This window comes from Homo sapiens, chromosome 13 (assembly GCF_000001405.40).
Source record: "Homo sapiens chromosome 13, GRCh38.p14 Primary Assembly".
Classification (NCBI taxonomy): Eukaryota; Metazoa; Chordata; class Mammalia; order Primates; family Hominidae; genus Homo; species Homo sapiens.
In genome coordinates this window covers 102573449-102680582 of record NC_000013.11, presented here as the reverse complement: position 1 = coordinate 102680582, position 107134 = coordinate 102573449, and the positions used below count along the sequence as shown (strand labels likewise).

General features: G+C 38.5%; 1 protein-coding gene and 1 long non-coding RNA gene across 9 annotated transcripts, besides 11 other annotated features; one reads left to right on the top strand and one right to left on the bottom strand.

Moving 5' to 3' along the window:
- TPP2 (tripeptidyl peptidase 2) lies at window positions 625-83597 on the bottom strand. 8 transcript variants are annotated; one of them, XM_005254070.3, is made up of 31 exons: window positions 83380-83597; window positions 75662-75790; window positions 66387-66482; window positions 64083-64187; window positions 61737-61861; window positions 57543-57706; window positions 53417-53571; window positions 52659-52735; window positions 50974-51101; window positions 50388-50487; window positions 46485-46633; window positions 44881-44996; window positions 44191-44359; window positions 43344-43501; window positions 42268-42344; window positions 40207-40313; window positions 37207-37361; window positions 35910-36026; window positions 35574-35674; window positions 34193-34289; window positions 33239-33376; window positions 31432-31676; window positions 31097-31175; window positions 29186-29224; window positions 23376-23527; window positions 16839-16935; window positions 15658-15788; window positions 12700-12825; window positions 6093-6300; window positions 4168-4287; window positions 625-2356 (listed from the first exon to the last, which is right to left on the bottom strand). In XM_005254070.3, the coding sequence occupies exons 1-31, from the start codon at window positions 83542-83544 to the stop codon at window positions 2267-2269; spliced, it is 3915 nt and encodes a 1304-aa protein (XP_005254127.1). In that variant the 5' UTR covers window positions 83545-83597; the 3' UTR covers window positions 625-2266. The 8 variants fall into 8 exon arrangements, 7 of the variants coding, with proteins under 7 accessions (XP_005254127.1, NP_001317517.1, NP_001354876.1 ...); NM_001330588.2 differs by lacking the exon at window positions 12700-12825; NM_001367947.1 differs by lacking the exon at window positions 29186-29224.
- Window positions 83084-83373: a silencer, noted in NCBI's record as "silent region_5482". NCBI's record gives its function as "represses an Ori minimal core promoter by ATAC-STARR-seq in GM12878 lymphoblastoid cells {active_cell/tissue: GM12878}" and the evidence as "EXISTENCE:reporter gene assay evidence [ECO:0000049][PMID:35858748]".
- Window positions 83534-83823: a silencer, noted in NCBI's record as "silent region_5481". NCBI's record gives its function as "represses an Ori minimal core promoter by ATAC-STARR-seq in GM12878 lymphoblastoid cells {active_cell/tissue: GM12878}" and the evidence as "EXISTENCE:reporter gene assay evidence [ECO:0000049][PMID:35858748]".
- LOC107984588 (uncharacterized) lies at window positions 83641-87246 on the top strand. Its single transcript, XR_001749984.3, has 2 exons — window positions 83641-84135; window positions 86182-87246. It is a non-coding gene; the product is annotated as an uncharacterized LOC107984588 (long non-coding RNA).
- Window positions 83894-83953: an enhancer, noted in NCBI's record as "active region_7969". NCBI's record gives its function as "activates an Ori minimal core promoter by ATAC-STARR-seq in GM12878 lymphoblastoid cells {active_cell/tissue: GM12878}" and the evidence as "EXISTENCE:reporter gene assay evidence [ECO:0000049][PMID:35858748]".
- Window positions 84004-84163: an enhancer, noted in NCBI's record as "active region_7968". NCBI's record gives its function as "activates an Ori minimal core promoter by ATAC-STARR-seq in GM12878 lymphoblastoid cells {active_cell/tissue: GM12878}" and the evidence as "EXISTENCE:reporter gene assay evidence [ECO:0000049][PMID:35858748]".
- Window positions 87587-88134: an enhancer, noted in NCBI's record as "H3K27ac-H3K4me1 hESC enhancer chr13:103244799-103245346 (GRCh37/hg19 assembly coordinates)". NCBI's record gives its function as "activates a minimal SCP1, AML or CMV promoter by ChIP-STARR-seq in primed H9 embryonic stem cells {active_cell/tissue: H9 hESC(primed)}" and the evidence as "EXISTENCE:reporter gene assay evidence [ECO:0000049][PMID:30033119]".
- Window positions 87587-88684: a biological region, named in NCBI's record as "H3K27ac-H3K4me1 hESC enhancers GRCh37_chr13:103244249-103244798 and GRCh37_chr13:103244799-103245346".
- Window positions 88015-88344: an enhancer, noted in NCBI's record as "active region_7967". NCBI's record gives its function as "activates an Ori minimal core promoter by ATAC-STARR-seq in GM12878 lymphoblastoid cells {active_cell/tissue: GM12878}" and the evidence as "EXISTENCE:reporter gene assay evidence [ECO:0000049][PMID:35858748]".
- Window positions 88135-88684: an enhancer, noted in NCBI's record as "H3K27ac-H3K4me1 hESC enhancer chr13:103244249-103244798 (GRCh37/hg19 assembly coordinates)". NCBI's record gives its function as "activates a minimal SCP1, AML or CMV promoter by ChIP-STARR-seq in primed H9 embryonic stem cells {active_cell/tissue: H9 hESC(primed)}" and the evidence as "EXISTENCE:reporter gene assay evidence [ECO:0000049][PMID:30033119]".
- Window positions 88370-88545: a silencer, noted in NCBI's record as "fragment chr13:103244388-103244563 (GRCh37/hg19 assembly coordinates)". NCBI's record gives its function as "represses an EF-1alpha promoter that drives an FKBP-Casp9 reporter gene in an ReSE screen in K562 erythroleukemia cells {active_cell/tissue: K562}" and the evidence as "EXISTENCE:reporter gene assay evidence [ECO:0000049][PMID:32094911]".
- Window positions 88375-88594: an enhancer, noted in NCBI's record as "active region_7966". NCBI's record gives its function as "activates an Ori minimal core promoter by ATAC-STARR-seq in GM12878 lymphoblastoid cells {active_cell/tissue: GM12878}" and the evidence as "EXISTENCE:reporter gene assay evidence [ECO:0000049][PMID:35858748]".
- Window positions 96014-96113: an enhancer, noted in NCBI's record as "active region_7965". NCBI's record gives its function as "activates an Ori minimal core promoter by ATAC-STARR-seq in GM12878 lymphoblastoid cells {active_cell/tissue: GM12878}" and the evidence as "EXISTENCE:reporter gene assay evidence [ECO:0000049][PMID:35858748]".

Genomic DNA, 107134 nt, shown 5'->3' with positions numbered 1-107134 from the left:
TTTGACTTGTCAGTACTTGAGCCAGGATTAGACAGCAGAGACCCAGGCTGGGGCTTCCAGTCATCCAGTCCCTGCACATTTCATTAGAGCTGGGGGTGGAGGGAGAAAGGGTTTGAGATTTGTGGTGCCTAAGAAGAGAAGCAGGTGGGGCTCTTCTGCGGTAAAGAGAAGTTCTCCCAGAAAGCATGCTAACATGAGGAAGGAAAGAAATCCCATGAGATGGCAAAACTCCTCCCAGTAACAATTGAGAACTGCCTCTTATTATTGGAAAGGGGCCACAGAACCAGTATTGAGCACATACCCTGTACTGTCTCTAATGGTTCTTTAAAAAGTTATTTTTACCTAGTTTTTTCAATTGTTTTCAGTGGGTGTGCAAACATTGGCTACTGTGACCAGAAACAGGAAAACTGCTTGACTTTTTGAAGTACCATCCTACTGTTTGTATTATTTTTAATGTAATCACATAGAAACAGTAATGATTTTACTGAGAACATCTTCTAGAGCTTACTTGGGTCCACTTGTCACCACAGAAATGCAGAATGAACCAGACAGGAAACAGGAGCTAACATGGCAGCTTTGTATAACTGCCTCCAGTTACAGGAGTCACAAATGAATAGGCATGGCTCTGTTCCAATAAAACTTTATTTACAAAAACAGGCAGCAGTCCAGTTTGGGTTAAAGGGCCAAACGTTACTGATTCCTGCTGTAGGTAGTACTTACCTGAAATAGCAAAACCTGGGTTGTAAAGCAAGGTCTGTAATTAATTTCCAACAGTTGATCAGCCGTATAACCTTGGGAAGTCATCCTACCTTTACTGAGCTTCTCCATTCTCTTACTGGACTAAACCTATACAAATGGGGACCTGTATGTGTGTGCAGGTGAAAGTCCATGAGTGTGTGAGAGAGAACATGCATGTAGCTTTCATGGATAGACTTTGGACCCTAGCTAGCCCAGAAGGTGTGACCAATATGCTTATACATGTATTTATGTTTCTCATAAACGCTCTAACACTTCATGAGATACAGCAGAAACAGTTGGGAGTGACTAAGGATTACTGGTAGTAATTTTAAGCAGCAGTAAATCTTAAGAGAACAAGATAAAAAAATCATACATACACACAATTTGCCATTAGATAAGGGACTGTAAACTTTTCAATACTACTTTTGTCTGTTTATTTGGTGGAGGAATGACGAGAGATGCACGTGCAGTAGCCAAAGATAAAAATAATAAAAAGTTAGATATGCACAAAAGTTAATCATACAAGAACTGGAAATACATTCAAATAATTGTAAGCCTATAAGAAACACTGTAAAATAGATTATCTTATGTTTAACTTTTTTTGTCTATGTATTTAATGTATTATTTCTGTTATAACCCCAAATTTTATTTATGAAAAATTAAGACCAACTTTAAGAAGCTTCAATATTCACTTTTATTATTTATAAAAAAAAATTAAGGTACCAGAGTGCATATGGTGTACTGTGATCTTGGTTTTGCAAATTTATTCATGTGTTTTACATTATTTCAATTTTAATAAACATATCATATGTGTATCTTTACAATACCTGATAAAGATTCAGCTGTCTGGCACTTACACATGTATTCATAGAGTTCATTCTGATGCTCTGAACCTCAAGAGGATGTGAAAATGACTTGCCTGTAATTACCCCAAGATGAAGATTTATTGAAGCAGTTATGCTCCAGCAACTGCCACTCATTTGTGCTGGTTCTACTTTTTCCCCTTAATTGAATGTAAACATTTGCCAAAAAAAAAAAAAAAAAAAAAAAATTCTGGAAATGAAGTTCTGTTAGTTTTTAGTCCAATAAATAATTTTAGCTACGCTTAATGTAGCTTTTTTAAGGCCTTCATACAATTGAAAAAAATTAAAGTTGAGCACGTTAAAACCCTGTTCATTTATAAAATAAAAAATAGTACTTTATAGGTTTGCAGTTAAAAGTTACCTTCCAAAACCTATCATGCATGTCATAAGCTGCAACCCAACTCGAAGTCCTAGGTGCTGGCAGGCAGGGCACATCCCCGTGCCAGCAATGTGAGGCATTAAGAAAACACCATGATGTCAGAGGTCTAGATTTACATGTATTAAGCCACACGTCAGTGAATTCTCTGATAAATACATGTCATTTTAATAATCAGTACTGGATAGTGGATGAAAACATGCATTAGACTAAAAATGCCACAAATTTGTTTTTATACCCATTCACTATAAAACTTCCTTTTTTAAAATTTAAAGTCTTGTTTCCTATTTTAGAATACGCAATAATCGGGAGGATACATGATGGGGAGCCAGTTTTCAGTAAAAGATGCACAATGGGTCCATCCAAGTAACTTCATCAGCTACAACAAAATACAATAATATATTATTATAAAGGAAGTGACAGATTTTTAAGCTCAGTATTTAGAATAAATTCTGTATTAAATAGTAACAGTAAGGTAGTAGCATATAGAACCTTCCTTCCACCAACCGTCACCCACCCATTGATCCTCCTTCCCACCAACCAACTTTTCTTACTATCAACCAACTTTCCTACCAACCAACCTATTGTTCTCATCATTATCCCTACCAACTGTCCTTTTCCCTCTTTCCTATTAACCTGTGTTCCTCCCTTCTTCCTTCCAACTTACTTGTTCCTTTCCTTCCTACCAACCTAAGTTCCTTTCATTCATTTTTTCTGAGTAACTATCATGTCAAACACTGGGAAAACAGCACTGAACAAATTCACCTCCCACTTTCAGGAAAAGCAAATAATAAGCAAATTAATAAATGAATAAACAAGTAATAAGATATTTATCAGGTGTACAGTAGAAATAATATTTGACACAATATAAACTAACTGGGGAGTTAGATGGTTAAGAAAGGATCTCTATGGAGGTGATACTCCAGTTGAGTTTGAATGACAAGAAATCTGTGCGAAAATCTGGGAAAGACATTCCATCCAGCCAGAGTAGTTAGTGCTAAGGTCCTTTGGTAGGAAAAGGTGTGGCTGTTTGTGCTAAGCAGAGATGCTGGTGTGGCAGAAGCAGAGTTTGTATGGGCAAGTGTGATATGAAATAAGTCTGGAGAGGTAGGCAGGGGCCTTATGGACCACTGGGGAGAGTTTGGATTTTATTCCAAATGTGATGGAGATTCAACAGCAGGTGTCAAAAGGCATCTTTTCCAGCTGCTGTGTGGAGAACAGGCAGCGGGGGGGGCAGAGTGGAGGGCAGACAAGTTAAGAAACACTCCCTGATGTGAACGTCGGCAGGGATCACTGGCTTTACAAACCTAAGTGCTCACGGATCAGATTCCACATGATGAGAACCACATTAGACATATCAACACCTGGCTCCAGAAAGAGTTCTCTTAATCTAGTCAAAGATCTGGAGGAGCTAATTTAAAATGTCTTACAATTTGGACTGACTGGTGAAGGTAAACAAAAAGCTCTAAGAGTAAATATGAATATAGCTTACTCTAATTATCAAACATTTTCAGAGGAACCTACTGATCAGTTTTACATCCAAAGGGTACCTTACATATAAAGTATAATTAACCTGGACTTGCCCTTTAGCTGAATCTGGCACCACCAAACTCCCCTGCCTTCACGTATCCTTTAGGCATAAACCAATTAAGCATGTTCAAAGACGAGGTCAGACTAAAGTAACTTCTGTAGAAATCAGCTAAATTTTTTTACTTGACAACTAACTTGTGCAGAAACCTCAACTATAAAATTTCTCTGCACATAATATTGTATATGGTAAGATAATTTTAAAAATGCCTACCATCTCAAATGAAGAATAAAATCAAATATAAACTCCAGAAGTTGAACCATTTTAGAGTTGAGGCAACATGCCTTTAAAAGGATTTGTTTCCTTCATAAAGAAAAACTGGCTTCTACGGTTACAAAATTCAAAATGCATTTGCCCTTGTTGAAAACATTTGAGGCTAGTATCAGTTTTTTGGATAGCAGTGAAAAGTGTTTTTAAAATTTAAATAGCTTATTGACTGTCTCTCATATATTTATTCTATAGTTCATATTACGCTAATTACTGTAATAACTGGTCACAATAAAACCAGTATTGCTATATCACAGTCCTAATCCTTTCTAGTTATCTTGTCACTATGCAATATCAAAGTGATGCTTAACAGTGACATTTTAAATATCACTTACTTGAATACAATTTTTCCAGTTTTCTTTTGTTGGTTTTTCTTCCACAAGTTTAGTTGCAAATTTAAGGCCTCTCCCATACATTTTATTTACTAATGCATGTTTATATGCAAATGTCAAAACCTACAATGTAAAACATGATAAAGCTTGTTTATAAAATAATTTACATTTTAAGGCATTAGCTTTAACCATAAAATTAAGGCTTTAACAGAAGTGTAGCTTTTGAAATGAATATGGTACATAGAGTACATTTTTAAAAACTTTGAAAAAGAAAATTGGTGTCTTCAAAAGAGCTGAGTATTCCACAGAATGAACCATCTGTTTTTTGGGAAGAAAACTAATATGAGAAATTATTAGCCGTGGAAATCCACTTAAAAATACCTCTTCATGCACAAGAAACCAGAGCTAACATAAATAATTACAAAGATGCAAATCAGGATAGAAATAAAAAATGCCAAAATTGCAAATGAGGATAGAAGTAAAAAAACAAGTATTAGATTATATAAACATGGTTTCTTTGGTACAAGTTTTTACCTGTAATTACTGCATCTGTCAAATATACTTATAATCATTTATATATATTTTTGGTCTCTACTTTGGAATGTGGAGAATGTACTCAAAGAAAATCCTGACACTGATTTGTATTGTAAAGGCAACTAAAGTATTTAACAATTGTTGCCATAGACACAGTAAACACAGTAAACAGGTAATAGAATGCATAGCCCCTAATATAGTAGTAGTATTGCAAAAATAGAATGATCTATAACAATTTTATTATATGTTCATCAAGTGTTTGTCAATCTCTGTTACATTCCTCAAAGACAGAAAGCAGGTTCTTATTCATCTTTATGTTTCCAGTAGTAAGTAGTGTTTGGCACATAGGCCTTCAATAATTGTTTGCAATAACAGCAAATATTGTTGGGGACTTTGCATGTACTTAATACTCATTCATCACAGCCTAAGGCAGGTCGTGTAGATAAGAAACTAAGGTATCAAAATTTTGTAAGTTGCCTAAGGTCATACATAAAAGTGGTAGAGGCAGGAGCCAAACTCAAGGGCTCTAATTTCAGATTCAAATTCCTGACCTCTGCTGCAATACTGGCTCCTTCAGTTTCCCAAATATAACTGAGTAACTGAGTACCTTCTTTAAATGCACCACTGTACTGTGTTGGAAAAATCTGAACCATATAAGAATTTTCTTCCCACTTCCAGGGTTCTTTACTGCAAATTACCAGTTAATTCTGAGAACAAGCACCTGTCTACTAAAACAAAATGATGGTCTGTGATACGCGAGGGGAATCCTACTGACTCCATTTACTTTATTTTATTTCCACAGGAAAAGAAGATTAATAACTTGTATAAACGCTATTGCAAGAATTATAGTAGAGAGCTAAAAGAGATTTAAAATGTTTTTGTAACCAAAATCCAAAAAAGTTCATCAACGATGCTTTTATGAATTGGGTTTTAAAACTGATTAGCTACAAATCAAGATGATAATTACTGAGAAATTCAAGAGTTTTGAGGAAAATAAGTAACAACTAACCAGTATGTCTCCTCAACCTGCCCCCAATCTCCTACCACCAACAAATTAGCATATAACTAGAGAAGGGTGGGCCTGAAGGCATTTTCTAGAAGACTTTCTTAATTTAGCTACATACATAACTGGTTTAACTAAAAGCCTACTACACATATTCTCAAACTGTTTTTAAAATTATTGTGGTTTAACAGCCAGTTTGCAGTACCATAAAATAATGTTTTTTAAAAAAAGGTGAGACAAACATGAAGTACTAGGCTAAACATGTCATATTCAGAGCCCAGCGTAGATTCTTTCCATTTATCTTCTTCCTCTTTTAACCAGCAATGGGGCACAAGAGAGGTCTGTGAGGTAACCCCAAGAACTTTGCTGAAACAAGAAGCAGAAACGTTACCTTATTGTCAAAGAGATCAGTCCATTTAGTAGTTTCCCAAAATGTTTCTGCCAGAGAATCCAAAGGACTTTCTCCTTCCTCCTCCTTTCCTTCTGCATCAGTGGAAATGGCTCCGTCTTGAGCCTGGGTGTGAAGAAGATGGTCTGCCAGGGCACAACCTTTCCTACAAAGGGCATCTACGAGGGTGGATTTTTGTTTGTCCATGTCACTGTACAGCAAATTAAAAAATATTTCAGATATCAGTAAAATGTCTTTAAAAGTAAATTCTTATCTGAATTTAAATTCATGTATTCTTTTGCCTAAGATTTATAATGCAGAAATACTGTATATCCAGGTACGTACAATTGTATTGTACATCAAATATGATGCCTTATTAATAAACATCAAATGAGCTACTATATTACACATATAGATTAAATGAGTTAGGGTAGCTGCACCTGGTTGAAACGGAATGCCAGAAGCAACAGAGTTGAAAGGTTAATCACTATTCTAAATTTTTTTAGCTATATAACTCTTAATCAGGTAAACGACTTTTGAGTTTTCAGTTTTCTTATAAATAGTAATCATTACACATTTGTCTATGTGTATACCCAGAGGTTATGTCTTAAAACTTTCAGTTCATGACTAGGACAAATAAATGTAATGCTTTACTCTGAATGTGCCAGCAACTGTCTCAGCATTTTAACATGTTAATTCATTCACATTCAAAACAATTCTGAGTAAGAGACTATTAATTACTGCCATGTTGCAAAGGAAGAAACTGTGGCCCAAAGAGACTATGCAATTTGTTCAAGGTCCTCCAGTTAGGAAGTGGCAGATCCAGGATTCTAAGCTTAGCAGTAGAAATCTGTAATCTGTGCTCTTAATCACTACGGCACATTGCCTTGATCCAGGGCAGACATCTTTGTTTTCTTCAATGCATTCCACGTGCCTAGGACAATGCCCGGCACAGAATGGAAACTCAATAAATCATTGCTGAATGAAATACAACCACCACCTACACTCCAGGGAAAAGTGTTAGTCTCTAGAATGTGTGCTTATTTGAGGCATTCTGTCCAACTTATGTCAGATACACGTGAAAACAATGAGGACTAAAAGTACTGAGAAAATGATGATGATTGAGGCACTTAGCTGTGGAACAAACTAACAGCTAAGAGTGACTCTGAAAGACTCAGAGTGAAATGTGTAGCATGTGAAAACTGCCGGGACTGTACCATCAACAAGGATCCGCAGTAGGAAAGACAGCCATCAACCCAACAACTTGAAGGCTCAAGGGCTCACCCACATTAATCCTGCGCACCAAGGAGTCCTGTTAATCTAAGAGGCCGCATGGCAGGGAACATGAACGCTAAGTACCATAGAAAATGCCGCTGCTGAAACATTGCCCAAGACCGGGGTATTCTCAGAGGTTCAAAGCCCATTTGATCCTGTACCTTGAAAGTGGGCAGGGAGGCAATGTGGGTAGTAGAGAAATTCCTTCACACTGGCAGAGTTCATCAAAGAGGGCAATTACCAACCCCAATACATTTGCAATGTAAATGAAACTATGCCTAAAAGATCCCTCAGTGCTTCTCAGCACAGTGCCTCAAAGCTTGAAGAACCAACTTTCACTGCCTTTTTGTAGAGATGTTTCTGGGTACTGCTTGTTTACACTGGAATTAAGAAGAAAAGGATTTACAAGTAGACTTTTGGGACTTCCAAGCTGTGGGGCATCTGCATGGCTTGCCATTGCCTGATCCACCCTCCTTCCCCCTCCTCTTAGATGCCAGGTGCCATCCTTAAATGTCTTCTCAGCAGTCCTTTGCTTATGCCTTCCAACAATCCAAGGTGTCGGGCACAACTACTATCCTGATTTTGTGAAGGAGAAAGGGGCTTGGAACAGCAATGGGTTGACAAGGCAGGTTTCCACACCCAGGCTGATACTTGTAGATTGGTCAGGGTGGTGGGTAAAAGTTAGAGGGAAAGATGCAAACCTTCTTGGAAGGCCGCGAGGTTTTGCAAAAGCTTCGAAAGAGGATTTGGCTGAAGGCAGTCAAATTCTCTTATCCGGAGCCTGAGAGCAAACGGCAGATAACAATGGAATGTAAAGAAACTTATCTAGATAAATTGGTTTCCTCCTGTCCCCAAAACCCAACCTCTGATCATTCACAAGCAGGACTGCTTTCTACTTGGGGGGTCGACAATGTTTGTTACCCACAAATTGTGTTTGCTCCAAGCTTTTGTCATTAATTCTGTACTAAATAAATGCGAGCATCACTGGCTTAGGGGGACTGCTAACTCTCTTCGGCCCCTAGTGCCGGCAGTCCCTAGCCTGCTGTTTCACTGGATACCTGTGTCTGAGTACTCCTTTCCTTTCATCTGTCACTCGGCCATAGTCTGAGGGACAGACTTGGCAGGTGGTGCCCCATGAGAGGAACGCTGCAATGGATCACAATGGAACCCTCGAAAATGAAGGTGAAGAGACTGCGCAGTCAGTAAGTCACTGGTGCCCGCTTGGGATTTCCAAGTTCGAGGGAATTGTTCAGGCTAGGGTTTCATCATGGGACAACAGTTATCAGCTCAACAGCAACAGTATATAAAAGTAATGAAACAGCTGCTTAAAGCTAGTGGAGGCTCGGTTTCGCAGGCTCAATTAAGGGACCTAATGCAAACTGTTGTTTCCCATAACCCATGGTTCCTCCCCCTTCTCCCTCAGCCCCGCTGTTACCGGGCAAAGATAACAAAGAGGAAACGGAGGTTTTGCCTGAGCCCCGTCCTCCAATAAATTGGAGAAAAGACAAGGAATATGCTACAGCTATGGGACCCTGTCTTAGGCAAGCGGCATTAGAAGGGGAGCTCTTGGCCTGCCTGGTAACGCAAAATTGACAACACAATCAGGTGTATGAACCCGTTACTTTTAACGCTTATAAAGAGATAAGGAAAAGCATTAAAGAAAACGGAGCCGCTAGCCCATTTACAAGAGGGTTGAGGTCACTCTGCAGATCTCTTTCTAATAATGGCCACTGTTGTTTCTCCCCTACCCCTGATGAGGCTCTCTCAAAATCTTATTTAGGTAGAACAGTGACCTTTAAAGGGAGAGAAATTACAAAGAGCCCATGAATTAGCTGAGGAACAATTAAAAGCCAGCCATATACAACTGTCAAACAGCCCTTGGAATTTGCCCATTTTCCTCATTCCCAAAAAGTCTGGCAAATGGAGACTTTTGCATGACTTACGGGCTATCAATGCTAATTTGCAACCTATGAGGCCCCTACAACAGGGCCTCCCTTCCCCAGCGGCAATTCCTGTAGTTTGACCTATAGTCTTATTGACTTAAACGACTGCTTTTATACTATTCCCCTTGCAGAACAGGACAGAGAAAAATTTGTGTTTAAAATACCAGTTATCAATAAAGGCCAGCTCGCCAATTTCATTGGAAAGTACTTCCTCAAGGAATACTGTGTCAGTATCATGTAAATCAGGCTTTGCTCCCCATTAGAAAAGACTTTCCTAATTGCAAGATTATTCATTTTATGGATGATATTTTACTAGCAGCTCCAACGGAGCCAGGACTTGTAAGTCTATATGCCTCTGTCGTAAAGAATACACAGTTAAGAGGTTTAATCATAGCACCTGAAAAAGTACAATTGTCTTCTCCTTAGAAATATCGTGGATACATTCTAACTTACCGGTCAGTAAGACCTTAAAAAGTTAAATACTAGCAACTTACACACATTAAATGATTATCAGAAATTACTAGGAGATATTAACTGGCTTCACCCCACCTTGGGCATAACTGATACATTACAAAACCTGTTTCTATCCTAAAGGGCAATACAGCCCTAGACTCTCCCAGGTATTTAACTCCTGCAGCAAAAAGGGAAATTGAGGAAATAGAGCATGCTATTTTTCAGAGGCAACAGGATTGCACAGACCCACGATATTCAATATTCAGTTCAATTGTTTGTTTTTCCTACTAAGCATTCCCCAACAGGATTAATAGGACAGATGTCCCCAGGGCTATGCTTCCTAAAATGAGTTTTTTGCTCACATACCAGAACTAAAACTCTATCTCCCTGTACCCAGCTAGTTAGTAAAACCATCTATTTAGGCCGCAGATGATGCAATCAGTTGCTAGGTTATGACCGTGATGTCATCGGAAGTCCTTTAAGTAAAAAGCAATTCAAAGCAGTCTTGCCCTTATCTCTAGACCTGCAAATAGCACTCTCTGATTACAAAGGCCATATAGAACATGCCCTTCCTGCCAATAAACTACTTCAGTTATTATCTAGTACTCCTGTAGTTATGCCTACAAAAGTGGTTCACCGCCACACCCCCCCACCCACAATACCTAATTCTTTAATGCTTTTTATTGACGGCTCTGGTAAAAATGGAAAAGTGGTTATTTGGTGGAGACTGCACAATTCCCTCACTTGTTCTGGATTTACTAACACTCAAGAAAGCTGAGGTTGGAGCCTTAATACTGGCCCTAGAGACCTTTCCTGCTCAGCCAATCAATATGGTTAGTGACTCTGCTTACTCTGTTTATTTATTGCAGAACCTTGAAACAGCCCTTATTAAGTCCACTCTCAAGCCCACCCTGTGTGCAGTTTTTCTTTGATTTCAGCAATCGGTGGATCAATGTACACATCCTATTTTTATTACATACATTTGGGCCCACAGCTCACTGCCTGGCCCCCTAGCTTATGGCAATGATCAAGCAGACCTGCAGGTTATGACATCACTGCTTGACCAAGCCACCCATTCGCATCAATGTTTCCACCAAAATTGGACAAATTTATCTAAACGATTTCAACTTACCCAAAGACTAAACAAATTATCCTGCAATGCCCAAATTGCCAGCTCACACGCATGTCCCCTCCTTCAACAGGTGTTAACCCTAGAGAACTAGAACCTAATCAGTTATGGCAAACAGATGTTACACACATCCCTAAATTTGGAAAACTAGGATATGTACATGCATCCGTTGATACCAATTCTCACCTAATTAGCATACATGCTCTTCCTGGAAAGTCTGCTCAATATGTTATTAAACATCTTCTTTTAACTTTTGCATTTATGGAGCGGCCCACAAAAATTAAAACTGATATTGGTCCAGCTTATGCCAGCTCAAAATTTCAGCAATTTTGTCATATGTGGAACATCCAACAATCCACAGGCATCCCTCACAACCCCCAAGGACAGGCCACAGTAGAACGTGTCCAATCCACCCTTAAAAATATGCTCAGAAAACAACAAAAAAGTGAATATGAGTAAGGACCCTGCAACACTACTGGCAGAAGCCTTATTTACCCTTACTTTTTAAAATCTAAACGATAAATTTCAATCAGCTATAGAAGAGCATTTTGCTAAAACCTCTCAAGACATAAACCTGCAGTTTTATGGAAAGATATAAACAGTAATGTATGGTGCGGTTCAACTGAATTGTTAACACTGGGAAGAAGACATGCTTGTGTTCACACCCCCTCAGGTCCTCTTTGGATTCCAGCACGAGGCATCAAACCATACCATAGCGTGGCTAGGACCCAACCCGGTACCAGAAATGAAGAAAATGACCCTGTGGGACCCATAGCCCTGGATGATGCAGCTTCTTCAGACGACACAAACCCCAGACATTACCTGGGAGATGTTGAAGAAAACTCAGAAGGCTGAATGAATCCTGCTCTGGACATAGACACCATTCACTCCAGATAATTTGTTCCTTGCTATGCTTTCCGTTGTACACTGCAACTCTTTTGGGTATTAACCCTTCTTATTCTCTCACTCTGCCTGCAACCCATACCTGCTACACGCTATTGGGATCATCATTTAGATTTGCCTTTCTTCTGCCCTGTTACCTGGGCAGACACCACCTTCCCAGCCTCCAATAAAGTAACTGCTTGGCTGGAAGGGGGTAACATACCCTCAGTGGGGTTCCTTAGTAACAGCACACATTGGACTGAGGTGCCAAGAAACACTACATGTCACTCCTTGATTGGAAAAGAATGTTACTGATTATACTCATTTTGTCTTATGTTATTTACTAATTCTAGGATGCAAAGCTGGAATACAAGCAGTAACCACTACGCCAGACAAACCAGTTGCTGCACACATCTGTACTCTTCAATCAACAAAACCTGATGCAAAAAAACAGAAAATGGGGAGATGTAGGAAATTGGTCAGAGTGGTAGGTAAAAGTTAGAGGGAAAGATGCAAACCTTCTTGGAAGGCTGGGAGGTTTTGCAAAAGCTTTGAAAGAGGATCTGGCTGAAGGCAGCCAAATTCTCTTATCTGGAGCCAGGGAGCAAAAGGCAGATAACAAGGGAATGTAAAGGAACTTATCTAGATAAATTTGTTTACTCCTGTCTCCAAAAACCAACCTTTGATCATTTGCGCTAGACAAATTTGACTACTCCTGTCTCCAAAAACCAACCTTTGATCATTCATGTGCAGGACTGCTCTCTACTTGGGGGTCGACAATGTTTATTACCCACAAATTGTGTTTGCTCCAAGCCTTTGTCATTAAATCTCTACTAAATAAATGTGAGCGTCGCTGGCTCAGGGGGACTGCTAACTCTCTTTGGCCCTTAGTGCTGGCAGTCCCCTAGCCCACTCTTTCACTGGATACCTGTGTCTGAGCACTCCTTTCATCCGTCGCTCGGCCAGAGTCTGCAGGGCAGACTCGGCAAATGCTGCCTGATGGATCCTGGCTGCCCAGAGAAGGGCTGGAATGATGCAGAAATCAGAAGGCAACCTGGGGGTGACACAGGTAATCTGCATTTGTCAGACCTGGGTTAAATTAGCTGTAAGATCCCTTTCTATTTTAGCATCCTCTTATCACGTAATCTAAATTCTACATATCTGGAGTATTCCTTTCCTCTCCTTAGGTTTTGTACTGACTGGCTGAGATTGAATACCTTTATAGTACATGAGGCTTTTTCCACTCAGGTGAAAGTCAGCTTTTCTTTCTACAGGCTTTTACAATTTGAAATATTTATTTAAAAATACTTGTATTTCATTATCTCTTAATAATTTCCTATCTGGCAATTTCATCTTCTATATTAGATGATAAGTTTCATAAGAGTAGAGACTATCTTGCTCATGTTTTAAGTCCTTGTCAGTGATGCCTTACATGAAGTATTTGCTCAATAAGGACCTTGAAATCAAATCTAGTTAGGTATCCATCAAGATAATAGCTACATTTTAGGAAGCAACTTAATTGGAATCAGTATTTTAATGCCTAAATAAGTGCAGTTTAAATTTAACTAAAACATGATATTAACTAAAAGTTAATATTTTTTAAGATTAGAAAATGGCATTTTACAATTTTTGATGTTACTGATTTAAGAGAAAGCAATTTTGCATGGAAATGAGAAATTAATGCTTAAGTTGGCTGCTACTTGCCCATAGATGACATCTGTAAGAAATGCTAAGTATTTCCTGATAGCATCTTGTATAATATTTCAACTCTGAATACTGTCTTCTGTCCAAACACAACCTGGTCAGAGTCTATTTCAGTCAGGCCAAAGCAAAGGCCTGGAGAGAAATAGAAATTCTTTAATTACAAGGATAAACAAGTTGACCCAGTGTCGCTAAAAACTTAAAGCAGCTCCACTCTTAGCGTTTTTACAAAGTTTTATGGCTTCTTTTCTAGTTTTATCCCAGCTTATTTCAATAGCCATGATAGTCAATGTCTAGTAATCTCCAAAGAGTAGAAACTAAAAAAAAAAAAAAAAAAAAAAAAAGAGATTAAAAACAGTGATAAAGACCAATAAGAAAACAAAACTAATATCGTATTAGTTTATGGCTCACTGTAAGCTGAGATTGAGTTTCCTCTGTGGATGGTAAAACTGAGAAAACCATATGTGTTATTTCATGTAACACCCGAGTTTGAGAAAATCATATTATTTTCACAAAATGTAAAAAATAACAAAAGCTAGAAAGTATATGGGATAGTTAATGTCGGGGGCTGCAGAGAGCTCAAAGAAGACTCAAAATGGGCCATTCTTTTTAGCAACTGGTTATCACTGGTGATCTGTGGAAGACAGTTTTAAAGTGACCAAGGCCAGCCTCCTCTTGCAATAAGATTAACAATGATCACCCTGAGACAGAAAGGAACACAATGAGGATGGGTGGGAGGCAGACGATGCTCCTTTTTCTGTGAGATAATACTGAGTTATGTTAACCTTCTCAAGAAGGGAGAAGAATATACAGAGAAAAGAAAGGGCATTGGCTGTGGAGGCAGATCCTGATTTGACTATGTGCTTTCCAACTTCCTAGCAGTGGCACCTGGGCCAAGTCATCTAAACTCTCTGAACTTCAGTTTTCTCTTCCTTAAAAGGGGGATACAAAGGCCCCTGCCTTCCATGTTGTTTGGAAGACTAAATTTAAATAAAACAATGTATTTAAAATGCCCTCAATAGTCCCTTATACATAATCGGCACTTAATAAATGGTGGCTGTATTTTCTGTTATTATTAACAACAACAACAAAATGGCAATGTTTTGAGACTATTCTTTTGAAAAATATGAAAAGGTAATAATAGTGGCCAAAGAAGCAATTTTAAATATATTCTATCCCACTTGAAAATTATTGCTTGTAAGATTCATAAGATCCTATAGTATCAATATAAATGATATAATGGAAAGAATTCTAGCAGTTTGGAATCCAAGTATTTTATGTAGAAAAAAATACTGACTGAAACTGAGAAAATTTTTAAGGAAAATTTAGTATTTTCAGGTAGCCTGAATAGTTTTGGTTTATTAGTTATAATAACCACAAAAGAATCAGGATATTTCTACCTAGTTAATGATCCTGTAAGTCAAAAATAAACAAAAGTGATAAACAAGTAACTGACACTGGGAGAGCTACCATGAGGTGATGGTTTAAGAGTTCATGGAAGGGTGAAAGTGACCAAATGGCAGCTTGGTTCAGAGTCACTGGACCATTAATTACACCAACATACGGAAATCACACTTGCATGGAAGGAACCATACCAACCACTCATAAACCCAGGGAAGCTTCTCTATTTACACACAGCATTAGGTTTTATAAAGGCAAAACTATAAATTCTCTCCTCCTATTCTCCCTAATACTATAAAACCAGTTTCATAAAAGTTGCCAGATAGTTTTAACCTAATTTTATTATCATTTATTTCACTACAAACCACGTATTAGGTTTGTCATGTAATTATTACAAACCAAATATTAGGTTTTTCATGTTACTGGACAATAAACATTTTAAAAATTATTTTATAGATTGTTAATTTTTGTCTTCCTGATATGGTCCAATTCACATAAACCCTCAAGTGGTTGGACTGCTTGATCACAGATATTCAAATCCCTCTACCTTGACAGCACTTAACAGTAGAGAAGGCAAACTACTTTTCTTGGGCTTACTCTTAAAAAGATTGGACAAAATTATTTTAAAATTTCTAAGGAGGGGAGTATCCAAATAGTGATAATTCCCATTATAAGGATATAACAAACATCAGAAAAGCAATATCCTCTATAATATTAGTCCCTACTTTTTAAACAAGTTAACTAGGAAATGAGATGCAAGAAAGATTATTTACTGGTTAGGTACTTTTTTATAGTAGCTGCATCAGGCCTGGGATCAGTCTTCATTGCAATATAAACTGCTAGGGCTGTTTGATCTATATGAGAAATAACAGCATTTGCCGCATCAACAATTTCATTAAGTCTTTTCATTCGTTCCTGGAGAGGAAAAAAGAAATAATAAAAAATAGGTATATCAATCAGTATACGAAAGCAATTTCACTTCTGCTGTCTCAACCATGAGACCTACAACTGCAGTGTGAGTAAACTATGTAATTGACTTGTAGCCCAGGGGCTCCCTGCTATCTCCTACTGTGATTTTTCTAATTGCTGGTATCTCTATAAAACTTGAGCTCAGATGCATAATAAAAATACCTTATTTACATTCCCTGCTGGAGTACAATGGTGAGAGTAAGCAAAATATAAACTTCATAAAAATGTAAAGTTTTTTTTTTAACAAAGGTAACTCCTTTTCTGTATTTCTTAAGATTCTAGAAATGTGATTGGCTATTGTCATTACTCTAGTTGCACACTACCTGAACACAGGAAAAAAAAAGAAAGCCCTAGCTGATGAAACCATTTCTTTCTGATCCATCATGAAAAACACAAAGATGAGAGTAAACATTATAATCAACAGTCTAACTGTGATTACCATGATGTTCCCAACAATTTGCTTCTCTCTTGTTAAAGTCTTTTAAGAAATCTCCTTTAAATACCCTCTGGTTCACTCTAAACCCTTGATGATTTTCAACTGATTAGGACAGCACTTTCCCACTGCTTTGATGAATAATGAGAACTGGTCCATGTCATGACAGACTAGAACTATGGCCAACTCTCACAAATGAGAATCATTAACAAAGTTAATGCAAAGTAGGAATTCTTTCAGTGAAGGCGTTCAGATTTCCATCTGGCCAGGATTACTACGTTCTGCCCCTTGCCCTTTAGGTTAAGGTCATGAAAACAATCGTTAAGGTATCTTCTCTATTACTAATCTCATTGACCAAGCATGAGCAAGAATCCTAAACTAAACTCACAGTAGTGGCTAGGTCTTATAATAACCTTCATGAAAACAGCTTAACACAACATTCAATTTGAGAAAACATGTTTTAGTTAGCAAGAACAGAAGAGAAAGATAATGCACTTTTCCTCAAAACACAAACTTATATAATTACAAACAAAATAAGATATATCAGAATGAACATGTCTAACCTTTTCAGCATCCAATTGATGAAGTCGTGCAACGTACAGAGGAAGATAATTAGGATATGTTTCTTTCAATTCGTTATAAATGTCACTAGAATCCAGCCTATGTATGTAAGAAGGAGAGAAATATTTACTTTTTTCTTTTAAAAAGACTATTTGTCTTCTCTATTATTTAACATTGTTTGGAAGTTTAAGCCAATAAAATAAGACATTAATTTGAAATACAAGTATAGTCATTGACAAGGATTATCATTATTGGCAAGTAGTATAAATGGTTAACTAGAAAACAAAAATAAATCAAACTGGGCTGGGCATGGTGGCTCACCCCTGTAATCCCAGCACTTTGGGAGGCCAAGGCAGGCGGATCACAAGGGCAAGAGATCAAGACCATCCTGGCCAACATGGTGAAACCCCGTCTCTACTAAAACTACAAAAATTAGCTGGGGGTGGTGGCACATGCCTGTAGTCCCAGATACTCGGGAGGCTGAGGCAGGAGAATCACTTGAACCTGGGAGGCAGAGGTTGCAGTGAGCCGAGATCAAACCACTGCACTCCAGCCGGGTGACAGAGTGAGACTCCATCTCAAAAAATAAATAAATTAATTAATTAATTAAAAAAAATAAATAAATAAATCAAACTGAAAATTATTCCAATTAAGAGTTCAATAAGATATCCAAATAAAAATATGCATCAATAGCTTTCTTACATACCAGCTATTATATTTATTTAAAAGGAAGAAAAGCATATTCACAAATAGCTAGAAAGATTAAAAGATTTAAAAATGTCTCAGATCTATTAAACTTTTCTGAAAATTCTAGAAAAAATAAAAATTTAAACTTTTCTGAAAATTCCAGTCTTGAGTCAATAAAGAGTTATTCTATGTTCCCCGACGCGGAGGCTGAATAAAATTCCCAATTCTACCTGATTATATGTATCAGGATAAAAACAAATTAACATACAAACTAGCACCAGAAGTGGGTAACTTACATTAAAGTCACTTAATATATTAACAAAACTGCACAGTAGTATAAAAATAAGGTTGACCGGGATTTTGATACTATAACTAACTTTCTATGAAAATAAATTTAACTTGTAGACAACAAAATTTACACTAATTCTTAGTACAAAAAAAATTAAGTCCTGTTTTTCTCTTTTCGCTAACAATTATCCAAGGGCAAAATCAACACTTTCGTTTTACATTTTAAAACTACTGCACCTTAATTATAAATTTTTTTTTCCAAAAAATGTTCTAAGGTTTTTAAAGTTTTGCTAGGGAATGCTAATAATTTTTTGCTGTTTTCTTCTAAAACACCTATTAGGTAAACAACCTTTTCAATTTTTTCTCCATACAATTTTCCCATTTTAAGTGTGAATTTCAATGCTTTCTAGCATAGTAACAGATATATGTAACTATCACAACAGTCAACTTTAAAACATTTTTCATCAATACAAAAAGAAACCGCCATACCCTTTTGCTATCAGATCTCCCCAGCCTCCCCAGCACTAAGCAACCACTAATCTACTTTCTATCTCTATAGATTTCCTCATTCTGGACATTTAATATGAATAGAATCATATAATACATGGTCTTTTTGTGACTGGCTACTACCACTTAACATACTATTTTCAAGGTGCATTCATGTTGGAGCATGTATTAATCCCATTCATGGCTGAAAAGGAATCCCCTGTATGGATACACCACATTTTGTTTGTCCATTCATCAGCTGATGGACATTCCACCTTTTGGCCATTATGAATAATGCTGCTATAAACTGTCATCAACATGTTTTTGTGTGAATATAGGTTTTTATTTTTCTTGGGTATATACCTGGGAGTGGAACTGCTGGGCCATATGGAAACTAAGTTTAATCATTTGAAGAGCAGTCAAGATTGTTTTCCAAAAAGTCTGCATCATTTTTGTATTCTTACCATCAGTGTCTGAGGATTCTGCTTTGTCCACATACTTGCCAAAACTCATCATCTGACTTTATGATTCCAGTCATCCTAGTAAGTGTGAAGTTGTATTTCATTGTGATTTTGATGTGCATTTCCCTGAAGACTAACGATTTTGAGCATTTTTTCATGCACTTACTGGTCATTTGTACATCTTTATAGAAATATCTATTCAGATTACTCACCCATTTAAAAAATTGAGCCATTTGCCTTTGTATTATGAAATTGTAGGAATTATTTATATATTCTGGGGGCTGGGTGTGGAGGTGGCTCATGCCTGTAATCCCAACACTATGGGAAGCTGAAGCAGGAGGATTAATTGAGGCCGGGGGTTCCAGACTAGCCTGGGCAACATAGTGAGATCCCATCCCTTAAAAAAATAAGCTGGGGGTGGTGGCGTGCACTTGTAGTCCTAGCTACTTGGGAGGCTGAAGTGGGAAGATCCCTTGAGCCCAGGGGTTCAAGGCTGCAGTGAGCTATGATCGTGCCACTGCAGTCCAGCCTGGGTGACAGAGAGAGACCCTGTCTCAAAAAAAAAAAAAAAAAAGGTTAGCGTTCTTTATATATTTTGCATACAAGCTCCTTACAAATATGTAACTTGCAAATAGGCCGTTCTTTTCACTTTCTTGATGCTATGCTAAAAGCACAAAAGCTTTTAATCTTGATTAAGTCCAAATTATCTATTTTTTTTTCTTATGTTACTTATGCTTTTGGTATCTTTAAAAATCTTTTGCCAAATATAAGGTCATGAAAGTTTACCACTACGTCTCATTGAGTTTTGTAGTTTCAGCTCTTTGATACATTTTGAGTTAACTTGTATATATGATGTGAGGCAAGGGTCCAACTTCATTCTTTTTCTATATGGCTATCCAGTCCCAGCACCCTTTGCTGCAAATACTATCCTTTCCTCATTAAATGGTCTTTGCATCAGCACCCTTGCCAAAACTAAAAATTAGCTGACCATAGTCACATGGTTTTATTTCTGGACTCTTAATTCTATTCCACTGATCTATATATGTCTTACCCTTGTGCCAGTATAACACTGTCTTGTTTACTGTTGCTTTCTATTTAAGTTTTGGAATCAGGAAGTGTGAGCCCTACTTTGCTCTTCATTTTCAAGACTGTCTGGCTATTCTGAGTCTCAGGGAATCACATATGACTTTTAGAATCAGCTTGTTAATTTCTATAAAAGGATCCTGATGGGGATTCAACTGAATCATTCGATCAATATGAAGAATAGTGTAATGATATTAAGTCTTCTGGTCCACAGACAAAGAATACCTTTTCCATTTACTCAGGTCTTTTAAATTTCTTTCAACAATTGTTTTGTAGTTTTGACGTATAATTCTTACATCTCTTGTTAAACATGTTCCTACACATTTTATTTTTTTCAATGTTACTGTAAATGGGATTCTCTTAATTTCCTGTAAACTTTAAATTATTGATATATTTGGACTTAGGTCTTCGATTTTATTTTTTGTTTTTGATGTATCCTGTTTTTTTGTTCCACTGTTCCTCCTATACAGCTTTCTTTTGTATTAAGTGAATATTTTTAAATGAACATTTAAATTTATTTAATGATTTTTTTCAAGTTCATTTTTATTTTTTTTTTAGTGGTTGCTCTAAGGCTTACCATATACATCTTAACTTATAAGAATCAGCTTCAGATTTTTCCTAGCTTAATTTCAGTGAGATACAGAAATGTTATCCCTTTATAGCTCTATTCCCCTCTCCTTCCTTCTGTAGTAGTATTCTATCTGTTGTATCTATTACTGTAATACACCAATTAATTAACTGTTATAATAATTACTTTACTATCTGCAGTCATTTTTTTAGCCCAATACAGTTTTGCTCCTTTGTGCTATAAGCAAATACATATTACAGAATATTACATTTAAATATTACATAGGCCTAATATATACACAATATTTACAGAACTGCTTTTTAAATTAGTTAACAGGAAAAAAATGAGAACTTTATGCTGTCTTTTATAATTCCATAATAATTAACTTTACCAGTGTTTCTTTCCCCACTCTCACCAATGTGGATTCAAATTACTGCCAGAGATCACCTGCTTTCAGGCTGAATAACTTCTTTTAGTACTTCTTATAAGGTGGGTTTGCTAGCAACAAATTCTCTGTTTTTGTTTACCTGGGAATTATTTCATTTTCATTTTTAAAGGACAGTTTTGCTGGATATAGGATTATTGGTTGAGATTTTTGAGCACTCTGAATATATTATCCCACTGCTTTCTGACCTCTACTGTTTCTGCTCAGAAGTCAGTTGTTAACCTTACTAGCATTTCCTTGTAAGTGATGAGGAGTTTTTGTCTTGCTCCTCTCAAGATCTTCTCCTTATCTTTGACTTTCAGTATTTTTAACATGCTATGTCTATTTGTGGATTTCTTTGCATTTACTTTGAGTTCATTGAGTTCCCTGGATATGTAGGTTAATGTCTTTCAATAAATATGGGGTGTTTCCAGCCATTATTTCACTGAATATATTTTTGCTTTCTCTCTGTTCTCCTGGTACTCCTGTTCCATGGACTTTGGTGCACTAATGGTGTCCCACATTTCTCTGAGGCTCTGCTCTGTTCATTTTTTTCATTCCTTTTTTCTCCACTGTTTTTGAGAGAGCCCTTAAGGCACACGGACTTCTCCATCTTCTGTTGCAAATGAAGTCAATTCCTTCAGCAAGAAATTAGGAGCTATCAGTTTTATGAACTCCTTAGGCCACACTGGCAAAATCACTAAGCCCAAGCTCTGGAACAGGGAGTGGAAGAATGGCATGTTTTTCTTTGAGTGACACCCCCACTTAAGGAGCTTAGCACTCTCCTGTGGTCTTCTCAGCTTGCCTCGTGTGGTATGGAACCACAGCCTCCTGGGCATTGGGGCCCCAGTGTTCCCAACAGTACTTTACAAGAGAGCCCCTACCTCTTGAGAGCACTCAGCTGGAACTGAGCCGCTGCAACTGGCAGTAGGTCAGGATGAGAAATGATGACGTCCTCCTCCTCCAAGGAGGAAAGCCTTCCCTCCCCCAGGAGCTGGAGCTCTTGAAGGCAAGATCTGAAGTAAAATTTCTGGCTCATTAACTGGGAGAGGAAAGGGAGGCAGTGGTCTTGGTTCAAATATCACAGACTCTTGCTTTTCTTATCCAATTCTTGTAGGTATTTTTGAATAGATGCTTCTTCATTTGCTCAATGTCCTTTGGACCATTTCCAGAGGCTTTAAAAAGTTGTTTTGTTTTGTTTTTAAATAATTTTCACTAGTTTTACTGGGGACCAGCATCATGGGTCTCCTCAGGCTGTCATGCCAGAAGACAATCTCTGCAATTTTACTTTTGAAGAATTTATATTATATTGTCAACTGTTTATGACATCCTAAAATCAGGCAGAGACAGACCTGAAGACTTTGACTTCCAGTGGAGATACAATTTAGTTTTAAGTGGGAAAGGTATATTTGCAAGTGAACTGACATTACAATGGTTCAATCTCTGGGAAATATTTTCACATCATGATGACTTCTATTCCCTCTAAAACCATATAACTGCAAGGATGCATACATAATCAGCTGAAGAGGATTCCCATAGAATATCAGCAGTAAAAGAAATATTGCATAACAGATGGAAAAAGCAACTGACTTGACTACATAGAATAAATTTCAAGTAAAAAGCAAGCCCAAAGTCAAAGAGTACACTAGAGTAAAATCTGTGGCAAGTACAGAAAAGCATTAATATCTTTTATGTAAAAAGTTTTAATCGACCAGAAACACCTAATGTCTGAATAGAAAAAAAGGTGAAGAATATGCTCAACTGTCAGAAGCTATACTAATAACGAATGATAACATCTAAAAAGCTCTCCTTTAATAATAACTAGAGACGTAATTTAAGACAGCAGTAATGGCTGGTTTTTGCATTGTGTAGTAGCACACATACACAGCTAGATGGAGTGTAAATTATTATACTCATCTCAGAAAGCAATTTGGCAAAACACAGCGAGACGATTTTTACTTTTAAGATGCAATATGATGGAAATTTTAAAAAATCACCTTTATGTATAAAAATGTTTATCGCAGCATCATGAAGAAAAGCTATAAACATATATATGCAAAATAAAACGTTTAAATAGATTATGTTGCATCCATAGAACCATATACAACACAGACATTAAAAATAGTATTTTATACGGCTGTTAAATCATAATAAAAAAGTAACTGAAAAATGGAAACTAATTTTATTCACACTGCTACATGTACAAACACAGAGGAAAAAAATAATAATAAGAGGACAATGACTATTTATGAATTGTGGGCAAAAGTGATTTTTCTTTTTTATACTTTCCAATAAAATTATCTTCCAAGAACAAATTAGAGTGATTAAAATAAAAATTAAAACATTTAATCACAAAATTATATATTTATAATTTAAATAAATTACACATTTATATAAAAAGAGGAAAATTTAAAAGCACCTATAATCCTACCAACTGCTGTTAATAATTTTAAATACGGTCTATGTATATATACACAATATTGTTATAGTTGGGAAAATAGAACTAAACATTTAAAGAATTAAAATACATTTAAAAACCTACTTTGTCATCCACTGAATTTTAAGATCTCGTAATGCTTCAGTAAACTCTTCTTTTAAATCTTTCTCTTTTTCTGAATCTTTTTCCTTATCTTTGCTGCCATTCTTAGTCTTTGTTGGTGGAGGTATTAAGTAGTAATGAACAGGGATTACATCCTACGAATGTGGAGAGAGATTCTTAGATTAATATGCTTAATTTTACATACATCAAAATCATCTTCAACAGCTACATGTCATGTAACATGGGCTGCACCTAAGTTGTACTACACTGTATTCTAGATTCTAAGGGTCACAATACACCAAAAATTCCAATCTCTGGTCACAGTAATTTTCTCACAAACTGATGCTGAGTACTGATACTTCAAATATCTCCTTTAAAATAAAAGAGATAAGAACATACTTTTCTCCATTTGAGTATATTTGGTATTCTTGGCTTTACTTGGCAGACAGATGACAAAAGTACACTGACCTTTCACATTTTAAATCTGAGAAGGGGATGAAATAAGTTCAAACTAAGAAAAGATTCTCTAAGTAAATTTAAGGGGACGCTTATGCCTTCATTCAACCAACAGGACTTACTGAGTCCAACCAACAGGACTTACTGAGTCCCCGCGATGTGCCAGGTAATGCTAGAATAGGTAAAGAACAGACCAGATGCTGACATCTGATAGGAAGAAAACAAAACAGAAAAGGATAGAATGACTGTCAGGTAACGAGGGGGAGCCGATGGACACAAAGTGGTTATAGAAAGCCACTCTGAAGAGGTAATATCTTACGCAAACGACCCTCAATGAACAAGGAGCAGATGAGCAAGTGTAAAGACCTGAGCTGGGTATAAAGCAAGCACAGCTGTATCTTCTGAGAAAGCAGGCAGCAGCCAACTTAAGTAGGGCTTGACAGAATATGGTTTAAAAAAGAAAAGAAAAAATACTATATATTGTATTCCAAGTGCACTAAGAAGCATACCAGAAGAGTTTTACAAAAGACAGTGACATGATTAAAGATTTCTGCTTTTTGTTTAATGACTCTGGTTCCTGTATGGATTAAAATTTTGGTTTGTATTCTATTTGGAAAATAGATTATAGAGGGTAAAGGTGGAGGCAAGAAGACAACAAGTTAGGAAACAAACCTAGGAAACCCTACACTGCCTTAGACTAAAAATGGGTCGCAGAAATGGGAGAAAATGAATAGATTTGAGATCTTCTTTAAAGGTAGAACCAATGTGTTGCTGACAATGTTGAAAAATATGTGGATGAATAAGGTCAGTTAGGGATAGTGAATGGAAAAAGCAGCTCTGTGAGTGAGAAAAGGAAAGCAAAAAGCACCTGGGATCACGGAAGCCTTGAGGAAAAACCACCAAGAAGAAAGAGAAAATGATCAACTGCCCATTTAGCTGAGAGGCAGTGTACGACGAAGAAGGAAGGAACTGAAAACCCGGCAGCACAGAGCCTACTGACCCCCCCGGACAAGAACAGTGTCAGGGGACAGTGGAGCAGTCCAGGCTGGAGGAGACAGAGATGAAAAGAGAATGGAAGTCAACATGTCTGTGATTCTTTTGAGAAGTTTTGCTTTGAAGACAGCAGCAGAGAAATGGAGAGTAACTGTATTTATTTTATTCACAGATAAGTCTTGACTTGTGAAAGGTAAAGCATTATTTGGGAAATGAAATCACATGCTATACCTGCTAGATTTGTTTTTGGCACAGTAACTGGGTGTCCTTAATTAAGTCGTTATTTATTAAGTCAGTTCCTCAAATTCTATCTTCAGGTTTGCATTTAAAATGGTGCTAAATTAAAATACTATATTCATTTTAATTAACAAAGTTTGTAAAACTGAAACAAATGTTCCCAAAAAGACATTCACTGAAAAAGCTTTACTCTGGTTGAGTAAAAAAATAATACTGCAAGTCCTCACCTCCCGCAAATAGGATTTTTAGGAGCATATACGACACAAATATTCCCATTTTAAATATTTTCACCAACACAATTTCGGGGTATAAAATGATGTAACAGTAAACAACAGGAACTATGGTTGTAGTTCTAATAGTATTCCAACACAAAATAATAATCCTATCTCCACACTGACTCATTTAAAGCACAGAAAACCACTTTGATGTCAGATAACCATATAAATCCATTTGTAGCCACTGGCTGTCATTCTCCCTCTGAGGTCAGGGGGCCAGAACCTGTAAACAAAGGCCTCACGTGAAACATGAGACTGGGAAAAGGAAACAGGTCTATTGCTTGGGCTAGCTCTTTCAGGACCCAGCTGCCTGTCCTGCTCCTCTCCTTCTTGAGGTTCACTCTCTGGGTAGGCACTGCCCTGAGCAAAGCCAAGGTAAGCGCAAAATCTGAGCTGATCTTCTACCACCAAGTTCTTATGGAAACAGACTGCATCAGTGTCATCTGTACAGCAAAGACAACACATCTAGGAATTAAAGGGGCTAAGTGGCCTCCAATATTTACTTTCTGTTAATATAGCTCCATTCTCCATGGAATTGAGCTTCTCTGCCACCCAGTGTGCTAGAAGAGTGGTCTCCAGTCTTTCTCCCTGAGCTTCCCACACCTCCTCACCGTATCAGGGAGAGAGGTATGCTGCTCTTAGGCAGGCAGCCTATGTGTTGTGAGGCACTTCCTCCTCAGACTCAGAGGTATTTGCTATTGTTTTAGTACAGAAGAGAAAAGAGAATTGAATTTAAAATGAACAATCTATTAAAATTAATTTAGGATTTACAATTAATTCTAACAAAGACCTATCAAAAGTGGGAAAAAAGATATCCTAGTAACCTTAGACTATCATTAAAAGCAAAAAAAGAGACAAAGAAAGTTTATGATGAATTATCTTAGTGAAACAAAAATCAAGGTTTTGTAATCAGCATTTTACATGTTAAATATATCAAATTAACAATTATAAATGTTAGTGTAATCCTACAAGATGTTTCAGGACAGGGAATTTTTTATTAGTAAAAATTATAAACCTGGTAGTTTTAATTTCTAATCAAAAGAAAAATGGCGCTATTTTCACTTGCTGTATCACAATAATTTCTTCTTTGTGCCAATAAATATTAATATTTTTATGACAATTCTCAAGGGGTTAACATAGTACCAATTTAATAGAAATAATTTTGTACCTTTATTCTTGAGAAATCTTGATTATGGTTTAAAAAGACAGTCAAGAAGAATCTTCAGAGCAGAAATGCTATGAAGATTTCTCTACAGTATATATTTAATGTTAAGTTTAGAAAAAAGGCATTCCAGCTATTCATGAAGTATTTCAACAGTGTTCAAACTGAACAGTGTTATTCAGAAAGTCAAACTCACCTGCCAAACCAATAACTACTCTTTGGGCAACACAACGCACTATAAGTTAAATTGTGGTTCAAAATGGCAATTTCTTTAGTTCTTAAAATTGTTAGTAACTGAATACTCAAAAATTTAAAAGCTTCACATAAACTATTTTTAAAATTTATATCATATTTGAATGCTATTTATGATCTGTTAAAAGTGACAATATTCAGGCTGGGTGCAGTGGCTCATGTCTGTAATTTCAGCATTTTGGGAGGCTGAGCCAGGAGGATCGTCCGAGGCCGGGAGTTTTAGACCACCTTGGGCAACATACGTAGTAAGACCTCTCTCTATAAAAAGTAAAAATTAGCCAGGCATAGTGGCACACGCCTGTAGTCCCAGCCACTCTAGGGAGGCTGAGGTGGGAGGATCACTTGAGCCCAGGAGCTGGAGGCAACAGTGAGCTACGATCATGCCACTGTACTCTAGCCTGGAGTGTAGAGTGAGACTGTCTCTTAAAAAAACATACAAACAAACAGAAAATATATTATTGCATTTTACAAGGAATTTTAAAAAGGGTGACATACCGTTTCAAATCAAGTCACTGAAACCCAGAGGAAAAAATCTATTAAGAATTATATACAAAATGCTATTTATCTTAATCAACCGGAAATTATACATGTATTTTTTTCTTTGTAATGTGACTATAAAACTGTAATACTAATTATTTCTAAAATAAGAGCTTTATTGTGTACTTGCATTGAAGACAGAAAGGAACGAGCAGAGATAACTCTAGCTGCCAAGTTCTTCAAATGAAGCTTTACTAATCACCAAGTAAATGCCTTCCTATTCATTCAGTGTTTTCCTAACTATACAACCTAATTCAAACAAAATCTACCCAAACTTGCAAAAGGTCAACAAAAATAAGAAGAAAAATAATTGGCTATGGCCTTCGTGATAAGTGCCTTCTATTTTTAATAGATTCCTAGAATACCTATTCCTTGTTCTCTAAAGCAGTAACTTGCAAACTATTTTTACAATGTCCCAAAGATATACACATTAATACATAAAATGAAATTACAATTTTATGAGTCTGATGAACTGACATTTCCTATTTTAAAAAAATGCTGTTTTTATCCCATTACGTGGCCCCCAAACGGTCAAGACACCCAGTTGAGAAATACTGATCTTTAGATCTTTCTCCAGAAAGATGATTCCTAGTATCTGTATTTTGTTTGGACAAATTATTTACTATTATGTAATAATATGGACATTTCAGAAGACATTTTAATAAAGGATAAGCTGTTATAGAATGGTGATTCCCCAGTTCCATATCACTACTAATTAACAAGTATACATTAGGACATTACTGATTTTCCCACTGTAATTCTTTCTGTTTAAAAAGAAATCATGAAAATGTTGAATGACGTAGCACGTCTTCACCAGAAAGCTTATTAAATATGTGGTCCCTTTTATATATATATATATATATATATATATATATATATATATATATATATATATATATATGTATGTATGTTTTGTTTTGAGACAGGGTCTCACTCTGTCACCCAGACTGGAGTGCAGTGGTGTGATCTCAGCTTACTGCAGCCTCCACCTCCCAGGCTCAAGCGATCTTTCCACCTCAGCCTCCAATAGAGTAGCTGGGACTATAAGTGTGTGCTACCACGCCTGGCTAATTTTTGCATTTTTTTGTAGAGACAGGGTTTCACCATGCTGCCCAGGCTGGTTTCAAACCGCTGAGCTCAAGGGATCTGCCCAACTTGCCCTCCCAAAGTGCCGGGATTACAGGCATGAGTCACTGCGCCTGGCCCTAAAATATATTTATAGCAGACATTTTCTTTTCTGAGTTAAATCTGGCCCCAGCAGTAAATCAAAGATTGCTTAATATGCTGCAGAGAGGCTGATCAGACCACTTAGTAGCGATGGGCTTAAAATCTGTGTTCTTAGCATAAGCTTTAATTGTCAGTGAACAGTCCTTATTTCTGTTCCTGCTACATCCATTGATCTTTATTGTTTCTCTTCTTTCAGAACCAGAATGGATACAAGAGCAGGGAATAAAGTTCGCTTTAAAAAGCTGCAACATTTTATTAATCAAATCACCCAATTTAAAAGTGCTTTTAGACTTTAAAAATAAGTGCTTTAGCTTATATGGCTAAAAAAAAAAAATTATCACATCCATCTCTCTATAAAATTGTAAATATGAAAAATTTCAAATATTGCTACTTGTTATCATATCTGTAGCAAGAAATGAATAGCATTAAAATTTTTGTATACACAGAGAAAATGAGTCATCCAGGAATTTATGGTGGGGAAAAAAAAAAAAACCTTTAGAAAAGCAGTATGTCAACAATGCTTCTAAGTACAGCTAAGAGCACTATACTTTAGAATGCAAAGAAAGGAAACTAAGGGAGACTTATTAAAAAAAAGGTTTATAATAGTGACAGAAAAAAGTTTAATATGCAAATAAGGCTTTAAGACATCTTTTTTAAGAACTGACAATCAGTACCTTTTTAAATTTTCCTTGTCGTTTTGCTGCAGACTGCCCCTGGGAGTTAGAACGACATTCTGTAAGAAAACATGCATAATCTACACAGGATGGAGACAGAACCTCTGTCTAATTGTCTTTCAGTTTATGTTCCACCTGTGTTACACCACTTAGAAGGCTCAGGTCTGTGATTAAGATGGCATGCTTTTAAAGAAAGCAACATTGCCACTTTCATTCCTTACATAAGAAAAAGTACTCAAATATGTTATTACTAAGAGTACATGTCAACTTCTTATTGAAAAATTTAGTAGATCAAAATCTATTGCTTATAAAAGCATTTCTTAAAATAGTAAATTTAGTTGATGGTCTAGTCTGATTAAAGGGTACCACAACAACCCCATTGCCTATGCATTCTTATAAAAAGCAACAAAGTTACTGTGAAAGTCAAAGTGAAGTGAAAGTTACCTTCCCAACTACCAAAAAACAAGAAAACGCTAAACCACTGAGAAAAGATTACATAAACAATGTGATGGAAGTTATAATGAACTCAACAGCTTTAAGTTACTGCTTTCTCCCAGGAAGGTCTCCCTTGATAAATAGCTACCATAGTTAACACCACATATTTATAATTTAATTTCACAATTGTCTCCTAAAACAATGTAACTGGGAAGTAGTAACTATTTCTGAATTGCTAAAAGCCCACTTTTACTAATAATGCTTTTCTGTTATACTCTTCACAAGTAAGCAGACTCTTCAAAGTGTCATCTGTCATCTGAACGAAAATTCACAGCTGACGCCCAATAGCTGGAGCAGCTATGCTTCCTGTGAAATGAAATCTACAAAAAAAACTACCAGGGTTTCTTAAATCAGTGCATGTATTAATTACAAACCATTAACTATTGATTTACTTCAAATTATACTAAAGTACGTATGTATAAACAGTATAAACTGAAATGAGACCCAAGAAATGTCAGGGTAGGCAACTTTCTAAGCACAAGTTTCCCCAATTATGCTTCAATGACAGTAAATAAATGGCTTTTGGTTCAATAGTGGCAAAAAATAAATATAATTCTTAAGATGTATGAGAACTACTCATTTTGATAACAGCATTTATGTAGCAGGCTTACTTAGCTCTGTAAGAAGTAATAGTACAGAGAAATGCAAAACTGTTAAGAATGACAACTTTTACTGGCATTGAGCTAAAATGATTATTATGACAAAAGGTGATAGATCTATATAAACATCATTCTCATAATAAATTTGTAATGAAAACATAGAAGGAAAAAACAAAAACAGGTAGGTACTTATAAAACTGTAACATATATGTCTAAAGTACAACAACCAGAAACATATTTCTAAAAAAAGCATCATTTTGAAATTAAAAGGCAATACCAAAAGAAACATCTCATATTTTCCTACTTAACCATGTGAAATTCCAATGAGATAGGTCTGTAGAAGTGTGAAGAAACATGTTTTAGGGTAATTGTTCTGACTACTTTTTAAAAGCACCCCAAGATAATCTGATTTATTCCTATGTCCATAATCTTATATGGACAACCAATCTTATTGGTTAAATTTCTATAACATGTTCTAATCTTAAATATCACATGTATTTAAGCCAAGTTTGATTTGTATTTACATGTTTCACAGGAAGTTCAAGTGTATTAGCCGTAGGAGGTAAGACAGGTTCAGGGCCTGAGTACTGTAGGCTTGTGAAAAAGAAGCCTAAATATTTCAAAAGTAGCATACATTTTAAAAGACAACTAAATATTAACTGACTTTCACTAGTAACCTGGGAAAAAAGGATTAAATTTTTTTCCCCAAGAGTATATCTTCTCTTTTATCCATTCTGAAATGTGGAATTAATTCTTATCTTTAAAGAAATGAAATTTTTTAATAGGTAATTTCAGTGTTTAAAAAACTAATACTTACAGCTTTCTTTCCTAGTTCAGTCTTTGACAATGTTAAGGATCCTGCAAGATAGCATCCAGGTCCTGCCCCTTTAGGTATTCTAAACAAGAGAATTCAAAGAGAAAAAAAGCAACAAAAGAGAAAGTTTCACAAAGACAAGTAAGGGGAAAAACATGAAAACAATTCCACACTGAATTCATTCCCATAGCTAAGACTTCAAAAATCAAAGGAAGAAATACTTCAGCCAAAAAAAAAATGACTACATCCTCTAAATTTAGCCTAGATGTCATAAACTGACATTAAAAGGACTACAGTGTATACGATGGGCAGTAAGTATAAGCAATGTTATCACTTACTTATCATCAGGTAAGGAAGTAACAAAGAATGGCTGGTTATATTTGGGTGGTAATGTCAAATTGCTTGATTTCTTCTTCCCTAGAAGTGCAAAACTATGATTTTCATGAATATCTAAGCTCAAGGTATTAGACAATCTATGAGAAACAATAAATGGAAGGTCTTTAAGGCGTTCCAAATCACTGATTTGCTCATGGCGAATCTGTAGTCGAATTGTATAATCTCCTTTCTCCAGTTTCAAAGAATACTGAAAAAGAAAAACAACATTTGGGAAAAGTTAAGTTTAACCAAGTCAACGGAAATCACTGAAAGAGGATAAAGTGAAAGTTACCATTCACAGACTTGTTCATAATATGTGAGGTACAGTGCAAGGAACTAACTATCCAGACGTTCATATAACACATAAAGTCCCTAGTACGCTGGTGAGCAGACAGGATCAGGGACATCAAGTGACTTGCCTAACATCACACAGAGTAAAGTATAAGAGAGCTGAAGTCAGGTCTGACTTCAAAGCCCTCATTCTTTCCAGAACGACAGAATACTCCCACACTTTTAGCAAAACTCAGTGTCTGCTTGAGAATGACAAAAGCAGTGATTTTCTAGTTCATGGGTCCCTCAGAGACATATAAGAAACACTACCAAAAAAATGAGCAAAATTGAGGCACCATAGAATATCTAGGACAAATACACACACACACACACACACACACACACACACACACACGTGTAACTTATGACTACTGGTAATCCTTATTTCCTTTTAGAGAGGGGGACTCACTATGTTGCCCAGGCTGAAGTGCAGTGGCTGTTAACTGGTGCAATCATAGTGCACCATAGCCTAGAGCTCCAGGGCTCAAGCGATCCTCCCACCTCAGCTTCCTGAGTAGACGGGATCACAGGCATGTGCCACCATGCCCAGCTGATCTTCAAATTACAACCAAAATGTCACTCCTTTATTACAGACAGGAAAAAAACAGGAAACCAATAGAGATCAAGGGATACAAATCTATTATCCACTTAACAGGTTCAAGAGGAAGAGATGCTGTATCCTGTGTCAGCCACTTTTTCTGAGATTTAAAAAGTAACCAAAATAATAGCACTGCAGTAGGCCAGTCTGTAATGAGATGTGACTGCTACTTGCTTTGAGGAAAATCGATACCATTCCTTTAACAACTAATTGAAAAAAATCTCCATAAATTATTTTCATTTGTCAACATAAAATTATACATATTACAGGAAATATCTCATTTCTTTGCAGTAATATCTAAGGGATAAAATGTCTATAAATTATGTGATTTTTCCCTTCAATAAAACAGCACAAAGCATAGTGCCTGGTATGTAGTAAGTGCTCATTACAGAGTTGTCCAACGAGGTAGTAAATTTAAAAGTACAAATGAACTGAAGACATGCGGCCACTGCTGCAGTGCTCTCTTTAGCCCCCTCAGACTTAGGATCATTTCAAGAGGCTCGCATCTCTTTGATGCATGCTTTGATGATTCTACCTTCAGATAGGTAGAATCAGTGTATAGGAAGGAGAAACACCACACACCAAAAGTTATGCTGGCCAGTGTGGGCAAGGTTCACCCTTGTCCTCCTCTAATTCAGCACAACTACATGGTGAAATAGTTGACACCATCTGTTCTTCACCGACTACAACAAACAGGCTCTCACAGTTTGCAAAAGTACTAAACACAAAGCTATAATTTTTGTTTTTTTTAAAGTATGAACATTACCATAACAAGAAACCAGGATTTTGTTAGTTCAGGAAACAGCTTCCGTTAATTCTAAAAATCACCATCAATTTTATACCTGATGTGGATAGGCATCGCCTGAACCCATCTGTCTTTTGTTCTGGTCAAAAATAATCCACAGTTGGCTGTCAAATTCAGATTCATATAATAGTTCACAAAGTAGTGGGCAGCTTGGAGTTACTTCCCCACTCTTGGGCTATTAAAAAACAAAAAAGATTACTTGGCATGATTTGCATATAATTTCTGATACAAATTTTTAATATTGTTATTGACATGAGACTTTTTCATTTAAAAAACATTAAAAATACTTGTGGTAAAAAATTTTGAAAATATAGAACACACAGTATTTTAGCACTTATAAAAGTCACTGCTCTCTTACAAACTTTTAAAAATACACACCTGGCTATGTGTATTCATTAATAAAGCAACATATACATACTTCAGGACCTCTAATTACTTTATAAAACTGAAATGTGAAAATTCACTGAAACCAATCCATTTCCCTAACATTATAACCAAACTGATGTGTGTTTCAGTAACAGTTTTATTGAAATCTCATTGATCTTACAACAATTCTTTGGTCCAGCATTTACACTGGCCTCCATTACTTTTGCCACCCATCCCACCTGGGAGCTACTCTGACCTTTCCCTGTTCCAGTGCCTTCTTCGCAGAAAGCAATCAGGCCCAGCACCATCACCAGAAGGCAGATGGTATTTCTGAGCCATCTAATCACCCCTGGGTCAGATGGCACCAATGGACAGTGATCAGTGATTTTATAAACTAAGGCTTAAGGCTAGGTCACCACTCAATTACATTTTGTGACTTTACAACTGAATGGTATTTAATTACAAATTATAATTTCCTAAAGAGTAATTCCAAATTAACTGTTAATCACTTGATTCTGTTTTTTATATATACCATATACACTGTCCTTCCATTTTTGATTCTATGAATCATAAATAAAACACAAAAGTTCATCCTAAGGGTACACTTTACTAGGCAAACACTTACTTGATGAAAGTTATATGTCAGGACCATCTCATAAAGTTGACGGTTATTTGGCAAAACATCTCTTGATCCTAAAGGTTTTGTTTTTGCACTCACTGGGCTGTAATGAGGAAACTACATAACTGGTTTGATTCAAGAGTTCATTGAATGAGACAAATAAAACCATATGCAACAAAATCTGTAACATATTGCAAAAAGTGCAGATGAACCTTCCTGAGAGCTATCCTTTTCAGTATACTCTACAATATTTTAATCACTAACTTACATAATTATTTGATTGAATCATATCAATACATACAGTTTAGATTTTGCAATAAATATGACAAAGGCAATCTTTTCATGGCAAAAACATTTTCAAATGTGAACAAACAGCTCTCAATACAACCAAATCCTAACACTAGGGTGACAACTAAAAGTGTTGCAAGACAGGTTCTGATTTGTACCCCTTGTGCAAACTGTTGACAGTACTGTGTTGTGTGCAGCACAGACCTCCCCAGACCCCTGCTGCTCACCAGATGGCAGGGGCCACACTCAGCCCTCCTCCTGGCCGAGGGAATGTTATTTCATATTTTTAGTAGTCCTCTGAAGGAAGTTGCTAATGTACAGATTTTATAAAGGAGAAAACTGACACTGAAGAGTAAGTTTTAAATATAGTTTAAAATGTCAGTGAAACATAATCTACTCTAAATTTAGCTCCAATTTTTTAGATTTAGGAAGAAAACATCAGGATGATATAAGTTGGATATATCTTCAAAAGCTGGATGTTTTAATTTTTATTGATAATTCTAGGAAGCAGTATATCTTTAGACATCACCGTGTCACTGACTATTGTCCCTAATTGGTTATTTTAATACACTTAAGACTAGGCTTCATGCCGATGAGTTAAGGTCAGATTAAACAAAAGAAACCAGGTATCTTTATAACACAGTGAGTATGTGAACACAGGTCAAGGTGCCCTGCTTTTGTAAGGGGAGCTGCTGAGGCACAAACAGCAGGCTACAGTACTTAAGTTTCTACCATTTAATAAACAGTTTCTAATGGTATTGCAGTTTCTAAAAATGACTGCATTAGGATTCACAAAATAATATCAGAGAGAATGTTAACTTGCTATTTTACAGCAAGAAATAAAAAGGTTAATGTCCACTGATCCTAACTAGTCATGACTGGGATCGGCTATCCACCATCCTTGACTTTGCTGGTCAGGTGGGACAGTGAAGCTAGAAGCTGATACTGGGGCTGCCTTGCAGAGATCTGCTGGCAAGGATAAAATTCTCACCTCTAGCATGCAGGTGGATTAAAAAAAAAAAAGGCCCTTTTTTAAGAGTGTAAGAGATCCCCCCAATCTATATTCAATATCTGTAGTTCCTAAAACATTGAATGATACCGCAGTGTTTGGACCCAGTTCTTCAAAGTTATGCAGGGAGCCAGATCTTCGTATTTCAAGGAGGACTGAACATCAAAGCGGTTGATTCCTTCCGATGCATGCTACAAAGGATTTCTCAAATTACTTTCTCAAACTTTACTAAAAATAAGCAATATTTTGTACCTAAAATAAATGTGTCCAATATAAAGTTTATAAGTACCCACACACAAAGCCTACTGCTATCTTCAGAACCACAGGTAATTTCCCCTCATTAAAGTTTAAATCTAACCAATGAAGTTACTCTCCAGTAACACAAGTAACTGACATTAAAAATCATGAAAATGTTGTGGAACTTACAATGTTTAACTGAGGAGCAGTACACACTATCCCATGGAAAGAAATGGTATAATCAATGTTGACATCACTGAGACTTGCCCACCAACGAGCAATGCAAAATTCAATTGCTTTTCCACCCTGCAAATAAAAGTAAATAAAATATATCTCTTTTCTTATTTTTCTCAAATTACAGAATATAAATACTAGCTGTTTCAGAGCAATTCTGTTTTCAAACTTTTCCTGTTTGTAGCAAGAAAACTCAAAAATTTTAACAGCTATGCTAAGTAAGAGTTAGACAAATCATTTGCAGAGATATGGTGTATTTAAATATACATAGTTATTTACTCATAACCCTATGCTTCTTGTCATAAAAGATCCTAGGCAGCTTCTGAAAGCACATATAATAAAGCAAATGTGATTTTATTATTTCGAAGTGAAATAAAAAATTAGGACCAAAAGAAAAATAATCAAGTATAACGACACAATAAAGATACTTCAACTTTGTAAGGCATACTCAATAGGCACAATTGAGTTTGGGCTCACAGCTACCTGGCAACCAAAACAAAATGACATTATGGTCATTTACATCTTTCTCCCTATTAAAAAATAAAGATAAGGAAAAGGAAAAAAAAACACCTGCTCTTAGCACTGAGTTTTAAAGTAAGTTTTCTAGTAATCAGTGATTTAAAAGTTTAAAAAGATGAAGCAACACTGATCCATGGAAGAACACAAATGAAAGTAACCAGAAACCAAGAGATACTGGGAAAATCCCAGAACCAACTGAAAACACAAAGGAGCGCATTGAAGGAAGAACATCAGTACTTTCACCTTCTATGGAAGAAAGACTAGTCATCATTTCCAACACCACAGATAAGAATGCAGTCTGCCATCATCTGAGATAACTTAGACATGAAGCAGTAGCAGTTTTCCTATAATGCAAATTAGCCTCATAGCTTAACAACACAGCATTAGTAAAATAAGTTAAGTGACAAGCAAACAGGTCTTAAAGAAATTAATCTATAGTACAACAAAGAATAATCTAAATCAGGGTCCTAACTACAAGGCACGAGAATCTACCAGACTAGTATGTTTCTTTGACTATGCTATTCAAGAATTACAGCCATAATTACCTCCAACTTGATTTCAAGTACCCTGATTAGATTTTCTATTTTTCTACTTCATTTTTTTGGCATTAAAAAAATATATAATCCCAACATGCTAAATACAAACTATAAAATCAAATGCAAATACTTAGTCTTAGCCCATACCAAAAAGGCAAATAAATTGTGTTAGGATTATAAACTATAATTAAACTTACTAGGACAGGAAAAGCTTCAGTCAGTGTTCCTTTCTCTGGAAGAGAACAAAACTTATAGAATTCATGGCTTCGATATGCTCTTTGCTTCACAAGCTGGACTGCATGTAGAACAAACTTTGCTGACACCTCAGAAGAACACGAACACACTGTCACTTCTAAAATAAGAAAGAAAGAAGCAAAGCTTTAAACTTATAAGACCTAAAATTGACATAAAGTGGCTTTAATAATGCCCACTTAGGGATAATTCCCATGTAGGGACATAATAGGGATCAAAAATAAAATGTACACTCAAATCTGCATATTTCCATAAAAACAAAGAATCAACAAAATATTAATAAAGGTAGAAGACTAGAAGATTTTCTATGGGAACGAAAGAAACTGGTATTAAAATGAACCACCACCATGAGGCTGCAAACACCTGGAAACAGCAAGCTGTCCATAGATGCATACACAATTACATTAATCGGGTACCTTTTAAAATCCCTCCTTGTTTTAGCTGAAAACCAGTCAATTCCAGATAAAGTAAGGAAGGTTATATTTTTGGAAACCTCTATTTGTTATCATGCCTCAATTCCTCATTGATAACTTTTCCTAATCTCTCTTCTTGGTCTACTTGTGTACTGTGTGCGTCTACAAAGCCTGGCACGACTACTTATGCTTAACTTTACTCTGAGCCAGCGCTGGAGGTAAGCCAAGATCACCGCAATGCCAGATTGGCAGCTTTTCTAAAGAACACCCAAGCTAATTCAAGGGAACTGAAGCAAGGCGCAATGCCGTGGCTCATAAAACCAGGTGTGCAGAGAGCTCTCAGAACCTAGTCAGTTGCTAAGAATACAAAATCTAGTGTTATGACAATATTTCTAATTATTTGAAATAAAACTAAGACTGTTAAATTCTCTTAACTACTTGCATTCTAGATCATTTGATAATTTTTATTTAAAAAAACAAATTATTTTCAATACCAACCTAAACCAATCATAAATCAGTGCCATTTATCACTAAACAAGTACCCAATTCAGTATTAATTAACCATAGATTTGTATTCTTTAATTTACCAGTGCACATTTTACCAGAGCCTGGAGCTCTACAAGTCCCAGGGGCCCTATGAGAATGGGACCCCAGGAATGCTGAACACAGCAACTCTGACTCCACCCTCTAGAAGTACTGTCAAGTGTGAGCGTAATCCCAACGAAGACAAGCTATGTACCAAGTACTATAAAATCCCTAATCCTTACAACAGACTAACGACTATATTTACAGTTGAAACAGAAGTCCAGAAAATTTAGAAACCTGCCCCCAGGTAACCATTAGCGTATGGCAGAGTGTGGATCCAAACCCAGACTTCTCAATTTCCAAAGCCCGTGGCCTTGCCGCTACTCTGTGCTGCCTCCCTCTAATCCAGTTCTCTTAACTGCAATATCTTGGACTAGATGCTCTCAAGGCCTCTGGAAGCAGGGTCCTTGTCTAAGTAGCTCACCACCTTAGCCCACTGAAAAGGGCCTGGCACAGATGGTACAGAAAAATATGCTTAATGAATGAGTGTAGTACAACCCGATTATCCTCAGAAGCCTCTCACTGCTGCAATAGCTCCATTATAAACCAGTGTGCAAATTAACAGGCTATATTGGGTGCTGTTCAATTCACTGCTTTAGCTCTCAGCTTTTGCTATTATTTTGCCTTTACCTAATTACAAAAAACAAGAAAAGTCTGGTATTTCCTGTGATACCAGGTGACAAACAGATGGACAGCATACAGATAGATGACCAGAAAATGGTATGGGGAACCAAATACAACCAGTTATTCCCAAACCAAGTCATACATGTGTGATTTCAATATTTCATTTTCAATAAAGTCTCAGATGTAAATATATCTGTACTTTCATACAAGTACAAAAAACACACTCCTAAGTAAAATACAAGCCATTTTTACTAATGACACCTATCTACCTTATAGGGTTCTGACGGGACTAGACAAGATAATCTCTGTAAAGTGCTTAGCAGAGGGGCCAAATCCAAGAAGTATCAACAATGCTGGCTACTAATTTAAATTGGGTGACACTTTCTTGACTGCCCGTATTTGCTTCCTTCTATCAATGGGAGTGAGCTCTGACAACTGACATACCCTTCTATACTGACTGCTAAATTGTAAATTTAGGACACACAACTTGTGAAGGAAAATATGGTACACCCACAGCTCTTGTAAAAAAGAATGACATGAGCACTCTCACAGGACTATAACATGTTAATTCAAGAGCTTTGTGTTAGGCAATCATTTACTCTCAAAATTTCAGAGACACTGAAGTGAAAATCTTCTATAAACAGAGCTTCAAAGATTAAAGCTCTATTTCTAAAATTCTGAGAGTTTAACAGTTTGAGGTTTAAGCAACAGCTGCATTGTTTAAACTGATTTGTAGTATTTTAAAAATTAGGCCGGGCACAGTTGCTCATGCCTGTAATCCCAGCACTTTGGGAGGACGAGGCGAGTGTATCACGAGGTCAAGAGATCGAGACCATCCTAGCCAACATGGTGAAACCTCGTGTCTACTAAAAATACAAAAAATAGCCTGGCGTGGTAGCACACGCCTGCTAGTCCAAGCTACTCGGGAGGCTGAGGAAGGAGAATCGTTTGAACTGGGGAGGTGGAGGTTGCAGTGAGCCGAGATCATGCCACTGCACTCCAGCCTGGCGACAGAGTGAGACTCTGTCTCAAAAAAAAAAAAAAAAAAAAAAAAAAAATTATTACCAGGTAAGGCATTATTCTAAACTAAGCTCAAACCTTAAATATTAAAAACATCTTAAGATGGCTTAATTTCCTGTATGGGCCAATGCAAAATTGTACTAGATCTTAAAAACGTTTTGAACTTTACAGAAAGTCTAAGGTACCCAAATACATATATTAGTACCAGGGAAATACATGCTACAGATAAACGAACCTCATACAGCTATAGTCATTAGAACGTAAACAGAGATAAGCGGTCACACAGATTTTAATTTTACCTACCAGCCCATGTTGCACCCTCAGGAACCTCAATAAAATGCCTTCGAATTTGACCAGGTTTAAAGTGTACATCTGTAAAGGCTAGATCATAATGTGATGATTCATTTACTCTGAAAATTAATAAAAGTAATTAAATGTATATATTTATTATAAGACCACAGATACTCTAGATTTCATTGGATAAACGCAAAATAACAATTCATTGGAAATAAACACAGGGACTTAGAAGCTGGTTACAAAACAGTAGGTACGATATTGTTCAATTTTTGCAGTAGGTTAGCAGAGATAACCTCTGAATAGCAGAGTATAGATGATTCTACTTTTTGCCTATTTTATGATTTGTAAGATACATTCACACACACTATTAAAAAAGCATTCTCTTTTTTGTTAAAGGCATTCTACAACATTCACAGAATTTTCCAATTACCAGATTCCAAACTACAGTGAGTCCTAGATATTAAAATCAATGATAAAGTTTTATGTCACTGGTATTATAGCTATGAGACTTGTGTTAAATTAAGCTCCTCCTGTAGCTTCAAAACACTCCCATGATGTAAAACAGTAAAGAAAGGCAAACTACTTTCAAAGCACTTTTGTAAGAAATCAATGAAATAAAGTTCAAATGCATAACTACCCACCACGGAAACAAATTTTATGCTAGAGACAAATTCTTGTCAGTAGGACAAACGGTTAAATGAGTGCCTACTACATGAGGCCCTGTTATTAGGAGCTAGAAACGTAACAAAGAAGAAAATATGATTCTTTAACCTAGACAATCTAGCATGGAGAGAATCATCATCAGAGACATTTAACATAAGATGCTCCAGATAGACAAGAAGAGTTACGGAGCCTGGGAAGCTTCCTGAAGGAGATGGCGTGGCAGCTGACTCCTGAAGGTCTTACACATTACCTGGTCTAAATTACTACTGGACTTCGAGGGAATATACGGCTGAGAATTTAACTGTTGCACAATTTTTCCACATGTATACCACTTTTTAAATTTATTCTCCTCAATTTCATCCTGTGTTTCTCATGGGCTGAGATCTATTGCATACTTAATATTTACCAGAGTAACAGAACTGTTAGTTTAGAATTTCCACTTGGTTTCCAGTACTCTCACAATCCCAATCTCACCTTCATCCACTAGATAATTTATTTTATACATCCTGTATAACAGTAGTCTCTGTGCCTTCGGTGGGCTCACAGTGAAAGAGTGTAAGTTAAATAAAAAATTACAATATATTGGCTAAAGTCTGTCCAGGGGCACGTAAAATGTGCCACGAAGCAGAAAGAAGGGACTCCCTTCACCCAGGGATGACCAGGAATGCACCTGGTCATTAACTGAAGAGACAGGAAATTGAAACCAAGTTATCAGCTGTGCACATGCACAAATCCTGAGAATCCTCAAGTGCCAAAATCAGTGAGTTGGCCAAAATGTGTAATTTGGTGTACGGAATGACAGGAAACACTGGCTAGGGCTATAATTGTGAGGGAGCATTGTTTGCTATTTTAAGGAGCTTGAACTTGACCTTTGGAGGTGCCACTGATATACTTTAAGCAGGAAGTAATATAATCTGCTGATTTTTCCTTGGTTCCAGAGGAATAAGATGGGAAGTTAAGAGTTTCTTAACTTCTGCTTCTACAGTAGATAACTAGAAAAGTGGAAGCATTAAGAGAAGAGAGTAAATCCCAAAAACGACAGAGACAAAAAGGGCAGGAATGGAGGGGAGTGAAGTAATATTGTCAAATACTACAGTGGGATCGGGTCAGACGAAGCCTGAGTTATCCTCTGAACTGGGCAATGCAGAGCTCAGAGTGACTGTGGTGGAAATAGTTTTGATGCAGAGGTAGGGCAGATGCCAGGTGCCATCAGTTACTCTCAGAGCACACAAGAGTCAGTATGGCTGACTACATGACACCTAAAAATGCTAGCTGGGAGCAGAACTAAGACAAAATCCCCATTACCTGGTTCTGTATTAGTGATCATTAAAAGTCCACAAGACTCCATGAATAGTCATTAAAATCTTAGATGTACCAGTAAGCTGTGAGTAACCTGTTACTTACTTTGCTGCTATAACTGCAGTGATCGGAACTCTGAAGAGCGGACCTGCGTTAGGGGATGCTATATCATAGCCACATACCTTGAAAAAAGAATCGGTAAGTGTCAATATCCATAAACAAATGTTTAAAAGAGCGGGGGAAGGTCTAAACTACTGACAGAATAAATCAATCTACTTTTAATCAAGGTCTTAACCAGAGGTTGACACCAATTTCCTGACACTAGGTCACATAATTAATAGCAAACAGCCCAAACAAATGTATAGCAACATTTGACCAGTTGAAATGGGAAAATGAGACGTCAGGTACAAAATAAGTGCATTTTAATTACTCCCAACTGAAAAATTAGCTCAAACTAGTACTACAGACAACTTTAGATGTGGAGATACTGTTGTGATACTATTCTATGCCTGGTTTACAACTATTTGTTTAACAGATGCTTTCTTCATCTGAGTACTAAAAGGTATAACTGGCTGGGTGTGGTGGTTCACACCTGTAATCCCAAAGCCCTGGGAGGCCAAGGCAGGAGGATCACTTGAGGCCAAGAGTTCAAGACAAGACTGGGCAACATAGAGAGATCCTGTCTCTACAAAAATAAAAAAATTTAGCCAGGCTTGGTGGTGCACGCCACTAGTCCTAGCTACTCAGGAGGCTAAGGTGTGAATATCACTTGAGCCCAAGAGTTCAAGGCTGCAGCGAACCACGATCACACCACTGTACTCCAGCCTGGGCAACAGAGCAAGACTCTGTCTCTTAAAACAACAACAACAACAACAACAAGCAACTGCAGCTTTGTTTAGCTGACAAAAGAAAACACCAGTTAGAGGGAGATCTAATTGAAAGGTTCTGCTGTACCTCTTCTTTCCTTTTACTTATTCATACAAGGACAAAATATGATTCTTTAGAAACTCACTGCTTAAATGAATATAGACACACCAGAAGAACTGAATAACCTGGCAGATGGATAGGTCTAGTTATTTCTTAGCAAGAAAGCAATATATTGCAAATATACTTTGGATTTTTTTTTAACCTTTTAAACATTTTAAAGAGTGAAGAAAGTAAAAATGAAGATACATCAATACCTCTGTATAATGCAATCCTTCTCTTAAGCCCCTGGGATCCACACGTATGTTTATGTGTCTACATTGATTCATGAGTTCCAAATGGCTGGGACACTGAACCCAAGATGAATTTGAAGTCAGAGCTAAATGAAGCTGAAGGGATATTTTTTCAGAGTTTTCTGGCACGAAAAAGACCAAAAATTAAAGATGAGTATTTTTTTCCTTTTTTCCATTTAAAAATGTTACATCTTTCCAAAAAAATTTAGCGACTTGGTTTGGTTGGCTGTAAAATGCATCCAAAACACAGCTTAAATAAAACAGTCAAATAATCTTCCTTACAATTTAGATTACTCATGATTCATTTATACTTTCACCAAGCACTGGTATGACCTTAAAATAAAGAGTTTAAGTGAATGTTTTCATTACTGCACACAGGTCATAGTATTCAACTGAAATGAAGACAGCCAGATAATAGCGATGATTATTTTTGTTCACACCTAATCGAGCTGCAGTTCTCCTAGACTGCTTCTACTTTTCATTCTTCAACAGAAAGCTCTGTCTTATACCTAAGTAGGTAAAGTGGAAAAGAAATTTGATATTTTATTATCCACAATTTAATAAAGCTGTGGGTCACTGAGGCTCATTCTACTGTTTTCCCTGGTAGTTTAAGATGCTAACTAAATTGCCATTGTACAAGGACCCCAAATTGCTCTAATATTTTCTCTTATGACTAAGATTTAAAATAATCATACTGTCAATTCATGTATTCTCTTCACAACACTGGCCCAAACAGCAATTCTTTATTATGATACCACTCATTCAAACAGCAAATGTGAATACGTCAGCTTACTGCCAGCCTATTACTGACCTGTGTTCTCCGGAAATACAGGTTCAATGCCAACGCCATGATCTGAAGGTGCAGCCACCTGAACAGGATCTCGGAGGTAGATGCCACGGTTATTTCCAACAGTAACAGTAAAACCTAATTTATTAGCAAATGATGTATTCTGAACGAGGTAGTCATAGGCTTTATCAACCTAGTGAAAATAATATACATGGTAAGATATAAATGGTTGGGTCAAAAAATATTTTGTTGCAAATTACCAATCAATTTGATTTCAGTTGTAAAACAAAAAGTTAGTGTCTATATTCACCTCTCAAAACTACCTAGTACCCCAACTAAGAGGACAATTCTACATTTTTAGAAACAACACCAGTCACATCTTCCACTCCACTCTATTCACACTGTTATTCTCAAGTGACCAAATTTAGGAACTAATCCCTATGCCGTTATGATTGGCCAGTTTTTGACCTCGATTTCTTTGAATTTCTAACCTCTACATGGCCTCCATCTATTACATTTCTTGATCTTAGTGCAACAGATTTGTCTTAACTACAAAATTTGTTTGTGTATCCTTTTTGCTTGTAGTTCTATGGCCATATAATCCATAATTCAGATATACTGAATCACTGTTATAAAACAAAATATTACCCAATAATATCTAAGATATTATCTCAATGATGCTTTACAACCCATTTTTCATATAGGCAACAATACCTGAATAATACCATGTCCTTGAGCAAATACTTCTATATTGTCAGCCTTCACTGCAGTGTTTTCTAGAGCTCTTCTGACTGAATGAACTGTGTAGTCAATGTTATTAGCTTTCAGACCTAAAATTAAGAAACAAAAACAAGTAGTGTAGCACTCACTATCTGAAACCTTAGCCGCCCACCAGTATGATCGATCACCTGTAGACCCTCTGGTGTTAATGTCTTGTGTTCTAACACTCATTTTAAAATCTTTTTTGAAGACCTGAACTAAACAGTCTGACTCAAACTGCTTGCATTACATGAAGGCTTCATTCCACAAAAATCACTGTGTTCTCATTATGTGGTGGGCAGAGAGACTGGTGTGGGCTTTGTGGCGTAATATAAACGTACAAAGCAGATATCTAAAAGCATGTGAATGACATTTTCTTTCAAACACTGCTGGGTTAAACAAGATGGCTGTTGGCTGTGGTGTTCAACCCAACTGTATGTTATAAACCCCAGGGGAACTCAAGCAAAAAAGATGCTGAGGTCTCATGACAGACCAATTAAATCAGAATCTCTGAGGACTGTCCCAGAGATTGTTATTTATTAAACAACTCTCAGATGATTCTAGGGTACAGCCAGGTTGGGAATTACTGTTTTATGGGAAGAATATGGAGGCCACCAATTCATAAGATGAGTGCTGTATCATTCTTGTCCTCTCCAGAGCTCATTAAACACATAAACATTGATGATATTGTCAGACATCAGAGGAACTGACAGATAAGCCGCCTCTTAGAGAATGTACAGGAGTCTGCAAGGCCACAACATGGCAGACAGGACTTCGAGGCAGAGTGCAGTACACCCAAAGATGGAGGCCAAGAGGCCTTGAAATACCTGGTGAGGCTGAAGAGAACTAGAAAGAGGGTCATGTTAGGATCCATCCTAAGAGTGTGGGCTCAACCTAGAGAAGGATGTAGCACTTGAAGTGGTACATCATCACAGGCTTATGCTGATAGCACCAGTGTGGACAGGCCATGCTGAGGAGATGTGGTGAGCAGAAGAAACTGTGGTGTGGGTGAGAAAAGCGGGGAAGAAAGGAGGCAGAGGAGAGACAACTTAAAGAGGGACGTTTCTGAGGAGGGAGCTTCACAGCAGCCTGGCTACCCTAAATCTGAGTCCTGGCTAAGCCCAGTGCCACTCTATTTAATCCTGTGCACCACTCTAGAAATCCCTCCTTCTCTTTCTACCTCATTTTGCTCACGGCATCCATTAACCTCTAACATGCAACATCTACAGTTTTTTATTTTGTTCAGAGTCTGTTTATCCCAACTATAATATATATAATGATGTAACCTCCACATAGGCAGCTATTTTTGATGCTTTGTTCACTAATTTAGCCCCAGAGCTAAAATACTGCTTGACAGTCGTTAACAGCGGACAGCCAACAAATATACTGCTGAATAAACACACATTCAAATTATCATTATCACATAAGTTATTCGTTACCTTAAACTCTACTTTGTGCCCAGGGAATTATCAATTCTACCACATGTTCTTACCATGAGAGCTTCAGAAAACAAAAATATTGGTCTGCAATAATGTAAGGACAATAAAGAACACGCTTACCTGAAAGGATCAGGGCAATGCCTCCACATGCATTGGGGGAAGACATAGATGTTCCATTCATCAGCTGCGTCCCTCTCAGTGTCCAGTTAGGAACAGAAGCAATGGCTCCTCCTGGCGCACTGATACTCACACCAAGGGCCCCGTCAGCACTAAATGGAAAGCCATTGAAGTTTGCTTAGGATGGTGAAAGCTAAACATACATGGGCATTTTTAAGACGACCACTGGTTAAATCCAATAGTATAACACTATGTACTAACTGCACTCATTACAAATAGTGACACAGATACTACTATGAAGAATCAATGGGGGAAAACACCCAGCAGAGCCATTTTCCCATAGGCAGCATTTATTTTTTCCTTGTAAGTGTACAGAAATGTCTGTGTGTATATACATATCTGGGCATGTGTGACAGGCCACAGTGTCAGGTATATTTAGAGAGAGAAAATAAATGTCACTGTTCTGACTCTTTGATGAGTGTACATCTCTCTTATCTGTAATAAGAAACTTTCCTTCTGTTTAAGGTCTAATATAGCACTGTACAATAGAAATATAATGTGGGCCATATAAATTAACATTTTCTATAAGCCACACTTAAAAAAAGCTAACAAGACATTAATGCAATTAATTTTAGTATGTTTAACTAGACATAGCAAAAATATTAGCATTTCAACATGTAATTAATAGATACAAAGAAAAATGAATTAGTTTACATTGTTTTTTTTGTACCAAGTCTTTGAAATTTGGTGTACATTCTATACTTACAGCACATCTTAACGCAGACTAACCTCACGTCCCTGACTGCTGCCATACTGGACAGCTGAAGTCTAACAGGACTGTCCAGCTGAGGGCTTCAAACAAGCAAAGTCTGATGAATTAAAACCCTCAGAATTCATAACCACATTATCATCCAACAAAGCTCTGTCCTCTGCCCCAAGTAAAGAAGGAATGGCACAGAATAGCACACTTCCGCCTCCCTGGCTAAGTGGCCATACATTCCCCACAGAGGCTGCCAGACTCTCCTTATACCATCTCCCAACTGAGTGAACTATTTTTACTCTTGGGTAGAAACACTAGAGCAATTTGGCTTTACATTTTTTATAGAGAACTGAAAGCAATACATATATATTCCTCTTGAAATGGGCTGACAGCACCTCTTTTAGGAACCATCTTAGAACAATTACTACTAGGTAAATATCTGTTGACCTGTAAAGATGCTCACAATGTAATACTGAATAACAAGTAGGCTACAAAAGTGCCTGAACAGTGTCATCTCCCACTAATTCATGGAAGAATGACTAAAAGGATGTTCATCAATATGTCACCTGCACATATCACAGATAACAAGGTTTAGGGTGATTTTCTACCTTCTTGTTTGCACTGTATTGCCTAATGGTGTTCAGAATGAGCATTGGTATTTGATAGCATTGGAAAAAATAACTGGAAAGAGTCATGAATTCTGACTACTTATTGCTCTTTATTAATTTTCCACTAGCTTGTTAAAGTGGTAAATGATAAAGCATTTCTAGATGTTTAAATCAGTATTCTAAAAATGAGTCTCAGCTGGGCTCAGTGGCTCACACCTGTAATTCCAGCACTTTCGGAGGCCGAGGCGGGCAGATCACGAGGTCAGGAGTTCAAGACCAGCCTGGCCAACATGGTGAAACCCCATCTCTACTAAAAATACAAAAATTAACCCGGTGTGGTGGTGAGCGCCTGTAATTCCAGCTACTTGGGAGGCTGAGGCAGAATTGGTTGAACCTGAGAGGTGGAGGTTGTAGTGAGCCGAGATCATGCCACTGCACTCCAGCCTGGGTGACAGAGCAAGACTCTGTTTCAGGAAAGAAAAAAAAAAAAGTCTCATGAAACAGAAATGTTTCCTTAAAATTCAAAAAAAGCCAGTTAATATTTTTCTTCTCAATTACAATATATAATAAAATTTCACGACCTGTTTATGTAGCTGTGATTACATGCACCCACCACCATGCCCAGCTAAATTTTATATTTTTAGTAGAGATGGGATTTCACCACGTTGGCCAGGCTGGTCTTGAACTCCTGACCTCAAGTGATTCACCTACCTTGGCCTCCAAAAGTGGTGTGGTGGGATTACAGGCGTGAGCCACTGCACCCGGCCCAGACATTTGGTAATACGTCTTTAAGAAATATGCCACACGTGCAAATGCCTGGAAGTCAGTAGTTGCTGTGTGTCTCAGTCAATGCTGATGCAGAGGCAGCGTTTTTCAAAGATTACAGAACATGCTCTGTTCAGTGACCATTAATCAATGTTTCATATTTTATACCATCTAATGTAATAATTAAAGCAAATTATTTCTAATATTATTTCATGTTTATGAAAAATGAAACAAATTCAATTCTTAGAACATCTGCTTTGTGAATCAGTATCTACTTTAATCCAAGCTTCCCCCATAATTCATGAACTCCTTGGTGTTTTCTTAAAATAATTCTTTAAATGCTCTATGGCGAGTATCGGCAAAGGCTGGTTTAAACATTCTCTAATACTTTGTTTTTACATTGACAATAAGATAAAACTTAAAATTCCAAACTCAGTTTTAGAAGAGAATAAGTTTAATAATTTTACACTTTTATTAACTGAACAAAAACACATCAAGCTTTGCTGACTTTTGGCTCTTCTCCTAAGCCACTCTTATTGAGTGTCTTTAGCTGGGCTGGCAGGGGCAGTCTACAATGACAGCGCAAAGCAAAGCTTTCTGATCCATGTGGATATCCACGGCCTGGTTGTTTTCAATGACACTTTATAATAAGCTACTAAGATAAGTTTATTTTTTAAAGAGGAAACCACCTAGAGAAAATGAGGAAGATATCTGTAACTCAAAGAATATAACATTATTGCATCTCACCTGAGCACAATCAATTTTTCTAATCTTATCTTCCAATATTCCCCACTAATCTTATACTTCAAACATACTCAGTTACTAGTTATGTCCTCAAAAAACTTTACACTGAAACCTGCTCATCTTTGGGTTCATGTTATTCTTGGCATATAGAACTCCTTTCTTCTGTCTCTCAACATCCTATCCATCCTTTAAGGTCAACTTCAATACCGTCTTCTCCATGAAGGGCTCAAGTGATTGCTCCCACCTCTGGAGTCCCATCATACTAAAATGGCATTTGAAACTCAGATCACAAACTGTTCGTTTATGCCTTGCCCACTGTAGGCACTAAGGTATTTGCTGAACTAAATTCAAAGTCTATTCTTTTTATAAATTAACTCCAAACAGATGAATTAAAATAGGCTTTATTTTTCAGAAGGTGCATGTACCCGCTGATGATATAACGAAGAATTACATAAATTAGGACTTAATATACCTCTTCAGAAAATCAGTTCACAGAATCAGATAAATGTAGTTCAGAGGGCTTCAGGGAACCAAAAGAGATAGACTTCATTTCTCAGTCAGAACTTGTTTACTTTTGGATCTCACCCAAAATTGCTCAAAGTAAGTTATAACTTCAAAGACATGAGCCACAGGTACGTGGGCCCTATGACTGTGATGCTTTATAAAAGCTTAGGGCTTTCATTTCACCAAAGTTCAAATATCAAAAACTATTTAAAACAAGGCCATCACTACTATATAAAGATATCCAAGTCCCTACTTTTTCTTTAGATTCTTATAAATGAAGAATTATGGATATAGGAATAAGAATTTATACTCAGAATAGTGATGTTCTCCATGTAACAATGAAACTATTTCATTTATTTTATTTATCTGTCCCTGAGATGAGACTGTTAATCAAAATGAAAATACTGAAAAAAAAGTAAAAACCAACAGAAAAAAACTAGCAAACTTATCTAAAACTCTGCCCTTCTCAACAGTGTAAAGTTTAACCGAATATACGTAATGGTTCCGCGTTCTACCTGCACCTACCTAGGTCCTCTAGAAGACCAAGTATATTGATTTGCAGGTAATTTCTCTCTCAGTGAATACTCAGCAACCATCATATCAGGAGAAACATAAGCACCAACACCTGTGGGATGGATTTAATCATTAAGAAAAGAAAACAAACGGGGATCCTGATTCCAAATCCACTGTTCACTTGAGTAAACTGCCTAATCTCTCAACACCAGTCCTCTCTCTAATACGATGGAAGAATAAAATTTAATAAGGAAACAAGGAAAGTCTACTATGTACCATACATTTTACTAAGAACTTTGCTTTTGGATACAAAATACCTATCTCCCAGGATTATTTATCCCAGGATATTTTAGACTAAATATGCTAATGCACCTAAAAGCATGCATGTGTATTTCTATGAAACCACTTATTTCAGTCCACTTTAAATTACGGTCAGTTCTAGATGTGCTGGTTCCCCTACCAGACTATAAGTTTCCTGAGGACACACTTAAGGTGTACAGTGTCTTACGTGTAGCAGAGATACAGGTAACATTTCATTAACTATTGTTTTTTGTTTGCTTGTTTCTAAACAAATCTATTTCTAAAACAGGAAACTAACCTATCACACTTGATGTAGTTCCACCTGGACAACCAACTGTAGACAGGCATGGACCATTATTTCCAGCACTTGAAACATAAATTATATTATGCTTCCATACTGCTTCATTAATTACTTCACAAATTCTCCTGAAAAAGAGAGAATTCCTTTGAACATATAATCAGCCTCTATTCCCAAAGTGTATATAGTACCAAAACCTTGTTTAAATATATGGCTACATAAATTTTGGTACATCCACCCTTGGTGGAACATGATACAGCCATTCTAAGTGATATACCCTACTTGGGCTTTAGGGTAGGGAAGCAGTTATAAGGCCAAATTAAACGTGGGGAAAGTGCTAGGTGCAAAACAATATATATGGGAAAATATACTACAAGGTAGTAAAATATTAGTAGTGACTCGGGCAATAGGTGGTTCTATTTCCATCCCCCAGTTAACATAGTCCTGAAGACACACCTCAGAAGATTCGTACATACAATTATGAGTAGAAATTGACCAAAAGAACCAGTAACTTTTGTGGAAAAGGTAACTAAGGCACTAGGAAGAACTTAAGAGCAAGATTTTAAAGTGTAAGAAACCTGCTTAGAGCTTGACAGCAAACAAGAAAAATATACTGACATTAAGTAGAGGAGATGAGGTTATACCATGAAGAAGAAAATGAAGTTAACATTAAAAAGGTACAGAGCCATGCACAGGACCCTTCAAAGTTGTAAGTGTGAGTATCTGAGAAAGGGAAGAATATTAGCAAAAGAGGGCTTCAAGAGGATGAAAGTTAAAGTAGAGAAAGAAATACAGTTAAGTAAAATAAAGAAGTGAGAGAAGAGGGAAGAATGAAATGACTCATGATAACAGGGTGCATGTTACGAGGACCGTAAAGTGATGTCTCAAAAACCAGATGATAGCTTGGTGATGGGAATGGGGGAGAGATGATCAACAAGTAAATACTCGAGGTAATTTCAAATAGCTACTACTATGAAGAAAAAAAGGAAGGTAACATTAGGTCAAGGCCATGACACTGGATTTGGCAGCAGAAAGACAATGAAGCCAACGAGGAAGGAGGGGAGTGGGGGTGCATCCTAGACACACTAGAATGGATTGAGGAGATGTGAAAACTGACCGAGTTAGTGAACATACGCAACCAACAGTAAGTTTTGCAGATGAGATGCAAGTCACTAAAGAGAATAGCAAAATTTCAGCAAGTCTGGGCGTCTGTCGGGTATGTATATACAACTGAGGATGGCTTCAGAGTGCTTGTGGAACTAGTAATTATAATGATAGACAGATTGTCAGATCTAAATTGCCTGGGAAGAGAAGTGAGGATGCAGTGCATCTGACAGTGAAAAAACACCAGAGTCTGTGGGTTGCATATCTCAGAAGAACTGTGAGGGAGACCTAACCAAGGAAGAGCCACAAAGGACAGCACAGGCATGCTCAGAGTTGAGACTTCAGGCATGGTGCAGTGAACAGCATTAACATCGTCACAGATGTGAACACAGGAACGGGGGTGTGCGGCCTACGAGCCAAACAGGACTTCAAGAGGATGAAAGTCCTCTTGAACACAGTTATCATCTAACCACTGCAACTGTTCTTTCTTCCACCGTGACACTCAATCCACTTATGAAAAACATCTCATACTCTTCACTGGCTAAGGTTCTATGGCTAAACAACTGTCAAGGAACACTCACCCAGAATTTGGCCAGTGAGTTGCTTCTCCGTAACTGTAGTTGACAAGATCACACTTATGATTTATAACTTCTATCATCTATTAAAGAGATTAAGACTCTAGTTTAGGCAGCAATTTACAGAAACAGATTAGCCAGTAAAATAAGGGCATATATATAATCCTATAGTTTCTTAGCCAATCATATTCTAATTTATAAGTTACCTCCAGGCATATCACCATATACCTGGACATATAAGCACATAAACACAAAAAGGTAGGAGGAGACACATAAAAAAGTAGTCATTAAAAAAAAAAACAAAAAACTAGCATTTCTAGAAAAGAGTGGGGTTAGAGGGGGACAGAGGTAGAGGGAATGGAATGGTCCTTCCTAGGTTAAAAAATCACTAAAATTAAATATACTTTCCTACGTTAAAATGACGTACAGAATGTTAGCTGAGGTTTTAAATTCCTCTTAGGCTGATGGAGAAAGCTGGCTAAGAGGTCTTTCTTTTTAAGTATCTCAAAATTGCTTGTTAGGAGATTTGCTAGAAATGACGAGTATGAAGTAAGTAATTTTTTCACAAAGGTTAGGCCAAATCCTAATAATATTTAATAAAAATAATTTAAAAATAAATTAGTAAATATTTTTGCTTTGTTAAAAGTCCTGTACACTATATATAGTTCAATGTATTCTTGGTAAACTAGGAGCACTTATAAACCTAAAAATATCCAAGATCATTAATCATTAATCTTCTGAATCAACAACTCACAAACACTCACAGCTCTTATGAGGCCTGTGCCTGTTTCCATTGTGCTTAGTCTTGTATCACCAATCTTGATGGAAAGAATTTGAGCACCAGGAGCTACCCCATTCCGTTCAGGTTCTTCTGGAAAGTGTCCAGCAGCTATACTAGCTACATGTGTCCCATGAGCTCCTAGAGACACAAAGGTGGGGAAATGACAAAACATTCTCATGGACTGAAAGTTTATTCAATTCAATTTGCATATTATTAATCATGATAAAAAGAATACACATTACTCTGCTACCCTGTTCATGGAGAGCAAAAACTCAAGTCACAAAGGAAAGTATTTGCAACATGTATAGCTGACAAAGAGCTTTATATCCAGAATATATAAAAATCTTTCAAATTCACAATAAAAAAAGGGAGAATCCCCCCTTCAAACATTTGAAAAAGCATTTTATAAAAGAAGATACCCAAAGGGCAAATAAACACACGAAAAGATGTTTAATTTCATTCGTCATCTAGGAAACGCAAATTAAGCCACAAAAAGATGCTTCTACGTACCTTTTAGAATTGCCAAAATATTAAAGGCTGACAAAGCAAGTGTGGATGGAAGTACATATCATACACTGCTGGCTGGAGTGAAAGCTGAACACTGCCACAGCCTATGAGCCAGCCATCCTACCTCTAGGTACACACAATACCAAAATGTGTGCACATGTAACTAAGACACCCACAAAAATGTTCATGGCAACACTGTTTATAAAATTCAAAAACTTAAAAACCACCACAAGATTCATTAACAGTAAATGGTTACATGTACATCAATTCATAGAACTGACAATTATACAGCAATAAACTACTACTATGTACTATGAGATAAAGCTCACAAAAATAAGGCTGAACTAAAGAAGTCACATACAAAAATGGATATTGAATTTTCATATAAATGAAAAAAAGGCTGAACCATCTGAAACTGCCACTATTTTATCATTTCCGATCACAAAAACAGCAACATCATATGGTCCAAACTAATGTGGCAATGGAGATCAGGATAGTAGTTAACTGTAGGAGGTGGGAGGGTACATTACTGATTAGGAAGGGGCATGATGGGAGTTTCATTATGTTTCATTTCTTGACCTGAGTTGTAGTTACAAAGAAGTGTCCACTTTGTGGTAATTCAAAGAGTTGTACAACTTGTGATTTGTATCTGTTTTTGTACATGTTATATATAAAGTAATACTAAAACAAAAAACTAGCCTTTTAGTGAAAAAGTTTCTTAAAAGACATGAATATAGAGAAATATCCCACTAGTCTCAGAAAAACAATAATACAAGCACAATGATAAATGACAACTGGCACTGGGCCTTAATGTTTGGGGACTATAGTGTGTTGGAGCTCCAGGAGAAGTAGGCAGGCATCTCTATGTGGCTTTGAAACAGGGTCTGCAGCAATGCTGAGACTCCTCTGCTCTAGCCAGCTGCTGTCATGCAAGAAAACATTCGCCCAATGTTGCGGATTCTGGCTTTCTTATTTCTTTCCCCAGATAAAATTGGGAGAGCACAAGTTTAATGTGATTTTTTCCTTCAAAACACCTTACACCAGTTAGAATGACCACTATTAAGACTGACCACAGCAAGTGTTGCTGAGGATACAGAGCACCTGGAATTCTCACACACCATGGTGGGAGTGAAAAGGGTACAGCCCCTTTAGGTAACAGCTTGAATATTTCTTAAAAAAGGCCGGGCGCAGTGGCTCACACCTGTAATCCCAGCACTTTGGGAAGCCGAGGCGGGCGGATCACGAGGTCAGGAGATCGAGACCATCCTGGCTAACACGGTGAAACCCCGTCTCTACTAAAAATACAAAAAATTAGCCGGGCATGGTAGTGGGCGCCTGCAGTCCCAGCTACTTGGGAGGCTGAGGCAAGAGAATGGCATGAACCCGGGAGGCGGAGCTTGCAGTGAGCCGAGATCGCGCCACTGCACTCCAGCCTGGGCGACAGAGCGAGACTCTGTCTCAAAAAAAAAAAAAAAAAAGTTAAGTGGCCGGGCGTGGTGGCTCACACCTATAATCTCAGCACTTTGGGAGGCCGAGGCGGGTGGATCACGAGGTCAGGAATTTGATACTAGCCTGACCAACATGGTGAAACCCTGTCTCTACTAAAAATACAAAAACTAGCCAGGTGTGGTGGTACGCGCCTGTAATCCCAGCTACCCAGGAGGCTGAGGCAGGAGAATCACTTGAACCTGGGAGGCAGAGGTTGCAGTGAGCCGAGACCGTGCCACCTGTACTCCAGCCTGGGCGACAGAGCGAGACTCTGTCTCAAAAAAAAAAAAAAAAAAAAAAAAGGAAAAAAAAAAATTAAGTACATGTTTACCATATCCAACTGGTTCTCTCAGCTATCAGCCCAAAAATAAATAAAAATATATGTCGACAGATACCAAAACAATCTAAACGTCCATCAATGGGAAGCTGGATAAACAAACTGTGGTGTAGCTATATAAAGAACTATTACTCAGAAATAAAGAGCCAGCTTTATAATCATAACATTAATGAATCTCAAAATCATTATGCTGAGTGAAGGAAAGAAAACCATATTTTTTATTCCACTTACATAAAATTCTGGAAAGTGTGAAATAATCTGGAGTGACAGAAAACAGATCAGTGGTTCCCCGGGATGTGGGTGGAGAAAGGCTGGATAATAGAGAGAGCAAACTTTTGGGGGTAATGAGTATGTTCATTACCTTGATTGTGGTGGTTTCCTGGATATACTGATATATTTACATAAAAGCTTATCAAATTATGTATATGTATGTATGTGAAGTTTTTGTACTTAAGCTATACCTCAATGAACTGGGAGGTAGGAGGGGGACGTTAAAGAGTTAAAGTCATCCCACTTCATTCTCCTTTTTCCCCCTACCCTGGGAGGGAGAACTTCCCCCAGAAGTAGCCACCATCCTGGAGCTGGTGTGCATAATCTTTCCATCTATATATTTAACATTTTCACGATATAAACACACATATCTATAAACACTGCATAGTACTATTCGGCATGTTTTAGAATTTTACAAGTTTTATCATCAGTACATATTTTTTCAATATAATTTATGTATTAGGGGTTTATACACACAGCATTTTGATTGCTATATAATACATTCGGCCCTCTGTATCCACAGGTTCCGCACCAACTACATGCAATTTAACCAACCACGGATCAAAAATATAAATATTAAAAAACTACAGTATAACAACTATTTATATAGCACTTACATACTATAAGGTATTAGAAGTCATGTAGAGATGCTGAAAGCACATGGGAGAGCATGTGTGTAGGTTATACACAAACACTATGTCATTTTGTATCAGGTACTTGAGCATCTGAGGGACATTCCAGAACCAATCCCCCCAGATACCAAAGGATGACTGTATTTCACAGTAAGAATAACACACAGTTGTTTAAAAAATATATTTTTTTGTTAATAGGTATTTAGTTTCCAACTTTTTTGAAATCACACAGAGTGCCGTAGTGAGGATTCTTTTATCTGATTCTCTGTACTCATGGGTGAATTTCTCAAGAGTTAAGATTTCGAGGCAAAATTGCTGTTCATGAGATAAATTCTATTGATGGATTTTTTTTGAGATGGAGTTTCGCTCTTGTTGCCCAGGCTGGAGTGCAATGGCACGATCTCGGCTCACTGCAACCTCCGCCTCCTAGGTTCAAACGATTCTCCTGCCTCAGCCTCCCGAGTAGCTGGGATTACAGGCATGTGCCACCACGCACAGCTAATTCTATATTTTTAGTAGAGATGGGGTTTCTCCATGTTGGTCAGGCTGGTCTCAAACTCCCAGCCTCAGGTGATCCACACACCTCGGCCTCCCAAGGTGCTAGGATCACAGGCATGAGCCACTGCACCCAGCCTATTGATGGATTTTCTGATGTTGGAACATGCTTTTATATTCTTGGACTGGATCCCACATGGTTATGACCTTAAAAAACAACATCTTGCAGGTAAATCAAATCACCTTTATGATTCTGGACCTAGTCCTTTAGCTACGATCTCTAGCTTAAAATTCTCTAGAAGGTTGCTGTGAGCTATCGCAACGTACCACTTTATCACCTCATAAATCTATATCTCATTGGTCAATCTGAAATGGGATACCTCCACTGGTCACAATGGAGAGCAGGTTTCCATCATCGTATATATTAACGGAGTAATTCAACATCTCAGCTGTGCCAAAAGAGCCATATTCTTGGGCTTCTTTGTAGTTTCTCAACACGGTAGATTTACTCAAGTCCCCATCTTCATTAGAATCAATGCAGGCTCTATTAATTAAAAAGAAATGGAGACAGTAAAATTTATTTTCTTACCTTTCTAAAAATCATGTAACATAGTCTCTCCACTATTTTACTATACTACTACCTCTACCACAACAAATATAAATATAATGACTGCCTGGTTTAGCCTGTTTCTTAGAGTGGGCAGTAAGGATTAGGTAAGATAGCTTACAGCAACCAGTTCTTAAATCATGCACAAAGTGCTTTAAAAATACCCTCCTTCACAAAACTCTAGGTTAAAAACCACCTGGACTCTTAAGAATTACAGCTAAAACTTGGCTTAGAGTTTTAGAGCAGTTTAGGATAGTTCAGACACATGGCCTAGGTCTAACTTCCAGCTGCTTCTTTTAGTAATGGCTTCAAGAATCTAACGGCTTACACAAGCTCTTTGAAACTAGGTGAATTTTACTGAGCTTCAGTCCTATAGTTATAACAGACTTAAATTTATTTCTCACAGAAGGCATTTTCTACATTACTTTATGGTTGTCTTCCTTCATGTTTTTTCCATTTTACTAACTAAAATAGTTTTTAAATTATATTCCGAACACTTTAGAAGATAGCCTGATTAAAACAAAATACACTTAATATTCAAAAAGTCATAAATGAAATGAACATCATTAAAAGTTCAATATTATGTTTTTAGCTCTAAGTATGTTTTAAATGCAAGAACTGTATTTTAACAAGCTATGCAAGTCAGTCAAAATTGCCAAGTAAATTAATAGAAGCCTACTGGTAGAGCACAGAGAGATGATTTATCATAAATACTGAAGCATATTTCATTAACAAATTACAACACTTTGGAAAAAAGGATTCTTAAAAATTTGTTTTTATGCATTGCCCTAATATGACTGATGTAATTTCAAATAATAGAATATACGAAGGTATAGGAAACTAAACACTTATGGAGAAAATGAAGCAAAGAGCAAACAAGTCACATATTAAACAGAATCAGGCTTGAGATTAGTGGGTAAAATGCATGTCACCAAATCTTCCACATGCTACAGAAGTAGCACTTGTCTCCAAAATTTATGCAATCGGCCAGCATCCATCCTGGAAGTCATCTACAAAGTCCTCCCTCTGTTCTTCCCCCAGCCCATCTAACCGCACAGTCCCATCTCCATAATGTGTCCGCCTATTTCCACTGTCTCTTCCTTACCGCTGTTGCCTGATGAGCTGATGGCCTGCTCTGCCCCTACATTTGACTCCTGCTGAAAACCTTCCATGTCTTCCAACGGCTCTTAACATTGAAACTCCAGAGCAATGCCCCTAATAATCATCTGCTCACCTCCCTCACCTCCTGCTCCCATCATATCCTCTGTGGCCACACCAAACTTCTCACAGTTCCTCCAACATCCTCTGGATCTTTCCCCCACCCTTTCTACCTCTCTGCTTAGTTTACTGTGATGATCCTTCAAGTCTCAATGTAAGATGTTATTAATACTTTTGGGAAATCTTTCTCGATTCTTCCTAGACTGGTTCAGACGTTCCCAACACTTGCTTCCATGGAATCTAGAGTCCATGGAGTAGCTTCTATGGTGTCAACCTGGTACAAAGAAGGTACTCAATAAACATCTGCCACATGATTAAGGAATTAACGAAATCATCATCCTTAACAACATTCTCACAGCAAATACAGTGACACATTCCACAGGTCAGTTTCTTATAACCACCATCATTGGAATGACTCAACAATACAACCAACACATCAAAACATAAATTATTACTGACTTCTCTAAATAACACGACAGAGGACAAGTATGAATGTGGTGCAAGGTTATAACTTTCTGAAGGTCTAGTTGACTGAATTCAAGTAGCAGCTAGAATACAGAGAAAGGATATCAAAATGAGGCTCATACACAGAGCAGGGTACATGTAAGTGGGGAGGATGAGAGAAAAGGCTTTTGTTTTATGTATTTCTCGACATTTTCACACATCTCTCAATTTTCTGTGGAAAGAATCTAGAGCTTTCATCAAGAATCTAAAAGGAAACATGACATAAGCAAGGTCAAAATCCACTGTAAAGAAATCAACTAATAGCTTCTCCTTTATGTAATCCTCTGTAAACACTGTTTCTCTCAACCAGTTTTTGTTCCATTTGGAGTGACAATGAGTCTGAGGCTCTGCGTCCTGACAGATGCTCAGAACAGAGTCATCTGAGGCCACCCGTTAAGTGCAGAGATACGCGCTAAACAATTAGCAGAAATGTGGCAGGGAGAGCACAGACTGGACATTCGTCATCAAACAAAACAAAACAAAAAACCCACGGTACTTAAAGAATAGGTCACTTTACCTCCCTTCAGAAATGGTTGGCATTTTTGAAATGTGAAATGAGAACATCTGCAGACAGGACTGGATTAACCTTATGTACCCTGGGATCTACAAGGTTCTCTTCAAAAAATTTTGGATCTCTGAGATCAAAGCCCTATAGGATATACTGTATTATGCAAAAAAGTTACATTATATCTAGTACCACCTGAAAGTATAATTATGCTATATTCATTTATTATAATAAAATGTTCTAAAATGTTATTCTGAGATTTCAGATTTTATTTCACTTAATGTTAGATTAAATTTCATTTCTAACTCAAAAGTTCTAAACAAAACCCTTAGAATAGTTGTCAACAAACTGCTACAAGTGAGTCACTTTATCAAGCACCTTGAAGACCAAGGAAATCTTGTGGAAACACACACTGGTACCCTGGACATCCTGACTCCGGATTCCTTTTCCTAAGACAAAGTAATCTGCAGTGTTTTCAGAACCTAGAGCAAACACTTTAAATGAAACCACCTATTGCCTCACTACTCAATCCCTGCTAATATTTTAGTATTTCTTTAAGTTCTTTTGTAGTATATACTTTCCTAAATATACTCTGTTTCGTATTTAGCATTTTCCTTGAATTTAACCTTGCCTCCTTTCCCACACTAAAACGCACCTAAGGCTTATCACTGAGTGTGACTGTATCATGTTACCCCAGATGGTGGATGTATCAAGGTTTATTATTCTGTATAAAGCCTCTGGAAAATAATTTTTCAAAACGTGTATGCATATGCACACAACAAAACAACATGTATGAATACACACAAAAGTGCATTAATATTTAATATCTAGATTGAAAGAGTTATGTGCAGTTATTTTATTAACACCATCATCCCCAAATTGAGCAGAAATTTCTCATTCAACTTAACATTGCATACACCTTTGATGAAAGATGAGTTAGTACCTGCACACGTGGGAGGAGAACCCTCCTTTAAGAAGGGTGCACTGTGAAGGTGAACAATTGTGAGAGCAGTGAGGAAGCAGTCATGGCATGATCTGTGTGTGCCCCACCTTGTGATGCAATTCTTTGTGTATAAGCAGGGACGCAGACTACAAGTAATTCTTGACTACAAGTTTAAGAAATAGTCCCTGTTTGTTTGTTTTTTTTTTGCAGAAATCCTAAAGCACACATATGGCTAAATATCTGTATTAACAATGTCTTCCTGTTTTCATGCAGATAGTAACTCAAGAAGGCAGACTAATCAACTCCAAGAAGCACATATGCAGTATATAAGGCACTAAAAAAGAAACTAAAAAACGTACATGATGGGTAACTTGGTATAAATCGCATTATTATTATTAGTTTTAGTAATAGAAACAGCAGCAGCAACAGCGTACATTGATTGCTTACTATATCTAGAAACATCAAATTTAATTTTCACAAAGCCCTGTAAGCACCACTATCTCAATTAACAAATGAGGAAACATTTCCAAATATACGGATGGTCAACATACTAATAAATTATTAATGAAGTAAGTTTATTTAAATCAGATAAAAGTCAGGTTTAGTGTCAATAATTATAACTAGAAGTTCAAGGGGCTTGTCCAAAACTACCCAGATGCCAATTTGGCCCTTAAATGATTTTGCTGAGTGATATCACGAATAAACCAAAATTCTGTGCAGCTCTGAGCATTTAATGTTTTTCAGAGTAGAAAAGAAAACATTTGTAAATGAAGATGTATAAAATACACGAAGTTTACCTCCAGACTTCGCCATCATGCCATACCAAGCAGTCATATACAGGGCCAGGATCGCTGTATTTCTTCTCAAAAGAATTTAGCAATTCCACTTGACTTTGAAGTTCCTCCTTGATTAGTTTATTTGCCTAGTCAGTTGGAAAACTGATTAACATTAGTACATTCTGTCCTTCTAAAAGTTGTATTAACATACAGCCAAAGATACAATGTTAATCCATAGTAAAATTATTTTACCCTGAAAAAATGTAAGAAAATTTTGTTCTATCTATGCAACTTGTCATTCAATTCAATGAAGCAGATACCCATTAATACAGATCTAATTAATAAAGATCTAAAAAACAGTTATTTTACTCAATCTCATTTATTCACTCACTAGGCCTGCTTTGGGAAATACACTGTGCTACACGTTGGTGATTCCATTTAGCCAAGATATGCTTGTTACATATTTGTTATCTAACTTATTTCCAAAAGCAACTCTAAAACTGCTACAAAATAGGTTATCTATTGACTTTTAGATTTTTATATCAGGACCTATTCTATCTCAAATTTATTTCTTAAGAATCCAAATAAATAATAAAACCCATGAATCATCTTATATCTTTTAGAAACTGCTATGTTAAATAGAAGCATTTAATGGGGGTAAGTGAAGCCTTATTTTAGCTCTGTGGTCATGAATAAAACCAAGTGCTTTAAATTCGATTACGTACACACTAGACAACAACTGGCACTAGCAGGTGTTACCTCTCCAAAACATTTCTCTAACCTAGAGTGTATATAAAAAAATAAGTTAGGTACTCAAATAATTAGGAAAATGACTGGTTTAAACAGAAATAAGCTGGGAGATAGAAAGGCATATAAATACTGAAATTGAGACGAATATCTCTAGACTATGTTACTATATTAAGATCCAGCAGGGGTTGACAAATCATGGTGCATGGGCCAAATCTAGCCTGTGACAAAGTTGTGTAAATGAAGCTTTACTGGAACATGGCCTTCCTGGTTCAGTTACATATTGCCTAGGTTTTCATGATACAAGGGGAGTGTTGAGCAGTCATAAGAGAGTACTAAAAATATTTACTATTTGGCAATTTATTGAAAAAGGTAGTCGTCTTTGATCAAAAGCACTTAATATTGCTTAAAATCAATCTGCCTTCTATAAATAGTGTGGTGTGAGTATTAACCTAGAGGGAAGAAATATGGATTCAAATCTCAATTCAGCAACTTAGCTGTGCAATCCTGAGCAAGTTATTTGTCCTTATGATAATCTGAGGCTGTCACATCAGAAACTAGTAGGATAGCAAATTATTATCTTGGCCAATAATTACTAAATTTCACGCAAATCACAATCATGTAAAGGCTATCACAAACATCGATGCTGTTTCTAATCCCACTTAGTAAATCAGAATTATCAGGGGATAAAGCCCGGAAAACTTAATTACTTTTAAAATAATTCAGGTGACTTAGAGATAATCAGTTCATCAGTATCAATTCCACAAATCAGTATATGGGAACCAAGGACTACACCCTCCCATGTTTTGAAACAAGGACCTTGAGGTCTAATATATTAACTGAAAAATGAAGTATTTTGAAACCCTTTTTAAAAGTGACAATAATACATATAATTAGAGAATACATAGGCCGGGCACGGTGGCTCATGCCTGTAATCCCAGCACTTTGGGAGGCCAAGGTGGGCGTATCACAAGGTTGGGAGTTCAAGACCAGCCTGGCCAACACGGTGAAACCCTGTCTCTACTAAAAATGCAAAAAAAAAAAACTAGTCGGGTGTGGTGGCACGTGCCTGTAATCCCAGCTACTCAGGAGGCTGAGGCGAGAATAGCTTGAACCCGGAAGGCAGAGGTTGCAATGAGCCGAGATCACACCACTGCACTCCAGCCTGGAACAGAGCGAGACTCCGTCTCAAAAAAAAAAAACAAAAAACAAAAAACAAAACCATACTATATGGTTCCATTTTACACAAATCAAAATAGGCAAAATCATCTGCAGTGTTAGAAGTCAAGGTGGTGGTTGTCTTTCGGAAGGAAAAAGGGAGCAGTGACAAGGAAGGGGCACAAGAGAAATTCCTAGGTGCAGCTTTCATGGGAGAATTCATAACCAAACACAATTTATGTACTTTTACCCTACGTGTATTATGTGTTAAATTTTAAAAATTCATACATATGTACATTGACTTGAGGATAAATAATAAAGGAAAAATTAGTAAAATTAACCAACTTAAAAGAAAATTTGTGAAAAAAGAAAACTTGTGGAAAAACAGTCTATTAGTTCTGTAGAAACTCTATGGGAATATGGTTCTAGGGTAATGTTTAAATGAAATCGACTAGCACCAACTTGAGAAGAGCCGTTGTTGGCAACATCAAATTCTTCCTGTTTTCTACAGGCTTCTGCAAGGGCCACTCTGTGAACAGGGTCCCAGATTTTTTCCTTCCGTTCTTTCTGCAAAGACAGAAAAATTACCTTACAATTAGGCTGACAAATACTCAGGTAAACCTAGACAGGCATTTATATGTGGACTTTGTTGGTACAGTTGTGATACTACACAATTCTCATAGAGAGGTTTTAAAAAATCATTTTTGGCCGGGTGTGGTGGCTCACGCCTGTAATCCTAACAATTTGGAAGGCTGAGGTAGGCGGATCACCTGAGGTGAGGAGTTCGAGACCAGCCTGGCCAACAAGGTGAAACCCCGTCTCTACTAAAAATACAAAAATTAGCCAGGTGGGGTGGCAGGTGCCTGTAATCCCAGCTACTTGGGAGGCTAAGGCACGAGAATCGCTTGAACCCAGGAGGCTGAGGCTGCAGTGAGCAGAGATTGAGCCACTGCACTCCAGCCTGGGCAACAGAGTAAGACTCTGTCTCAAAGAGAAAAAAAAAAAAAGTTTCTAATGAAGCAGATAAAGCCATGGATCACTTACTAAAAACTGGTTAGTCAATTCATTGCACCCAGGGTTTAAGAGAAGTTTACCAAGACACATCCAGATGTATTTTTATGTATCATATTCCCCAATTTAAAACCTTCTCTTCTCCAAGAATACTGACTGAATTCCCAGTCATTAAAAGGAAGAAAATGTTGTATTCTGGGCCCATACAAAATTGGGAAATGCCATAAGCCTAGTGTACGCAGAGGACTAGAGTAAGACTACAGCTGCATTTTGACAGACAATGCAGGCATCCTCAATGTCCTCCCTATTTTTTTTTCCATCCTCTTTGACTTGATAGGGTTCTATGTCACTGAAATTGGTTTTAACCTTTATCTTCAGTGTCTTTAACTCACGGTAACTCCCAACGCAGCTAAAGGAACAGTCCACTTCAACAACACTATATTTGCATATTAAATCACATCTTATCAACACAGCTGATTACATTTAATATACTATATAAAATGCAGTCATGCAATGGTTCACACCTGTAGTCCCAGCACTTTGGGAGAATGAGGCAGGCGGATCACTTGAGCCCAGGAGTTCGAGACCAGCCTGGGCAACATGGTGAAACCCCATCCCTACAAAAAATACAAAAATTAGATGGGTGTGGTGGTGCGTGCCTGTAGTCCCAACTACATGGGAGGATTGCCCAGGAGGTTGAGGCAGTAATTAGCTGTGATCATGCCACTGCATTCCAGCCTGAAATTTTAAAATAACATATTATGTAATAGAAGTTATACGCATTATTCTTGTTTGTTTTGCAGAATGATTAGAAACTGACAAATAAGGTAATCTGAGTAACTTCTTATGCTTCACAGGCCCTTGGGGAAATAACACGACAGAGGCAAGGCCCCACACATCTTATCCATCAAGCTCACTTCCCAGGATTATACCTTATTTTACAGCTGCAACCCTGGACTTGTATTAGGTACTTGTATCAGCTACTTGTATCAGCATTCTTAAAACGGTAGTCACTAGCCACATGACACTATTTAAACTTAAATTTTAAAATATTACTAAGATAAAATTTCAATTCGTCAGTCACACTAAACATATTTCAAATTCTCAATAGCAACATGGCTAGTGACTACCATAATGGTTAGAGCAGAAACTGAACATTTCAAACATTTCCATTATCACAGAAAGTTCTATTGAACTGTTTTAAAGCAGGCTCTTTATCATTCTGCTTACCACTCTTATTTTTCTAATGGCACACTGGTACTTCTTACACTTCAGCAGTTTTAGGACTGAATTAACACTTACCTTAACACTAAATGATGACTAACTGGGAGCAAGAAGGCTAGTTAAACAGGGGAGGGACATTATCACAGAAACTACAGGAACAGAAACGAAAAGGTGGTCTGGATTTTGAATCCACTGTCTTTAGCCTTTTTCAAGTAAAAAAAAGTCCTTCAAAAATCCAGTGAAAGCTATATCCCATCTCCCAGAAAAACACAAAAATCTGAATATAATTTCAGTGTATTCACAGATTCCCTAAACTTATCCATGTACCCAAGATCAAGAATCACAAGTTTACACGGATGACATTCCATTGAGCAGAATCTTTAAGCAGTCATTGTTTGAAAGCCACCAACCACCCAAAAAACTAAGTTAATGAGATTTTATGAAATATTTCTTTTTCTTCAGTAGGAATAAAATCTGAGGAAGAAGACAAGTCAGAAGAATACAACTCATTGGTACCAGATTGTACATTACCTGTATCCTTTCCTTGAGTGCCTTAGGATAGAAGTCATAGCCATTTTTTATGCCAATATGATATTTGCCTGAGGGATTTGTCCAGCTTGCAGGAATCTACAGAAAAAAAAAGAGTAACCTGTTCATTCACTAAATGCTTTCCAATTCCAATGATACACTACTGAGCAAAAAAGTATATTACTTCTACTCTAATAAGCTTAAATTGGATAAGGATGCTCATGTACAACAACGTGTTTAATACTCTAAGTAGTTACTTAATGTCTTTATCACTTCTTTTTTCTCATCCATAAATAATTCAACTAGAATAATACCTTCATTTATACAATGCTTCATGGTTTAAAAAGTGCTTTCAACATACACTATCTCAATAAACTGCTAAAATCTTGTAATAATCTTTTAAACGATCTCAAAGTGTTTTAAAACACTTTAAACTTTTAGTAGAGCGATGCAAACAGTACGCCTAGTTTACAAACAGAGAAAGCAAAGCAGCAGAGAAATCAAATTACTTGCCTGAACAAGAGGAAAGTTGAAAACTGGAACCTAGTTCTATCATGGAAACCAAAAATTCTGTATAAAGGATATGGGATTTAAAGTCAGATAAATCTGGCTCTGAATCCAAACTCTATCACTAACTAGAAGGAACCCACAGGCTTCTACTTCATCTGTAAAAGGAAGAAAATCTCTACCTTATTCTTGTGAACAAAAAAGTGAACTGAGCATCAACCAACATGAATGATCAATCAAGAAAATGTAGAGTATTCATATTCTTTGCAATCATGGAACCGTGGTCATCAAAACCAGCTTTTAAATATGTATAAATGACAAGGTTGAAACACTCAGAGCTGGTAGCCTCATCAATCCTCACTTGTGCAATACCTTTAACTCATCCCCATGTCCTTCATCCAATTACTTCCCAGGCAGAAAACTTTTGGATGAAATTTCCTCACAACTAAATAGAGGAAAACAATCATTCACAGAGCTTCAAGGAGCTAATACTAAATAGTGACCTTTTGAAGGCCTCTGTGCCATTAATCACTTCCAAATCAACTGGATGTCTGCAGAATGTGTAATTTCAAACACGCTGGCATACAAGCTAGCACTTTTCACTCAAAACTGAACCTTCTTTAAAGAATAGGAATTCTGAACTTTAATGTTTTTGCAACAGCCCACGGCAAAACAATAAAGCACTGCAACAACAAAAAGGGAAGTAGTCACTAGCTTTTAAATTCCAAGTATTTATTCACTACTGTCCCACTACACAGGTGGCTAGCAGCAACTTCTTTGTACAGACATTACAGAAAATCATGAAATGCCAAAAGATTAAATGAAGTAACTAATTAAAATAACTGCAAAATAGAAAGTCGTTAAGTTATATTTAATCACAATTTCTTAAAAAAACATAAAGTACAATAAAAACAATCCAATAGACATAATTTAATTATAAATGAGATCAAAGTCTGCACGGTCCATGGAACCAGATACTTCTCAAATCACAACTATGTATCTTCCTTACCACGAAGGCAGACTAGTTACAAAAATTACACCAAAAAAATCAGATAAAAGTTATAATCTGGGCTATCTGATCTAACTTTAGCCAAGTTAGAGTAAAGCTAACTTTATGAGGCAATTATGAAATTTTATTTTGCATATTTGAGTATTCTACATAAACAAAGTTATTTTTTCTAAGAATAAAATCTTTACATTTGACCATTTTAGGTTGGTATCTTAAAAATGGTTCTAATAACACAGTAACTACAATGTATTAAGACTGATTGTCATATGATACACGTAATCTTTTTAATTACCAATTACACCTCATTTCTCTGACTCTCTTAAAGAGAGGATGCCTAACAAATCAAACATTTTTCTTAACGGGCTAAGTGTCATCTGAGTGTTAGGGTACCATGCAGTGAAGCCCTCTTAGAGGCTTTTGCTTCCAAATGATTTCAGTCTTGCCAGCCTCATCACACAGGCCAGGGCACACGCACAGTTTCCTTTGGCTGTCACTGCATCTAAGTACCATGCTGAATCTGGCCAAGTCATTCATTATGCCTGGATTTATCTTTATTTTATTTTTTTTAAAAACCAAAAATATTTAAGACTAAGTGTTGATTTTTAAAATGACTTCCAGTTAAATGTGGTAAAATGAAAAAGGTACTGTGCTTCCTTCCAAAATGCTACTAAAATTAGAATAAAGGAAGTCGGGGAAGCATCCAAAAACGAAGGGACAAAGAGAATACGAAAGAGACTTCAGAAGCTCACCACATTTTGAAGGGTGCCAAGTGAAAAGAAGGCATTAAAAATTAGAGTGAAAATTGTGGAACACATGGTGTTGGGACAACTGGGTCTTTTTACAGAAAAAAGGAAACAGAACTCTTCAAACTAAGCATATAAAATCACTTCCAGGTGAATTCTAGAACAAACAGAAGAGAAAAGCTGTGACACTTCTTAGAAATATAGGAGAATATCTCTATGATCATGGGGTCAGAAAACATTTGTTATACACTGCTAGTGGAAATGTCTTTTTTTTATTTTTTTGAGAAGGAGTCTCGCTCTGTCACTCAGGCTGCTGTGCAGTGGCGCCATATTGGCTCACTGCAACCTCTGTGTTCTCCTGTCTCAGCCTCCCTAGTAGCTGGGATTCAGGTGTGCACCACCATGCCCAGCTAATTTTTGTATTTTTAGCAGAGAGGGGGTTTCGACATGTTGGTCAGGCTGGTCTTGAACTCCCGACCTCAGATGATCCAAAGTGCTTGGCCTCCCAAAGTGCTGGGATTACAGGTGTGAGCCACCGTGCCCGGCCTGGAAATGTCCTTTAATACAGACACTTGGTCAAGAAGATGTCCTGTCCAGTTAAAAAACAAACAAACACGCACTTGGAAAAACTGTTTGGCATGACCTAGTGACATATCTCCATGATTCAGCAATTCTACTCCTATGCACACATTCTGGAGACATCCACACACATGTGCACAGGATACACACACATCACAGCAGAATGGATAGAATGTAGTAGGTACAAACCATGGCATATTGCACAGCAATGAAACTTAATAAATCATTGCTGCCCGTGACAACATGGGCAAGTCTCAGGAATCTGAAATCTCACAACACCAAGGGAAAAATGACGTATGATGAAATTTTATGAATGAAATGAGACTGTTTATGTAAAGTTCAAAACTAAACAATATATTTTATGTAGCCACACAGATATGGTAAAACTACACACAAAAAAGCAAAGGAATGATTATCACAAAAGTTGAAATAGGCTGTGATATAGGAGGATGCAGGAAGTTTCTGATGTACGGCAATACTCTTTATCTTGATCTGGGTGGGTACAATGGTGTTAGCTATACTATTCATAAAACTGTATATATGTGTTTTATGTATTTTATGTATGTATATTTTGCAATAAAAGGTTTTAAAGTTCTATTCACTTTTGTACTTTTATCTGCTCATGGGAGTACCATAGGTCATAAGTAGCTTACCACTGGTTTCTCAAGGAAGCCTAGGAATATCATCCTTAGAGAATGAGGCTACTAAAGTGTTCAAAGCACCTAACTTAACAGTTGATCTTAAACTGACAGAAAAATAAAAGTCTGTTAGCAGTTTATGGGCTATGTGGAAAAAACAGACTATAAACATTTAATTCATTTCAAAGCATGACAGCTGGGCGCGGTGGCTGACATTTGTAATCCCAGCACTCTGGGAGGCCGAAGTGGGTGGATCACCTGATGTCAGGAGTTCGAGACCTGCCTAGCCAGCATGGTGAAACCCAGTCTCTACTAAAAATACAAAAAATTAGCCGGGCATGGTGGCGGGTGCCTATAATCCCAGCGACTTGGGAGGCTGAGGCAGGAAAATTGCTGGAACCCAGGAGACGGAGGTTGCAGTGAGCCAAGATCACACCACTGCACTCCAGCCTGGACGACAGAGCAAGACTCTGTCATAAATAAATAAATGAATAAATAAATAAATAAATAAATGCACGACTACATCAAAGAAACTTGAAGACTTCATTGTGCTGCTTTCTGAAAACTATGTACTAAAGAGTTGCAGAGATGCAACTAGTCAGAATCCCAGTGATTAATAATTCTTCCTTTTATTGACTACTGCAAAATATCTAAACACCTGCACATCCCTGAAAAAAATTAAACTGAACATGTGTGTGAGTACATGTTATGGATGGATGGAGAAGAGAGTTCTGACTAAGAAGACTGGCGGAAAATTTGTATAAGAGCACTCCCATTGCCCCATCCCACATCCTGCCCAAACTTCACCAACCAAGCTGAACCAGAGAAAAGCTGACATGTCAACAAAGCAAAGAACAGGTGATATGGTTTGGCTCTGTCTCTACCCAAATCGCATGTCGAAATATAACCCCTTCGTGTCAGGGGAGGGATGTGGTGGGAGGTGACTGGATCATGGGGGTGGATTTCCCCCTTGTTGTTCTTGTGATGATGAATTATTACAAGATCTAATGGTTTAAAAATGCATGGGGGCTGGGCACGGTGGCTCGCGCTTGTAATCCCAGCACTTTGGGAGGCTGAGGCAGGTAGATCACCTGAGGTCAGGAGTCTGAGACCAGCTTGGCCAACATGGTGAAACCCTGTCTCTACTAAAAATACAAAATTAGCCGGGTGTGGTGGCAGACACCTGTAATCCCAGCTACTCAGGAGGCTGAGGCAGGAGAATCGCTTGAACCCGGGTGGCAGATGTTGCAGTGAGTTGAGATCGCGCCATTGCACTCCAGTCTGGGCAACAAGACCAAAACTCCGTCTCAAAAAAAAAAAAAAAAAAAAAAGCATGGCACTTCTCCCTTTGCTGGCTCTCTTTCCTGCTCTATCATGATGAGAAGACATGTCTTGTTTCCCCTTCACCTTCCCCATGATTGTAAGTTTCCTGGGACTCCCAAGTCATGCTTCCTGTTAAGCCTGTAGGACTGTGAGTCGATTAAACCTCTTTTCTTCATAAATTCCCCAGTCTCATGTAGTTCTTCATAGCAATGTGAAAAGGAACTAATACAAAAAGGATGAGACATAAAAATGAGTCTGCATGACATCACTCCAGGCCCCTTGCATGGTGTGGTTACCTGAATACCTACGGCCAGACTTCTTGCTCACTCCTCCCCTAAACCCCAGGCCAAATGGGCTAAGGACTTCTTTAAGGTAACTGGGCATCCTGAGGGAAAAAAATATAGTGTATACTGATATTATGGGGGTTCCCCTAAATGTTATCATTACCCTATAGTGAAACCCACCAAAAGACCCTACATAAGCAGAGGAGCTTCCAATCACCTTTTCTTGTGCCTTGCTAAAATAAGACAGCTAGGGATGATTAGACACCTAAACAAAATATCTAACATAAAAAGCAGAGAACAAGGAAGAGGAGGCAGAGAAAGAGGAAGGAGAGGGTGAAGAAAAAGGGAGAAAGGAGAGGAGGAAGCAGAATAGGAGACTAAGAAAGGAGAACAGGAGGAAGGGGAGGGAAGAAACAATGAAATAGAAAAAAATTAAAATTTTATCTCAGAGATAAAATGTTGCATACATGATACAAAAATATGCTCCCAGTGAACATGAAGGGGCTTTTGCAATTAAAAATAGGCAAAATTTTAAAAAATTCACACAAGGGTTACAATGTTGAGAAAATGCTGGAAATCTCTCAGGAAGGAAAAAGATTAAGGCAATGAAGAAAAGGTGGAAAAAAATTTAAAAATTGGAGGATCAAGTCAAGAGGTCCAATGTTCAATTAACAGGAGTTCCAGAAAAAAACAGCAAAACAACGGAGAGGAAGTTACCTAAGAGAAAATGCAAAAAAAATTCTTGGAAATAAAGGACCTGAGAATTAAACTCTCTTCTTCCACATATTAATTCTACAAGTAAAGATTAAGACTAGAAAAAAAAATCAAGAAATAAAAAATATTAGCATGTTATTTTAAACTGAAGATAATTTAATGTATTAATGTACTGTTAAAGTAGAAAACAGTAGGGGAGAAGTGGGACAGGATTTAACTCTTTTTGTTAGAAGCCTTGTAAAAATATTTGTCTTTTTAAACTATTAAGACATACTGAACACAATTAAAAATTAAGTTTAAAAACCCACAATGAGGGGCTGAGAATACTTAATGTTAGAGCTAAAGAAATACGTCACCAAGCTGAGAAAAGACAAACCTTATAATTTTTTTGACTTTATTTAATAGCAATACATATGGTACACATATAATTCTACCTTTGAACACTAGTGATATTATTAGTTCATGTGGTTTATCTAAAGCCGGGATTACTGCAGCTATTTAAAAATAAATGAGGCCAGGCATGGTGGCTCATGCCTATAATACCAGCACTTTGGGAGGTCGAGGTGGGTGGATCACTTGAGGTCAGGAGTTTGAGACCAGCCTGGCCAACATGGCAAAATTCCATCTCTACTAAAAACACACAAAAAAATTAGCCAAGTGTCATGGCGCATGCCTGTAATCCCAGCTACTCGGGAGGCTGAGGCAGAAGAATCACTTGAATACAGGAAGCAGAGGTCGAGGTGAGCCGAGATTGTGCCATTGTACTTCAACCTGGGCGACAGAGTAAGACTCCATCTCAAAATTAATATAAATAAATAAATGCTCGAGTAATACTTTATATGGCTCTAAGCCTGCAAGACTTACTAGGAATTCTCTCTAGCTTCTCAGAGTACCATAGCTCACAGGAATCCCAAGTTTCCCTTTGAAACATATTCTAATAACAAGGTTGACTTGGGGGAAGACAGGCCAAACTCTAGAGTAATTCAGAAGGCTGAGCATTTCTAACCCGAAAATCTGAAATGCTCCATTGACCATTTCCTTTGAGTGTCATGTTGGCACTCAGAAAGTTCTGGATTTTGGAGCATTTCGGATTTTGGATTAGGGAGGCTCAACTGGTATATTCAATGCAAATATTCCAAAATCTGAAACCTAAAACACTTCTGGTCCCCAGCGTTTCAGATAAGGGATTCTCAACCCGCACCGTAAACTGGATGACTCTGACAATTGAAACTTATTTTTTCATAGTTCTAGGGGCTGGAAGCTCAGCATCAGGGTGCCAGCATGGTTGAGCATAGGTGAAAGCCCTCTTCCTGGCTTACAGAGGCCACCTTCTTGCTGTGTCCTCATATGCCCTAGAAAGAGCTTGCTCTAGAGAGAGCTCTCTGATGTCTCTTCTTATAAGGGTACTAATCCTATCCTGAGGGGACACATACTCATAACCTCATCTAACCCTAAATACCTCCCAAAGGCCCAACTTTCAAATACCAACACAAAGAGGGATAGGGCTTCAATGTATGAATTTTGGCAGGGGGTGGGGACACAGATAATCAGTTCCTAACACACAGAAAAGGAAGTAGAACCTGGATTATTAATGGCTGCTATCTGCCCATGACAGGCAGATTTCTAAGAAGACCCACGTCCCTCCCCTAAGTGAAGGCAGGACCCGTGAATATAATGAGATGTCACTCCCATGATTGCGTTATGGTACGTAAAGAAGGTGTAGGGATTTTGCAGACGCAATTAAGGACTCTGAGCAAATCAAAAGTGACATGATTCTCAGCGGGCCTGAACTAATCAGGTGAGTTCTTTAAAAGAAAGACTGGGGTCATCACCAAGGTCAGAGATTCTCTTACTGGCCTTGAAGAAGCAAGCTATCATGAGTTTTACAGCTGCAATGAAATGAATTTTTCCAACAATCATGTAAACTTGGAAAAGAAGCCTGAGCCTCAGCTGAGCCTTTAATCTTGACTGCAGTCTTGTGAGACCCTGAGCAGAGACCCACAAAAAGCCATGCCTGGACTCCTACCCCATGGAATCAGTGATATAATAAATACAGGAATACACAAGGTTTTAGGCGGCTAAGTCTGTGGTGCTTTATTACACGGCACAGAAAGCCAATATGCTGCCACAACAAGCTTACTTAAAAGACAAGACCTAAGAACAATTCAGATAGATGGCAAAAGGTGGGAAAAGCTAACTAAATAACCATAATTTTATGTTCCAAACTAATGCTGCTTAAGAGTACAGGATCACAAATTCTTGCCATCCATCCTTCATGCTCCTTAGCTCATGAGCTCCTCTGTGCTTGCTTTATAATTATTTTTTACGTTTAGCTTACCCAGGCCTTTCTACCAAGGACATAGAATAAGACAAAGCTGGTAGGCCGAGTGCCCTGGCTCACGCCTATAATCCCAGCACTTTGGGAGGCTGAGACAGGCGGATCACAAGGTCAAGAGTTCGAGACCAGCCTAGCCAAAATGGTGAAACCCTGTCTCTACTAATCATACAAAAATTAGCTGGACGTGGTGGCGGGCACCTGTAATCCCAGCTAATTGGGAGGCTGAGGCAGGAGAATTGCTAGAACCCGGGAGGCGGAGGTTGCAGTGAGCCAAGATTGCACCACTGCACTCTAGCCTGAGCAACGGAGCAAGACTCTATGTCTCGAAAAAAAAAAGAAAAAAAGAAGTTTAAAAAAAAAAAAAAGACAAAGCTGGCCATTTAAGTTAACAGCTACTATAGCCTAAGTATTTCTTCATGGTCAAGTTAACTGGGAATACTATGAAGGGACAGTAAAACATGAAGGCAAAGCTATGATGTGGTTACTTTCTCTATCTTTGTATTCAAAACATAAAATTTGGCAAGCTCACTGAAAAATACCGCCCAATTCTAATTACCTCATCAAACAACAAAATAATGGCTTCTTCTAAGACAGCTCCAATGATTCATTTCTTGTGAAATCCCTTCCCCTTAAGTGTGTGCTAGATTTATTAACTCACTTCCAATGAGCTCAATATAGTCAAGTGATAGGTGGTCCCTTAGAAGGTCACTTTTATAAAAAGCCTGTGGCTTTCATCGTGGGGACTCTCTCGGCTCACTCCCCCAGGGAAGGTGCTGCCAGGTACTGCAGCACTGCGGAGAGGCCCAATGGCAAGGAGCCAAGGCCTGCCAGTGACCCACCAGTAGGCTTGGAAACAAACTTCCCCTTCTTCTCCCAAGCTGAGCCTTCAGCTGAAGTCACAGCCATGGCTAACCATTTGCAACCTCCAGGGCGACTGGAACCCCGTTAAGCCACACCCAGATTCCTGACTCACAGAAACTCCGAGGTAATAAATATTTGTCATTTTAAACCAGGATGTTCTGAGGTAATCTGATATGTGGCAATGGATAACTAATACCACCACCAAATGTAAGGTAAAAACATTAGATGCTTTGAGGCAAGAGTAAAAAAAAAAAAATTCAAAAAGAAGACAAAAGGTCTCACCTTAAGCACTCTTCCTGAAAGGCCAACAATCTCACCATCCTTTGGCTCTACTTCTGTAGCAGTATTCACATCGCCACTTCCTGTTGTATCAATGATATCAACGATTTTTGGTTTTCCATCAGTTGTAACCTGAAAATTAAGAAAATTAAAATATGAATGGTAGATTTTAGGTTTTTATTCCTAAACAATGCAAATCCACATATATATGTGTGTGTATATACAAAATCTACATTCACTTAAAAAAGAGAACTGAACTGTTTTAAGCCAAAAGCCTGAACAAATACTAGTAAGAAAATTTAATCGTGGAAACACTACAGAATCCTTCAAGTCGTTTCATATATTCAATAAACAAATATTTACTGAGCATTTACTATAGACCACACCCTATTTTAGGTGCTGGGGATATGGCAGTGATCCATACGCAAAAATCCCTGACGATCTTATAGCGAGAAAGCAGTTCAGTTAATAACAAAGTAAAATAAAGAACATGTCAGATGTGCTATCACACTGGGTATTAGGGAAAAAAAAGAACATGTCAGATGGTGAAAATTAACTATGGAGAAAAATTAAGCAGGGAAGGGAGATGGTCAGTGTGGGGTTTTCAACATAAGTTTGGCTGGTCAAGGAAGGCCTTGCTGAGATGGTAACATTTGAGAAAAGATCTAAAGATGGTGAGCTGTGGGCTGGACAAGTTTAGAGCTTTAGGGGGAAAAAATGTTTAGTAGTAATGGTACCATTTAATGGCACCATTATTGGATGCCACACTAGCACCTCAAACGCAACAAAGTTCAAGCTTAACATGCCCCCCACCACCTGATTTTCTCCAGGCTTTGCCATCCCAGGAATCCCCACGCCCAGCTGTTCACACTGGAAACTTAACAATCCTCCTCTGATTCTTTACTTCAGTTGACTCCTCACAGCGAAGCTAACAGGAAATCCTGTTAATTCTTTGTCTAGAAGAGAGCTCAAATCCATTGCATTTTCACTACCACTATCCTAACTTTCCAAACCACCACCATCTCTTGCCTCCATGAGGTGAATTACCTAAGTGGTCCCTCAGTTTCCACTCTTGGCCCCATCAAAAGTAATACAGGCTGAGTGACCCTAACCTGAAAATTCCAAATGCTCCAAAATCATGGACATGAAGTTCAAAGGACATGTTCATTGGAGACTTTCGAATTTGCGATACTCAACCTGTATTAAAACAAGCTGTATTTTATCAGTCCTCTCCTTTAAGCCCATCAATGTATTCATGGAGCACTCAGAATACTCGCATAAAAAGCCTCGCACCATCTGACCCCTGCCACCCCGTTACTCAGGAGTCTAACCACGCCAACCTCCTTTCAATTCCTGAAACATGCCAAACTTTTTCCTGCCTCATGACTTTTTAAACAGGTTCCTTCTGCCTAGAATTCTTTATCTCTTCAGTTGTTCCACAGGATTCTATCTTCTCTCAGTTTTCTATTAAAGTCCCTCCTGCAGAAAGGCCTCCTCGATGACCTCCTTTAGGTAGCTGCCATCCTAAACTGGATTATTTTTTCTCACTGTACCTCATTTCCTTCACAGAACATAATTCTATTTCTAATGATACAAGTAGGTGATCTTCATCTGTTCCCCCTATTAGAATAGAAAGCTCCATGAAGGCAAGAGCCATGTCTACTTTATTCACGAACATACATATACCCACTACCTAGCAGTGCCTGTCAGGCATTCAATGAATACTTCATTACTGAATTACAAGACACAAGTTACTTAGCACTAAGACTGATTTTCAAAGGTTTGATTTCTTGCCAGTCCACAAATTTTCATTTGAGCCATAACATGATTGCTACAAGTAACAATATATATTTTTACACATTTTTGTGGGAAAATAATTTCTGGGCTCTTTCTTGGCTGGCTTTCCAAAGGGAATTTGTTGCATTCAGGAATATGTACTGAGTTACCAGCAGGAATCAGCCAGAAAACAGAGACACAACGACTGAAAAAAAAACAAAAAACGAAAAACAAAAAAACAAAAAAACAAAAAAACTCCATCCTCAAGAAAGAAACAGAAACATAAAAACCGTAGAAACTGTCAGTAAAGTGGAAGAGCACAGTCTTCAGACTCCAATTCCACCTGGAGAATTCACACTCTTTACGACAAAGCTTAATGTCCACTGCTCTGGGTCTTTCTGACCAACATGCCCCTCACCCCAACACAAGTATTTCCTCTGCAATAACCTCCAAGCTCTGTAATTAAGGTATACCCTGAAGAAGGAGAGGGAAATTCTCGATGTGGAGAAAACAAAAGCACACATTTTTTTTTCCTTTACCGGACAAAGCAAATGGGTGGTTGGTGGACCCCAAATCTCATTTCAATCTTGTTGCCATGGAACAACTGAGGGCCTGATAGCTGAAGGGGTCATAAAGGCCTCCCAGGCACAGCTGTTATTTTCATGTATGGTAATTCTCAAGTTGGATGTTTACTTCTTGGGAACTGTCCTATAATAGTAACAAATAAGAATTCTAATACTCAGAAAACTCAAAGTCATAATTAAAAAAAATCACTGTGGGAATCATACCAAACCCTGATACAACTATAAAACTTAAATCAGATACTGATTCTGAAGAGATAGGCTATATGTCTCAAAAATATAATTAAAAAAGAGAAAAATGTAAGAAAATCTACCAAAATAAAAATGGAAACAAAATTAAGTTGATACTACTTTATAAAATTAAAACTAGCTAGGTCATGTACTAATCATATAAGAAAATCACCTATTTTAAAATGTATTCCAATATGAAATTTGAAAGATATACAGTAGCACTAAGAACCCAAATCACCTATCTTCACCTCAATAAGCAAACCTGAGTGACTTGAGATCAAGAATAACAAGAGAGCACTAACAAGTCAGATAGATCTCTCATTAGAAACCTCATTATCAATATATTAGCAAAGGAAAAAAGCCTAATGGGATTTAATGGCTTATTTGTCACCTATTTCCACATGCTTTACTTACAAGGATCTCTCTCCTACACACACAAATTTTCATTACAAATTATTATACATGCAATTATCCTATCCATGAATTTCTTACTTTAATATTAGATAAAGAAAACCACTTCACTAGACATAAAAAGACAAAAACAGAAATGTAGGGTCAGAGGAGGGTTTTAAAAAGGCAAACCCCCTGAGGATTTGCCATGGTGTTTTGGGAGAAGTAAAGGAAAGGAGGAAGCTGAACTGCTAACAATGGAACTATATCACTCATCTCTGAGAAGGGGGAGGCTTCACATGGGAAAGAGGGACTGAAAGCATGGGCAGTTAGTATCGGTAAGAGCTTCGGTATTAAATCCTGGGTCCTGGGGTGGGAGACTGGGAAATGCTTACTGGGCTATGTTGGCTGGATGAAACAGAAATTGCCCAAAGCTTTTCCCAAAATGTCAAGAATCTAAGTTAGTGTATGTCTTCAATGTAACCAGTAAGGTAGAGGAGTTAGTGAAGGTTGGAAGATTTGCCAAACATTTGCAGAGAGGACCAGAACAAAAGGTAGGACATTTGCAGAGAGGACCAGAACAAATGGCGGGAAGTTTGCAATCTATCATAAACAACACAAAGTTAATGAGTTGACTTAAAATTTCAGGAAAGGTACTGAAAATATTCTTTTAAGCAAATAAAGATTTAATAAATATTAACCAGTGACTTTTATTCTAAGAATATAATGATTAATATAAATAAGACAATCTTTGCTTTTGTAAAGGTTACTATTGGTTGGAAAGAAAAAGTAAGTAGAGAGATGATGACAAAACAGGACAACAAATAATAGAGGTCAGGCCAGTCTGGGTAACACAGTGAGACCCTGTCTCTACAAAAAAATTAAAAAATTAGCTGGGTATGGTGGCACATGCTTATGGTCCCAGCTACTGCAGTGGCTGAGGCAGGAGGCTTGCTTAAACCCAGGAGTTTGAGGCTGAAATGAGTGGTGATCCTGCCACTGTGCCACTGTACTCCAGCCTGGGTGACAGAGTGAGACCCTGTCTTTGAGGGAAAAAAAAAAAAGAGGTTAGGACACTATCTATGAAAGCATACAAAAACATGTAAAAACACAAAACCCAACTTGGGGGGAATGAGGGAAAGCTAACTGAAAGAGAGGTAATAAAATTTTAGTGAATGTAAAAATAGAGTTTTATGAAACTACTCGTAACCTCCTCAAACCTTTTTTTTCCCTCTATGAGGAAATTATATTCCTTCATTATGCCCATATATATTTTTTCCATTCAACAAAAACATTTAACATTACAAGCACATGTCATACAATTTTGATACATGCTTTCAAAGATTTTTAAGTTAACCAGGAAAAAGTTATCTAAACAGAAACACTAAAATACATATTTCAGGTGCTATTAAGGGGATCTAAGCAAATTGCTATAACAGCAAAGAGACAAAAAGCCTAAATAACTCTTAGGAGGGATTGGGCCTTACTCACCTCTGAAGCTGCAGGCCCTAACACAATGGCAAACACACATAAATACGAGGTGGTGGGGGGAGGGGGCGCGCAGAATTAAATCAGTTGATTTTCCAAAACATAATGGTGTCAAGACCCGACTGGATCTTAAAGGATGAAGCAGGAGTTTACAGATGACGGATGGTAGAAGCCTGACGGAAGATGAAACGCCACATGTAAAGGCATGTATTGGCAAAAAGACCTGAAACATCTAGGTGAGTGTAAGAATGAAATGTTCAAGGGGAGGCAAAGGATGAAAGGTGGGGATGAAGGGGCTATGGACATAAGAAATGATGAGAACTGAGGCTACATAAGGAGGCCAGAGTTGGATGGCAAATGGCCTCATATATACCATTCAATTTTTTTTTTTAATTTTTACACAAAAGCAGTTGAGATTCCAAAATGGCTTTGTTTTAAATGAGGGTATAATACAAGGTTTTTTTTTTTTTTTAAGGAATCTAACTCTAGAAATGTGAAGGATGGATCAAAGAGAAACAAGACTGGTGGAAGGGAGACCTCCTGGCTATTGCATACATATATTCTGGTCTAGTCCAAGTTCCATCTGGTCTGTGAAACCTGACCAGTCCAGCTCTTACTGGCCAATGCTGCCCCAATCCCTGCCCCATCCCCCCAATAATCCTTGTCAATCTCTGCAAGAGTGACAGTTTGCAAGACTATATCATTTAACACAAACTTAGGCACCTGGTAGGTGCCTGAATATCTGCTGAGGAAATATGAAATCACTTACGTAACTACTACTCTTCTCATGCCACCCATCCTCCACTTGATCATGCCCACAGACCTGTCACAAAAGAATTGGGCCCAAGGAAGTCACCAAAGACTGAGACAACCCACTGTGTTCTTCCACGTTTTCACTTGTGCCTCTAGTCCTTTATTCAGACCCCACCCGGCTTTCCAAACTGCCAGTTCAGCCTCATCTTCCTCCTATTTCATTCTTTCCTTCCTTTTTCTTTCTATCCATCCTCTAATCTTAATGATGTACACATATATCTACAAAATAAATCTGTTAAAGGTACAGGAAAAAAAAATCCTCACGTTTGCAAGCCACCGTACCCAATTTCTTTTAACTGGCTATGTTTAGGCCAATATCTGAGTCAAGGTTGTTAAAAGAGAAGACTTATGCTTTCATTTTATTTCAATATTTTATCATCTGAATATTTATTACATGCAAATATCTAACATATATTTACCCTCCAAATAGTTGGTGATGAAAGATCCAGCATAAACTTCTATTCACTTATGGTGGGAGCTAAATATTGAGTACACATGGACACAAAGACGGGAACAACAGATACTGGGGATCCCAAAGGGAAGGGGTGGAAATAAGACTGAAACACTACCTACTGGGTACCACGCTCACTACCTGGGTGACAGGATCAATCACACCCCAAACCTTAACATCAGGCAATACCCCCATGTAACAAACCTGTACTTCTACCTTCTGAATCTAAAATAAAAGTTGAAATTATATATACAAAAAAGAATAAATATCATTGCCAAAATAGTTTAATATTTTTCTTGAGCATTTAAAAAAGTCACATGTAATTAGCCAGTCCTCTTATAATCAATTTTCACAACAAGGCTGTGGGGTGAAAATTATTGTTACTTTAGAGAGAGTAACAGAATAATGTGAGAAACAGATCTGGAAATTCTACCAACAAATTCTACCAAGCAGCACTTCTCCAAACTTTTCTGACCCTCTTATTATCCTGACAAAAGAACCGGTGAACCACTTATCCCAGCTGTTTTCCTCCCACTCATCCTATAAAAAGTAAACACACTCCACAGCTGAATGAAAAGCATTATTACTTTGTAATAAAGCCCCAAATGAGTTGATAGCTGTCATTGTTCTAAGTCTTTAAGTTATTAATACAACGACAACTATATAACTCCAGTTACCGGGAGGGAATTCAGTACCTGATCCTCTTCTGATTCACAAAAGATGTGCTGTACTCCAGAGTGGTGCTGAAGAACACACACCAGGAATCAAGATTCCCAGGGGTTTCTAAGCAGATTCGGCCAGACTCCCCCTCGTTACTTCCAAAATGCTACCTCAATAATCAGAAAGCACGATAAAGGATCCAGAAGGGAAGGGACATTGTGGGGAGGAGGATGAGTGTTTAGTGTAGAAAGGAGGATAAGATAGCCAGGGGCTGATCAACGAGAGATCAGCATACAGTAGGATTAGTCAGGGATGCTGGGAGATGGATCTTGAATAACGGTGAAATTTTATTACTGGATTTCAGTAAAGGGTTAAAAGTACAAAAGTTAAACTTTAAAGACTTTAAACAGAATGCTTTTAACGAGAGACAACATACTTTCAAAAAAACTACCTTCTGGTATGATACCTTGAATCTACAGATTTTAAAGTTGCCTAAGGCAAAAAACTAAGTAATTTTTAAAAACCGTCGTATGTTTTCAGGTTTAAAAAAAAAAAAGTCGCATATTTTCATAAGGTCTGAGAAGCTCGCCAAAACCAAACCTAACTGAATTCTCCTTATGTAAACGAAGACTAAGCCACAAGATTCAATGACCCTAAGCAAACACGCTGCAGAAGACCGTTTAAAAATAGAATACACAAAACTACCACAGGAAACAATTCCGGAAGAGGACTGGGTTATCTTCTGGAAACCCAGCTTTCGTGCTTAAAGACAAACTATTCTTCCCCAAACCAAATCTCCCGATCCCTAAACATTAAGTTCTCACATGTCAGTTGCCTATCTGGTGTCTCCACCCCACCCCAATGATAAAAGCTGTAAAATTCTCTTTAAAAACGTCAGGCTGGGACCGGTGTCCGAGGCACGAGGGGTAGGCAGAGGAAGGCGGCGTGGAGGGAAGGAGCCTGGGGGGTCCGGCCTGGCAGCGCCGAAGCGAGAAGGAAGGGGAGTCCCTGGGGCCAAAGGGGGACCCAGGCTTCCCCAGGCAGCCGCGCCGGGCACGCTGCTTTTGTTGAGCTGGGGGGACCACGGCCCAACCTGGGGTCCGGGCCCTCGCCCGCCCAGCGACCCTGGCACTGTGCGCCGTTGAGTCCCCTTGGCGGGCGCCCGTCCCTCCCGCGCCTGGCTCTGACCTCTGCCCACCCCGGTGCTGCCCACCCCGGCCCGGACTCGGCCGCAGAGCGGGGCTTTGGCCTGCCGGGCTCCGAGACTGTGTCCCCACCCGCGTCCCCGGCCGCCCGCGCCCCCGCGCCCGGGCCCTCGGGGGCCGCCTCACCTGCATGCCCGGAGCCCCCGGGTCGACCCCCGTGTCCAGGACTGCGATGAGCACCCCCCGCCCATCATACTCCGGGTAGCGGCAGAGGAAGGAGGCGGCTCCGGTCTCCTTCTTCGGCAGGAGACCGTGAAAAGGGAAGGGCTCCTCAGTCGCAGCGGTGGCCATGGACGCAGGATGGAGGACGAGGAAGCGGCAAACTGCCAGGCTGCGCGCGGACTAGCAGCGCGAGGACACCCGTGCGGCCTCGGGCCGGAGGCGGGGGCGAGGGGCGGGGTCGGCCCGTCTTCCACCAATCCCGGCCTGCCAGGGAGCGGTGGCCAATCACGTGCTGCTACGTAAGCCAACGGCGCCGCTCTCAGGAGCTAGGCCCGAGTATTGCCCGGGCTGCAGTGAAGGGGGAGGAGTCTGAGGACATTACTGGAGGGTTCGGATCTCGAACCTGGGGCCTTGAAGAGGCCCGCGCTTGGGGTTTTTAGGCAACAGCAGGCCTCCAAGCAGAGTCCTGGTGTCCCGGACCGAATCACTCCCCGAGAGACGGGCAAGGAGATGGACCGCCAGCCAGGAATAATGGGAACCCTTCGCTTGGCAAACGATAGTTTCCAAACTTAAGGTTGTGGATGAAACTTTTTGGTGCGGCTGCTGCAGGAGCCCCAGCCCCGGGGTGCTGCTGACCCGAGGCAAGGGAGCCGGCGCACTCACGCTTAGCCGCTAAGGAGTCTGCGGTGTCGGCGAAAGCTCCGGACATGATTTTGGAAGGTCGTAGGTTAAGGGGTGTAGACTTTGGGTTCCCCTGTGTTGTTATGCCCCTTTGATGGGGGTGAGGTGGTGAGGGGGAGCAATAGGGTGGAGACAGGCAATAGTTTCAGTCAACAGGAAGTGGGTTGTTGGTCATTCCGTCGCCTTTGTAGCCAGTAACAAAGCACGAGACTGAAATGGGCCCCTCCTATCCTCTGCTGATCCTTAGCTTCCGGGATTTCTGAAAAACATCTTTTTTTTTCCTCTTACACTGAAGTTTCTGATTGCTCCTTACGGCTGTCCACTCAATTATAGAGCCATAATTTTCAGTTTTCCAGATTCACAGTGCCTGCCGTCAGTTGCTGCAAGCTGCATAGTGGTCCTCTAATGATCTTTATGTCTATGCTCATGCCAGGGTAATCTTAGCCTTTTATTGTGCCGAAGACCCCTTTGGCAATCTGGTGAGGCCTATTTCTCAAGCAGTGTTTTAAAATGCATACAATGAAATAGATAGGATTACCCAGGAAATAAATTATGTTTAAATGCAGTTATCAAAAATACTAAAGGCAATTTTGTTATATAGCAGGAGCTTTACGTGTGTGTGTATAGTTACAGGTGTACTTCTTTTGCATTAAATAACAGGAGCTAGGGCCAAGGCTAATAAACTACCATAACTTCAAAATAGTGAAGAATATAATTATTTGGAGATAGCGGTGAAAACTGCACTACGATGAACTGATTTTTATTGGTGACATAACAGCATAACTACCCTGGTTTTTGCCTACATTCATACTTGATGTGAAAAAAATTAAGAGGTTTGTATCTTTTTTCTACGGAAGTTTTTGAACCCCTTGGATTCTGTCTATGGACACCAAGTTAAGAATACCTGGTATAAAGGAAAGCCTTATGCATGCGGTTTCCAACCCACAGAATTTCAGAGATCCTCCATTAAGTCTCAAAAATTATTCTTATGGCTGTGCAATGGTTTCAGCTGATTCCTTGATCATTTATTCAGTCCATAAGTCTTACACAAGCATGTTCTCTTTAGTGCAGAGGAAAAAGAAAAGTTGAATGTTTTTCTTCTTATTCCCAACTGTTTACATTACCTCTAGAAAAGAATTTCAAATTAACACAGACGAAAACAGAATAACAAACTCGCAGAAGACATTCAGTATAGAGCTTATAGTGATAGAACAGAATGGCTCCCAGTTTCAAGTGAACCATAGTCCAATCACTTCATTTTATAGATGAAGAAACAAAGTTAACTGACTGTCATGGATTACAAAACAGGTTGATGAAAACACGGGATTTGTCTTCTCACAATCTCTCCCCAGTATGTTCTACCACACCATGTGCATGACTTTGCCAGAGTATCACCCAATGAATAAATGGGGAATGAACAGTTTATTATGAAACCTAGGTGGCAGACTTTTTATTAGACTGCCGTAACAATGTTCTTTAGATTTTTCTTTTCCTTTCCTTTTCTTTTTCTTTTTTGACACAGAGTCTCACTCTGTGGCCCAGGCTGGAGTGCAATGTCACAATCTCGGGTAACTGTAACCTCCGCCTCCCGGGTTCAAGCAGTTCTCCTGCCTCAGCCTCCCGAGTAGCTGGGATTACAGGTGCATGCCACCACACCTGGCTAGTTTTTGTATTTTTAGTAGAGACGGGGTTTCGCCATGTTGGCCAGGCTGGTCTTGAACTCCTGACCTTAGGGGATCCACCCACCTCGGCCTCCCAAGGTGCTCAGATTACAGGCATCAGCCACTGCACCCGGCCAGATTTTTCTTTTTTTGCTTACATATCCCATAAACATGTTTTTAAAAAAGTTATGTATCCCTTTGTACAGCTGTAAAATGAAGTCTAAATTTGTCACAATTTTTTTTTTTTTTTTTGAGATGGAGTTTTGCTCTTCTTGCCCAGGCTGGAGTGCAATGGCGGGATCTCGGCTCACTGCAACCTCCACCTCCCGGGGTTCAAGTGATTCTCCTGCCTCAGCCTCCCAAGTAGCTGGGATTACAGGCATGTGCCACCACACCCAGCTAATGTTTGTATTTTTTTAAATAGATACGGGGTTTCTCCATGTTGATGTCAGACTGGTCTCGAACTCCCGACCTCAGGTGATCCACCCGCCTCGGCCCCCCAAAGTGCTGGCATTACAAGCGTGAATCACTGCGCCCGGCCTATCATAAATTTTAAAAATTATAAAGGATGTAATTTCTGGCATAGTATAAATATCGTCATTATTTAATGAAACTTTCACGTTTCTCATGTAAATATACCCAGTTGAGTGTAACTCTGATAGCTACCATCAACTATTTATAAAATATCTGAACACTTAAAAGCAGACATTTTATATCACTATTTCTTCTGGAAACTTTATTTCCATTCTATATGGAATTTTTTCTCATTGTAATTTGCATTTATAATGGAAAGGCATATTGATAATGTATCATCATCTGCAATAAAAATATATTAATTTTAAAAATTTTCCTGGAAGAAAAATGTTAAACTTATTCTTTTGGGTTATCTTTCAGTTATTACAAAGTTGATTACAACAACATGAGTAAGTCTTAAGCTTTGATTAAAAATTACAGGACAAAAAAATTTTTATTGAAAATAGAGCTCTTAAAAAGATGCTTGGTATAAATAAGTCATGCTTCTGTTAATGACAGGACTAGTTAAAAGGATAAGATTTGTATGTCTGTGTCTCTTGTAAAATTGAATCATCAATTCTTAAGAAGCGAAACCAGGATATATAAGTATTACATAATATGCCCAGAAAGTAATGTGAACAAAATTCAGACGTACGTTGAAGCTCCCATTTTAAGAATCACTCATATGACAAATGTCATCTTTTGCTCTATAACCTTTGCTTAAATTGTAGAAAAGATGGATTTAATGAGACAAATGAAAAGTGGTTTAACATAACACACAGCAGAGCATATGCTGTTATGCTTTGGTGTTTGTTCCCTAGCCCTTGTTCCTCATAATAGATTGTGGAATGTTTCAAAAATGCTGTAACTTTTTTTTGCTAATTGTGGTCTTAACAAAAATTGTTCTTGATTTTAAAAAAAGATGGATAGGATTGGTTATTGAACTTTGATATTAAATAAAGTTTTAGTGATAGTATTTCAAATTGTCCCGTTATTTGATGCCCCAGAGGCTATTACACCTGCAGGTGGTGCATAATAGTAAGATTCGGGATGTGTTCCTTTTCCCTAAAAGGTGGGAGACCCAGCACTGAAATAGGTGCAAAAGAGAATCATGTCTTTCCGCCACAGGCACGCTGCCAGGCAGATAAGCTTAGAAAAAAGTGGTTGACTTCAGGCATCTGGAAATTGATTTCATCGAAACTATCCATGTACCAGTTTGAAACCCACTATTTTATATAACCCCTGAAATCACTTTAACTCAATACAGTCATTTACTGTTTGTCTTCAAGCCAAATGTTGTACATATTATAAGTGCTTACATTTTTTCCTCCTTTGATTTAATGACATTATCACTGGGGGGAATTTTTAATGCTAAGACAGTTTGTGTGACAGTTCATTGGATATTGGAAACAAGTAGAGAGTATAAGTAGAGAAACATGGATAATCTGTAATAATATATAATAATAAAACAAAAAAAAATGAGGAGGAGGAGGAGAGGCAAAAACAAGGTCAGTAGGCCTAGGCGTTGGTCATCTTATGGAGGGTAAAGTATTAATAATAGGCTGGACGCACAGCAACTTCTCTCACCCAGCATTGTTCAAAGCAGGAAGTGCTGAGTCAGATGTTTTTCCTGTCACCTGCCCCATTTGAGGCTGCAATCCAAGGCACAGGTGCTGTGGAAGGCAATAGCTTTCTATGAATCGCCTTCCTTGCAACTATTGCTGCAGCCTATCGTTTAGAGAATATTTTAAAATTTAATTTTCCAAGACTCTAGAGATTGCATAAGCATCCTACATGTGCCAGCCGCTGGGCTTTGAAATCTTCCTCTGCCTTGCAGCGAGGCCGCACCTCCCGTGGGCGGCTCCCAGCCCGTGATGGAAGCGAAGGGATGCTGGAGCAGATCTGTTTCGGGAGGCGGGCAATTTCGCGGACTGCTGTCTCAGGCTCCAGGACTCCCCGGCCGGCTTTGCCAAGTTGGACTGCGTGGTGGTCCAGGGCGCTTCCACCCAGCCTCTCTGCCTCTCCTATTTACTCGGCGTCAGACTTGCATCGCGGCCTGATGCCTCTCTCAGCTTTTTGTGGACCCTTGACTACCTGACCTCGCGCAGGCACTAACACGTATCCCTGCTCCTCACAACACGTCCGCCCCCACCCCGAGGACCCGAAACTAAAATAGCTCACACCAAAGAAACAGGTTCGGATGCATGAAGGTTCGCCACTGCTGCCCCCCAAAGGCAAAAGCCGTCGTTACCGTTTCTACCAAAGATAACTGAGTCCAAAAGCCAGGGCGACCTGATCAGCAAAGTTTAAGTTACAAGGCCGTGCCTGGCTGTATGGAAGCCTGATCAAGTAGTTCTGATTTCTTACCTGGAGAGCAGGACTGAAAATGTGGGAAATTCCATAAACATAGGAAAGCTTTCCAATGATGCCAGGAAATCGTGACAAATATCCACTTTGCTAACATACCTCCAAACCAAAGTAAACTACACAACATCAAGTTCCAGGTACTTGAGCCTCCAGTAATAAAATGGTAAACTAAGCAGTTTGGACCAGGCCTTCTGGTGAAAGTGAGAACTGGACAATGTATGAAAAATATCTGCTTGAAAGATACCTTCCTGAAGGATCAGAGAGCTAACAGGGTGGTGAAGAGTTCGCGTAAAAGACATAAATTCAGAGACTTAAGCCTAACATTTGAGACAGCTTTGCCTTTCAGGGCATTTGCCAGTGCGTAAAGAGGTAGCTGAGAGACAGAATTTTTTTTTACAGCCTCCCAGGGCTATGGGTACAAGAGTGGAGGCCAGAGCCTGCCAAGAGTGGGAACAGCATGGAAAACCTATATTTTGGGTTGAGGCTGCAAAGTCCACACCCAACAAATAGGAATAAATTGAAAGTAAACTTAGACTGGCCCCAGAGGGATATCACATTATAGATAATATTAAGTCCTGAACTTGGATCAAGGTGATTATTCTCAATGGTATATGTTCATTGGAATCATCTGGAGAACCTTAAAAATATCGCTACTTGAGCCCACAGATTCCCAGAATTCCAGATATTCTGATTTAATTGGTCTGGATTTTCGCCTGGGCATTGAGATATTTTATATCTACCCAGATTATTCTAATGGGTAGCCAAGGCTGAAACCCACTCAGCTAGTTCTGCCTGGCAGAAGCAAAATACTTTAAAATACCTATATTTACTCCATTCAGGAAGATAAAGATATAGTTGAGCATTTGGGCAGAAAATCAGAAACTTAAAAAAGACAAAGCCAATTTAGAAAGAGCCAAAAAGAAATTTTAGAACTGAAAAATACAAAAGCAAAACAAAATTAGGAACTCAGTTTCTTAATTAAGAAACTCGGTTTCGTAATTAAGAATGAGTTTCATAGTTACTGTCATTTAGCCAAAAAGAATTATAAATTGCAAGAAAATACTAAAAAATACCTGGAAAAATAAAAGGATGAAAAACACAGAAGAGATGAAAAGAGTAATAGATGTAATAGTGGGAAGTTCTAACAAGCTTTTAAGAAATGAGAAAGAAAATGCTTTAGAAGCAATATCTGAGAGTTGAAAGCCTATATATTCAAAAAGTCTGATGGCCCTGAAGCAAGATAAATTTTAAAAAATCTACATCTGGGGACATCATAGTAAAAAAAAAATGAAAAGGCAAGAGTAGTTAGAGAAAAAAGATTACTTTCAAAGAAGCAGCAATTGATTGAGAACCGATTCCAAACAGAAATGAAGAAAACCAGGAGACAATGAGACGACAGCTCACCCATGCTGAAAGAAAATAATCGCCAACCCAGAATTCTGTAGCTAATGAAAACATCCTTCAAGAAAGAGAACATGATCAAGACATCTTCAGAGACGCAAAGGCCGAGGCAATGTGTCACCAGAAAGACAGCAAAAAGTAAATACTAAAGGATATTCTTTGGGCAAAACAAAAATGGGCCAGGCACAGTGGCTCACACCTGTAATCCCAGCACTTTGGGAGGCCAAGGTGGGTGGATCGCGAGGTCAGGAGATCGAGACCAGCCTGGCCAACATGGTGAAACCCCATCTCTACAGAACTACAAAAATTAGCCAGGCATGATGGCGGGTGCCTGTAATCCCAGCTACTTGGGAGGCTGAGGCAGGAGAATTGTTTGAACCTGGAAGGTGGAGTTTGCAGTGAGCCGAGATCGCGCCAGTGCACTCCAGCCTGGGTGACTGAGTGAGCCTCCATATCAAAAAAAAAAAAAAAAGACTCAGACACCCCAAAAGCTATATCGAAGTTGAATCAATTTCAGAATGGTGTCTTTTATTGTCAGTTAATGCAAGAAATTTTTTTAAAATGCCTTCCCAGGCCAGAGATGGGGAGATGTACTTTTAGCATTATACGGCTAGGGTTATTACTTTACACAGAAAAGAGCCGATGTTATGTAAATAGGAGAAATGTGATTTTTTCATATAGGAAAAATAGGTGCTTTTGACAGGAAATTAATACTTGGAGTGGTGAGGTGTGTTTAATTTCACGTATGTCACAAAACATGGTGAAATCTCTCACCATTTTCCTCTCATCTGTGGGACCAGAGCTGCCTTTTCTCCCTTTCTCCCCAACAGCTCTGAACAGCTGTCCTGGGGACCAGAGGCTCACCCTTCCCTCTGCAGAACCAGTAGAAACTGGGCAGAACAGTGAATCCATTTACCTCCAGAGGACACTAGAGACTGTAGGTTTAAAGACATAAGAGAATTATGTGGCAGATGGCCTTGATTATTTGTGTGGGGCAGATGGTATGTACGGGGAAACACAGAGCGGGGGCTTAGGCGGGAGCTTCCCTTCGTGGGCAGCATCTTGCATCTGCAAGCTTAATCCTGGGCACGAGGCCCAATTCTATGCTCCTCTTTGTTGCCTTCTCCAGCTGTGAGACATTCACTGGAATTTTCAGTAAATAACTTCTTAGGACCTCTGTGTTGATCAGGGATAGTCCAGGCTATGCTGTGGCAGAATACAAGCCCAAATTCCGGTGAGCTAAAAGACATTGCCCTTGTCTACTCATTGCAGCATCTCCATTCCTGGTTGGCTGAGAGCTCTGCTCCAAGCTGTCACACCTTTGGATTCAGGTTGAAAGGCTGCACTGTCTGGAATGTAGCTGGTCACCACGGCAGGAGAAACAAGAACATGGGGAAATAGGCATCAGCTTCCAGACCTTCCATCACTTCTGCTCACATTTCATTAACCAAAGCAAGTTTCATGGCCGCGGCCAAGTCCAAGGAGGCAGAAAAGTACAGTTCTATCGTGTGCCCATGGGGACAGTCTTCATCCATTCAGGCTGCTATAACAAAATACCGTAAACTGAGTGGCTTGTAAATAATAGAAATTCATTTCTCACAGTTTTGGAGGCTGGGACATCCAAGAGCAAGTTGCAGACTCAGTCTGGTGAAGGCCCATCTTCTGGTTCATAGACAGCTGTCTTTTTACTGTGTCCTCACAGGGGAAGGGGTGAGGGAGTTATCTGGGGCCTGTTTTATAAGGGCGCTAATCCCATTCTTGAGGGCTCCACCTTCAAATACCATCACTTTGGGGGATTAGGTTTCAACACATGAATTTTAAAGGAACACATATGCAGTCCATAGCAGGAACAATAACTTGGACTTTTGGATGGTCCTGATTGCCCCCACAGCCTCACTGATGTCCACTTTGTTTTCACCCTAGTGAAGCATTGGTAATGGAGTATCTATGAGGTGGGGGACTGGCAGGACTTATTTCCTGGTGCCAATGAATGAGGTGAAGAAACCGTAGGAACCAGCAGATGGTGACAACAGTGATCCCTCGCTGCCCTCATTGCTCATTGACATAAAACAGTCCCACCAGTGCCGTGACAGTTCTCAAATGCCATGGCAGCAACCCAAAAGCTACACCTTTTTCCGTGGCAACTACCTGGAAGTTACCTCCCCTTCCCTAAAAAGTTCTAAATAACCCAACCCTCAGTTTGCATTAACCCACCCCTTAATTTGCATGCAATTGTAAGTGGGTATAAGTGAGTATAAACCCAGTTGCGAAGAGCCCATATGCTGCTCACTCTGGGTGCACTGCAAGGAGCAGTGCTGTTCAGTAAAAGGTTGCTAACACGACTGGCTTGCCCTTGAATTGTTTCCTGAGGGAAGCCAAGAATCCTCCCAGTTTTGGTGCTCTCATGTCCTGCATCATCTACAACAGGAAGTGCCCCCCCCCATGGTTAGTAACCTTGTGTGAACTGCTAGACAGACAGTAGGAGGCCTCTACTCATGGATAACCCCCTGGATAGAAGAAACTACCCCAGGTCATCTGAGAGTCCTATCTTCCTAACTGTGTACCACCTAGCACTTGAGTGCTTCAGAAATGGTGGTTGAACTACACTATGTCCTCCCTGGCCAAAGAATTGTGTTCTACCATACCCAGTGATGTCTCACACTGCTTCTAACTCAGAATAGGTTCTCAAATCTTTGTGCATTTGCCCAATTTATTTTAATATCAAATGTTTACACTATTTGGTAATTACTGATTGCATAGTCTCTCTAACTCTATTACTTGGTGTTCTTAGGAGTGAGAAAAAAAGAATAATACAAAAACAGGATAACATTATGTGTTGTAGTATCACAGAGAGAAAGGAATGCCCAAGAAACATTGCAGCTTGAAGAGTGTAAAATTCTCTAGACTTAAATTGTGTATCCTTCCAGAAATGTCGTATGCATACAAAGAATATGATGCATATATTTCCTCTTTCCTTTTTTACACAAATTGTAGTATACTATACTCACTGTCCTGCACTTTATTTTTTTCTTTGTTTTTTGCTTCACAATATTTCCTGATGAATATTCGTACGTAGAATTTTATTCTTTCTTGTTAATTAGGCGTACTATTAATTTGTTTGGATATATCAGTTTATTTAACTCCATGTGTTTGTTTTTAAATCTCTTGAGAAGCTGGAAATGGGTCCTTTCTTGCAAGTACAGTTGTTTCCAAAACATAAGCCTTTTGGGTAATAAAGGTCATCATTTACTTTAGTTCTGACAAAGTCAGATGTCTGTATATGGCTTATATAAGTTCCACTCCCATCCTTAGAGGCATTCAACCCACAGTCCCTGCTAAGTGGGCCGGAAGAATGTAACCCACTTACCTTCTGGCCACAGACGATAGACCAGGAGTAGAGTCCTGACCCGAGGCAGAGAAGAAGCAAATGGGTATGTAGTGTGTGATGGGGGCTTACAGTGAGCTTCTGATCCAATCAGCTTCTGCTTTTGGGTTGACAGGTGATTCCTTTGTATCCTTAAATTTGACACTTTTATTTGACATCATATGGAATTTTCCCTTACTTAAAGCAGCTTCTGCTAGAACAGGGCATATAGTACTTACTTTGTTTCACCTCAATTCCTGATGTATATTAATCAGCAAAAACATTCTCTCACTGAATTCCATGACAATAAATCACCATGAGGATGGCAGACATGTATTAAATCAGACAAGCCATTGTCCAAGGTGTAGTTCCTGCCCTGTGGTGCTTCACTGGATAGGCTCATGCCTGGACCTGCCTAACTGGGGCTGTTGTCAATTGTGGCACCTGCGTGGGACTTCATAAAACCTGTCCATCTGCCCACATTTGGAATGTCAGAAAAACTTGCCAGGTTTAAGATTCCAGTTAAAGGCGAATCTCAATGATGATACCGAACATCCTGAAGTGAACAAGAGAAGCCAACAATATGGTAGCAAAAGCATCTGGGCAGCAGATAAAGGGTTTTGTCTTCTAGGTCTAGGTCTGCCACTAATTAGCTACCTGACCTTTAGCAAGGCCTCTGCTTCCTCTATCATCAATTTGGAAGTTATATGAGTATAAATGAGGCCGGGCTTGGTGGCTCATACCTGTAATCCCAGCACTTTGGGAGGCTGAGGCAGGTGGATCACTTGAGGCCAGGGGTTCAAGACCAGCCTGGCCAATATGGTGAAACCCGTCTCTACTAAAAATACAAAAATGGATGTGGTGGTGCACACGTGTAATCCCAGCTACTCGGGAAATTGAGGCATGAGAATTGCTTGGGTCCGAGAGGCGGAGGTTGCAGTGGGCAGAGATCATGCCACTGCACTCCAGCCTGGGCGACAGAGCAAGATTCTCTCTCTCTCTCTCAAAAAAAAAAAAAGTTACATGAGAAAAAATAGCTTCCACAGTGCTAATAACTATTTGCTATTTGCTATTAGTAAAATGTGACTGTATGTAGTAGAGACTCAATAAACAAAACCAAAACTGGTCAGATTTACACCACCTCAAGTTAAGACTTACTAAAGTACACAATTTTTTTAAAAGAGGACTTCTTAGTTTGCAAGAAATGTTTTTAAAAATCAGCTTAGCCATACAGTAAAGGGACCTTGTTTTCTTGAGGTAAATCATCAAAATTTACTTTATAATTTGTCAAATATTTTATGGACAGATACATTTATACTGTTTCTAGAATCTAATTTTTTAAACAACAGACATGTCTGATCTTGAGGCACTATTCTTTCTTCTTTTATAAAGTAATGACAAATAGAAAATTGGTTATAAAAATCACTTTGTGTGTATATTCATGTGAACTGGGGTGGTCACATATTGGGGTTCCAGACAGAATTCTCTGAAGTCTTCTAAAACTGACTATAAGTATTCATTTAGAATGAGCCAATTCCCAATGAATTCATAAAGCTGTTTTGGGGTGTTTTGGAGGTGTTTTGGGGAATATAAAAGGAATAGGAGAAGGTAGGAAGGAAAGAGAAGAGGCTTTATAAAAAATTAAATAATTAAAATCTTTTTTATTAATTGATTTCTTGAAGATTTTGTATACATATTTTTTAAAACAAAATGTTTAACAAAATTGCATAATATATGCGTGTGTGTATACAGTATACAATATATAAAATACACTCACATTTACATATGCACACGCAGACCCCATACACACTTTAAAATCAGATGCAGATATCTATTGCTTGAATACTAAGAAAAATATTTCCTCAACTAGTGTCTCCAAACCTGCCCAAAGATCTGAATCACCCAGCACTCTTGTTAAAAATACAGTTTACCTGGGTTCCACTTCAGACCTACGGAATCAGAAGCCCTAGTAGAAATGCATCGTAATTTGTGTTTTAAACAAAGATCCTGGGTGATTCTTGTCATCAGGAAGTTTGGAGAACACTGACCTAAACTGTATTTATTTGCTGTACTTAGTGCTGGTATAGCACTACAGTCCGGATAATTAAAACTGGGAAGTTTCTCTAAGATATTTTTATGCCATGGAGCAGTGTGCCAGTTGTCAGCTTCCTGCCTCTCCTCTTCAAATGTACCTTCTCTGCTCTGCTTTTGATACTGGAGCTGGACCCTGTAAACTTGTCTCCCTTCCTAGATGGCACAAGGTTAAGCTTTGAGCATTTTTGACTTGTGTTTTCTCTAATTTAACCCCTCTTATTTTCTTAAGAATCCATTAGGATGAGGTTCACCTTTGAAACTGTCTGTTCAAGGACCTCCACACTGCTAACTCTGAAAGCTGAGCCTCATGTTTTTATTTGACCATTGTCCATAGCATTTGACACAGTTGAGTGCTGCTTCTTCCTCGAGAGACTGTCTTTGGTTTTGAGAACACTGCTCTCTCCTCATGTCTCATGTTTCATGGCTCCAGCTGCCTTTGCTAGTTCCTCTTTTTTTTTTCCTGACCTCTGAATGTCAGCATGATCTAGGACTCAGTCCTTGAACCTCTTCTCTTTTCTGCCTACACTTATGCCTTTGATGATGAAATCTAATTGCATGGCTCTGAGTACCATCAGCAACCTGAAGATTCTAAAATGCGAGTCTCCAGCTCGACCTCTCTCCTACATTCTAACTCCTGTTTGATATTTCCACTTGGATGTCTAACAAGAATATCACACTTTACATGCTCCAAACTTAACTATGTGTCTTCCCCAGATCTGTTCTTCTTCTAGTATTCCTCTTCTCAATTACACGAAACTTTAAAGCTTCTAGTTGCTCAGGCCAAAAATCTTGTCTCCTCACTCTTCTGCCATCCATCCAATCCATTTTCAAAACCTGTTGGCTTGATCTTCAGAAAACGCTCAGAATCTGATTACTTTTCATCACCTCCACTGCTAACATTTTCATCCAAGCCAACATGATGTTTTGTCTGCATTATACAGGAACCTTCTCTATCAGGATAGCCTGGGTTATGTTGTAATCAAAATGGCCCCCCAAATCTCAGTGACTCCAAACCACATGTTCTCTCTCTCTGGCATGATCATCATTGATTTACTCCCTGACATCTTCTGTCCAGGCTCTGGCTCATGGAGAAGCTGTAGACTAGAACATTGCTAGACGACCATGTGGTTAATGGAAAACAGGGCATAGTGAAGGATATAGTGCTCTGAACACTCTGTCTGGACATCAAACATGTCCCCTCTGCTCCCATTTCATTGATGAAAGCATGGACATGCCCGATTTCAGCATGACAGGGAGGTATGGGTGATCCTTGTTAGTCACGGTAGTTATATTCTACAAGGTTGTAGCAGACATTGAGTTAGCAAATTCTGAACCACTGCTCCTATGCTAGGAAATACAGGATTATGTTCCTGTGAGCTTCTGGCTGAAACATTTTTGTCAACTGAGATGCCACCCTGTTAGGTAGATTTATTTGCCAACTTCCTTGTAAAACAAGCCAGCCTCACTGATGTTCAAAACCTGCTCTTCCATACAACCCTTTTCCTGCATAATACTTAGCAGGCATTTTTAAAAATATGTATTGAGGGAGTAGAAAAGATATCAGCCTTACCCTGGGACTGAGTCAATGGCAACTTCTTGTTCCACAGGGTTAGGGAAGACTATGAGGAAATTAAAGTTGTTTGGAAAAATCCAGGTGGCATTGCTTTGTATGTTGTGATGGGGAGAGGGGTGAAGTGCAAAAGCCCCTCACACCCTCCATCTCACCTCAGACTGTGTCCTGGAACCCTGGGCAGAGAAGCCCCACTCACACTCCTGCCTCTTGGGATTACTGGTGGCCATGTAGTGATGGAGAATGACAAGTAAGAAGAGCAAGCCGCCTGGCATGTTGGTGAAGATGGCGAGCTGCACTGTTGTGGTTGTCTCGGTCAGCTCTGCTGGGCACTGACACTGTCTGAGCACACATTGGAGGCAGGATACCTGGAAAGCATCTTTGTAGGCCAACTGAGTCCCAAGGGGGCACTTCAACCTCGTAGCCCAATCAGAGTGGCCTTTCCAGCCCTGCTACCTCACCTGCTCCGGCAGAGGTTTTAAAAATTCTTCCTCAGCCTCTTGATCGCAGACCGTACCTCAGCTGTAAGTTCAACATCTCACGTCATCTGGCCTTTTGAATGAAATGAGTGAGCCAACCAGTAGCTGAGAAAGCTTTAACGTTTTCTTTGTCCTAAGGAACATAACATAAATGTCTTTGGCTTTCAGCCTCGAAACAATGCTGTCCACATGCTTTTTAAATCAGTGGTTATCTCATCAATCCATGTTTTCCATAGTGATATGGTTTGGCTCTGTGTCCCCACCCAAATCTCATATTGAATTGTAATCCCTTCATTACAATTCATACAACCCTTTTCCTGCATAATACTTAGCAGGCATTTTTTAAAATATATATTGAGGGAGTAGAAAAGATATCGGCCTTACCCTGGGACTGGTCAATGGCAGCTTCTTTTTCCACAGGGTTAGGGAAGACTGAGGAAATAAAAGTTGTTTGGAAAAATTGTTGAGGGAGGGATCTGGTGGGAGGTAATTGAATCATAGGGGCAGTTTCTTCCATGCAGTTCTTATGACAGTAGTGAGTTCTCAAGAGATGTGGTGGTTTAAAAGTGTGGCATTTCCTCCTGCCCCACTTCCTGCCACCATGTAAGAGGTACCTTGCTTCCTCTTAGCCTTCCACCATGATTGTAAGTTTCCTGAGGCCTCCCCAGCCACATGGAAATGGGAGTCAATTAAACCTCTTTTCTTTATAAATTACCCAGTCTCAGGTAGTTCTTTATAGCAGTGTGAAAATGAACTAATACACATAGGTTTATAATACACTGTAGACATAACTCCAGCACTTTCTGGAGTGCCCTTGTATACAGACTGATGAATTTCCACTGCCTTTTCCTGGATGTACCATACTGTTGATTCATTAATATTGAAGTCATGGCCAACAGCACTGAACTCATGCCTGAGTGAAGTTTCTCTGTGTGTTTTCTCCGTAAGGGCACATCATAGTCTTCTTGTGCTTAGGAACGCTAGGCAGCACTTCTATTTGGGGGCCATTTTAAACAGCACTATTACCAACAAAATGTGCAAAAAACATGCCAAAAAAAAAAGCTTGGCATTAAATAGAACCTGAAAAATATGTGGATTGTTTTCCTACTTTCCTTTTTGGATAGCTTGTTGTGAGCGTATAGGAATGCAACTGTGGTTGCCATGAAGCTTGCATATGAGCCTCAGAGCTGTAATAGCCCATTTTGAGATTACAACTTAAGTTGGATTGCATGTGAAAGCTCTACATGTTTACTCCCCCTACCTTACGTTATTGATATCAGAGTGTATTTTTATATTGTGTACCTATGAACAAGGTTTTGTGGTTACAGTTATTCTTAATAGTTTTGACTTTTAACTTTAATACTAGAGTTAAAAGTGGTTTACACAGGGCCCTGTGATGGAGAATTAAACTCAGATCACACCTGGGATTCAGACAGGCATTGCTGCATTTGCGGCACTAACATAAGTGAAGGAAAAAGAGTGATGATGGGCAGCAGGTGGTCTACTATGGAGCTAGAAGGGAAAGGGGAGAACCAGTCTTGCAGGTTACATTGAGCCTTGCTCAGAGTGGAGGCGGTGGGTGGGGGTGATTTGGCCCATGGATCCCTGATGTGTGCTCATGTTGAAGAGTGGGATTCCTCCACTGTCCTGTCCTGTCAGGGTAGCCAAGGAAGGGCTTCTGCTTCCAGTGGGAATGAGACATGATGACCTTTACAGTTCCTTCTAACTTTCAGAGGTTGCACACTGCAGTAGTAAAGTGCACAGAGTGGAGCTAGCCTGGATGGGTTTGAGTCCTGGCTCTCTCACCTGTCAGCTCTGTGACTTGGGGCCAGTGACTTAACCTCTCTGTGCCTCAGTTTCCTCATCTAGAAAAAAATAGAGATGCTAATCCAACAATAAGACCAATTCCATGGGGATGCTGCAAAAATTAAATGACTTTGTATAAAGTATTTAGAACTATCCCTAGCACATCATGAGAGCCAGAAAAGTGTTTGCCTTTTTGCTTAAATGGCTGTGATATTTAAAACTGGCCACAATTGATAGTTAACTGCAAATCTACATATTGTAAAGAAGCATGCTGTCCTGATAGTAAACTTTTAAAACACATGTTCAGTTTTATAATTATAATTCCACTATAGTTATCATAAGCAGAAGTACACATTTCTTTATTCTTTTATTGATATAAAATTTGATTCAATATTTATTTTGTGTATATGATTAAATCCTAGAAAATGCGTCTTGAAAGCAATGCGTTTAGATTGGCTTTGCAATAGTGCCACCTTCTGGTTGAATTCCTTCTTTACAAGCCCGTATCTTGTCTAGACTCATCCTACTGCGCTTGGTAAATTGTGATTTTGTTCTAGGAGATACCTGAGTGAGGCATGGTAAACCGGTCCCAGCAGACCACTCCCTGAAGATGTTGGCTTGATATGTGCTGGAAGATGAAAAAGCATACAGAATGCAGGACAACATAAAGAAAATAGAACCGAGAAGTTATGCTAAGTATATAAACAAACCAAGAGTATGGATTGGAATGCTGTTTTCTTTGGACAGATCAATGTTCTTTTGGAAAGATAGAATGAAGCTGAATAAGTTGCAGAAAAGGTCAAATAAAATGATTGTGTCCAAAAGACTAGGGTTTTTCTACAGTTTGGAACAAACAGACAGAGGCAATGCAGTGTTTAATGACTGTTCTGAAAAAATAATTATGATATTGTGGGGCGAAGGAGACTCTCACAGCCAAAAGTTATGAAAGAGAGCCACACTCTACAAATTATAGCAAATTTGGGGACATATTAGGGTGAAGGGAGATGGAAAATAAAGTACGAACATACTATATAGTAGGTATATTACCTATATGATCTAAATTTAGTTGTCTAGACAACCACGCCTTACAATTGGTCTTATCATCCTTTCAGACATCAGAAAACAGAAGCTCAAAAAGTTAGTATGTTGCCGGGCGCCGTGGCTCACGCCTGTAATCCCAACACTTTGGGAGGCTAAGGCGGGCAGATCACCCGAGGTCAGGAGTTCGAGACCAGCCTGGCAAAACCCTGTCTCTACTAAAAATACAAAAATTAGCTGGGTGTGGTGGTGGGCACCTGTAATCCCAGCTACCCCAGAGGCTGAGGCAGGGAGAACTGCTTGAACCTGGGAGGCGGAGGTTGCAGTGAGCTAAAATTGCACCACTACACTACAGCCTGGGCAACAGAGTGAGACTCTGTCTCGGGGGGCAGGGCAGGGGGAAGTTAAGTATCTTGGTCAATTTCATAGAATAGCTGACAACTGTCTCTGATTCCAAAGGCTATGCTAATGCTAATGTACCATATGTTCCCCCCATTTTCATTTTATTCTAATTAAATAATTTATTTATTTATTTTGAGACAAGGTCTTGCTGTGTTGCCCAGGCTGGAGTTCAGTGGTGCGATCCTAGCTCACTGCACCTTCAAACTACTAAGCTCAAATGATCCTCATGCTTTGGCCTCCCAAGTAGCTGGGACCACGCCAACACGCCTGGTTAATTTATTTTATTTTATTTTTTGAGACAGGGGTCTCGCTTTGTTGCCCATGCTGGTCTCAAACTCCTGGCTTCAAGTGATCCTCCCACCTTGGCATCCCAAAGTGTTGGGATTACAGGCTGAGCCACCATGCCCGACCTATTTTACTATTATTTTTTAATTTTTAGAGAAAGAAGAAAAAAGAGGTAATATGAGCTAATATTCTTTCAGCATTTACTTTGTACCATGCACTATACTAAATTCTTTTACACTTGTGGTCTCAGTTACATTTATTTATTTATTTATGGAGACAGGGTCTTACTCTGTTGCCCAGACTGGAGTGCAGTGGCACCATCTGGGCTCATTGCAATCTCCACCTTCTGGGTTCCAGTGATTCTCCCATTTCAGCCTCCTGAGTAGCTGGGACTGCAGGCACACACCAAAATGCCCAGCAAATTAAATTTTTTTTTTTTTTTTTTTTTTTTTTTGTGGAGACAAGGTCTCACTATATTGCCCTGGCTGGTCTCAAACTCCTGCTCAAGCAATCCTTCTGTCTTGGCCTCCCAAAGTGCTGGGATTACAGGCATGAGTCACCACACCTGACTCCCTCAATTACTTTTAAAGTTATTTATTCAGTTTCTTTTCCTCCTTGCCTGTAGCCAAAATCCTCACTCCCATCCTCACAGGGTGCAGTTCTAAGGAGTGCAGTGCACACTCTTTTGCATGTATGTGCTACTGGCAAAATGTGTATTGCTGTTGTATGTGCCTTTATTCTAACTTATGTTTGTTGTATTGTCTTATTTTGTTTCTTTCTTTGTTCACTCAACACTGTTTTCAAAATCTCTATGTGTTGTCCTGTGTACACCATCCAACTACCTCCAACAGCTGGCTAGTGCTCTATTATGTGCTTGCGGCCTGGTTTACCCCTCCATTTCCCAGGGATGGCAGAGCAAGGACCGTCTCCGCTTATGCTTCGTACAGAGCTGGGTGAGAATTCCTATGAGAGTCACCCAGGATCCATCCTTGGTAGGCCACAGTGAACAGTCTACCTGCATTTCGACAGGGACCTGTCTGACTCCTCCCCAGAATGGCTGCTGAGAATCGGGCCAAGGCTCACCAGCAGCACAGGCAACCCTATCTCTGTCTCTCTGCTAGCAGTGGAATTATCCAGTTTTCTAAGTTCTTCCTGTCTGATTAGTCTAAAATGAAACCTCATCATTGCTTGAATTTGCAATTCTGATATCCAACGTATTTGAAACGCTCTTGATAAATGTAGTGGCACTTTGTTTCCTAGTCAGATCTTTTGTCCATTTGACTTGTTCTTTTTGATTTGCAGGAGAGTGTCACATAAGGTTCTATTATTCTCATTTTTAGAGATGCAAGAATTTACTCTCAGTGAGGTTCAGTGACTCGTCCAAGGACATCAGAGTAAGCAGTGAAGCAAATGTTTGAATCCAGAGTCATGCCTCTGAAAGCTGGATATTAGGGAACAATTTGGTGAATTATCTATTAACCTTAATCTTGTCTTTCTTAACCTTGTCCATCAGGTTAAAAAAACTTCAGCATTTTGATTGTTGAGAAAGAAGATGGCTCAAAACAAAAGAGTGAATTTGTCTTTGATATATTTGATATCTCCTTTCCTTTCTCTCTCTCTCCCACATTCTTCTTTAGGAAATAGTTTATTTTTCATAAACTAAAACCAAAAGAAGATTAATCACCCCACAATTCTATCAGTGCTAGATAAGTACTATGTTATGTCAAGTGCCAGCCTCCCTTACCTTGAAAATATGTATAAGGGGTCGTGCGTGGTGGCTCATGCCTATACTCCTAGCACTTTGGGAAGCTGAGGCGGGCAGATCACCTGAGGTCAGGAGTTCCAGACCAGCCTGGCCAACATGGTGAAATCCCATCTCTACTAAAAATATAAAAATTAGCCAGGCATGGTGGCATGTGCCTGCCATCCCAGCTACCTGGGAGGCTGAGGCGGGGGAATCACTGGAACTCGGGAGGTGGAGGCTGCAGTGAGCTGAGATCGCCCAACTGCACTCCAGCCTGGGTGACAGAGCGAGACTCCATCTTAAAAAAAAAAAAAAATATGTATAAGGTGTCTAGGATGTGCCATCTCCTGTTCTAGAAACCATGAGAAACAAAGAACACAAAATTTCAGTTAGACTGGAGGAATAAGTTCAAGAGATCTGTTGTACATCATGGTAAATATAGTTAATAACAATATGTTGTATACTTGCAAATTGCTAAGAGAGGAGATTTTAAATGCTTTCACCATAAAAAGATAAGTATGTGAGTTAATGCATAGGCTAAATAGCTTGATTTAGCCATTACTCAATGTACACTTATATCAAAACAGCATGTTGTATACCATATAGATGCACACACAATTTTTACTTGTCAATGAAAAAGAAAGACCACTTTCCAAAAAAGGTATTTAAAATTAAGTAATCCAGTAAAGGAAACAGAATTTTAAAGGCATCATAATATTCTAAAGAAAATTTAAGGTCTAGTTTGGAAAGTGTTATCTTTGTAAATATTATGGTAGTGATAGTTTATAATTCTGTTTCTCTACTTTTCACTTACTGATGTGTCCTGGATTCATATTTCATTGAAATGTATTGATTATATTATAGAAACTATTAATTCAGACTTTTTTATCTTTATTTAAATGGTAAACAAAACTTTGAAAAAATCAGGCTCCTCTAAGAGCTAGGAATATGTTTCATTGCTAATAACAGAGATCTGAAATAACAGTGGCTTAAGCAAAATAAAGGCTTATTTTTCTTTCCTAAAACATTATGGAAGGCCGGGCATGGTGGCTCATGCTTTTAATCCTAGCACTTTGGGAGGCCTAGGCAGGCAGATTGCTTGAGCCCAGGAGTTCAAGACCAGCCTGGGCAACATGGTGAAACCCTGTCTCTACAAAAAATACAAATAATTAGCTGGGCATGGTGGCACACACCTGTAGTCCCAGCTACCTGGGAGGCTGAGGTAGGAGGATCACCTGAGCGTGGGAGGTCAAGGCTGCAATCAGCTGTGGTCATGCCACTGCACTCTAGCCTGGGTGACAGAGTGAAATCCTGTCTCAAAAATAAAAATAAAATAAAATAAAATGTCACAGTCAGATGTAGTCAGTTCTCATTGGCATGCTGGTATCAGAGAGCCAGGCTCCTTCTGCATTTCTGCTTTGCACCTGGATTTTCATCCTTAGGGTTTCTTCCTGGGTGACAGAGGCCACTGGGGTTCTAGCCTTTTATATCCATGTTTTAAGAAGGAAGAAAGAAGAAGAGGGGGGGACAAAATGGATGTATCTGCCAGTTGAGTAAATATTTTAAAATAACTTTCTATTTCTTACACGGTGCTGAACTTCTCTGTCTACAGGGGAGCCTGGGAGATGTTTAGCTGCTTTCACTGCCACAATACAGAGGTTGTTTAATAAGAAGGAAAAAGAACTATTGGGTAGGCAACTAGCAGTATCTGGCACAGCTCCTAACTATCTTTTATTCAGTACAAGATCACCCACTGTGAATGTGTACTTAAATATACTGAATAACACCTTAAGAAATAACAATTTTAGGCCTGGGCACCATGGCTCATGCCTATAATCCCAACACTTTGGGAGGCTGAGACAAGAGGATCGCTTGAGCCCAGGAGTTCGTGACCAGCCTGGGCAACATAATGAGACCTTATCTCTACAAAAATAAAAAATAAAATAAGAAAACAAAATTGGCTGGGCATGGTGGCTTGTGCCTGTAGTCCCAGCTACTCAGGAGGCTGAGGAGGGAAGATTGCTTGAGCCCAGGAAGCAGAGGTTGAAGTGTGCTGAAATTATGCCACTGCATTCCAGCTTGGGTGACAGAGTGAGACACCGTCTCAAACAAAACAAACAAACAAAATTTAAAGTTCCAGGTATTAAAAAGAAATGTTCAAACCTATAAAAAAATCTCTCCTCTTACTACCTGATCTCAAAATCTACCAAACTGTAACAATCAAAACAGCATGGTACAATCAAAAGCAGACATATAGGCCAATGGAACAGCATAAATAGCCCAGAAATAAATTCACTCATTTATGGTCAACTGATCTTTGACAAAGTTGCCAAGCACACACAAGAAAGGGAAGACTAGTGTCTTTAGTAAAGGACGTTGGGACAACTGGATATCCACATGCAGGAGAATGAAACTAAACTCTAATGTCACACCACATAGAAAAATCAACTCAATATGGATTAAAGAGTTAAATAGACAAATGGGATTACATCAAACTAAAAAGCTTCTGCACAACCAAGGCAACAATTATCGGAGTGAAGAAACAATGCACAGAATGGTAGAAAATATTTGCAAGCCATACATCTGATAAAAGGTTAATATCCAAAATATATAAGAAACTCAACTCAATAGCGACAAACCCAAATAACTGGATTAAAAAGTGGGCAAAGGACTGGAACAAACATTTCTCAAAAGAAGATAAAGAAATGGCCAATGGGTATATGAAAAAATGATCAACATCAGTAGTTATTTGGGAAATACAAATTAAAACCACAATGAGATACCATTTTACATCTGTTAGAAACACTGTTATCAAAAAGATGAAAGTTAGTAAGTGTTGGCAAGGATGCAAAGAAAAGGGAACACTTATACACTGTTGGTGGGTATGTATATCAGTAAAGCCATTGTGGAAGACAGTATAGAGGTTCCTTAAAAAAATTAAAAATAGACTATATGATCTAGCAATCCTACTTCTGGGTATATATGCAGAGGAAATAAAATTAGTATGTTGAAGAGATATCTGAACTCCCATGTTTATCGCAGCATTATTTACAATAGCCAAAATATGAAATCACACTAACTGTCCACTAATGGATGGATAAAGAAAATGTGGTATATATAAACAATGAAATACTATTCAGTCTTAAAATAGAAGGAAATTCTGTCGTTTGTGACAACGTGGATGAACCCGGAGGACATTATGCTAAGTGAAATATGCCAGGCACAGAAGACAAATAAGGCATGATTTTACTTATATGTGAAATCTAAAAAAGTTGAACTCATAGAAGTAGAGAGTAGAATGCTCATAACCAGGGCCTGGGGGTGGGGGTGGGGATGAGGAGATCTTGGTCAAAGGGTACAAAGTTTCAGTGAGAAGGAGTAAGTTTTGGAGATCTATGGTGCAGCATGGTAAGTATAGTTAATAATGATGTACTGTACACTTGAAAACTGCTAAGAGACATTTTAAATGTTCTCACCACAAAAATGGTAAGTGTGTGAGGTGAAGGATGTGTTAGTCAGCTTGATCTAATTATTCGACAATGTATGCATATGAACAAAACATCACGCTGTACACCGTATATATGCAATTTTTATTTGTTAATTAAAAAAACTAATTTAAAAAAGACCTAAAGGGAACCTCTCAATGTGCTCTGGGTCTAGTTTTCACTTCTGTAGTAGCTGCTTCATGGGGTTGGGTTGGGGGCAGTGTTGGAGAAAGAGCAGGTCAATTCTCATTTGGTTATTCATTCACTCAATAAGCAATATTTAGCACCTATTATATTTAGGCATTACACTGTCTTGGGGGGGTAATTACTGTATTTGTATAGTGCTTTATAGTTGATAAAGAACATTCATCTGCTTTTTCATATTTAATCCTCATGTAACACCAAGAGACAGGAAACGGGCATTATTTCTTTATACTATAAATAAAGACATTGAGGAACAAGGAGGTTAAATAAGAAATGCCATTCATAAAATTAGTGTGCGTCAGATCCAGGACTTCAGCTGGGGAGTTTCACCTCCTATGAATTTTCTACTCCTCTGACTTTAGAAATTTGGTGCTGTTGCTAGTTAGGGGATCAAGGTAGGGCACTCTCTCTTTCTCTCAAAATCTGGGGTGTGTGTAGGTCAGAAACTGCCAAAGCTAGATCTTCTGGGCCACTAAGACACCTGCTTAGTTCTCTTATAAGCATTTGACTGTAGTCATTTGAATTTATTTAAATCAATAGTTCTTAGCTTCCGTTCTCCCAGCCTTTTCCTCCTATTATGAAGTTAAAATATGAGACAACTGCCATGGTTATACCCAGATTTTCA

What these genes read in the sequence shown, in the direction of transcription:
- TPP2 (XM_005254070.3), bottom strand. Translation starts at nt 83,544, where the DNA reads ATGGCCACCGCTGCGACTGAGGAGCCCTTCCCTTTTCACGGTCTCCTG. An exon ending in CTGAAGCTTTTCCTGTCCTA is followed by an intron (nt 36,027 to 37,206) that starts GTAAGTTTAATT and finishes TTTTATTTGCAG; the next exon opens with GGTGGAAAAGCAATTGAATT. An exon ending in CTGATCTCTTTGACAATAAG is followed by an intron (nt 4,288 to 6,092) that starts GTAACGTTTCTG and finishes TTTACATTGTAG; the next exon opens with GTTTTGACATTTGCATATAA.